Consider the following 107,690-nt stretch of genomic DNA (forward strand, 5'->3'; position numbering starts at 1 on the left):
ATTAAGTTGTAGAGTTTGTATTGGGGCTATCTTTGACAGATTGCTTTCCCAATTGAAGGATTTTAAAAAATGTTATCCATGTTTTTAATGCATAAAATAATGTTGGCATGGTTGCTTTAGGTTTTATTGGGATGCTGTTTGCCCACATGACATGTGAAACTATAGGATAGTTTCTTTTTCATACAGACATACCACTCCCATGGAAATATGATAAATTTTTGTGTATCAATGTTTTACTAGCTTTTAAAATACTAGATACTGGAGAAAACAGGAACTCCCATCCTGGACAGAGATTAAAGACCAAATAGATTTTCAAGATAGATCCGAAAAATGTGTTTATCACAACAGAAATAACGGAAAAGACAAATATGACAAGACTTGGCTTCGTTGGTTCGTGATTAATAGATGAAAAGGAAAGATAGGCGAAAGAGAATAGGAAAATGTGAAGGTGAAGAAAGAAGGGACAAAAGGAAAGGAAAAGGAAAGGAAAAGGGGAGATGAAAGGAAGAAAGATGGAAAGAAAGGGAAGAGAGGAATGAGAAGGAAGGAGAAAGATAAAAGGGGAAAAATAAGGCCAAAAATTAAAAAAGGGAAGTACTTAAGACTAGGAGGGGCAGGCAGGAAAGAAATAACTGTAGAGATGATTTGCTCCAACTTTCTCACTTCTTTGAATTGGTTTCAACCAGGGTCGATATGTCTCAAGAAGCTGATGTAGCGGGTGTAAGATATGTGCTAATCTCTGAAGAAACGGTGGTAATAGTTGACTAGACCCAGGTATCATCTCAACTGTGATAGTGATGTATCTTGTGGTATAGGAGCTTCTTGCAAGGCCTTGACTTTGTCATCAGTATGGATACCATGGCAATTATTACATGGCCACAAAATTCTAGTTTGTCGCGCATGAAAGCACACTTCTCTAAGTTTTTTTTGTTGTTGTTTTTTTTGTCAATTCACCGTTTATTAAAAGAAAGACACATCCATATATCCAAGGTACATAGCATAAAGAGGTGATGATACATGAACATACAGAAAGATAATACATAGTGCAATAGAACACAATGGATAAACGGCAGGTGGCAAAACCCCTCCAAAAAGAGAAACAAGGAACTCAAATCAAAGGCCCCAGGGGTCAGGGCCAAAAGTACAATGGTACAATAGCAGCCCACGTCTAGGCCCCACATGTCATGTCACACAGGTGGAATTCCAGCACAGTGAGGACGGGAATTGAGCAAGTTAACAGAAACAAACAAAAATACGAAATGATAACCGTAGGAAACCAACTGGGGTGGACGGACGGAGTACCAGTGAGGCAGAATATGCCTACAGAGGCATCTATGCATACGTGTGGAGACAAGGCAGAAATGCAGGGACCGCATGATGTAACTAAGCCTAATACCATGGACATAGAGAGCTAGGGAAAGTCAAGGACCAGTGGGCTGCCCACAGAATTCCCCAAGACCCTGTGAAAGGAGGGAGAGGACAGGAAGGTCTTCCAAGGAATCCATTTAAGCCCATTCTTGTAGCCTCTTCCTCTAGATGTCAGAACTAAGCCCTCCATTTGACAGATTAAATTTACTGTAGCTAGCCAGGCAGAAATAGGGGGGGGACGAGGTTGTTTCCAGAATCGGGGAATAACCGCCCTAGCGGCGTTAATCAGGTGGATAGAGAGGGACCTCTTATATGACCCCAGGCTCGATTCAGTGTGATGTAACAGCATACACTCAGGGAATAAGGGAAAGTCCGGATCGTCCAATTCCTTAATGACCTCCCATACCGTAGACCATAAAGGACGAACCAGGGGGCACTCCCACCACAGATGTAAATACGTGCCCTCCCCAGCCTCACATCTCCAACACGCGGAGGGACCCGAGAAAGAAAGCGGCGCAGGTCCGCAGGAACCTTGTACCACCTCGTTAGCAATTTGTAGGCGGATTAGAGGAGATAGGCAGTAGTGAACTAGGAGAGCCCACCCAACCCAATTTAGTGAGGTACTTCCTAATTACCCGTAGAGTTGGCATAATGGTCGGGTACGACGAGAGGGAGGGAAACCTGGGCAGAGCCATCAGCCAAGGCACCACAGAAATCTCGAGGGGAAACAAAGAGCTTTCGAGGAGTACCCACTGTTTCCTGGATGTCAACTCGACGACCCTGCGCATATGAGAAGTGACCCAATACCCCTCACAATCCTTAGGGCCAACCAGGTATTTAAAAGCCAGCCTAGGAGAGCGATCATGCCAAATATATCTAGTAAAGACCCTGTGCCAAACCTGAAGGAACGATTTAGTAAGGTAAATAGAAAGGGTCTGGACCAGATAGAGAAACCGTGGCAGGATATTCATTTTCAACACCCCTACCCTACCAAACAAGGAAATATGGGGGAAGGCCCACCTCCTCAAATCCTCCGAAACAGAGGTGAGGAGGGGAGCAAAGTTAACCGCCACCAGAGTAGAAAGGTCTAAGGGTATACAAACCCCAAATACTTTAGACAGGTGTCAACCCAGCGTAAAGGGTGTGCAGCCTTAATGGCAGCTTTCAGGTCAGAAGATATGTGGGACCCCAGAATTTCCGACTTTTGTAGGTTAATTTTATATTGAGAGACGGAACGAAACAGCTGTAATTCAGCAGCTAAGTGAGAGAGGGACACCAAGGGATCCGACACCATGCAGAGCAAGTCGTCAGCATAAAGGGATAGCTTATATTCTGTACCTGCCACGGAGAGGCCTGAAATCTTAGGGTTCAGCCGAAGAGCGTTAGCCAGGGGTTCCAACATCAGAATAAATAGCAAGGGCGATAGCGGACAGCCCAGCCTTGTGCCATTTCCCAAGGGGAAGGCGTCCGAAAGCCGGCCATTAACACGCACCCGGGCCGAGGGAGAGTGGTACAGCGCCCTAATCTGGTGGATGAAGCGGGGGCCAAGTCCTAGAATCCAAAAGCAAGTTGAGACTGCAGGAGTTTAAGTTGTTCCAGAGTGTCAACAAAGAGTGTAAGTTTATGACGCAATTCCAGGTCAGCAATCCGCTTGGACAGGGACACAAGCTCGAGTTGGTTGAATCTCTTAAGTTTGGAACCCAGGCAGATGAGGTGGCCTCTAATGACAGCCTTATGGGCCTCCCAGACCGTCGAAAGAAGGGTACCGCGATCAACATTCTCCTCAAAGAAGTGGCGTAAGTGAGAAGAAAGCTCAGGGATGTATGTCGGGGCATCAATTAAATTCTCGTTAAGCCACCAGCACCAGGCCTTGGGGGGCAGCTGCGGTAGGCGCAGCGTGAGGTGGGTGGGGGCATGATCCCCAAACGTCAGGGAGCCGATTTCGGAGGAGTGCAGATACGGGAGGTGGTGGTGGGAAAGGAACAGAGCATCTATACGAGTATAGCGATTATACACAGCAGAAAAAAAGGTGTAATCTAAGGTGGAGGGGTGAAGCACACGCCAGGTGTCTATGAGTTGATTAAGAACAATCATACGTTTAACCCTCTTGATTCGAGCAAATGAGATATGTGAGGTCCCTGAGGAGCAATCGAGCCTGGGGTCCAAAACCATATTAAGATCGCCACCAAAAATGGTCAGGCCCTCTTGGAAATCAGCCGATTTAGATAGGAGTTTGACCAGGAAAGGAACTTGATCCTTATTGGGAGCATATACAGTGGCTGGCGTTACCTTATGCGCCCCGAGAAAACCTTTAACCATTAGACCCCTCCATTCGGAATCCCTCCAAACTTCCAAGGCACGAAAAGGGAGTGATCGGTGTAAGAAGATCGCCACCCCCTTGGTTTTAGACTGAGGGGAACGGAAGAAAAAGGCCACAGGGAAATTTCTGTCAGTTAGTCTAGGCTCCCTGGAGCTGAGGAAGTGCGTTTCCTGCAAGAAAGCTATTTTTGTCTTATAAGAATGCAACACACGGAGCTGCCTGGATCGTTGCTGCGGTTTGTTTAATCCCCTAACTTTAAGGGAGGTACATTTAACAAGCGATCCAGACATTAGAGCACAAGGTATACATGAGAATAAAGCAAAAATGTATCCCAGAACCATCCACCATAACAGGGAAAACAGGGGCAACAAAAAACAAAAAAAACAAAAGAGGGCACGAGAAGCCCAATGCAACTGCATCGAATTATGAGCGCCGAAGCACCCCCTCCGTGTCACATGTAGAGTAAAATAAATAAATAAGTGCGTGTGTGTGTGAGAACGAAAACGAGTAAGTAGTAGGCAAGTGACATAAAACAAAGAAAAAGTGTGGAGATATACGGCTGGAAGAGGTGAAGTGTGTGCGTGTCGGTACATAAGTGTAAATGTGTAGGTGTGCAGTAAGGCAGGAAACCCCGGGACCCGCATCCAGTAAAACAGAGTCCCCACAAGGATGGCAGAGCAAATGGGGATATTGTGAAATAGCGAGAACCGGTACCAGTGGACGCATAAGGGGGGGAGACAAACACAAAAGAAATAAACATACAACACAAAGTTAACAAGAGTCCGCATTACGGTCCCGCGCCCAGGACCCAGCATGGCGACGAGGGTACAACATAAAGCTATACCTGAGTAGCGGAACGTCCGTAGGACACAGAGGACAGGTGCATAAAGTCCACAGGACGTGGAAACCGGAGCAGAGCCCGCGGCGGCGGGCACAGTCCGAAGAAACCGGTGCCGAAAAACGCGAGCGAAGCCGGGCAGTTCCATCAGACCTGGGGTACCTTCTGACGCTTGTTCCTCCTAGGCTGGGGAGACCAGTCCTTGGTCGGGTCCCGAAGCGGTGCGGGGGCCACGAAGGCAAGCTCCCAGTCCGGGATGTGGAGAGGCGGAAGACCTAGATCCTCCAGGAACAGTGGGACATCCGAAGCCTGCCAAAGGACGAAGGAGGAACCATCTCGTCTCGCAATCAGGGCAAAGGGGAATCCCCATTGATAAGGGATGGAAGCCTCCCGGAGTGCCAAGGTAAGGGGTTTCAAGGTGCGCCGAGCCTGGAGGGTGAAAGATCAAAATCGTATGGTCCTCCCAAATAACATCACCTGAAGTGCGACATGCCTTGAGGATGCTCTCCTTGAGAGGGTAATCCTGGAGGCGACAGACATCTCTCGGCGGAGCGTTGGCATCCCCTCTGGGTTTCAAAGCACGATGCGCCCTGTCGAAGTGTATTGGTGCGTCAACCGGCCTCTGGAGTGCGATGTTAAAGATAGCCCGGAGGGTCGATTCCAGCATCGCCGACAGGACAGTGTCGGGTATACCTCATACTCTGAGATAATTTCTCCTGCCTCGGTTATCGAGGTCCTCCAGCTTGCGGGCAAGTATGCGGATGGTCGAAGTCTGGTCAGGGATGTGACGGTTTAAAGCGTCCACGGTGGTGGTGATAGCAGCGTTGTCGTTCTCCACAGCAGCCACGCGGTCGCCCAATTGCTGCACGTCAGCCTTGGTTTCAGACAGGGTGTCCCGGATGCCCTGAGTCGCCTTCTCAATTAAAGGTACCATGTCCTCCTTTGTAGGGAGTAGCCGTAAGGCATCTTGGATGGAAGCGTGATCTCGAAGAGGAAGATCCTCCATGAACTCACTGTGTGAGATGGTGGGAGAAGACGCCATCTTGGGGAGCGAGTCCAGGTCCTGAGTCCCGTGAAAAAAAGACCGGACAGAGGTGAGTTGTTGCCGATCCTTACTCCCGGACGGCTTAGGAGTCCCGGGAGCCTTGTGAGTCTTGCCCATATCGAAAAAAACACACGCTCGGTGGTGAAACATGGAGAGGGTCTTCAGAGCACAAAACTTACGCTGCCTTCTTGGTCGGCTGCTAGACCACGCCCCCCACTTCTCTAAGTTGACGTTCAAACCGTAGGTCATTAGTCTCTGCAGTACTCACTATACATTGTGTCAGTGTTCTACCTCTGTGTTGACAGTGATTAACAAGTCATCTAAAAGGCATTGAACATGGGGTAAGCCATTTAACAATTCCTCCATGGTACATTGCCAAAGATGATTCGATTAAATTTAAATAAACCGTGCGTATTGATGGTGGGTAATATGCGAGATGTACTTTGAGTTGAAGGTAATCATTCTTCAAATCAAGTTTTGTAAAATGTTTTCCCCTAGTTAAGTTAGCAAAAATCTCTCCCGTTCTTGCTAAAAGATACTTATCCACTGCTTATTGTTCATTCAACACCATCCTAAAGTCTCTCTCCTCTTATTCACTATTATATTTGGCACCTCCTATCTTTCTCTTGCCTCTCCCACAGTAACTCAAATATGCACTGGGACATATTTTTACACATCCATGCTCATGCACAATACCCATGCTCACACAGACTTGCATACACATCTGTGCACACACACATATATGCTCCATTGCTCACACAGACTTGCACATTCATAAATGCATGCTCATTGCTCACACAGACTAACACACATATACATGCTCATTGCTCACAGACTTACACATATGAATCACTGTAATCAGATGTTGCTGAACACATATTGAGGTGTTAGGAAATGACATACACTAGGAGCTGTAAATTCACACCTAAAGTACGTGTGAAAAAACACATTACAAAAAAGAAAAAAATACTACCAAAAACTTTGACAAAGGCTGGTGGCAGTGTTCCCTCTAAGCTGTGCGCTTGTGCGCGCGGACATAGCTTTAAGCGGGAGCGCACACAAACAAAAATTGTGCTCACAACCAGTAGCGTACCGAACGGGGGGGGGGGGTCCGCTACTGGTTGTGTGCATGGCACCCCTCCAGAGACGGACAGTAATGTCCCCCGCTAGAGGTGCAGGCTCGGTTAGAGGGAGATGAGTGTGTGTGTGTGTGATAGCATGGATGTGTAAGTGTGTGGGGGATAGCATGGCATAGGGTGGCTGTAATCATATTCCTATCATGCTCAGGTTCCAGCATGTACTGGCTGCCTGAGCATGATAGGAGTGAGATTGCTGTTAGCAATTCTGTTTTTTTGTTCAATTTTGGTGTGTTAACCACATCTTTATTAAAAGTAAGTAACACACCAAAATTGGACAGAAAAATTCGATAACAATATTATTATTATTGTGATTGCTGTTTATCATATATATATATATATATATATATATATATATATATATATATTGATTTTTTTGTCTAATTTTGGTGTGTTACTTTTAATAAAAGTGTTTTTTTGTTTTTGTTTTTAAAGGTGTGTGGGGGGTCATTTTCGGTTTCAGTCAAGTGAATGCTAAATTTTCAGGTACAGAATTTTCATTTCAGTGCATATTATATATATATATATATATATATATATATATATATTGTGACAGAAAGCAGGGAATGATAATGGAGGGAGCGTATATTTCGCCTTATATTTTGCAGGGTGGTTACCCTCAATTGTTTACTAGCCCCAGGGAGATGTATTGTTACAAATGTAATTATTAATGTCTGTTGTTATTTGTGTGTTTTGGGTCCCTGGGGTGGAGCATTTGGAGAGTAGGGCGGGCCAGTGCTCCACTCCAGTTTATGAGCAGCCGAAGACCAGCAGGTGGGAATCCAGTCCGGAGATTATCGGATACTCTCCTAGCACTCACCTGTATCCACTAATTAATGGGAGAGGCAGTTACGTAGCCTCCTGGTCTCAGAGCAAGGGAGAGATCATTTGGCTCCCTGAGAGCGAGAGGGAGAGAGCTGTCAAAAATACTGACTGCTGCAATTATTGCATACAACTTGTTATTTTTTGTTTGGACGGATAAGCCGTCCAACTGTAGTTAGGTTGGAGATCCGTGTATTAGTTAGTGCTCAGGAGAGCAAGGCTTTTTGTTTTGATTTATTTATTTTCTGTAATGCCTGTGATGATAAAATAAAAACAGGCCCAGTCTTTTATTTTACCCTCCTCGTGTCTGAGCTGTCTCTGCAGCCTGGAAGACTGTGTGTAAGTAAAGATTCCCAGACAGAGTACCAAGTGAAGGGGTATTGTGTCACAATATATATATATATAGATAGATACTAGACCAGACACTAAAGTGGTAGGCCTACACCACATCAATGTATGGCTTAGTATATAGTGGGGTTATGCTGCATTATTGTCAATGTCTGGCTCAATGTAGAGTGATAGGTGTTGTGTTGTACCACGGTAAATGTGTGCCTCTGTATATAGTGATAGGTGTTATGCTGTACCACCGTCAGTGCATGCCTCAGTATATAGTGATAGATGTTCTGCTGTACTACTGTCAGTGTTTGCCTCAGTATATAATGATAGCAGTTATGCTGTACCACCCTCAATGTTTGCCTCAGTATATAGTGATAGCAGTTATTCTGTACCACTGTCAGTGTTTGCCTCACTATATAATGTTAGCAGTTATGCTGTAACACGGTCAATGTCTGCTTCAGTATATAGTGATAGGTGTTATGTTGTACCACTGTCAATGTCTGCCTTAGTAAATCATAACTGATATGCCTTATAACCCCCAGTATGCCACCGTGCCCCCCAGATATGCATTATAGCCCCAGATATGCCCCTCTGTCCCCTGATATGCCTTATAACACTCTATATGCCAGGGAAAAAACTCTGTGATGTACCGAAATGAAAATTCTGGACTGAAACCGAAAATTCAAGATTCACTTGGCCGAAACGGAAACCGAAAATGACCCCCCTCCTCAAGAAAAAAACACCACACCTTTATTAAAAATAAGTAACACAGAGACTTCCGGGGGGCGGATCCACAAAGATGGTCGCCTTTTAGTTTCGGCCGCTTCTTGCCTACCTTAATCCATCACCATCTGGCGTTTCTCGGTGCCGAGGACCTGTTATTCCACTCTGGTACTCATCTTTACCAGGTGGGGAACCTTCCTGGACGGATTTGTTACGACGCCATGCTCGAATTCCCCGGTAAGCGCGGCAACAGACGGAGGAGGCGGCAGTGCGGCCCTTGAAGACCTGGACGGCGGTGGTTGCCTGGGGATGATAGGGTTTCCTGCTGTCGACTACCCATCTCCATTGGAGTGCTGATCCTCTGCCCTTCTACATTCCGTGGTAAACTGTTAGCATGTCAGATCACTGATCCTCGCCCTGCCACGTGGGATATATCTGCTCGCTCCGCCTTCTTGCTGGCTTATGCAACGCTACTGCACAGGCTGCCACCGATCTTCCCCTTCGTGCGGTGTTTGAAGTGTGAGGCCTCCGCTCTACTGGCTGCAGATTTTACCATGTCTCTCCTGCACGATTACCTTGGAGGGGTACGAGGAAGCCGTTATTCAGGGAAGTGACACCATCTTTATTTTTATTTGCTCTTTGGGGGGGGTACTTTTTGTTTGTTGGGGGGGACCTGGCTATTTACTTCTTTAAGTGCCTGACCTGGCTTAACTTTTGGGGATTGTGTTTTTGGTTTGCTTTTGATCCTACTTTTTTTGTGGGGGGTTCTTTCTTTTGGTTTGGGTGGGGGACGGGTCCTCTATGTTGAGGCTATGAGCTATCCACAGGCTTGAACTTCATGGATATTCTGTCTGAAGCTTGCCTCCCCATTGCTCTGACTGCTGCCTCTGTTCCTCTACCCTCTGGTCATTGCTTTGAACTTCCCCCGTCCCTTTTGGAAGCTCGCCGTGGCTTTACTAAACCTTTTGAGGTTTTGGTGCTTTGACTTGTGGCATTAGTTAGATCAGGATCTGGGGTGGGTTTTAGTCACGTTGGGTGGCTGGGTTGGGGTCTGGGACTTCTGTTCCATTACATTCATCTGATATACCACTGACACTGCTACAGCTCTACGGTTTTATTCTCTACATCCCTCACTGACTTTTTTTTTTTTTTGTCTATGAAGGTCGCCTTATTTTATTCATCTTACACCATGTATTATTAATCGTGCCATTTGTGTTATCCCAACACTTGATTTCTAAATACTGATGTGCGGCCCTAGCGGTTGTGGTATCTTACCCCTTGTTTCCTCTACACCTTTCCCCCCCTTTTTTTCTCTCTCTTTCTTCTACTTTTCTTTCCTTTTCCTTTCCTTTGACGGGTGGGTACCCGGTGCCTTTCGGATCCCATGGAAAAATACATGGATCCTCTACCTAAATCATTCACCAGACAGGGGAAAGCTCAGGAAAGGACCCATGGAGTCTCTAAATCTGCTCCCACTCGTCCTTCTCCGAAGCGGACACCTCCTACCGAGCCCCTTGAAGAGTGTGCACCCCTTCCTCCTCTTATGGCGCAGGATATCGTCAAACTGATTTCTCCTCTCTTAGACGCGAAACTCGACAAACTGACAACATCAATAGATAGTACGCTGGTGGAGCTTACTTCACAGAGTCAGAGAATCGGCGAACTGGAGTCGAGAGTTTTGGATCTGGAGGATGGCCGCACTTCCTTAACAGCTACAGTACAGGATCAAGCAGCTCTTGTTCTTCAGTTACAAGATCGTCGGGTGGATTTGGAAAATCATAGCCGACGCAAAAATATCAGGTTGATAGGACTTCCAGAATCTGAGAAAGCTTCTTCCTTGATGGACATAGTTAGCACCTGGCTACCGAAAGAATTGGGTCTACCCTCTCCTTATGAACTGATCCCTGTCGAAAGAGGATTGGCCCTGACAACAAGAATTCCCAGGCCCGGCCTTGGGTGCATATTTTTCAGGTTTTGAACTTTCAAGAAAAAACAAGAATATTTGAAGCGTACCGTAAATTACGTGAGCCCTGCTACCAAGGGCATCGCTTATTACTTTTTCAAGACTTCTCTGCGGCCGTTGCAGCGAAACTGCGGCAATATTCCCAAGTCTGCACAGAGTTATACAATAGGAAGGTAAAGTTTGCCTGGTTGTATCTGGCAAAGTAGAGAGTGCACTATGCTGGTACCTCCTTCTTATTCAACTTCCCAGAAGATGCTAGACGTTTCCTTGCTGATGACCTGGGTTCGACGACAGATGTACGTGCGCCACATGGGGGCACTGGGTCTCGCCCTCTAGCCCTTTCCTCTTCTTGCTCTCCCCCCTCCACCTCTATTACTTCCAAGTAATACCTGCCGCACTTCGCCTGTTCCTTGGAAACGGCTATGGGTTTTGCTCTGCTGTTTACAGGTTTTTTGTTTTGTTGGGTTTTTTTGGTGCGTCTGTTCTCGCATCATAAGTTGGATTAAAACGTGTGAAAAAATTAAGAGGTCTTGTTCAGTTTATAGGCAAACTGTTTGTCAAATTTGTTTCTACCATGAGGGGATGGCTAGCTAGCTAGCAAGATGGATGCATAAAGACTCTTATACCAGGCCGCCATCTTCTGCGGCAAGCCTGGAAAGCGACGCAGCGGACAGCGGCGCATTGGAGGCCAGACAGACCTCTCCTGACCCGGAGGACAGAGCTTGGCGGGAGAAGATCAAATCTCTCCCTACCAAGACGGATATCGCTGATATCGTTGATTGGGCAACGCAGGGGATCCGCACCAGTTTTGCCCCCATTCAGGTGGATATCCGCCATGTTGGAGACCGCATGGCGGCACTGGAGGAGGAACAACCCCGCATCTATGAAACAGTGGACTCTAACATCTCAACTGCGAGAACAATCGGTCGTCATACAACAGCTCCCGAGGAAAATCGAGGACCTCGACAAAAGAGGCCGGAGGAATAATCTCAGGATGTGAGGTTTGCCTGAATTGATTGCTCACAAGGATTTACCGGCTACACTTCAAACCATTTTTAACAAGGCTTTTCTCGTTAAAGTGGAGTATTGGTTCATGACCTACTGTTAGGTCCTCGGACTCACTACTCGATGCCTTGGCATCCAGAGTCTTCTGTTGCCCTACACATGCACACATTAGACTCCATTTGTTCTGGTTCTATTAGTTTTGGTTCAGTTCGGTTTGTTTTTCAGTTATCTCACTCCCGGGATGTTACTAGCCTGATCTGGTCTCTCATACACCCTAGAGATAATCCCTGATTGTATTAAAATCACCTCAATGTGAGAGGATTGAATAAACAACAACAGAGATTGAAGCTACTACACACGCTGAATTCTTTCAGATCCCATATTGCCTTTTTACAAGAGACCCATTTCAAATCCTCTAAATAATTTAAAATTAACGATCGCCGCTACTCCCAGGTGTACTTGTCAAGTTCACTGGTCTCCAAATCTAAGGGTGTTGATATTATCCTCCATAAATCACTCTCTTTTCCACTTCTAGACATGTGGAAAGACTCGGAGGTCAGAGCCATCTTTATTAAGGGTTATATTGGAAACCAAAAGGTAACATTGGCAAATGTCTATATGCCAAATCGTAACCAACCGATATTTTTAAGTCACATTATATCACAATTTGGAGACTTTCAGGAGGGTCTCTCCATTTTTGGCAGGGACTTCAACATGACACTGGACCCCCTTAGGAACTCCTCTGCCCAATCTTCTCACATCCCATTTAAACACATTAAGAGGGTCAGGCGTGCTCTCCATCTTGCCCAACTCATGCACATTTGGAGGTCACAGCACCCTGGTGTTAAAGACTACACGTACTTTTCTGCGCTTCACAATAGGTACACGAGAATAGACATGCTGTTTCTCTCCCATCACCACCTCCTACAACTTCGTTCGTTTGGGAGGCTCATAAAGCCATCATGAGAGGTCACTTCATAAAACTGGGTGCCACCCTTAAGAAAATTCGGCTAGCCGAAATTATGTCACTCGTTAGATACACCGGCTAGAGCAATCTCACAAAGCTACATTGGCCTCTGATCTTCTACCACAGCTTCGGAACCTCAGACCCATGCTGGCCTCCCTCCTCGAGAGCAGACTGAAACGTTCCTTCTTACTGACCAGGAAACATTTTTATGAGTTTGGGGATAAGCCGGGTAAATTGTTGGCCAGGGCAGTCCATAAGTCCTCCTCGTACATACACAGAATAATAAACCATATGGGCACTCTCAGTCACGAGTCCAATGAGATTGCTAAATGCTTTCATGACTACTATTCAACTCTTTATAATCTGCCCCCTTTGGGCAACACACACCACCATTCCTTGCCCTCCATTCAGACATACCTGTCTAAATACCTACCTCAGCGGCTGGAGGATACTGCCATAGAGTCCTTAAATTCCCCGATAACGTGTGAGGAGATCAAACTTGCCCTAAAATTGACCCCCAAAAGAAAGAGCCCGGGCCCTGACGGTCTTACTAGTGATTACTACCTCCGCTTCTTCCTGGTGATCGGAGCCCATTTGACAACATTGTTTAACTCACTAGCAGAGGGCCACATTCCCGACCCCCACACAAATCTGGCACACATCGTGGTTATTGCCAAACCCGGAAAAGATCCAGATCACTGCGCCAATTACCGGCCTATATCCTTAATGAACACCAATCTCATATTACTGGCTAAAGTAATGGCGCTACGACTACGCCTGTTTATCCCGTCCCTGATCCATAAGGATCAAGTCGGCTTCGTCCCTAGCAGGGAGGGTAGGGATAATACCATTAGGGTGTTGAATTTGAAAGCACATTCAAACGAGCGCAAACTTCCCTTCGCATTGATATCTATGGATGCCGAAAAGGCATTCGATAGAGTCGCCTGGCCTTTTTTATTCCTACAATCGATTGGCCTGAGGGGGAACTTCTTTAATCTCATCAGAGCCCTCTACTCCAATCCCTCTGCGCAGATTAAGGTAAACGGTATTTTATCTGAGACGGTCCACATTAAGAACGGGTCCCGACAAGGCTGTCCCCTCTTTCCATTACTTTTTATTTTGACAATGGAGCCACTGGCCTCCGCGCTCAGGAGGAACGTCAACATCACCAGCCTCACTATTGCTAATCACACACACAAGCTTGCAATCTATACAGATGACATGCTCTGCATGGTCACGCAGCCCACCTCCTCACTCACACACGTCATTAGGGAGATTTTAGGACTTAATGTATCCGAGTCCCTTCGAGAGAACTTAACTAAGGCCTTTCCCTTCAGATGGCAGACCACGGCCATTAAATATTTAGGGCTTTGGATTTCGGCTGATCTCACCCAACTCAAGTCTTTAAACTTTGATGTTTTGCTTTCTTCGGTAATTGGAGATCTCCGTAAATGGGCCGTACCCCATATATCCTGGTTTGGACGTATAGGGGTAATTAAAATAAATGTACTCCCCAAGTTCCTATACCTACTGCAGTGCCTGCCAATATTTCTCCCCAGGGCTTACTTCAAGGCCTGCCACAGGGCTTTCCGGAAATTTATCTGGGGGGAAAGGAACCCAAGACATTCATTCCAGCACCTGGTCAGACCCAAAACCAGAGGGGGTCCCTAGTGTGGAGTGGTATTGGTTTGCGTCCCATCTTCGTTGTGTGGTTGAGTGGTCTCTGGAGGTTTCCGAAGCTGTGGATACCACTAGAAAACTAATTTCTGGCGCCTCATATCTCGGCAGTTCCATGGTTACTGGAGCGTTTCCGTCGGCTGAAGATGCAGCACCACCCCACGATCACGGCCTCATTGCGAGTCCTGGGACGGCTCGCGTCTCACCGACTTCTCACTACTTCTCCGAGCCCCTTACTCGCCCTAACACACAACCTTGATCTCCCCACTGATGTATGCGGGGGACTTTCACACCTCTGCACACGTCTCACATCAAAGCACTTCAGACTATGCCATCTCCTCCAAGGCACAACATTTAAACCTATTAAGACCTGACCCAGCAGAATCCCCCCCCTTTGGGTCGGTTTTCTTGTACCACCAAGTGAAACATTATCTCACTTCACTTCTCCCTAATGCCCAACTTACCCGGGAGCTGTCTAATTTTGAGATACTTTGTATCTCACCCACAGAACCATCCCATCTGCTCTCGCATATTTAATGCGCTTTTAATGTATGCCTTCTGTACTTCTAAGCCGTTTTACTTAAGTCTGTGGGAGGACCTCTCTACTCAGTTTTCCGATGAAGAATGGGCTAAAATGTTATTATTCACCCACAAGGGCGCTATCTCCAGTAGAATCCAGGAGTGTGCCTTTAAGTTGCTGTCCCGCTGGTACAAGGTCCCCGCTGAGTTGCACCACTTCTTACCCCATATCTCCCCCTGTGCTGGAGATGCGGTGTGACAGCTGGATCCTTCCTGCATTTGTGGTGGGAATGCAGCCATATTTGCTCATTTTGGGAGACAGTAACTAGGGTGATTATAGTGGCCGCGTCTCAAGGGAGGGAATATAAGAATGGCCTTAAATGGCTCCCCTGGTTGACTTTTATGACCTCGCACCATTTCCTAGACTTAGGCCTCTCGCAATCTCCTGACTGCCCGGCTGCCTCCCCCACCCCAGCAGCGCCTCTTAACTAAGATGTACACGTGGCCCTCTATGTTAGTCCCGATTGACATGCTACAACTTTCCAGTGACTACACTTTGCAGTGAGATACTTGATTTCTTGTTTTCCTTTTTGTTCTTGGTTTTATGTTTTCTTTATAATATTGTATCTAACGACGACACTGTAACGTCGGTCTCCGGAATTCGCACTCCACCTTCCTTGCTCCTAATGGAGTCCATGTGGCTCTGGTATGCGGTCATGGTGCGATCCTATTGAGTTTACGACTTCCTTCACTTTGCTCTCTGATGACATGGATCACTTTTTCTGCATTTATGTATTTTGTACTACAGAATGTGTATTGTTCATTATGGTTATGTCATCTATGTGTACTATTTAAGTGTGTGATTCAATAAACGGAGAATTGACTAAATTTGTTTCTACCATGAGAAGTCTGTCTGGATGGGGGCTTGCTGGGACTCCCTGGGATGGCTGATTACTGTTTTGTAGAGTCCTGTTTCCCTGCAAGGGTGTAGGCTGATGGCATCTCCTTCTACTGCCTCACAGGCGTCCAAGAAAATTATAACCCATCTTAATCGTCTTCATCCTGATATTGTCTTTTTACAGGAAACTCATTGGTGTGACCTGGTAACTAACAAGCTTACGGCCCCCTAGCTAGCCAATTGTTACTCTACGTTTTATACCAAGAAATCCAGGGGTACATCTATTATTCTTACAACACGATTGCCATTCTCTGTGGAAGACGAGAGGTATGACCCTGAGGGACCAGTGCTCCTTCCTGGCTCAAATCTACACCGTTTTAACGGAATTATCCGCTACTAATATCATTTTGGGGGTGACTTTGGACCTGGCTCGCCCTACTTGACTCCTTTTGATGCCCCTATTGGATTATTTTCATCTTGTGGATGCCTGGCGTCATGCCCATCCCATAGACAAGCAATTTATGTTTTACTCGCATATCCTTAGTACACACTCAATGACAGTGTGTGTATTATAAATACATACCTATTTTATAATAATTAGGTATATTAGAGTTTTGTTAATGGTTGAATTAAGGGCTGACCAGCTCACCAGCCTGGGTAACTACTCAGTGCCCCTCAACATCGGTGACACGAGAATACACAACACTTTATCAGTTTGAAAAACTTGTGAAATCCACTATAATAGAAAATTTAGAAATGCGGTGAAATACTAAGTGATTCAACACCCAATCACATTGCTACTCACACAAAGTTTAAAGTGTCACAATTTATTATTATTACAAAGAGTTATTGTAAGTGGCCAGTTCCTGATCACAGTATCATTTAAAATTACATAGAATAAGGATACAATATTTCCACTATTGCACTGATATATATATATATATCACTTTGAAAAAGAATATTACATAGATTGAAAATAGACAAATTCAAAAGAACATTACATTCTGAAAAAAGTGGTCATTTAGAGTATCAAATATATAAACACTATAGTAAATGCTTTCTGTTATAACTTGGTTGTACCATATTTCACATATATGATTGCTAGTTAATTTCAGGTAAGAGGTATGGAATGTGCCACACAACTATATAATTTGCATAGCAAAAGGCTATTTTAAAAATAACCACTTTCCAAGTGGCGAGCCATGGTATACTCAAGCTTTGGTTGGCAGAGCGGGATGTTACAAACATAACAGAAAGACCATTAAAGCGTGTCTTTTTCAGAATGGATAGGCCACATTTGGCCTGAAACACAAGTGTTAAATACACCACATATGATTGAGCATATGATCATTATTACAGTGCAATGTTCCACAGGTACTTTTCTAACCATTTTCTTTTGTTCTTAGTTAAATCCACTTACTTCCACTTACTGTCAAAAACTAACAAACAAACAAAAAGACATTTATACTGGCCAAAAAAAAATTCATAATTTAAAGGAAAGAAATCATTGTTTGCAATTAACATCATTAAAGTTATGTTCTTTCTGGAAATGAGAATCACAGTTTTTAGGTTGAAAATGGAAACTGGCTGAAAAAAAAATTCTCCTATATCCCTCCAAACGCTATAAAATGCTAAAAGTGGATATTCTAGAAAAAATGAGTCTGCCTTTGGCTGCATTAAAGCAAATAATATATCTTCTTTGAAAAATATAGGTTCTCGTTAAAGTTAATGAGCTTGCTTGGTGAGTTAATAGAAAAGGGCGGGTCTGCTATTAAAATGGTTTGGTTCAAGTTCAGTTTGGGCAAAACAGCACCTTTTATATTGGAAAGATTCCTAATTGCATAAACCATGCACTACATATTCCTGAGAAAGACACAGCAGCTCTCAAACTTCAAAGTGACAAAATCGGTAAAAATGCTTAATGCAAATAATATTTTGTAGATATACTTAATAAAAAATGAAAGCGAGTGAACACATTCTGCAAGCAGATCATAAGTGATATTTATAAGGATATAAATAAATAGGTTTTCAAGTAAGTGGTTTAAAAAGCAACTGATCAGGATCTTGAGGTTTGGGAGAATTCCGTGGCATCCATATGATACAGTATGATATGTCATGCAAGTTTGAGAATCTTACAACTTAAAATACTACCTTTTGAGAGCAGCAGCAGCAGATCTGTACAATTAATGAAAATGACAGAAGCTGTAAGATTTTGTTACTAAGTTTCTTCAGATGTTGTAAGCGGGTACTTCAACAACCCTTTACTTTCAGACGTTTATAATATCTGGAAAGACATATTACTAAAAACAGGTTTTATACTAGGGGTACTTGGCTGGAGATACCTGAGGGTGCATGGATGAAAATGGTTGAGAATCCATAAACAACAAAACAGCCGCTTTTGTCACAAATCTATTTCACTAAATATGTTTAACAGTAAGTGCATGACTGCTACTGTGTACATGCATGTGCACATAGTACTTTAATATAATACGACAGAGTAGTAAAAAAAATAGTCTGCAGCTGTTTATGTATGTAGTTCAGTGAAGGACAGACTGTGGCTACCAACCTCTGGTATTACAGTGAAATAGTTAAACTTTAGATTAGTATATTTTTTCCTCCTCACATGGACATGCTATTCTTTAATTAACAGAAGTCTGAAAGACTGATCCTGAAAATCTGTACAAAACCTTTGAGGACCAGCATTGATAAGCCTATCTGGTTTGTGCAAATAAGTACCCCCCACCCCTAAACTATGACTTTTCATCAGTAAGTACACTTACAACCATTTCCTATGAAATAGTTTTGGAAAAAAATACACAATTGGCACACAAAAATTAACCCAAGTACTACATGTGTCACAAGTCAAGAAATACTGATGAAGACTACAAGCTTAACTGCCAAGGTATCAAAGTCTGAAAGGGTTTATCTTCTCAATAACTTAAGAGTACCCGGCTCTTCAAGGGATACAATAGAATAGTTAATTGCCTTAGGACCCATTTGATACTTATACAGGGTATTGAACCAGAAAGATTTATTTTACATTAAAACTATATGTTGTGTGTTAAAATACATTTCTGCATCAAGTTGTTATACTAAAGTAAAAAAAAAAAAAAAAAGTTAAGCAGGGTCCAAACCTTTGGCTCCGAGAGATGCATGAAAACCAATGCCTTAGAAAACAAGTAGATTAGCGGACAGATACAAACATATTCATTGTTGTCAAGGTACATTTTGGTTCCTTTGCACACGGAGATAAACTATAAAACAGTACTGTCATATTCTCTATAAATACAGAGCATACATTACAAAAATACCAAAGCTTCACAGAACAATGCTATACATTTCTTTTCCAAAATTTAATTTGACCCTGAATAATTCATATTACGAAATAATCTTCATTCTGAATTGTTTAGCTCTGTATATCAGATCAACATGGAATGTCAAAACAGAAAGCCTTAAATACAAAGACAAAAAAACACTTGTTGACATTGGCTTCTCCTCAAACATTCAGTTTTACAGTTTTAATGGCAACCATTTACAAGGTACATACTAACAGTGTGAAATAGGGGGTTTTAGTTAAATAAATATTGTAGTACATAGTTTTGAGGTATAGGCTCTGCTATGTGTTTGTTCACTTCAGGCGTTAAGTCTCCCCAAAATTTCCCTCAGGTTTGTTAAGCTTTGCCCTACAATGCTGTGTTTGAAAGTATCTTGTGATTTCCTTTATTCTTTTTTGGAAGTCTTGTTCCTGCTTTATACCTAAATCTGAAAGAGAGAAAGAACAAACAATACAAAATGGAAATTGCTCCAGTTTCACTTTTACGGTTTAAATGCAACTCCCCTATTGCATCTGGTTTTCTAATGACTGAGGATCTCAGAGGTTTTGAAAAAAGTATTGTGCTTCTTGTTGCCACATTTATTCAACCTCAAATCTATAATAATAATTATTAGCAGCAAGCTTGTGTTTTGTGGCAAGATTGACTTTTAAAGGATAAGCCTTAAGCTAAATCGATTCAAAGGGCAAATTCCAAGACAGCACATGCAGATGATTTTCTCTAATTTATGATACAAATGAGTAGCTTGTAGGTAGACCAATTTTAGGTTTTATTTTGTAAACAAAAGGAGTGGCTTCATAGCAACTTCCAGCTGGCATGAAATTTGTAGCACGATACCAAATAAAATCAATAAAAGATGCTTTTCATGCATATACAGCATTCACCAAGCCACAGCTGGAGCTGACTGAAGGTTAATATATCGTGCAGGGACATGTGTTTCTCCTTTCAGTTTATTATTACCTATGTATATACGCAAGAGCTACATTTTGTGTAAAACCGTGCTACAGATACCAAGAGCTGGACATTGGGGGAAAAAAATTAGGATCGTGGGTGTGTGCTGTCCTGTATTATCTATACACATTTTAGGTATGTATAAACTTATAAATACGTTTATAAGTAGTCCTGCAAATAACACGAGAGTAGCAAGCAAGAAAAAAAATCATATTCAGACATACCCTTTCACTCTGAGCATTTCTTCAATGGTATCTGGCAAAGGCATGCCATGGCTTTCAGGGAGAAACAGGGTAAAGACACCAATTAAGACTGTAAGGCTACCCATGAGGATAAAAGGCAGATACTTGTCATAGGCACCTAGAAAACATAGTGTGACAATGTGAAACACGCAGGGCAATCACTAAGGTATGTTGGGCCCTAGGCAATATAGGTACACAGCACCTCCTTCATAGGCGAGAACATGGCAGCAATACTCTACTAGCTCATTGCCCTAAGCAGCTATACAGGTCACTATATGGTAGTTCTAACCATAGAAGCAAGCCGAACAGAATAAAGTGTTACTGAGCATTTACCCATCTCATATTCACCATATATGGGGTATTTATTACTTCATTTCATTACTTCACTTATCATCATATCAGCATAATACATCGAGCACACCCCACCGCCTTAAATTACATTACACAACATACTTGACACTACTTTAGTTACAACCAGAACATTTCCCTTAAGTAAACAAACCACTTTGGCACTATGCCAAGAGTAGATCATGCTCCAAAACACAGTGGGTATGGAGCGATTAGGTCCAAAATCTGTAGTTCTATATATGCTCCTTTTCTCTGTAAACCTGTAATCTGCAGCATGTTTGCAGGAGTGCAGCAGGTACAAAAATTGTGTATTTTATTCATTTTATATATATATATATATATATATATATATATATGTAATGTATATATATATATATATATATATATACACATATACTGTATATTTTTATAAAAAGGCTTAATGGCTTTGAGAACATTAAGGAATAATTAAAATGGCACAAAATTGGCAGACAGACATTATCTATACTGATGTGAGCATAAAAACCGTAATAAATAATCAACATAACAATTGAAGTACTTTGCAGGGGGGATTTTGGATTCTGGACTCACCAAGGTAAACAAAGTAAGGAGATAAGATGCTGCCCAAGCGGGAGGCCATTGAACTGGCGCCAACACCCATGTTTCTCACTACAGTTGGGTAGAGCTCAGCAGTGTACACATAGACCATGGAGAAAGCTGATGTAATTCCAAACTTTCCCAGCATAACTAGCACGATGGACAGGATCCCAAATTCTGAAACAACACGCAGGGTAACCGATCCACATATATCACACAAATTCCCATCCCCAGTTACATACAGTTTGCTATATAAAAGTTGCCCTGTACAATACAAAATTAATTAGTAGGGTGTGAATGTTTGATACTTGGCACGGAACATATACATCAGAATTACCCTAGGGTGTGCTCTAGCATAGAAATCGTGGTTTTTTACTATCACAGTAATTTAACTACATCATCTTAAAGTAATCCACACCATGTCAAAGCATATAATCATAGTAGGTCTTTATAGCATTCATGTACAGGCAAGATAAATAGAATCATAACAAACAACACACCTGGAGGGACTAGCTGTATGAAGAGAAGAACAACTCCACCCAGAAACAGTGTGCTTGACGTAGAGTACCTGCGAGGAAAGTTTCGGAGGAGCAGCCATGCTATAATATAAGCAGGAACTTCGGTAATGGCAGAGAGGAAACAGTTGACGTAAGGATCACCATGCAAATTGGGGGTGTTGAGGGATAAGCCAAAGTATCCTACAGATATGATCATCCTAGGGAAAAAATGAAGAGCATAATACATATATAAGGCTAATTTAATTAGCATGTAGCTGCGGAAGGGGGATTTGGCTTTATAACCAGTGCCTCTCTCCCACAACACTACTGCAGTATCTTCTTGTTTCCCTCCTTTGGTTCCCCCTTACTTTATTTTTATCTGTAACTTCCTTTTCAGTCTTTAGTGACGGGAGGTCTTCTTCTAGGTCTACCTGGTACATCTATTTTGTCAGAAATACGAACACCATATTTGCTCACATGTATTTGAGCAGCGTATCAACCAACATCAACTCTAAGTTGTAGCTAAGCTTAGACAGACTTCCTAAAACGTCCTTGTCACTGATACAACCCCACACTACCTCTAACCTTTCTGTACGCCTTATGTTTGTCCTCACCCCAAGATGGCAGGCTTGCGAGCAGAGCCCTCTCCATCTACTGTATTGGTTTGTCTAAGTCTGTTAATTCTAGTCTTGTCTTAACCCTTGAATATACTGTATGCATTGTAAGAAGCGCTGTGTAAATTATTGGTGCTATACAAATAAATATTAATAGTTCACTTTAACCCCTTAATGACAATCCACATACATGTACGGGGTTGCCGTGCAACGAGATAACGACAATGCCCGTACATGTACGGGCTGCCGTTAAATAGCTGCATCGCCGCGGCTTTGCAGCATCCACGGAAACCTCACAAGTGAGGAAAGCCCTCCCCGGAAGAAAAATGGCCGACGCAGCACCGGCGGGCTAAAACAGCTTAGGAAGCGATCGGAATCACTTCCTAAGCATGAACTGTGTTGCTGACATGCCTTGGTATCGAGGCATGTCAGTAACACTACCCCCCTACCCCGATAGCCTTGTGATTGCTCCGAGGATTGCCGTCATTCACAGGATGGCATTAACAATAGATATGAGTTCACAGAGGGTCTATCCAGACCCTCTTGAGAACTCTTGAGCTCCCCCTGCAAGTTGAATGCAGTTACTGCATCCAACCATTCAAGGTCAATGGAGCCCAGCTCACTAATCAGAGTGATTAGAAAAAGAAAAAAAAAATATTGTTCAAAAATGTTAAACAAAAAATTTTTCAAAAATATGGTAACATGTAAAAATCCTCACTGCCACCAAAAAAAAGAAAGTTTTTAATAAGCAAGTCCTACAATTCTTTATCTTCACAATAATTCCCGCATGGAAAGAGTTAAAATATTGGCATTACACCATAGGGTGTCTAGTATTAAAAAATGTATGATTTGACAGGGTAAATTGAATTGGCCGGGTTCAAAGATGTCCCAAATATGGGACATGGGGGCAGTAGGATCAGATGTCTCAATGGCAAAAAAATACACACCTCACAAAGGCGGCCTTTTACCTCTCAAATAACCCAACAAACCCATGCATGGGGGGTATCACTGCGCTCAGGAGATGTTACTGAACACATATTGGGGTGTTTATACCTGAAGTACAACGTGTGTGAAACAAATGTACCACCATAAAGTTTCACTTCATGACTTACCAAAGCAAAATAGATAAAAGCGTGATTATGCGGATATTCTTGGTCTTCAGTAAGTCTAGAAATGTGTGAGTTTTGTGAGATTGATCTTTTAGATACTGCATCTGAAACAAAAGAATTGTGTATTTTACATATATTGCATATATATATATATATATATATGTAATATATATGTATTTTTAATACATATTATACTATAGTGAACACTGAACATTTTGCATATCTAGGTAAGCATGTAGAAACCCCTATAAAATAGCAATATACCATTTTCTTATGTCTGCAGATCAATGCGTACCTGTTGGGTAGCAATAAAGATTCAGGAGATTTAAGCATCAAAACTTAACCATAGAAACATTAATTATTTTAACCAGAAGAACATATTTGTCAGACAGGAACACCAGTGGTGATCAATAGCTCACTTCATTGGAAACAAAATCAAAATGGTACATTGCATGCTTTAGTGTGGCTGAAGTTTTCAGTTTTTACAAAATAAACCATATTTTTCTGAATACAAATCACAAGTTGTTTCAATTTCATGTACCTAGGGAAAATTTACTGAAATACTGTATTTGGATAGAATGGGTTTGTTAAAAATTTTACTGAAAATGTTTAGGAAAGATTGGCACTAAAACGGTTAAATCAAAAGTGTTAAAATGCCCCTAGTAAAATACTTCGGAATGTCAAATGTATACTGGTCGCTATAGGGGCGCAACTCCCAGCATATTTAAAAAAAAAAAATCTTGTATAGAAACAGAGATGCATTCATATTTAACCCTGTAAGTACCAATATAAATGAAAACACCAGGCATATATGGTGTTTCCAAAAACAGGACAAATACCTGAATACACTTTTGGAGGGTTTTTTTCCCCATGTGGACTGGTTATATATAGTTTTTATAGGTGAAACTGTGAAAACATTTCTTTTCCTAATATTCCCCAAAGTATTTTTCATACTAAATGATCTTTTATATACAATTATTTCAAAAGAAAGCCCTACTTGTGCTGAAAAAAACAATATATATTGTGTGTGGGTGCACTAAATGAATTAGTGGGCAATCACAGTTGAATAAAGACATGACAAAAGCAGAAAAACTGCCCTGGTCATTTAGTGCAAACATGGGGGGAGGGTCCCCAGTCCTGAAGGGGTTAACCGGTGAAAAGAAAACACTGCACAAGGGGCTTGTCCCGCTTGCAAATCATTTTTTAATCTGCTTTATTATTAACCACACAATGCTTACATCTCTATATTTGAATACCATGGCCAAATCCACAACCCTTGCAGTAAAAATGCAGACATTATCCACAGAGTTAATGGAAAACAGGGTCAGAGTACACCTTGCAAGTTTATCTCTTGATAACCATACACGAGAAAGTGCAAGGTCCACAAATATGCAGAATAGAAAGAAACAATTATCATTTCCATGACATGCTCTGCAGGATGTTATTAATCTATAAACGACTAAAAAGCCCTGTATGTAAAAATGCATGTCAGACTGCAATTGAGTACAGACAACACAGTTTGACATTTTCTTACAAAGAATACAGAATGTACCTGTGTAAAATAACTCAGGTATAATACACTCCTAGCATTGACAAGTAAACTGAACTGCATAGCTCACAACATTTGAGAATCACCTTTTTGTGACTTCGTGACCTATTAATAGTTATTTATGTAGGAGTAGATTAATAGTAGATTAATAGTAGATTAATAGTTATTTATGTAGGAGTAGATTAAACTGCAGTATTTTAATCATTAAAGTTCCAACCACTTTCATTAAAGAAAAAAGCTTTACATTTAAACCTTAACACTTAAGCTTCCACTAGAGTACAGAGAAAGCAACTGATCAGTCTGTGACCAATCACAGCTTCTCTAAGAGTAAAAGTAAACCTGAAATCTGATTGCTGCCTTTTAGTGGCGGCATACTGTCAGCTGTTTTATTGGGAGAGAGACGAGCAGCATGTCTGGAAAAAAGTTAGATTCTTGCTAATATGCAGGTGTCAGTGCCCCCCTCCCCGTAAACTTCCTCATAAAAAATAAGAATAAAAAATGATATATTGAATAAGATATATCAATGAGTTTTTGTGGATTATAAAAATAATTATAAGGGTGAAAAAAAAATAAGGGGAAAAAAAAAATAAAAAAAATGTTTTGTTACTTTTATAACATGCAAATACAGGGAAATAAATATATTTATGTAATTTTAACATTATATCATGTGAGGGAATGCAGGGTAAGTTAGGTATCTACCAACTGCCTAGGTAGTCCTGGGAAAAAAATGCATCTTGATTACATCACAGCAAAGGGAGTTGTGAGTTTCATTATCTGATGAGTGTTGCACGCGTATTTGAAATCTGATGAAACCTGCGATTTTCATAGCTTTCTAAGGAAGATTAATGGTTTGTAACTTCCTATTTTTTCTCCTATTTACAACTCCTGGATCCAGGGTAGTCACGGCAGCGTTCAGACGTCTACGCGATTCGCATAGACAACTTCCGCTGCAGCCGGAAGGAGGTGCGTTTATAAGCGGGGGTTGTCTGCGTCCATAGCAATTCTCTCTTACAACAACTACACACGGCGGAATCAGAAGCACCGGTAAGTTAGGGCGGGGGAGTGTTAAATGGGGGACATAAGGCATTTCTGTAGGCAGAGTGCTCTATGAAATGCCTTTTAACCCCCTTAATGCCACTCTGCCTCCAGAAATGCCTTTTAACCCTCTATACGCCACTCTGCCCCTGAAATGCCCTATACCTCCCTATATGCCACTCTGCCCCATAATGTGCCTTTTAACCCCCTAAATGCCAGAGTGGCATATAGGGGTATAAGGCATTTCTGGAGGCAGAGTGGCACATATGGGGTCAAAAGGCATATCATGGGGCACAGTGGTATTTAGAGGGTTAAAAGGCATATCATGGGGCACAGTAGCATATAGGGGGTATAAGGCATTTCTGGGGCATAGTGGCAAGCCTGGGGGCAGATGTGCATAACTGGGGGGGGGCAGGTTGGAAAATAAAAGTAAATAAAAACAATATTTTTCTTAATCATAGCTTTTATTTAAAAAAAATAGTTTACATAGTTTACATGAATTAACATTTACTGGAAAACCTTTTTTCCTATAGGGTCGTCAGGCTTTTTCTTTTTTTCCTAAATTAATATTCAGATTTTGGGGGTCGTCTTATAATCGAGCAAATACGGTATGTATCCAGAGGGTCATAAATGAGTAGGGAATTTTGGGGGGGGGTTAGCACTGCTAAAGACAAATTGACACAGAAAGAAAAAAAATGAAGATGCTAGTGCTCACATACAGGGAATAGGAAAATGCAGTGATGAATATAGGGATGGGAATGTATATGTCTACACATGTTGCCATATATACATACAATGTTGTGTGGCAGAGGATGGGGGCTTACTGCCCAGATTTGATAAGGGAGGGTGAGATGTTGTAAAAGTATGTGTCCCTCCAGAGCAGGCATGTCCAAACTTTTTTCGAAGAGTACCAGATTTGATGAAGTGAACATTTGCGAGGGCCGACCATTTTGCCTGACATTCTTTGAACCATTAAAATGAAATGCAAATTAACTATTTTATGCAAAGTTTATTGAAAAGGGCATACTTTTCCTTTTGTGACTTGGATGACAAATCTAAACAGGTGTTAAATCACTCATTAAAGCCTTTAATATCAAAAAAACAGATCTATATTTGGGCAACTTATCTGTAGGGCCTTATCAGTCTGGAATTGGCCCTCGGGTCAGAATTAGGACATGCCTGCTCCAGAGGGTCATAAATGTTCTGAGTAGGGAATTTTGAGAGGGGGGGTAGCACTGCTAAAGACAAATTGACACAGAAAGAAAAAAAAAATGAAGATGCTAGTGCTCACATACAGGGAATAGGAATGCCATGATGAATATAGGGATGGGAATGTATATGTCTACACATGTTGTCATATATACAAGTAAACATAGATGAACATGATGCACTTAAAAATACAGTACACATAGCAGGTGGGAGGGGTTATGTAAAACCTGTGTAATGAGACAGGAAACCTAAATCGGCATTGAGTCCTCTATTCTTGCTGTTGAATAGCTGAATCTTTCTGACTTCAAAAGTTTGTCTCTTTGGTATTACTGAAGTCCCCTTTCAGTACTTTGATTTTTAGGTCCTTGATTGAATGGTCATTCTGCCATTTAATTGCTGGCTGGTTTCTCCAATGTAGCATCCTAGGTCACATTTAGTGCATTGTATCATATACACTACATTGCTAGATGTGCAGGTGTATGATCCTTTAATACTGTAGGTCTTGCTGTTGTGGGTGGCTATGTTGTCTGTGCACATGTGTTGGCGCAGTTTGCAGCGGGGCCTTTTGCGTGGTGTGGTCCCTTTTTCTTTATTCATTCTGTCAGTGGGTTGTTTCCGGTTAATTAATTTTTGATGCAAGTTTGGGGGTTGTCTGAAGGCCAAAATGGGGCTTTCAGGGAAGATGTTTTTAGTGTCTCATCTGCTGCTAGCATTGGCTGTAGGTCTTTAATGACTTTCCGGATTTCTTCAAACGCTGGGTTATAGGTGACTACAAGTGGTACACGTGTAGAGATTCTTTTTTCTCTGTATTGTAGCAGGTATGCACATGGAACTTTGAGAGCAGAGTTGATTTGTTTGTTGATAGTTTTTGATTTGTAGCCTGTTTCATAGATTTGGAGAGGTCGTTTAGATGCAGACTGCGGTCGTTGGAGTCACAGAGCATATTCGATGGTACCTGGTTGCTTGGCTATAGATGATGCCCCGCTTAGTATGGGAAGGGTGAAAGCTGGATTTGTGGAGATTGCTGCATCTGCCTGTGGGTTGTCTGTAGAGAAAGGTGTGGGTTGTACGATTGGGACATCTTACTATAGTGTCCAGAAAGTTTACAATTTTGTGGTGTATTCCATTTTTAGTTTGATTGAGGGGTGGAATGAGTTAAAAGAGTCATGGAATTGTTTCAGTTTTGCCTCACTTTGGGTCCAAATGATGAAGATGTCATCGACGTAGCAGTAATATTTGTGTGGTTTGGTGTCCTGTGTTTCAAGGAATCTCTGTTCTAGGTCTGCCATGAAAAGCTTGGCATAATGGGGTGCCATCTTCGTCCCCATAATTTGTAGGTAGATCTCATTGTTGAAAGTAAAGTAGTTGTGAGGATGAATTTTACCAGTTCTGTGATGATTCGGGGGTTGTATTTTTGGTTGTCAGTGCCATAGAGAAAATGTGAACAGGCTTTAATGCCATCTTTATGTGGAATGTTACTGTACAGGGATTCCACATCCATGGTTACTAAGATGGTGTTAGCAGGGAGGTTGGTGATTTGGTTGAGTTTGTTGAGGAAGTCAGTGGTGTCTTTTATGAAGCTGTTGGTGTTGATGACAAGAGGTTTTAGGGTTCTGTGAGTGTGTCCATACCTGTAATTATAGGTCTGCCTGGATTACCTGCTTTGTGGATTTTGGGAAGCATGTAGAATGTACCCATGCAGGGATTGGTTGGTATAAGTGATTCTAGTCCCCTACTCATTTATAACCCTCTGGATGGACACATACTTTTACAACATCTCATCCTCCCTTATCAGATTCTGGGCAGTAAGTCCCCCTCCCCTGCCACACAACATTGGATTCTATGTGTCGTTTTGCTCAGAAATGTTTTAGACTTGAGAAAGGGAGAAGAGCTCCCAAAAGCTTGTCATTCCAAAATTCTGTTAGTCCAATAAAAAAGATTATCACAAGATACTTATTTCATCTGTTATTTGATATTGACACCACTGGACTAATACGGCTTCTATGGTGGAGCACCGGCGTGACGTGACCCTTCCGGTGCTCAGTCAATGAAACCCCAGCAGAAGTGCCGGCAGCAGCAGAAGTTGTCTGCGTGCATCACACAGATGCCCACCGGCTGTAAGAGAGGAGGATTCAGGTCCCCTGCAGCGCTGCGCGGGATCTGGATCTTCGTGTTATAGAACAGTCCCCTAACCCAGCACTGAAGATATTGCCATGTTTTGTTTTGCGTGTTTAGTGAAAAACATACCTAAAATTAATGTTACAGCTAATTTTGGTAGCGAATGGTGTTTAAATGCCCCTAGCAAAACACCATGGTTTGTCTGCCCTCCAGTATTTTGTGCTGGCGGGCTGCTAAAAGTGTCCCAAATGAGATATAGGTCTCACAAAATAAAACGTGAAAATTGGAATGGTCATGTTGTGCTCCGCAACTTCCAAAACCCATGAAAAACCTATGCAGGTGGGGTATTTCTATAATCGGAAGATGGAGCAGAATACATTTTGGTTGGCTTCTTTGCAGTTACATTTAATCTGCACAAACAATCCCCCCGCCAAAAAAAAACAAAACACAACACAGATCCGTTGGGGAAAAAAGCAAATAAAATGATTGTTACGGCTAGGGATTGGTGACAAAATGGTTTGCATTGTCCAAATGCTCCTAGTAAAATACTTTGGGCTGCCTTTACTCCAAAGATATATACAGTGCCAAGAAAAAGTGAACCCTTCTGAATTACCAGCATTTATATATAAATGTATGTTAAAATAAGTGAACAAACATAATCTGTTTTAACTTACAAAATACAAATTATTGTATTGTTCTAGTCCATATTGAATTTTTTTTTTTTTTTTTTTTTTTTTTTTTTTTTTTTTACTTTTTCCACTTGTAGGAAGAGGGAGAAACAATATTTCTCGCTCTCTTCTCTGCGATCGCCCTGCTCTGATCACACTTATCACCCTGCAAGTCTACACAGACTTGCATTGGGCATTGCAATGTGTGTGATCGGCCAGTAGATAGATCCTGTAGGTGATATCCTGTCCTCTTCTGACTTTCTGGTTCTGACAGCAGTGACGTCTCCCAGAAGGGAATGCCCGATCATCCCTTATGCAATAGCTTACTGCCTTACTATTTAAGTACCCCTACTTTTGACGCTATCCAAGATAGGATCTGCTAGATTTTGCCTTGGGAATATTACATATCAAGTGCATTAAACTGCAGCTGCCACACTCTTGATTATTCTTCTAATTTAGTAAAATAATTTGCCATTTGGCTTGTTCCAGCAGGAACGTCTACTCTGTTGCAGACCTATGTATTAAAGATCTTTTGGAATATCACTAATATTAAATTGTATAGGTCCCAATACAGATCATTGATGTACCTGGGATATATGTCAACTAGAACCTTTTGTCATTCAACCATTGCTTTATCAGTTCAACTATTTTAATGTTCAAAACCAAAAACTCTTTGAGGGAGAGTGTCTAAAGACAAAATCTACTGCTCCTCCATGGCCTACTAGTTAAGTGATCCAGTGAAAAAAATTAACCCATGAAGGGGACCTACCAAGACAATTTGGACAATGCTATGCTTCCAACTTTGTGGGAACAGTTTGGGGAAGGCCCTTTTATATTTCAGCATGGCTGTGTCCCAGTGCACAAATCAATGCTTGACTGCCTCGCAAGTTCTAAATTTCTTATCTACTGTTACATGAGCTATCTCATGCTTTAGCTCAAAAGCACCCCCATCCACCCATCTTCAAAACTTCTTCTACAATTCTTTTTTGGAGGTCAAAAGATAAACAAATGCTACCAACAATAAGTCAATTACCTCTGCAACATTAAATATTATTTCTGGTGCAGTGATACCATTTTTCTTGGCCGCCCTCTGTATGATGTCTTCTGCTTCCCCAATTCTGCCCTGAGATATGAGCCATCTGGGCGATTCTGGAATTATCCTGTATCCAAACATAAAATGTCAAATTAAGTTAGAAATGGAAATCACAGAGAAAACATTGCACTGGTTAACGGTGCCATACATTATACACATTTCGTATAGTGGAATGAGGCAGTTTACACCTTTATGCTATCATCAAGTAACATGGACTGCAGATTATTATATGATAGGGCTGCAACTAACGATTATTTTCATAATCGATTAGTTGGCCGATTATTTTTTCGATTAATCGGATAAAAAAAAAAGAATGTAAATTTTTCATTTATTTAAAATAATTTAATAAACAAATGTTGTTAAATAAAAAACAGCAGATTAAAAAAACTTTGATAAAATGCATTTCTTGTCTTTATTTCCCAACCAGCCCCCACAATTGATGCACATTTGAGCCCAGACATGCCACGCTGCCTACCACATGCCACTCCACGCTGCCTCCCACATATGCCACTCCACGCTGCCTCCCACATATGCCACTCCATGCTGCCTCCCATATATACCACTCCACGCTGCCTCCCACGTATACCATTCCACGCTGCCTCCCACATATGCCACTCCACGCTGCCTCCCACGTATACCACTCCACGCTGCCTCCCACGTATACCACTCCACGCTGCCTCCCACGTATACCACTCCACGCTGCCTCCCACGTATACCACTCCACGCTGCCTTCCACATATGCCACTCCACGCTGCCTCCCACATATGCCACTCCACGCTGCCTCCCACGTATACCACTCCACGCTGCCTCCCACATATGCCACTCCACGCTGCCTCCCACGTATACCACTCCACGCTGCCTCCCATATATACCACTCCACGCTGCCTCCCACATATACCACTCCACGCTGCCTCCCACATATACCACTCCACTCTACCCCCACATATGCCACGCTGCCTCCCACATATACCACTCCACGCTGCCTCCCGCATATACCACTCCACACTGCCTCCCGCATATACCACTCCACACTGCCTCCCGCATATACCACTCCACACTGCCTCCCGCATATACCACTCCACGCTGCCTCCCACATATACCACTCCACTCTACCCCCACATATGCCACGCTGCCTCCCACATATGTCACTGTGCCTGATACGCCTTATACCCCCTGATACACCTGGATAAAGATGACATCAGTGCTCGACAGGTAATATAGGATAGAATCTTATGTGATGGGACTGGGAGTTATCAGTACACACACAAAAAAAAAAAAAAGTAATCATACACGTGACACCCGAAGCCACAATTTAGTGCCACTAATCCACTTGAATAAAATATACAGATTGAAACAGAGTAAATAACACGAAACCTTTACTTTTCCTCTCAATGATTTCTGGGCCAAGAAAGTTTTGTCCTCTGAAGTGACTAAAAAATTCAGGAGGCGTTTTATCTCTGGATAAGTAAAAATTAAATAGTTCTATTTATTCCTGCAGTAAGTAAAGTGCCAGGAAACCGCCAACCAAATACACACCAGGAGAGGCTCTGCCACACTGACCCCCAAACACACACACCAGGACAGGCTCTGTCACGCCGACCCCCAAACACACACACACCAGGACAGTCTCTGTCACGCCGACCTGTTATGGAACTAGAATATATCAGCAAGAAACGCTTATTGCTTTAATGAATATAAGCTGGCCTCGACCAATAAAGGGTTACACCTCACGCAGATACGTGAGAGACGCAAGTAGCAGTGTATTCAGTTATCTATATTTTACTAACCGCAAGCGCCATCCTGGCTATATCTAGTTGCAGGAAAGTATCTAATATTTGCTTCTAACTGTTTTCTGCCTTTCTGCCTATTTCCGCATAGTTTCAGGATTAACCAATTAATAAGCTTTACGGAACCTGATGTCCCTCTTTCCGGACACTATATAATCTATAATATAAACAAAGTAAAGCAGAGTGATTTTGGACCTGAACCAGAGTGTGTCGTGTGTCTTATTTCCCTCTCCGTGCACGTACATTTATATTCACATAATTTGGAGCAGTTCAACAATTGAATAAAGGCTTTATTGGAAAGCCACGTGCCCTTTCAATCTTCTAGGAGTGGATTTTCTCAGCAAAATCCAAGCTAATATCTCTTTTACTGAGAATGGAACTGTCACTCTCAATACTGCTCTCGCCCCTGAAGAAACCTGTAATGCTTATGGCAGTAATACATGATCCACCTCAAGATGAGCCCCCAGACGTTCTAAACAAATTGCTTGACAATCTTCCAGCTATTTTGTGGGCCTCTGGACATTGGACGACTCAACGTCACACCAGTACAAGTTGTGCTTAAGGATCCTAACGTTCTTCCATACAAGGCCCAATATCCTTTATCAGTGGCCCAACTAGATGCAATATCTATTCAAGTAGCTGCACTCCTAGAATCCGGTGCAATAATACCTACTACTTCTCCTTGCAATATTCCGCTGTATTCAGTCAAAAAGAAGCAGATCAAAGGCCAACCTCCAGTGTACAGGATGGTACAAGATTTACGCGCTGTCAACGAAGCCACAGTTCTGGATACCCCTATTGTGCCAAATCCACATACTCTTCTATCCAGCATTCCACCTACGGCATCCTGGTTCACTGTAATTGATCTTGCTAATGCCTTTTTCTCCATTCCTTTACACCCTTCGTGTCAATATCTTTTTGCATTCACACATGCTGGTCGGCAATACACCTGGACGGTGATGCCACAAGGAGCTCAAAACAGTCCGTCCAGTTTCAGCAAAGCTATGTCTTCTGTGCTTTCTTCATGGCAAGACGCTCACCCGGAAGTTGAGCTCCTGCAATACGTGGATGACCTACTTCTTTGTGCTCCAGACCCATCCACGTGTCAAGAAACTACCCTGGACCTACTCTATTTTCTAGCTACAGCTGGCTGTAAGGTCTCCAAATCGAAACTACAGTTATGCCTTCAAAAAGTGATTTTTCTGGGACATTGTATTACCAAAGGCCGTAAACACTTTACAATGGCACGGGAAAAAGGCCATCCTGGAGTTGGCTCCGCCAGAAACTCCACATCAGCTACAGACCTTTCTGGGTCTCATTTTATACTGTCGTCCCTGGATTCCCGACGCTTCTGTTCTAATGCAACCACTATATGACTGTATACCTCGAGAACTACCAACAATTTTTTATTTAACACCAGAGGCACTGGACTCATTCGACGCTCTACAACAAATGATTGCCTCATCTCCAGCTTTAGGAATTCAGAACTATTCTCTTCCATTCCGTCTCTATGTTATGGAACGGCAAGGCCATGCCACAGGCGTTCTCACTCAGATGCACGGTGGTCGACATCGTCCCCTCGGATTCTACTCCAAACGATTGGACCCAGTTGCTCACGCGACACCCTCCTGTGTAAGGGCTATTCACGCTGCCAGCTGTCTTCTGGACGTCACTTCAGATATTGTCCTCGGACATCCCTTGACAATTCTAGCTCCACATGACATCTCAGCTATTTTACAACAGACCCAACCCAGATATCTCACTGCTCAGCGTCATCTTTGTCTCCAAGGGAGTCTGTTGTTGCCCGACAATGTTACTATTCAACGATGCAATGTTCTCAATCCGGCTGCCCTCCTTCCATTTCCAAGGGGGGAGTATACTGATATTCCGTCTACAGATTTTATTGATCTAGCCACAGAAGAAGATCTTCAGGAACAGCTATTGTGGCATACACAGTCATCAAATGTCGATTTTCCAGATGTACCACCCGAGGACGATCCACATGATTGTCTGACCATGATGCAAGCGGAAGTCTGTTCGCCTCCGAACATACAGGATACCCCACTCTCAAACCCAGAATGTACCCGATTTGTGGACGGCTCCAGATATGCAGATGACAAGGGTCGCTTCCATACGGGAATGGCGGTTACGACTGACACCACTGTACTCTGTGCAAAAGCTCTACGACCGGATCAGTCGGCTCAGGAGGCTGAACTAGCTGCCCTCACCGAGGCCTGCATTATGGCTAAAGATTCTACCGCAAATATCTATACGGATTCCAGGTACGCCTTCGGAGTTGTACATGATTTTGGAGTCATCTGGAAGGCAAGAGATTATATCACCGCAGCAGGGACTCCAATCAAGAACGGGAAAGCAGTTGAAGCTTTGATGACTGCGGCCCTACTCCCGAAACAAGTTGCAGTGATCAAAGTCAAGGCACACTCACGGGCTGGCACTATGGAAGCAAAAGGAAACACCTTAGCAGCCAAGCAAGCAGCCCTCAATGAAGACTCAGCAGTCCCTTTAATGACGGTGACCAAGGAAGCACCAATGGAATTAGACTGGGATATTTTAATTCAGTTACAACAACAAGCTTCAACCAAGGAACAAAATCAATGGATACAAGAAGGAGCATCCAAGGATGAGCGGGGAGCCTGGGCCAGAGGCCAATATCTTTGTTTACCCTGGACTTTATATCCTTTAGTCGCATCACTAGCTCATGGACCGACGCATCAGTCTAAAACCATTATGAAGGAGATTATCGACAAAATCTGGATCGCACCAGGAATCACCCCGATGCTAGCACGAACCACCGAATCATGTTTACTTTGTGCTCAGTGTAACACCGGAAGAACAGAACCTACACCGCCTAAATGTTTACCGAATGATCAATACCCTTTCCAACGGATTCAAATTGACCACATTCAAATGCCGATGTGTCAGACATTTCAATATGTACTGGTAGTGGTCGATGTGTTTTCTGGATGGCCAGAGGCCTATCCAGTACGAAACCAAACCGCACCCACTACCGCCAAGAAACTCATTCAAGAACTTATTTGTCGCTTTGGGGTCCCTGAGGTCATAGAAAGCGATCAGGGACCTGCATTCACTGCAAACATCACCCAAGAAGTGTGGAAGATTATAGGTTCACATCTCGCTTTCCACACTCCCTACAGACCTCAGAGTAGCGGGAAAGTGGAAAGACTGAATGGTATAATCAAGTCAAAAATGCTATAAATGACTCAAGAGACTGGTCTAAATTGGGTACAGTGTCTACCCATCGTGCTATCGTTTGCTATCAGACATACGCCAAAGGCATCTGCATCACACAAACTCACTCCACACGAAATACTTTTCGGAAGTAGTCCCAGACTAGGCCAGTATTTCCCACAACAATTGCAAATGAATTATGAAACAATGGCAAAATGTTATTGCTTTGACTACTCAGTTGTCTAACATACATGCCCAAGTTTTCTCTTCTATTCCAGATCCCAATACCCTCAAAGGTACCCATTCTCTATTGCCTGGAGAGTGGGTGGTCGTGAAGAAACACGTCCGATCTACTCTGGAACCGCGTTTCGAGGGCCCTTATCAAGTGCTGTTAACAACACCTACCTCAATAAAAGTTGAAGGGAAGCCCACGTGGATACACGCATCACACTGCAAGATAGTCAAAGGATACGATCCTCCAGCAATTGACTCCTAAAATGCATATCCTTTGCAAGGGGGTGGGCATCCCATTGCTGCCATTAACCATTTTGCCGTATATGTGGGGAAAATTAATTAGATCTCATGGGCACACAGGTTCTACAGCTCAAGCTACCAGTCACCAGGGGGGTCAGGTAGCCATTACAAGAGACGCACGACAAGCAGGTCCCCCCACTTTTTGGTATAACTCCAGTAGCACAACAGTAGCCACATACTCATTCCAATTTTGTCACATTATAGATTGTGTTTCTAAACGCTACACCAATGTATATACCGGTGTGATGACACAAGAAGGGGATACCACCGACAATTTTGACCCCGGGTATTGTGATGTTCAAATAGGAGAACAACTTAAAAGGTTATACATTATATAGGAAGGACAGAAAAAGCAGGAAGGGAGGAGGAGTATGCTTGTATGTTAGCAACGAGCTAAAGTCAAATATTAAGCATCTTGAAGGCGACAAGGGAATTGTGGAAGCTTTATGGGTAGATATCAACTTGGGGCAAAAAAAAGGAAAATAACTACTGGTTGGGATATGTTATAAACCACCTAATGTTAATAATGATGAGGAAGAGCAGCTGTTAGAACAAGCTGCACATCTGGGTAACGCGTTAATTATTGGAGATTTTAATTACCCGGACATAAATTGGGATAGAGAGACTAGTAGTTCTGCAAGGGGATCCAGGTTTTTGAGCCTGTTAAATGACACCTTCATGTCACAACTGGTACAAGCACCAACTAGAAAGGATACTTGTTTGGATCTGGTGATAACAAACAATGTTGATCTTGTGTCTAACATTCAAGTGGGGGAGCACTTGGGTAATAGTGATCACAATATGGTCTCTTTTGAAATAAACTCAAAAAAGAAATTGCCCATGGGAAATACTAAAACGTATAATTTTAAGAAGGCCAATTTCAATAAGATAAGAGCAGCTTTACAACTTATTGACTGGCAAAAACTCTTCAGGGATAAAAATACTGAGGAAAAATGGAGTATTTTCAAACAAATATTAGCAGGGTACACTTCTCAGTATGTACCACTAGGAAACAAATATAAAAGAAACAAATTGAAACCGATGTGGCTTAGTGGGGTCGTTAAGCAGGAAATTAAAAATAAGAAAATGGCTTTTACAGCATTTAAATCAGACGAATCAAAGGCATCCTATATAAGATATAAGGAAGCCAATAAAGCATGCAAAAAAGTGATTAGATGGGCTAAACTAGAAAATGAGAGGGTGATTGCCAAAGAGAGCAAAACTAACCCCAAAAAATTATTTAAGTACATAAATTCTAAAAAAACGAAGAATGAAAACGTAGGTTCATTAATAACAGAGAGGGGAGTGTTGGTTAAGGAGGACCAGGAAAAAGCAGAAACTTTAAATAAGTATTTTTCCTCAGTATATGTTATGGAGGAACCTATGGCAATGGAGATACATAGGACCACTGAGTGGATGGCCCAGGACAAGGTGCTGCAGCAACTAAAGAAAATTAATGTTAACAAGGCTCCGGGGCCTGACGGTATTCACCCACGAGTACTTAAGGAGCTGTGTCAGGAAATAAGTGAACCTCTGTTTCTAATCTTTCGGGATTCTTTTCTTTCAGGAATTGTACCAGAGGATTGGAGGAAGGCAGATGTGGTTCCTATTTTCAAAAAGGGTTCCAACTCTGTGCCCGGAAATTATAGACCTGTGAGCCTAACTTCCGTGGCTGAGAAAGTATTTGAAGGGCTGTTTAGGGATAATATTCATGAATTCCTTGGGAAGAATAGTATTATTAGCATAAATCAGCATGGTTTTATGAAACATAGGTCATGTTAAACTAATTTAATTGCATTCTACGAAGAAGTAAGTAGAAGTGTAGATCAGGGTGTTGCAGTGGATGTAATCTACTTGGATTTTGCCAAGGCGTTTGACACGGTTCCACACAATAGGTTAGTATTCAAACTGAAAGAAATTGGCCTAGATGCAAATTCTTGTTCTTGGGTAGAACATTGGCTTAGAGGTAGAGAACAGAGAGTTGTTATAAATGGTAAATTTTCAAGCTGGTCAAAAGTGGTAAGTGGTGTCCCTCAGGGTTCTGTTCTGGGACCAATTTTATTCAACATATTTATAAATGACCTGGCAGTAGGCATTGAAAGTCATGTTTCTGTGTTTGCAGATGACACAAAACTAGGTAAAGTTATACAGGGCGAGCAGGATATTACTGGGCTGCAGAGGGATCTACATAGACTGGGGGACTGGGCACTCAAATGGCAGATGAAATTCAATGTAGATAAATGTAAAGTTATGCACTTCGGGGTAGCGAATGCACAAGCAACCTACACCCTAAACCAGGGGTGGGCAATTAATTTTCCCATGGGGCCACATGAGAAATTGGAATGGTTTTAGAGGGCCAGACCTCTACAAACTACAAACTCCGAAGCCTTGTCCATTTTGTTAACTTATGTGCTGTTTAATAAAGTTATTCAAGCCTACGTCATTGGTAGAGGTGCTTGAATAAGTAAGGCCTGAATAACTATTAGCACAGCACAGAAGTGAACAAAATGAACAAGGCTTCGGAGTGCATACCGTATTTTTCGCTCTATAAGACGCACCTGCTGATAAGACGCACCTAGATTTTAGAGGAGAAAAAAAAGGAAAAAATATTTTGAGCTAAAAAATGGGCTAAAATATTTATTACAATAACTGAATAAGCTATGAACACAGTAAGACACACGCAGTAAGACACACACAGACACAGTAAGACACACACAGACACAGTGAGACACACACAGACACAGTGAGACACACACAGACACAGTAAGACACACAGACACAGTAAGACACACACAGACACAGTGAGACACACACAGACACAGTGAGACACACACAGACACAGTAAGACACACACAGACACAGTAAGACACACACAGACACAGTGAGACACACACAGACACAGTAAGACACACACAGACACAGTAAGACACACACACACAGTAAGACCTCCCTCCCTAACCCCCCTTCTCAGTATCTCCCCTCTAACTCCCTAACCCCCCCTTCTCAGTATCTCCCCTCTAACTCCCTAACCCCCCCTTCTCAGGATCTCCCCCCCCCGCCCCGGTCACTTACCTTAAACTCCTGTGTTGGAAGCGTGAGGCGTTTGTCTCGGGTGCCGGCGCTTCACTGCTGATCGCCGGCGTCTGACGTCATATGCCGGCGCCCAGCGTAAAGCGCCGGCACCCGAGACAAACGCTTCCAACACAGGAGTTTAAGGTAAGTGACCGGGGCGGGGGGGGACACCGGACTCATTGGTGAGTCACCAGGACACTCTTTGCGGGCCGGTCCGAGCTATTCAGCGGGCCGGATGTGGCCCGCGGGCCGTGCTTTGCCCAGGTCTGCCCTAAACGGTAGTGAATTAGGGGTAATGACAAATGAGAAGGATTTGGGAATTGTTATAGACAACAAACTAGGCAACAATGTGCAGTGTCAGTCTGCGGTTGCTAAGGCCAGTAAGGTATTGTCGTGTATAAAAAGGGGCATCAAGTCGCGGAATAAAGATATAATTTTGCCTCTGTATAAATCAATGGTAAGGCCGCACCTTGAGTATGCTGTGCAATTTTGGGCACCTTTTCTAAAGAAGGATATCATAGCACTAGAAAGGGTGCAGAGGCGGGCTACAAAATTAATAAAAGGAATGGAGCACTATAGTTATGAAGAAAGGTTAACTAATTTAAATCTGTTTAGTTTAGAAAAACGTCGCCTCAGAGGGGATATGATAACGTTATATAAATATATTCGGGGCCAATACAAACCATTGTGTGGAAATCTGTTCATAAACAGGACTATGCATAGGACACGTGGTCATGCATTTAGACTGGAAGAAAGGAGATTTAGACTAAAGCAGAGGAAAGGGTTTTTTACAGTAAGGACAATAAGGATGTGGAATTCTCTGCCTGCAGAGGTAGTTTTATCAGAGTCTGTACAGACGTTTAAACTGCAACTGGATGGATACCTGGAAAAACATAATATTCGGGGATATAATCTTTAATTATGGGGAAACAGCTTATTGATCCAAGGAGAAATCTGACTGCCATTTTGGGGTCAAGAAGGAATTTTTTTCCCTGGTTAGTGCAAAATTGGAAAGAGCGAAGCCGGGGTTTTTTGCCTTCTTTTGGATCAAACAGCAATAAATTAACAGATATAGGAAAGGCTGAACTTGATGGACGCATGTCTTTTTTCAGCCTATGTAACTATGTGACTATGTAACATATGCTATGTTGGAGGGCAATGGGGGGACAACTGTAGGTATTGGGGCTCTGTAATAACTAATTCAGGTACCAAATGCGGATATAAGCCCCCTGAAGCCCTAGCCCTCAAAGATCAATATGGTAAATCATTGCTCTCACGAATGACTCATATCCACCGGAACTGGTGATAACCAACGATACACCCTTACTATAGAGAATCCCCGGCCAACTGATGCTCGAAAATATATTTTCGGGATTTACAAATATGGTTTCATGAGCGGCAAGGCCCCCTTCTATTTTAAAGATATGTACAATAGTTTAGAATGGAAAGAGCCACAAGGTTAGCCATCAAACCAACCAGTTTCGAAACCACCGGAAATTCCATATAATGCCCTGCGCGCCATTCAACGTATGATTGCTATAGCGAATCCCACTTATGATGATACTGTAGCCATAGAAACTGGATATAATGATATTAATCTATGGCTCAAGTGGATGCAATATTCTGCTATTAAGCACAATAAGTCCAATTGCTATGTGTGTGGTAGAGCCCGTCCACATCTGGGTACAGTACCCCTACAGTTGCCCTATCAGTCACTGTTATGTCTATTGAGTCTTTATACCAATACCAGTAACAAATTCACCGAATGTGAGAAATGGAAAAGAGAATACCCTCTATTAATCGAGGCTCCCAAGGTCAACGGAGGAATTACTATATATTCTGGCACTTACATTTGTATTTCAAACACCAAAGGAACAGGCAAATTTCTTGGTAAATTCTCTAATGGTAATTGTGCGGAATACAGCAATTTGACCGGTTCCCCCACACAGAATCAAGTATATTCTTTGGGAGACATCTATTGGCTATGTGGAGACATGAAACTGCGCACCAGATTAGAAGGTAGTTGGACTGGTGAATGTGCACTGGCCAAAGTTATAATGCCGTTATTTATAATGTCGGAAGAGCCAGAAGCTGTTGAGGCCCAGTCTACCCTGTTCCGTAAGAAACGCAGTGTCTCAAAAGCCCCCCGAGGGAAGCTTCGACCCCCATGTGTATATAGATGCAATAGGAGTTCCTAGGGGGGTCCCAGATGAGTATAAAGCCTGAGATCAAGTAGCCGCTGGTTTCGAATCCATTTTTCCCCATTGTTACAATAAATAAAAATGTTAACTGGATTAACTATATCTATTATAATCAGCAGAGATTTATCAACTACACTCGAGATGCACTCCAAGGATTTTTGGATCAATTGGAGGCTGCAACCCAGATTACTTTTCAGAATCGTATGGCATTAGATATGATTCTGGCAGAAAAAGGCGGAGTCTGTCAAATAATTGGAGAAACTTGTACTTTCATCCCAGATAATACAGGCCTGACGGAAAAGTGACCGTGGCTATTAAAAAGTTAAATTCTCTAGGAGACTAATTAAAGCGCAACTCCGGAATCGATCATCCATGGGCCGAATGGTTTGGCTGGCTCAAAGGATGGAAACAAGCTCTGGTCCAGCTGGGAATAATTTTACTGATTATTGTTATTATTGTCGCTTTTATGCTATTATGTGTAGTCCCTTGTCTTCGACGTCTATGCGATAAAATGCTTGCAGTAGGCGAGACTACCCTGTTAATGCTTATGTACGATGACACGATGCCAAGCTTTGCATCTTCTTATGAAACACCATTTAGTTCGATAGTTCCCCCTGACGGTAATCCCCGCCCCGTGTAGGGACATATAGATCCGAGGGACATGTCCAAGACCTGAAACCGGGATTTTATCCAATAGGGATAATTTGTCGCCACTGCAGGTGAAGAGGATGCGGGATTATGTCCGGTAGGATCTGTCAGGATTAGGGACAGTCGGCCATCGTATATTCAAGGGGGGACTGTTATGGAACTAGAATATATCAGCAAGAAACGCTTGTTGCTTTAATGAATATAAGCTGGCCTCGACCAATAAAGGGTTACACTTCACGCAGATACGTGAGAGATGCAAGTAGCAGTGTATTCAGTTATCTATATTTTACTAACGGCAAGCGCCATCCTGGCTATATCTAGTTGCAGGAAAGTATCTAATGTTTTCCGGACACTATATAATCTATAATATAAACAAAATAAAGTAGAGTGATTTTGGACCTGACCCAGAGTGTGTCGTGTGTCTTATTTCTCTCTCCGTGCACGTACATTTATATTCACATAATTTGGAGCAGTTCAACAATTGAATAAAGGCTTTATTGGAAAGCATCCAAAACACAAACACACACCAGGGCAGTCTCTGTCAAGCTGACACCCAAACCCACACACCAAGACAGGCTCTGCCCCACCAACACCCAAACAACAAGACAGGCTCTGCCCCACTGACACCCAAACCCACACACCAGGACAGGCTCTGCCACATGAACACCTAAACACACACCAGGACAGGCTCTGCCACACCGACATCCAAACACACACCCCAGGACAGGCTCTGCCGCACTGAAGCATAAAAAAATGTATTTTCCACACTGCTTTGTCAGTGATGCCCCAGCCCAGACCCCTTTAGTATTGATTGTGTCTCCTCCCACAACCTTGTGTATTGATGTATGTGATGCCCCAGCCAATCTCCTCCCTTAGGTATTGATGCCCCACCCTTTTTTTATTGGCTAATGTAATGCCCAACCAACCTCTTGTCTATTGATGCCCCCACTGCAATGTGTATTACCCCAGCCAACCCTCCTATTGATTTTGTAATGCCTCAACCCTGCCACCCCCTTTTGTATTTAATTTTTGTCCTTGAATATGGATCCACTTTGCTATAACCTCTAACTATTCGTTTGGTAATACTTTCTTCCCCCCTGCTGTCCACCGACATGACGATCCTCCCCTGCCTGGAGGAACTCTTCTGTGAGCCTGCCCCCTTGAACGTCACATCTTAAAAGGGGCGGGCCGAAGAGCTGAGGCACTGCTACCACACCATTAGGCGGCTGGCGGAGGCGGTCCTACAGCTACTTTGAATTTCGTGTCCGAGCGGCCGCTTTGAACGATGGTCTGTCTGCTCACGCGGGCTGCATCTTGAAGTCCGGCGGGCCGCATTTGGCCCGCTAGCCGCACATTGGACACCCCTGCCCTAGCATTTTAAGGCCAGCAGCTGCCTGATGATCCCCCTTTTTTTTTTTTTGTTTTTATTATTTTTTGAATATTTTAGTAATCACATTGTTTTTAGAAACTTGACTTGCATGGCTTAATGCAGTATCTGTATTCAACCTGCAAGTGGAGCCAGATTCTCAGGAGGGTCTGGAGAGACTTTCCTGAGGACTCTTTTCAACTTTATTTTTTTTTTTTAAAGGGCGCTGCCATCTTGCGAGTGGCAAAATCACTTGCAGTGGTGGTTCTGACCGCACTCACGACGTGTACTGGGGTGGGTGTTTGGTGTCGCTGAATGCCTCACTATCGAGGCATTTCAGCGACACCATTTAAGTTTAGGAGGTAATCGTTGATCGCCTTCTAAACTCTTTTAAAACGGGCGTTGATGCCCTGGGTGGGGGGCCCCAGACACGGCCCCTGATGCGGATCTCTGTGTTACTTAATGCCTTGACATCGAGGCATTACAGCAATGTCGTTTAATTGAGGAAAGCTTTTTTTAAATTTTATGACCGTCAAAGGTCGTTAACAGACCCTTTTTTCGTGACGGCCCTGAACCGTCAAAGGTCATTAAGGGGATATATATAGTTATTATTTTGCATTGAGTTAGGGTACGCCACAAGGGGAAAAGGGGGAATTTTCAATTGACACAATTCCATATGTTTTTGCCCTCCAATTAAAAAACTAAACTGTGGCTACTCTTCCAAGATGACTCCAAGGGCACAACACATATTCTCAATAAGGTAGAAAAGAACCCAAATGTAACCGCAAAAAGACAAAGGAACCATTGGAACTTGGTAACATCTCTGTTCATGAGTCTACCGTACACATTGAGCAGGCAAAGAGTCCATGGCAGGACAACACTAAGGAAGCTGCTGCTCTCCAAAAAACATTGCCACTCACTTTAAGTTTGCTAAAGAGTACATGGACACTCCACAATGCTACTGGGACAATTTTTGTGGATTATGAATAGTGCAGGAAAAACACACAGCACTATGCATGACATAAAAAGGCACTGTATACCAACATAAAAACATCATACCGACCGTAAAGCACGGTGGACGCAGAATCATGCTTTCGGGCTGCTTTGCTGCCTTGGGGCCTGGACAGTTTGTCGTCATCAGTGGGACAATGAATCCTCAAATTTATCAAGGTAGCACACAGGATGTCTGAATGGATGTCTGGTAGCTGAAGCTACTCCAATGACTCCAAACATTTAAGTAAACCTACTACAGAAAACATGTAAGTAAAAAAAAAAGGTGCAGGGAACTATTTCTACAGCTTACCTTGGCAGTGATTGGTAGTCAAATCGCACCGTGAAAAGTGTCCAAATACTCCTGATGAAATACAGGAGTATTTCCTTATAACTATATGTTTTTATGGGGTGTTTTGAACTTGAGGTTGCTAAACAGGCCCAACTAAGTAAAATGTGGAAATGTCATGTTTGGAATCGGTAACGAGGATGTTACTAATTGTACTCTGTAATGTCCCAAGAAATTCTTTCCTGTAATCTGGAGATGCGACAGAATGACTTAAGAAGGATTTCTCTGTCTTAACACATAACCCGTGCAAAATATCCTAAGCAACACAGACATGTTGGTGAAAAAAGCGCAGGAAATTATTTCTACAGTACGTCTGACTCTAGCTCTCCTGGGAAAATAATCTGGTTGACTGCTTTCCAAAAATATTATTTTATGGGAACATGTTCTCCTAGGGGACTTCTAAGCTGCTTCATAGATAGCATAGGTTGAACAAAACACACTGATCCAATATACTAGCATGTTCCATCATGTGACCTGTAATGTCCAGAAGACCAGAAAAACCTATCCATGTGTGGTATTTCCATAATCTAGATATGTGGCTGTACAATTTAGGCTGTATCGTGCAGACATCCACCAGCTGCCAGAGAGGAGGATCCAGGTCCCCTGTAGCGCTCCGGATCTTAGTCTTATATTCTTATCGTTGACAACAATTTTCATTATCGATTATATCAATTAGTTGTTGCAGCCCTAAAACAGCCCAGGTATAGATACTTCTGAAACCACGCTTCATGTAGTATAAGTAATGACGGTGCAAGCTATTAGTGTATAGGACCAATGTTTCAGAACAATACAGGAAAAAACAAACAGGAAACAAGTGCAATAGAAATGAACCATAGAGTTGGATGAAAACAAAACAACATTAAGAACAGATAACTTCACCAATGCTGTTAACCGCCAACCCACCCAGCGTAAAACTTGTCGATTCAGAGCTCAACCGAAGTGCAAAACCTTAGAGTGTTGCTTGACAGCGGTTTGTCACTTAAAAATCAGATTTCTGTTGTGACAAATATCTGAGAAACATAGCCAGGATAAAGCACCCAACCCCACATGAGAACACTGCCACCTTAATCCATGCTTTTGTGACATCTCGTCTGGATCACTGTAACTCACTATACCTAGGCCTCCCAGAAAAATAACTTAATTGACTAAGGATTGGTCCAAAATGCAGCAGTCAGGTGATTAACAAATCAGCCCCACTTATATCATACCACATCTATCCTCTGCTCTCCCCATTGGCTTCCTATTAAATGGATAAAATCACATAGAGCAGTATTGCAACACATCCGAAATGGACCAGAAACAGGTGGCTACACAGTTAGCCTCTCACCTTGCCTAGAGCCTGTAACCTGGCTCCAGGGATAAAGAACACTGTACTGACTTAGGGCAGTACTCCCCCTTTAAGGTGATGGACAGCAGAGTGGATCCAGCAGAGTGTATGGAGTATATGTATATAAATATAATATAAAAAGTGATGTAAAATGTAGAATAAATACTTTATTACATAAATAACAACACTATCATAAAATATACTCTAAGTGTCTCTGTGAATCCTCCGATACGCGTTTTGCCCGTGGGCTTCCTCAAGTCGGTTTTCAAAACTAGGCAAGGTGAGAGGCTAACTGTAGCCACCTGTTTCTGGTCCATTTCGGATGTGTTGCAATACTGCTCTATGTGATTTTATCCATTTGTAGATATCTCCATTCAAATACAGTTGGGTGTGTGATCCCTAATCACACCAGGCGTTGATGATTTGAGTCAGTCTTTGACTCATCAGAATGTGATGTTTTTTTATACATTTTTTTTTAAAAAAAAATTGCTATATTTTATCATACAGAGTGCACTATTATTTTTTTTTCATGTCATTTATTCTATATAACCCCCTATGTAACCCACCAACAGTGAGCGTAGCGACAGAAGTAAATATAAACGTAACTCACCCTCAATATAATGCACCACCAATACCTGTCTTTTATCTTGTTGAAGTGTGGGAGAGTGGGATTCCCACAGAGTGTTGTAGCGCATGTACACTTTTACCTATTGTTTTTTCAATTTAGTCTCTATGGCTACCTACGACCACAGGCCAAAAGCCTACTTTTAGGGTACGGCTTTGTCAAGGAGCTGGGCAGCTACATCAGCACCTTCACGGCTCTTGTCAAGGGTCAAACTAACATTAAGAAAATCTGCAGACCAAAGGTTTTTGGAGAGGTCGACAGAACCAAGGGCTGTCTGGCTGGTCATACAGGAGTTCCTTTATGGGCCCCTGAAGCCCTGTGTCTTTCCAAGAGGTCAGATCTCCTCCACCGAGCTTCTTTCCCCAAAGAGGGCAACCCCGGCAATCTACCCTTACGGTTACCCTTATGGTAAATCCGGGGTCTAACACCCCCTTATTTCCTATTAAAAGTAGGGGGCAGACTGAAACTGTTCTATACAGGCTGGGGGACACTCACATCAGATATATGGGTTCTCCAGGCAGTTTCTGGTTATCGGATAGATTTCCTTTACAATCCCTGTCAGATTGCCTTACATCAGGACATTTAGTTCTCGGAGACAGATGTAAGCTTACCAAAGAAGCGTTATCGCTGTTTCACAAAGGAGCGATTATTCCAGTGTCACCCCGATTCCCTGGTTTCGTGAGCAGTCTCTTCCTAGTCCCCATAAAATAGGGTGGGATGAGGCCAGTTATCAATTTAAAACCCCTTAATACCTTCATTTTGAAATGTTAACAAACAGAGGGCATTCACTGTCACAGAGACCTTCTATTATTGGGCAATTGAATGGTCAAATTAGACCTCTAGGGCGCATATCTGACGGTCCAGATTGCATCAGATCATCAGAAGTTCCTTCAGTTCAGATGGAACAGGACGATGTGGTGCTTCACATGCTTCCTCTTCGGCCTGTCTTCCGCCCCTTTGGTGTTATACCGAGGTGCTAAAGCTGGTGATAGGTTACCTTTGCAAGTCTATCTGGACAACATGTTGATTCTGTCACAGGATGTTCCCACCTTGCAGATACACTTAGACTGGACGTTGTCCCTCTTTCGGAACCTAGGATTCCTCATCAATTGGGACAAATCTTGTCTCGTCACATCACAAGTTATGGCATTCCTAGGGTTCCATATCTATTTGGTTTAGGGTTCTCTTCACCTCCTAAAAGGTGAAATCTATCAAAAGAGAGATAAAGAAAGTGCTAGCACCACCGTTGCCATGGATCAGACGAATTGAACTGGTGGCTAGTACACATTCACCCTGCAGAGTGTTTAGCATGGTTTCGACGGCTGTTTGGTCCTACTTCGAATGAACAATGTATCAGCAGTACAGTACATAAATCATTTATCACAAGGTCCCAGCCTCTGTCTCAATTTGCAATGGATTTCTGCCTAGCACACAGTATTTCAGTGCAGGCGGAGTATATCCCGGACTTATCGAACTCAGTCGCAGATTGGCACTCCAGATACTTACGGGACTCCAGCGATTGGCTTTTTCATCGGAATGTTTTCCTGACCATTCAGGAACTGTGGGGTCCATTGGAAATGGACCGTTTCGCGTCAGGATCGAAGTCAGGCCTGTCAGCACTAGCGACAGATGCATTCTTACACCCGTGGCCGAACCCGTCAGAACTACGCGTTCCTGCCATTTTCTATGATCCCTCAAGTCAAACTATATGTCAGATGCCTCAGGACCTCACTAGTCCTCATAACACCTTGTTGGAACCCCCAACTCTGTTGGAGAGGTCAGTGGATGTAGGTGGATACTTCTCCCGACATGGCCGAAGGGGAACCGCATCCTCTTTTTCATCAGGGACAGTTCAAGCTCGTGGCTTGGTTGATATCGGGGGACCCGGATGCTCCCCTTTTGAGTACAAATTCACAGCTCTTGGCTGGAGCTTGGGCTCCAGGGACTCGACAAGCCTTCAGAGTTGCATGTAATTGCTGGTGCCTGGATCCTGTTTTTGCATCTGTGAACTACATCCTATTTTTTCTGATTTGTTTGACCAAGGATTAGCTTAATGGACCATCAATTTATATAGATCAGCTATCTCATCGGGCCACAATGGGCTCAACGGCGTAACAGCAGGTATACATTCGTTATTATGTTGCCTTTTAAAAGGTGCCAAAGTGACCCGTCCTCCTCAACCTAAATATTCAGAGGTAAGGGATGTTAATGTGGTCCTACGATTGTTTAAGGACTCCAGATGTCTTCCAATGAAGTTGAGGATGGTTCTTTTCTCTGCTCATATGCAGTTCCTGTTGGATTGATTCCGGATTGGGCTCTCGGCATGTCAGAGAGTTGTTTCTTTTGTTTCCAGACAGGACAAAAAGGGGGAGTTGATGGACAGCAGCCTACTTTATATGGAGGGGAGGGTAACGTAGTAGGCTTTGTGACTGGTTCATTTCTGAGTTTTTGTTAAACATTTCTGTTCTTGCTGCTATAAAAATTAAAGAGAGTATTGCATAATGTTCGCCTCCGTGTCTTTATAAATCATGACTTAGTAAAATCTGATGATCCATTAATTTAATTTCAGTATTTATATATATATTTATATACACTGAACTTCTATGAACCTACATGTTGCCTTGAAGTCAGTAACTGGCCCCTGCATGACACACAGATATTTCTGACTACAATGCAGTCAGTGAGAGGCCCGTGTGTGACAGTTTTTCTTTTTAACTTTACTGAAGATTGTGAGCGCCCCTCTGTGACATCGGCGCTTTGCCACCAGCATACCTCCCAACATTTCAAAGTGTGAAAGAGGGACACTTTATTTATTTATTTTTTTTTTAATCGCTCTTGTGGAACTCATCAATACTCATCGCGGCATTGTAAAACACGCCAAATTTTTGTCAGCACAGTTATGCACATTAAAAATAAATAACACATTTAACTCCCATGAGGCTCAGCCAGATATACTACTTCTATGATGCTGGCTGAGCATCATGGGAAGTGCAGTTAACAGTAGATGTTTGCTGTGAATTACAATTCCCATGATGCTCAGCCAGCCATGTGTCCACATGACTAGGCATCGTGGGAGTTTCAATTCACAACTAACACCTATCAACTATCATCTGCTGTTAACTACAGTTCACATGGGGCTCAGCCAGACATACTGCTTCCATGATGCTGACTGAGCATCATGGTTAGTGCAGTCAACAGTAAAGCTGCATATGCCAGGTGTCCAACATAATGCTGACTGAGTATCACTGGAAGAGTAGTCAACAAAAGCAGAGATTTTTTTTTTTTTTAAATTAAAATAAAAGGCTAATGTTAACCTCCCTCTTTATACACACCTGCCCATAAACATACATATACACATACACTGTCCTTACACACCTGTCCATACACACACACACACGCTGCCCTTACACAGTTACACATACCTGCTCATAAACACACATATACACGTATAGTGCCCTTACACACACCTGCTCATAAACACACATACACGTATTGTGGTTACACACACACATATACACTTAGACCCGCAGCTGCACCTGAGGTGAGAACGGCTCTCACCTCACACGACCTCTGACCCTGCAAAGCGGGACAAAGGTAGGGATAGGCGAGACAGCGACCCAAAATCAGGACTGTCTCGCCCAAATCGGGAAAGTTGGGGGGCATGCACCAGTGATGACTGAACACTGTCCACCCAAACGCAGTTCGAAAAAGTAGCTGGTCAGTCAGCAACCACGTGCCATAGGTTTGCCATCACTGATATATATATATATATATATATATATATATATATATATATATATATATATATATATATATATTATATATATATATACACACATACATATACTTACTTTGGGGGTGAAAATATGCATAGCAACAATGCTAAAACTGCTTTGTATAAAGTAGCCTAATCTTTAAGGGGTTAAATGCAATAAGCTGAATTCAATCAACTTAACTCATCAGGTATTCCTTCCATTACGGTGGACCAGCACTTGCGGTGAGCCAGTTACATGCGATCAGAAATTTCAACAGGAACCCAACTATTCTGGCAAATGGGATGTTAAAAACAAACAGCAGAATAAAAAAAAAACTGAGAAAAATGCATTTCTTGTTTTTATTTCCCAATCTGGCCCCCCCAGTTATGCACATTTGTTGCCACACTGCCTCCCAGATATGCCTTATACCCCGAGATATGCCACTGTGCCCTCTGATATGCCACTGTGCCCCCCCAGATTTGACTTATATCCCCCATATGCCAGTGCCCTCTGATATACCTTATACCCCAGATTTGCCACTCTGCTCCGAAATATGCCTTATTCCCATTATATGCCCGTGCTCCCCTGATATGCCTTATAATGCCCAATATGCCCCTTTGCCCCCCTCATATGTCTTATAACTAGGGCTGCAACAACGAATCGATAAAATCGATAATCGATTATGAAAATAGTTGTCAACGATTTTCATAATCGATTAGTTGAATCGATTATCGATTTATAAAATTATGTTTTTCAGAGTAAATGCTCTGAAAAACTCCTGTCCTTCTATAATTCGATCTCAAATAAAGATCGGATTATAACACTAGAATCCAGACCCCCCGCAAAGCTGCAGGAGACCTGGATCCTCTCTGCCACTCGGTGAGGGTCTGTGCAAAACGCGCAGACATCCTCCACTTCTCCCCTTCCACCGGGGCTTCTATTACTGAACCCGGCGTCACGTGACCTTCCGGTGCGGCTTCCATCATGGAAGCCCCAATGGAAGCAGAGGGGAGAAGCGGCTGTCTGCGCGCATCGCACAGACTCCTACCGGCTGCCGGAGAGGATCCAGGTCCCGTGCAGCGCCTGCAGGGGATTTGGATTTTAGTGCGCGATGTGCGCAACCTCGCTACTTCATCTCGCTGCCACTTCCACCTGCCCCACCAGGGGTTAATATATCAACAGAAAAAAAAACAGGACAAGTAAGCAGCACTGGGTAAGTATTATCTTTATTTTTATGCTCATTTGCCCTGTGTTTCTTCTGTTGACATATTAACCCCTGGTGGGGCAGGTAGAATTTTTGCGGGATCTATTAATTATGTGCATTTGTGTTTTTGTTGTTTTTTTTTGATGCCTATAATATTTTATTGTCCATATATTTATATATATTTATATTGTATTGTGTATTTATTTTTTTTGTCTATATTTAATAAATATATATTTTTTTTTTTAGTGATGTCAGTTTTTCTTATATCGGGGGGCATAAGACATATCAGGGGGCACAGTAGCATAAAGGGGCTATAAGGCGTTTCAGGGGGGACAGTGGCATAAAGGGGCTATAAGGCGTTTCAGGGGGGACAGTGGCATAAAGGGGCTATAAGGTGTAACATAGTTCATAAGGTTGAAAAAAGACCAAAGTCCATCAAGTTCAACCTTTATACATATTGTGTCCCTACCGTGTTGATCCAGAGGAAGGCAAAAAAACCCTTATGAAGCAGATGCCAATTGCCCCATACCAGGGGGAAAATTCCTTCCCGACTCCAAATATGGCAATCAGAATAAATCCCTGGATCAACGTTCTGTTCCTATTAATCTACTATCCATAACTTGTAATATTATTGCTTTCAAGAAACACATCCAGGCTCCTTTTAAACTCTTTTATTGAGTTTACCATTACCACTTCCTCTGGCAGAGAGTTCCATAGTCTCACCGCTCTTACTGTAAAGAACCCCCGTCTGTGCTGGTGTAGAAACCTTCTTTCCTCCAGCCGTAGAGGATGTCCCCTTGTTATAGATACAGTCCTGGGTATAAATAGGTCCTGGGAGTGATCTCTGTACTGCCCCCTTATATATTTATACATAGTTATTAAGTCCCCCCTAAGCCGTCTTTTTTCCAAACTAAATAACCCTAATTCTGATAATCTTTCTGGGTACTGTAGTCCTTCCATTCCCTTTATTACTCTGGTTGTATCAGGGGGGACAGTGGCATAAAGGGGCTATAAGGTGTATCAGGGGTGACAGTGGCATAAAGGGGCTATAAGGCATTTCAGGGGGCACAGTGGCATGAAGGTGCTATAAGGCATATCAGGGGGGACAGTGGCATGAAGGTGCTATAAGGCATATCAGGGGGCACAGTGGCATCTCAGTGGCATATAGGGGTAAAAGGCATATCGGGGCATGGTGGCATATCAAGGGTAAAAGGCATATAGGGGGCTATAAGGCATATCAGGAGGGCACAGTGGCATATCGGGGCACTGTGGCATTTATGGGGCTATTAGGCATATCAGGGGGCACAGTGGCATATAGGGGGCTATAAGGCATATCAGGAGGGGTATAAGGCATATCAAGGGACAGAGTGGCATATAGGAGGTATCCCCTTATACCTCCTATATGCCACTCTGTCCCCTGATATGCCTTATACCCCTCCTGATATGCCTTATAGCCCCCTATATGCCACAGTGGCATCTCTGACATATAAGAGGGTATAAGGCATTTATGGGGGCAGAGTAGCATATAGGGGGTATAAGGCATTTCTGGGACAGAGAGGCAAGCTGGGGGTGAGATGTCCATAACTGGGCCAAAATAGTTTACATTAATATTTACTAGTAAAGCTTTTTTTGGTATTTTTTGGGTTCTTTTTAAAATATAGCCTTAATTATTATGTCAGTAAAATAAGAAGGCGAATCGTGAAATGCCAAATTATACGTTTTTATTTTAAATAAACGAAAAATTTGCATATTGTTTTTCTTACCCGATTAATCGAAAAAATAATCGGCCAACTAATTGATTATGAAAATAATCGTTAGTTGCAGCCCTACTTATAACCCCCTATATGCCACTTTGTCACGGAAGCCTCCGTGCCGTGGGCTCCTGGGGGGGGGGCTGAGTGCCAGCCAGGGCCAGCCTTAGGGGTGTGCGACCAGTGCGTCTGCACAGGGCGTCATGGCAACAGGGGCACCTGCTCGGGACTTAAATTAAAACATCGGGGTTTTTTTTTAACTTTATTTAACATCCTCCATGTTAAATAACATTTTTTTTAAACTTTATTTAACACAGAGGATGTTAAAAAAAGTTAAAACAAACAAACAAAAAAAAAAACGGTGTTTTAATGTAAGTCCCGGGCAGGGGCGCCGAGTGGTCGCACGTGATGTTTTCAGCAACCGCTCGGCGCCCCTCACTCTCCGTGACTCCGCCGCGGTGCCCGCGTTTGATGCTGAGCGCTGGTATTACCGCGGCAGAGCGGGAAGACGGACGCCTCCCACTCCCACCGCAGGACTCTGGCAAAAAGATAAGTAAGGATAGGGAGAAGGGGTAGATAATGAGAAGAGGCGGGGGGGGGATTTTTTCCTTTATTTTTTGGGGGGATGGGGGGCGCCAGAACACATAAGGCCGGCTCTGGTGCTAGCCTCCTTACTAAAGACTATGGGCCCTGGTAAGGAGTGCCACATTATCCAAATCATAAGAGACTCTAAAGACTGTGGAGCTCGGAAACAGATTTGGGGGGTTCCTGCATTTTGGGACTGTGACGGATCACCCTACCTCTCAGGTAATGTTATCCAGTGACATGAAGCCATTTTGTGTGTTATTAATAAACATGTATTTTATTATTGTCTTATTTCCTAACCGTTTACACACAGCACACTAGGTCTGGGAGATAATCTAATCAAGACAATGTGTATTCCTTATTTTAGTGGCATCTGTATCCTTTTGTATTGTTAATCCCTTTACTGCCCCTGTTGTCTCTGGGATGCAGATTAAGGGGGCGGTTTGTATCCCAATATCTTGTTTTATGTTAATGTGTGTTTTGCTGGATATATCCACAGCCGTCTGTGTCTAAAATAAATCAGTTCTCCTCTTGTTGTACCTAAAGACTAGTCTTGCCTGGTTATTTGGGTACTGGACAGCGATATCCCTTTACTTTGCTTGGGGATATTGCCTACGGATTGCGGGGAATTATTGTCCTGAAGGGAGAAGTCGTCTCTTGGTGGAGAGGGACAACCTGAGGTCCCTGGTCGGTCCGTCACACACTCCACCCCCCGATATGCCTTATACCCTCAAATATGTCCCCCTTGCTCCAGACTCCTTGGTGTCTAGTACGGGCAGCCGGTGAACGTCTGTGTGATGCGCATAGACAACCTTTGCTGGCCGCTGGGGCTTTTATGGTGGACCCCCGGAAGGTCACGTCACGCTGGTGCTCTATCATAGAAGCTCTGGCGGAAGTGGAGGACAGTAGCGGAGGATGTCTGCGCACATCGCCCGCTGGCTGTCAGAGAGGAGGATCCAGGTCCCCTGCAGCACTGCGGGGGATCCGGATATTTGTGTTATTATAAGATGTATCTTATAGTTTTATTATATTTTCAGAGCATTTCCCCTCAAGATTGTAAGCTTGTGAGCAGGGCTCTCTCCACCTAATGTATCGGTTTGTCTTAGTCTGGTAGAGCTGGTGAAGATGTTGGGGAATATGCTGATTTTAATATGAAGAGGTTAAATTAGGCAGTTTCAGCGCTAGTGTTTTGAAAGGCATGCAGGGTCAGAGTCCAGCTCAGGCTTGGGTTAATGATAATGTTAATGCTGGTTTAAGGTCTAATTTTGTTAATGAAGCCTGTATGAAAGAAGTTATGTCGTGTGAGGTTTCACCATTAGGGTTCCATCTACGTAAAACTGTCAAGAAAAAAAAATGGAATGACGAGTATTTAGATATATTGTCTCTGTTGCCAGCTTCTAAGGAATTTTTAGTGAAAAATGAGAAGGATGAAGAAAGATGTAGGCCGGTGGTTAGGTCTTTTAATAATTGGTTACAGGCTTTCTGTATTTTTTCTACCGTATATTGTGAAAAGCATAAGGATAGTGCCCGGACCGTCAATTGTCATTAAGGGGTTAAGTTAGCTGGTAAGCAGCATTCTTTTAAGGTTTTTTTGATTAAGCAAGTGCTTAGAGGATATAGTAACAGGACTAAAGTGCCGGATGCGAGGAAACCTTTGTCATCAGAGGTGTTACAAGGTTTAATAAGTGTATTTGGGTAAAATTTGTTAGTATGCTGTTCAAAACTGCATTTGTGGTAGGTTTGTGTGCAGATTAGTGATGTTGTATGCGGTGAGAAATTAAGGTTGTTTTTAAGATATTCAAAGACAGGTAGGAAAGGTTAAGGTTGCTGGGTGGTATTGAATAGGTTAATAGGTTCAAATATTTGCCCAGTAAGGGCAGCTGAGGTTTATAATGCTGCTCTGCCTGGCGTTGAAGGGAACTGGTTAGTGCATCAATCTAGCTTGCCTTTAATAATATTTCAGTTCAGGAGGGTTCTGGATATGGGATTGAAGGAGTTAGGTCTGGGCAATAAGAGGTATACTACGCATTCATTCAGAATTGGAGCAGCAACAGAAGCAGCGTTATTAGGTTTGGATAAAATCGGTGATTAAAAGGTTGGGTAGATTTTACATTAGGCCTAATCTGTTATAATGATATGAATGCAGTAATGTTAACCTTTAACTATGAATTTCTTACAGCTCATCACCCATTTGTTGGTATTTTGGTCAATAAAGAGGTGATATCAATATACGGGTTGGGCGTTAGAGGTTTAAGGGTGGGCCAATTGGCTGTGACATTGATATTGATTTACAGTGTACGGTGGAACAGGCCGTGGTTTGGTGGGGTAGGGCCTCAAAAGGTTAAGTGAACAGTTGGGGTGAACTGTAAGGTTCAAGTTATGCCTTCTGGTTTTTAGGGCAGTTGGCAAGGTTCTTTAATTTAGTCTGGTATGCTCTCAGCATGGGCCAAGGGCTTGTATATGGTAATGTTCCATTTGTTACCAGGGACTCGGAATGAAAAGCAGCCCTGGAAACATTTCTTATACCCACACGCACCCCTCATACGTACCCGAGTCACACTATTTGCCATACATATAACTATAAAACATTCTTATCACATTATTTGTATTAAAATGCCAGAAAGCAAAAGTGTTAAAAGGCCCTAATAAATGAAATACAATAGACATAATGGAATCGAAACATTTGCTACTGCAAAATTTTTTAGATGAAAAAGTTCCATTTTAGTGGAACAAAACAGTGATCACATTATTCTTCACGATAATACTGTAAGAAATGTTTGGCTATTACGATAACATCACCACACTGTTCTAGCACTGCATCATCCAATGAATACCTCAGCCCAGATACATTATTCATTTTTTTTTAAATGCACACAGTTCATGGAGCAAAGTGGTCTGCCAGTATGTTTATGTAAAAGGTCCTCTCTTAAGGGGGGGGGGGGGGGACTGTGAAACCAACCGGAATAATGAAATCAGTTCTTACAACTAAATCGGGTTTCACTCTAAAGATCCCAACCACCATTCAAGTTTCTGCGATTAACCCTTTGTGATAAGATATGCAGAATGAAATAAAAGTAAACACAATACCTTTACTTTTCCTCTCACTGATTTCTGGGCCTAGAAAGTTTTGTCCTCTTAAGTGACTACAAATTCAGAAGGGCGTTTTATCTCTGGATAAGTAAACATTAAATAAATCAATTATTACAGTGAGTACAGTGCACACACCGACACCCAGACACACACACCAGGATAGGCTCTGCCACACCGACACCCAGACACACACCAGGACAGACTCTACCACACCGACACCCAAGCACATCCACACCAGGACAGGCTCTGCCACAACGACACCCAGACACACACCAGGACTGGCTCTGCAACACCGACACCCAGACACACATACCAGGACAGGCTCTGCCACACCGACACCCAGACACACACACCAGGACAGGCTCTGCCACAACGACACACATACCAGGACAGGCTCTGCCACACCGACACCCAGACACACACCAGGACAGACTCTACCACACCGACACCCAAACACACCCACACCAGGACAGGCTCTGCCACAACGACACACAGACACACACACCAGGACTGGCTCTGCAACACCGACACCCAGACACACATACCAGGACAGGCTCTGCCACATCGACACCCAGACACACACACCAGGACAGGCTCTGCCACACCGACACACATACCAGGACAGGCTCTGACACACCGACACCCAGACACACACCAGGACAGACTCTACCACACCGACACCCAAACACACCCACACCAGGACAGGTTCTGTCACACAGACACACCCAAACACACCCACCAGGACAGGCTCTGCCACACTGACACCCAAATACACACCAGGAAAGACTCTACCACACCAACACACCCAAACACACCTGGATAGGCTCTACCACACCGACACACCCAAACACACACACACCCCCCAGGACAGGCTCTGTCACACCAACCCATTCAAACACATACCCACCAGGACAGGCTCTGCCACACCGAGACATCCAAACACACACACACACCAGGAAAGGCTCTACCACACCGCCACCAAAACACACACACACCAGGACAGGCTCTGCCACACCAACACCCAGACACACACACACCAGGACAGGCTCTGCCACACCCAAACACACACACCAGGATAGGCTCTGCCACACCAACAACCAGACACACACCAGGATAGGCTCTACCACACCGACACACCCAAACACACACACACACACACCAGGACAGGCTCTGTCACACCGATCCATTCAAACACATACCCACCAGGACAGGCTCTGCCACACCGACACCAACACCCAGACACACCACGACAGGCTCTGCCACACCAACACCCAGACACACCAGGACAGGCTCTGCCACACCAAAACCCAGACACACACCAGGAAAGGCTCTGCCACACCGACACCCAGACACACACCAGGAAACACTCTGCCACACCGACATCCAAACACACACACCAGGACAGGCTCTGCGACACCAACACCCAGACACACCAGGACAGGCTCTGCCACACCAACACCCAGACACACACCAGGACAGGCTCTGCCACACCAACACCCAGACACACACCAGGACAGGCTCTGCCACACCAACACCCAGACACACACCAGGACAGGCTCTGCCACACCAACACCCAGACACACACCAGGACAGGCTCTGCCACACCAACACCCAGACACACACCAGGAAACACTCTGCCACACCGACATCCAAACACAAATACCAGGACAGGCTCTGCCACACCAACACCCAGACACATACACACAAACACCAGGACAGGCTCTGCCACACCCAAACACACACACATCAGGACAGGCTCTGCCACACCGACCCATCCAAACAAATACCCACTAGGACAGGCTCTGCCACACCGACACATCCAAACACACACATCCACCAGGACAGGCTCTAATAAAGCGTGTTCTCTTGCATCGTGACTGATGTCTCATGTCACGACAGGTGATGGCGGTCTTTTTTAGATCCCTTTTTCGTGGAGAAGAACCATTAATGGTGGTAATAATAGGCTAGCTAGTTCTCGTTACATCAAGAACAGCGCCCTTGATAGCCCAAAATCCCAAATTTACACAATTTAACTTTCAAATTACATTCATTCATTACAGTTTTGATGTCATGGGTTATGTTATTACCAAAACCACATGGGGGAACTTGTATTCCCTGGATTTTGTGCATTTAACATTTTTGAAAAAAAAATATATTTAAAAATTGACAAACTATAATTTAAGTCATGGCAATCTAACTGCATGCAAGAACTGTGGGGCTGTCTTAGGACTGGCTTTCTCACAAGGCATGTGAAAAAAGTACAGTCTCTCTGAATTCTGTGACATAATAACAATCTGTACCTAATTTTTAGACCTGCAAAGGAAGGTAAATACAACCTGAGATGAACATAACATCACCTTTTCCTGATTTATTCAGCAAAAATAAAGCCAAAATGGAGAAGCCACGTTGCTTTCTTGCACGACAAATTGCATGGCACTTAGCTGAGGGGTGTGGAAAGCATCAAATGTATATTGTGCAGAATCTCTCCTATACATTTACAAAATGGACCACATACTACTTTTAAAGGAACACTTTAAATTTCTAACTCAGCAGACAACTGAAACACAGCACAGAAAGCACGGGGGCACGTCTTGGTAAGTCTGGGGGAGCATAAGGCATATGGGGGGGTATAAGGCATATCTATGTACATCAGAGTGGCATATCTGGGGGGTGTAAGGCCTATCTGGGATATAATGGGGGGCAAGCCTGGGCTGGCGTGTACATAACTGGGGGGTAAGTTGCCAAATGAAAGGAAATAAAAACAAGAAATGCATTTTTCTCAATCATAGTTTTAATTGATTATGAAAAATAGTTTACATGTGAATTAATATTTACTAGTAAAACTTTAGGTATTAAAACCTAGTTTGAGAAATAGTGTTTGGGTTCTTGAAATTCCATTGTGCATAATGAGTACAATGACACAATGTACATTTTAATTGTACATTTTTTATTCTGCTGTTTGTTTGTAACACCCAGTTTGTTCATTAAATTATTTAAAATAAAAAAAAATCAGTTTTTTTATCAGATTAATCAAAAAAAGATTATGAGAATAATATCCTCCAATTAGTGGCAGATCACCACCGAAGCCTCTTTGCAAACCCCCAAACTCGTTAAACCATGTTTCTCACCCTCCTCCCATGCTGAAACAGAAAAAAACCCAAAAATCATTAAAATACAATAAATAATAATTAAAAACAAACAAACAATAAAGTGAGCTTAGTGATGTCATTGTGACATCACAGGCATTAATAACATGTTCAAGGAGGTCCCTAAGAGGACCTCTAACCGTTTTAAAAAAATATATTTAATACAAAAAACTAAAATATAAAAAAAATTAAAAAACCTTACATCCCATTGGCCTAGCATAACATCTACCCAGTATAACCCACCTGCCCCCGTTCACAACCCCCAAACTCGTTAAGCCATAAGCATAAAAATTCTACAAAAAATGTACACCTTATAGTATGTTCCCTGGTGCTGGGAAAGTATGGAAAATCTATATAAATTGGATATTTCTGAAATCAGGGCACCTGAATTGATAATGTTGGAGGGGATTTTCCATCACTTTTTTAAAAAACAGTAATTTTACTTACCGTAAATTCTCTTTTCCCAAGTATAGTGGCAGTACCGTTGGGTTTGCGCTTTCCCCGGGACAAACACTGAAAATAGATCGAAGGGTTAAGCTCCACCCCCCCTCTTACCATATAACCGCCCGTACCGGCATGGCTAGTCAGTTAAATAACAAGAGGACCAAAAGGATGAAAAAAAAACAATTATCTTTATTAACGAAATTTGGGAGGGAAATCCGTACTGCCACTATACTTGGGAAAAGAGAATTTACGGTAAGTAAAATTACTGTTTTTCCCGGCGTATAGTGGCAGTACCGTTGGGATGTAGCAAGATTCCCTGAAAAAAAGGGAGGGAGTTAGACCTTGACTGCATGAAGGACCTGACGTCCAAACTCAGCTGCCGCAGCAGAGGAAATGTCCAGTCTGTAATGTTTAATGAAAGTATTCCATGAGGACCATGTTGCTGCTTTACAAATGTCCTCCGGAGAGACTGAAGACTTGGAAGCCCAGGAAACAGAGATGGATCTCGTGGAATGAGCTGTAATCTGAGGAGGAATCGTGGCCCCACAGGAATCATATGAAAGGCGGATGGTATCTGTGAGCCATCTGGACAGCGTAGATTTCGACACCGCCTGTCCTGAAAACCTTCCATGGAACTGAAGAAACAGATGGTCAGATGAACGAAAAGAAGAGGTACGTTCCAAATATATGGTAAGAGCTCTCTTAACATCCAACGAGTGCCAGTTACTTTCTTCTGGTGTCGCAGGATCTGGATAAAAAGTTGGCAGGATTATAGGTTGGTTAATATTATCCTGAGATAACACTTTAGGCAGGAATGATGGTCTAGGATACATCACCACTTTGTCTTGATGGAAAATGAGAAAATCTTTAGAGGCTGAGAGAGCCTGGAGTTCCCCAATCCGCCGTGCTGACGTGATAGCTACTAAAAATGCTGTCTTAAGGGAGTGGAATTTTACCGACACCTCTTGAAGAGGCTCAAACGGAGATAAGCACAGAGCTTTTAGTACCACAGTAAGATCCCATGGGGGAAAAATGATCTAACCGGAGGTCTCTTAATTGTGATGGCCTTAAAAAATCTCCGAATTAAACGGTCTGACGCCAGATCAAGAAGCAGGAAATGACTGAGAGCAGATACCTGCCCTTTAAGTGTAGACACCTTGAGGCCCGCTGTAAACCCCACATGTAAAAAGCGTAAAATGACCGGAATGGATGGAGGAGAATACTGCAGATCTAGAGACTGACACCATTCCAGAAATTTCCTCCATGTTCTCAGATAAATTCTTGATGTAGATAGTCTTACTGAACCCAAGAGGAGATCAGTCATAATAGGGTCTATACCCGGGCGTGCGTTCCACCGTACTGCGCATGCTCCCCCCCTGGCTGCTTAAATCACCGCTACAGAACCCGTCTGTAACGCGGTGTTGCTGCACCGCAGCCGAGCTCCCACCCGGGGAGCGAACCGACTGCAGGACCCCCTCTTGGCCGGCACAACCCGTGTGCAGACCGAAAAAAACTTAAATCCAGAGGAGCCGAAGCCCCGTGTGTTCGTCCCTGCGGGACAAAAAAGAACTGACTAGCCATGCCGGTACGGGCGGTTATATGGTAAGAGGGGGGGTGGAGCTTAACCCTTCGATCTATTTTCAGTGTTTGTCCCGGGGAAAGAGCAAACCCAACGGTACTGCCACTATACGCCGGGAAAGAATTAGGTGTTTTTTCAAATTTTCGCTAGTTTTTACTAAATTTCTCATTCTAAATTTTCAGCTAATCATCCAACTATGGGATCAAAAGAAAGCTCTATCTCCCCTTGAAAAAAAACAATATATAGTTTACATGGGTAAACTATTCACAGGAAAAGAGAATAATCGCTGAACTGACATAGCGCAAAAATGGCAAAATTGCTCTGGGACTTGAGGTACCAAAAACCCCTGGAATTGAAGGGGTTATGGGAAATGCAATTTTTTTTTAAATTTTATATGCTTCACCTGCCTTGGCCCCGCGTTCAAGAGCACATGCAAAAGGTTCCTACCACTACCAGATTTAAAATTACAGTTCAACACACATTCCAATACTTCAAATGGCCAGAGAGACTTAAAAAAAAATTACAGGTGTGATCAGAGGTGTTGCAAGGAAAGGCTTTGCTGCAACATTTTATGTGATTCTGATCTACTGATTTTATTTGTGTAATGGTAAGGGGTTCAGTTGAACAACATTGTATTTTGTCCACAACTGCATTTAAAAACAATGTGAATACAAAAACTGAAAAAATATATAGATTTAAAAAAAAAAAAAGGAAAGAAAATTCGCTACATCGGGGAAGGGAATCTTGACAGATAATTTTATTTCAAACATTTGTCTCCTTTCACAGGTTATTAAAATATCAAACTGCAAAATATTCTGGTAGGATAAATATTTATAATGTAAACACAATGAATTTTAGGGCCAATTAATTTTCCATGTGCAATGAAACTCACCACCAAAGAGGAATGCAGAAAATCCCTGGGACAGTTAGAGCCAGAAGTAGCATCCGCCATTCTCTTATGAAGTAGGCAAACAAAGGCAGCAGCATGTAGCCAATAGCATAGAATATGCAGACACCTAATGTGGAGAATATAATGCGAACAGACTTTCCTAGTATTTCTGCACCTGTGCAAAAGAAACAATACACATTACACTACGACTATTAAACATATGCTTTTGTTATACAGCTAATATTAAAATGCATTTATGCTGGAAGCCAGAAGACATTAATGTTTGTTTAAATGAGGGCAAGGTTTTTTCTTTTTACTACACTCTCAAATCTGTCACGGTTAAAGGCTGTAATACACATGTTCCAAATTGGACCCACAACATCCAAAAATATGCCATACCCATGCTTGTGGGGTATTGCTCTACTCAGGGAAGCGTGTTGCTAAATACAGATCATGATGAGTCTCCGCACTTGCATGTACCTGGGAAAGAAATCTACTGAAATACTGTTTGTTAAATAAAAATCAAATACTCTGCATTGTTTGGCACAGATAGGAATCAAAATGATTAAGTTAAAATGTTCCTAATACCCCTAAAAAAAAATCTTTTTTGGTGGATTAAAATAACAAAATACATAAGAGGAATACAGTGTAGACGCCTGTGTTCCACGCGTACACAACTTCCGCTGCAGCCGGGAGGAGGTGCGGTTGGCGGCGGGGATTGTCTGTGTACATCGCGCAGACCTTCCCCGGCTGTCAGAGATCAGAGTTCCCCGTCTACAGCGGAAGTTGTCTACGCGATTCACGTAGAGCTCTACACGCTGCCCGGACTACGCACCGGGGAGTCAGAAGCTCCGGTAAGTTTGGAGGAGGGAGGGGGAGGGAGTGTTAAATGGGGGGCATAAGGCATTTCTGGAGGCAGAGTGCTCTGTGAAATGCCTTTTAACCCTCTATACGCCACTCTGCCTCCTGAAATGCCTTATACCTCCCTATATACCACTCTGCCCCATAATATGCCTTTTAACCCACTAAATGTCAGAGTGGCATTTAGGGGTATAAGGCAATTCTGGAGGCAGAGTGGCACATAGGGGGTCAAAAGGCATATCATGGGACACAGTGGCATTTAGAGGGCTAAAAGGCATATCGGGGGTATAAGGCATTTCTGGGGCAGAGTGGCAAGCCAGGGGGCAGATGTGCATAACTGGGGGAGCAGGTTGAAGGAAAAAAAAAAGGAAATAAAATATTTTTCTCAAATCATAGCTTTTATTAACAAACAATTGTTCACAGTTTACATGAATTAACATTTACTGGTAAAACTTTTTTCCTATAGGGTCGTCTTATATTCAGGCTTTTTCTTTTTTTCATAAATTAATATTCAGATTTTGGGGGGTTGTCTTATAATCGAGCAAATACGGTACTTTGTAGAGCCACATTTTACAGCAATTACAGCTGCAAGTCTCTTGGGGTACGTCTCCATAAGCTTGGCACATCTAGCCACTGTTTTGTTTTGCCAAGTCTTGAAGGCAAAACTGCTCCAGCTCCTTCAAGTTGGAGGGGTTCTGCAATCCAGCAATCTTTAAATCATCCCACAGATTCTCAAATGAATTGAGGTCTAGGCTTTGACTAGGCCATTCTAAGACATTTCAATGTTTCCCCTTAAGCAGCTTGAGTGTTGATTTAGCAGTATGCTTAGGGTCATTGCCCTGCTGGAAGGTGAACCTCCGTCCCACGGGGGTGTGGAAATGTAAAAAAAAAATCTATTTGGGACTTAAGGACTAATATGGTAGATTGGGTGGTTTGTCCTTGTACAAAAAATTATCAAAGCTGTTAATACGCATATGCCTGCGTGTGATGTGATAATTTGTTTTGAAAACATTATCCCCCATGCACCAGGCATATGTATTTAAAAGAAAAAAAATTATTAACAACAGCAAAATAATGTTATACTACAGTTATATTGATTATACCATGTCAGCCAGCATAACAGTACTCCTCATACAGAGCCCATCATCCTGGAGACATCACCTCATGAGTTTCTCCTCATATCAATGAAAATGTGCAAGACCTGCTCCTTGGACTACTTCCCTCTCGAAGCACTGGAGCACCCAGCTAGACACAAACAGGGCTGCGTGAGGCTTGGACATAGCGCCAGCTATGAAATGACATCATATCCGGCACAGCTAAAACACAGTGTGGGTGAAGAGGCTTCGGGGGCGATCTGCCACTAATTGGAGGATATTCGTAGGGCCGCAACTAACGATTATTCTCATAATCTTTTTTTGATTAATCTGATAAAAAAAAACTGATTTTATTTTATTTTAAATAATTTAATGAACAAACTGGGTGTTAAAAACAAACAGCAGAATAAAAAATGTACAATTAAAATGTACATTAACGTGTCATTGTACTCATTATGCACACAACATTTATCTCTATCACAATGGAATTTCTCTAATCACCTTCCTATTTCACTATGACATAATAAAACTATTTTAAAGGTACAAGAACCCAAACTATTTCTCAAACTAGGTTTTAATACCTAAAAAGTTTTACTAGTAAATATTAATTCACATGTAAACTATTTTTCATAATCAATTAAAACTATGATTGAGAAAAATGCATTTCTTGTTTTTATTTCCTTTCATTTGGCAACTTACCCCCCAGTTATGTACACGCCAGCCCAGGCTTGCCACTCTGCCCCCCAGATTATATCCCCAGAAAGGCCTTAAACCCCCCAGATATGACACTCTGCTGTACATAGATATGCCTTATTCCCCCCCTATATGCCTTATGCCCCCCCCAGACTTACCAAGAAGCAGCGAGCAGACGCCTAAGCGAAGCGCATAGACAACCTCTGATGCTGACACTTCAGCCAGGGCTTCTATGACGGAGCACCGGAAGGTCATGTCACGCCGGTGCAAGCCCTGGCAGAAGTGTTGGGAAGCAGTGGAAGATGTTTGCGCACATCATGCAGACGTCCACCAGCTATGAGAGAGGAGGATCCAGGTTCCCTGCAGTGGGGAAAAAAAACCCACCTGCCCGGAACTACATGACTCAGGCGTCGGGCAATACAAATGGTGCATCCCTGGTCCCAGTATCAAATTTCTGGGAGACTTAACCCTGTAACGACCTTTGCCGGTTCAGGACCGCCATGCAAAAACGGTCACTTACAGACCTTTGACGGTCCTGAACCGTCATTAAATGAAATAAGCTTAGAAAGTGATCAACGATCACTTTCTTCGCTTAAACGGCGTTGCTGTAATGCCTCGATGTCGAGGCATTCAGTAACGCCGAGATCGGCATCAGGGGTCATGCCTGGCCCCTCCCCCGGGCGTCAACATCCGCCATAAATTATATGGCGGCAGGCGCCCGTTTTAAGAGTTCACCTCCTAAACTTCAATGGTGTCACTGGAATGCCTCGATCAGGAGGCATTCAGCGACACCAAACACTTACCCCAGGACGGCTGTGACCGCTCCGGAGAGCGGTCACAGCCATCACTGCAAGTGATCTTCGCCATTCGCAAGATGGCGGCCGCCCTGTAAAAAAAACAATCAAGTTGAAAAAGTTTGCTAGATGGTCTCCAGACCCTCTAGAGAACTCTGGCTTCACTTGCAGGTTGAATACAGGTACTGCATTCAATCATGCAAGTCAATGGAGCCCAGCTTTCTAATCACAATTTGATTAGTAAAATATAAAAAAAAATATTTAAAAACATTATGGAAAAAATGCGAAAAAAATGTGCTAACATTTAAAAATAATTATGCAGTGATGTCACCACAGGAACCACCCAGTACAAGCAAAATGTGTAAAAAAATAAATAAATAATAAAAAAAGTTTATTTTAAGCAAGTGCTAAAATCTCTCAAAAATCTCAACATAGAAAGAGTTAAAATAAAAGCACTTCAAATACCCAAGGGGTGTCTAATTTAATAAAAAATGATTTGATGGGGTAAATTGGAGTGGCCAGGCTTAAAGATTGGACATAGGTACAGACTGACCAAAACGGAGAAAAAAAAGCACACTTCCCAAATGTGGCATTTTAAATCTCAAACAACACGACAAACCCATGCATGTGGGGTATCACTGCACTCGGGAGATGTTGCTGAACACACATTGGGGTGTTTGATAGTGACACATATACCAGGAGCTATGAATTAATTCCTGCAAAGGCAGGTGGTAGAATGTCATGCATAAAAGGGTTAAAATACCAGTATTTGAAATACTTTGTGGTGTCTAGTTTTCCAAAAATATATGGTTTGATGGGGTAAATTGAAGTAGCCGGCTTCAAAGATGTTCTAAAGAGGAGATATAGGCAGAATGACCAAATGACCACCTAAATTACGCATGTCCCAAAAGTAGCCTTTTACCAGCCAAACAATCTGACAAACCTATACATGTGGGGTATCACCATACTCAGGAGATGTTGCCGAACACATATTGGGGTGTTGTTTGACAGTGACATATACCAGGACCTTTATATTTATAACTAAATTACAATTCATGTGAAAAAAAAATACTATTACAAAGTTTGACAAAGTGTGGTTGTATAATTAGTGCATGGAAAGGGTTAAAATACCAGCATTTGAAATACCCTGGGGTGTCTATTTTTCAAAAATATATGGTTTGATTGGGATTGAGTTAACCGGCTTCAAAAACGTTCCAAAGAGGAGATGGAGGCAGAATGACCAGATATGGAAAAAAACATTGGGTATTTCTAAACTCAGGACAAATAGTAGAATCTATTTAGCTAGTTTTTTTTTTACTTCCTTTTGTAGGTGAGTAAACGATTTTTCAAAGAAAAGTCATAAAAGGTGGGGGTTTTTTTCAAATTTTCACCATGTTTTATTATTTTTTCTTTTTATAGTAAGTAAGATACGATTAAAAAATCTGGTATCGGAAGAAAGCCCATCTTGTCCTGAATAAAACAATATATAACATGTGTGGGTACACTAAATGGGTGAGGAGAAAATTACAGCTGAACACAAGCACCGCAAAAGTGTTAAAATAGCCTCGGTCCCACAGGGTACAAAAAGAAAAAAATAGCCCGGTCCTTAAGGGGTTAAACAGGTTTACATCAAGAATTTCCCTGTATTTAGCACCATCATTCCTTAAATCCTCACCAGTTTTCCAGTCCCTGCCAAAGAAAAAACATCCCCACTGCGTGTTTTCAGGCGCTATAGTAATATCTCACAAATTATTTACAAGCTGCTCAACATTTAAGGTGTCAATCCCTTCAAAACACCTCTAAGCTACAGAGTAGAAAAATAGAAATAGAGTGCTATCACTTTAAATTTATAATAAAAATGTATACTCAGTGGCGACTCTAGAAACAATATATAGGGGGCACACAAGATACCACAGTCAAACTGGGGGGGGGGGCATTCATAATTTCCACCATTAAATCATACCAATGAAAAAACTATATATATATAGCCAAAAGTAATGTGCTATGGAATTATATTTTTATTATTGGACTAAAATAATACTTGATCATTCAACATGGGAAGCCTGAAGCCACAATTGTGATAACACAATAAATAACTTTTCCACTAAATGATTTCAGGGCCTTGAACGTTTTGTCTCCTGAAGTCACTACAACTTAAGGAGGGCATTTTATCTCTGGATAAATATAAATTAAATAATTTCTACTGTAAGTTAAGTGCCAGGAAACAGATGATCAAACACACACACCAACACAGGCTCTGTCACACCGACACCCAGACACACACACCTGGCCAGGCTTTGCCACACTGACAACCACACACATCAGGACAGGCTCTCCCACACCCACATGCAAACACACACACACCAGGACAGGCTCTCCCACACCCACATGCAAACACACACACACCAGGACAGGCTCTCCCACACCCACATGCAAACACACACACACCAGGACAGGCTCTGACACACCAACACCTATACACACACACACACCCCAGGACAGGCTCTGCTACACCGATAACCAAAAACACACAAACAGCAGGACACAATCTTCGTCACAGACGTCTACATCAGGATGGATTTTTCACACTGCATTGTCGTTTATACCCCCCTTAGTGTTTTGCCCCTTGTGTATTGATGCCCCTGCTGCCAATATATATTAATATTAGCCCCTGTTGCCGATATATTTTAATATTATTCCCTGCTGCCGATAGCAGGTAAAGATCAACACATTAACACACAAACCAAGCTTTGCATGTATAGATCAACTGAAATTCACTTGTTATCTCAGCACTGAAAGTATATATCAAATAAACAGAATCAGACATACAAATCCTGTATTTGCGGGTATACAATAATAATATATGAAACGTAGCATTGCAGGTATAGATCAGCTGAATAAGACATACAAACACTGTATTTGCAGGTATACATAAACAATGTATGGAAATATATAGATATAGATCTACAGAATAACACAAAAACCCAGCGTTGCAGCTATAGATCAATTGGAATTCACATAAAAACACAGCATTAAAGGCAGGCCCGGACTGGGACAAAAAATAGGCCCGGGCATTTCAGACTGAGCAGCCCATTTTTATGAAAAAACATATGTACATACATATACATAATACTTGGTCATTCAACATGGGAAGCCTGAAGCCACAATTTAGTGCGACTAATCCTGAAATAAATATTATAGAGTAAATAACACAATACCTTATCTTTTCCACTAAATGATTTCAGGGCCTTGAATGTTTTGTCCCCTGAAGTCACTACAAATTCAGGAGGGCATTTTATCTCAGGATAAGTAAAAATGAAATAGTTCCGACTGTAAATTAAGTAAACAGATAACCAAACACACACACCAGGACAGGCTTTTCCACACAGACACACACACCAGGACATCTGTCACACCGACATCCAAACACACACACACCAGGACAGGCTCTGCCACACCGACATCCAAACACACACACACCAGGACAGTTAAAAAAGAAGAAATGGTTCAGCACTCAACTCCCAGGAAGCTGGGTGCTAGCAGGAAAAAAAGGCAAAACAAAAACAGAAAGCATAACAAAAACTAGCAACGTTTCGGCCAAACGTTTGACCGAAACGTTGCTTCTTTGTTTTGCTTTCTTTGAATAAAGTAACCTAAGGATTGGAAGCTGATTGGAGTGCTGGGGTTCTTTTCTGTGTTCGTACACACACCAGGACAGGCTCTGCCACACCAACACCCAAACACACACCCCAGGACAGGCTCTGCCACACCGACACCCAAACACACACACTAGGACAGGCTCTGCCACACTGACACCCAGACACACACACACCAGGTTTCACTCAGCCTGCCTGTGGCATTTTTGCCCCCAAAACAGGCTGCCTGTGGCATCTTTGCCACCAAAACAGCCTGCCTGTGGCATCTTTGCCCCCCCTTACACATCCATACTATCACACACACATTCATTCATTTGTTCACAAATATTTATTCACTAATTCACAGATAATCATTCACTCATTTAGATATTCATTCATACATTGATACTCATCAATTCCCTTAGATACTCATGAATTCCCTCATTCAGGTACTCATTTACATATACTCATTCACAAACATTCATTCACTCACTCCTTTACAGATACTCATTAATTCACTCTTTCATTCAATCTCACATACTCCATACAGCCTCCCTCACCCCCTTACCCGAACTGATGATGTACGCGCCGCTCGCAGACTTCTGTGGATCTGCACAGGGGAAGCAGACGCGCAGTAGGGTCACGTGACGTACGTCACATGACTCCGTTGGATTCCTGCGTCCCCCCCTGGCGGTAGAAGAGACGCTGCTCACGCGCGTCTGCCAGGTAAGTAGCGGGCCCGCTGGTAGAGTGGCGGGCCTGGTCGCAGTTCCTGCCGGCTTAAAGGGCAGGTGCCCCTTTTGCCCTGCATTAAGGATGGCTGCATAGGCCCAGTCAGTCCGGGCCTGATTAAAGGTATATTTAAAACCCCCTAAATTACAGGCATAGATCACAGGTTGCACACCCCAAAGCCAGCCCTGGCATCCACACTGCCCACATAGAACCTGACCAGCACCCAGATAACACACATAAGATTTGCCATCTTTTTCCCATATAGCACAGCACAAGTCAACTTTGTCCCCAAACAGCCCGGCCTGTGCCATCTTTGTTCCATATACACAAACATCCTGCTAGTTATGTATACAAACAATTTTACAGTCACTCACTAACTCACACTTTCATTCAGACAATTTATCCACACATTAACTCATGCTCTCCCTCATTCAGACAATTCATCCACACATTAACTCATGCTCTCCCTCATTCAGACAATTCATCCACATTAACTCATACTCTCCCTCATTCACACAATGCATCCACACATTAATTCACACTCTTTACTTATTTAAATATTCCTACTACCCTCTTCCTCACTATCTACCCTCCCTTCTCACCATCTACCCCTCTCCCTCCCTTATCACTTTCTACCCTCTCCCTCCCCTTTCCCTACTACCCTCTTCCTCAATATCTACCCTCCCTCCTTCACTTATTACTTTCTACCCCATCTCCCTCCCTTATCACTTTCTAACCCCTCTTCCTCCCCTTTCCCTACTCACTATCTACCCTCCCCCTTTGTAGTTCTCTCACCTTTAGGTACAGCGACAGGAACACAAGGCTTCTGTCTTCCTTCTCTGCTGTGGTGCCCGCTGCTTCACTGCTGAGCGCCGAAATATGATGTCATATTTCGGCGCTCAGCATGAAATGCCGGCACCGCAACGGAGGTAGAGGCCTCGTGGCGGAAAATGGCATTAAACAAAAAATAAAAAATAATTAAAAAAAATGGACAGGATTTAAAGTCGCATTGCGACTTTATTCCAAATTCGGCAGGGGGCCAACAGGGGGGCCAGGATTAACCTAGGGGGGGCCAGGCTGGTTACATGCGCATTGCTCGTGCAGCGTGCAAGCAGTGTCTCTTGTACCTGCCAGGAAAAGCAGGAACCCAGCGGAGTCACGTGAATGCACGCCACATGACCCTGCTCAGTTCCTTCTTTCCCTGGGGGCGGGGCAAGATAAGTTGTCCGTACAGAGGGAAGCAGCAGGGCCCCTGAAGAAGTCTGCAAGTGAGAGATTTGCAGTTCATGTAAGGGGGTGGGGGAGGCTGTATGAGCAAGTATGCGTGATTAAGGGAATGAATTTCTGTTGGAATGAGTATATGAATGAGTGTGTGTGTGTGTGTGATAGCATGGATGTGTAAGTGTGTGTGTGTGGGGGGGTGGCATTGCATAGGAAGCCTGTAATCACACTTATCATGCCCAGGCAGCCAGTACATGCTAGAACCTGGGAATGATAGGAGTGTGATTGCTGTTATATACAGCTGCAGGGGACCTGGATCCTCTCTGGCAGCCGGTAGGGGTCTGTGCGATGCACGCAGACAGCCGCTTCTCCCCTCCACTTCCGTTGGGGCTTCCACGATGGAAGCCGCACTGGAAGGTCACGTGACGCCGGGTCCAGTAATAGAAGCCCCAGCGGAAGTGGAGGGGAGAAGCAGAGGATGTCAGCGCGTTTTGGCACAGACACTCACCGGGTGGCAGAGAGGATCCAGGTCTCCCGCAGCTTTGCAGGGATCTGGATTCCAGTGTTATATTCCGATCTCTATTTGAGGTCGGATTATAGAAGGAGGGGAGTTTTTCAGAGCATTTGCTCTAAAAACACTCATTTTATAAATAGATAAAAATAATTCATAATCGATTATCTAATCGTTGTTGCAGCCCTAATTCTAACAATTTAAATATATCTCTCCTTACACCCATAGTGAATAAAGTCCTGGGTAAAAAAAAAAAACATACTTAAATTCAAATAACAAATGGTATCTTCTATAGGACCCTCAGCAGGTTCACATATAAAATATATATATATATATAAAAAAAATGCAAGTGTGATTCTGTATATACAAGGAAGGTGTTTATTCTCCCTATACAATAGACACAATGAGTTGAGCAACCCAGTTTGCTCAAACTATAAGGCGTTTTTTGTGAGGACAATGTAGAATCCAATGTGGTGTCCGTTTAAGGATCTGCGGATCAACAATCGAAGTTCAGTGCTCTGTCCATGTAGACTGTACTACTTCCGTGTCGCCAATGTGCATGACGCGTTTCGCACAATCAGGCTTCCTCAGATGCATGTTGGCACCTCCTCTCCATCGTCTTTATATACTCAGCTACATTAAGCCTGTCAGGTGAAATTCCTTAAAGTGCAACTGTCATTTCTTGATTTGAGTCCGATGTTAACCATTTGAGATTTTTTATAAAGAGTTAATTCGCAAAAAACACTCATATTGAGATATCCATAAGAAGTGTTCATATTTCAAAAAAATGTCCATGATAAAGACGGACTTACCAACAGAAATTTTTATTAAAAAAAACTATTTGTATCATATTATGAGCTAAAAACACCTACCAGACACACCTATATAAAACACATTATTTCTCACACAATGGTACATAAATACATAAAAACATTTATAAATGTAAATAGGAACAAATATGTATTTAAATTTAATGATTGTGGATACACAAATATAAATATAAATATTATTTTTGCTTTAATATAACTAAAAAAGATATATTAATAATAAATTAGCTTAATAGTATACAATTTAAAATGAATGTTTCCAAATGTGCATATATTATAACCTGGAATGTAAAAGAGAGAAACAGTATCAGGATAATATATACATATATATATATTATCCTGATACTGTTTCTCTCTTTTACATTCCAGGTTATAATACCGTATTGGCTCGAATATAGGCCGCACTTTTTTCCCCCACTTTAAGTTTTTAAAGTGGGGGTGCGGCCTATATTCGGGGTCTAGCGCCCGACGCCCGGGACATGCAGTCCCGGGCGCCGGGCAGGCAGCGGGGTTAAGATACAGATCCCCCGCAGCGGTGCAGGGGACCTGCATCCTTCTCCCCGATACGCTCAGACAGCCTCCCCTGCCAGCACTTCCCACGGGGGGGGGGGGGGTGCCGGCACGGGAGGTTATCTAAGCGTTTTACCTCTGCCCACCCCCGACTTACTTGAGCAGACTCCCGGGTGTCTTGCGGGGCCGGCGGGAGACATTTACGCAATACGCAAATGCAACTTCCGGTAACGGTACCGGAAGTTGCATACGCGTATTGCGTAGATGTCCCTCGCCGGCCCTGAAGACACCCGGGAGTCTGCTCCGGTAAGTCGAGGAGGGGGGGCAGAGGAGGACAGCGGCAGCGTATCGCGGGGAGGGAAGACAGCGGCAGCGTATCGCGGGGAGGGAGGACAGCGTATCGCGGGGAGGGAGGGCAGCGTATCGCGGGGAGGGAGGGCAGCGTATCGCGGGGAGGGAGGGCAGCGTATCGCGGGGAGGGAGGGCAGCGTATCGCGGGGAGGGAGGGCAGCGGATCTCGGGGAGGGAGGGCAGCGGATCTCGGGGAGGGAGGACAGCGGCAGCGTATCGCGGGGAGGGAGGACAGTGGCAGCGTATCTCGGGGAGGGAGGACAGTGGCAGCATATCTCGGGGGGGAGGACAGTGGTAGCATATCTCGGGGAGGGAGGACAGTGGCAGCATATCTCGGGGGGGAGGACAGTGGCAGCATGTTTTTTTTGGTGCTTTTTTAAAGAAAAAAAACTTTTTCTTTAAAAAAAGCACCAAACTTTTAGGGTGCGGCCTATATACGGGGGCGGCCTATATCCGAGCCAATACGGTATATGCACATTTGGAAACATTCATTTTAAATTGTATACTATTAAGCTAATTTATATATATACATATAGGGCTGCAACTAACGATTATTTTAATAATCGATTAATCGGCCGATTATTTTTTCGATTAATCGATTAATCGGATAAAAAAAAACAATATGCAAATTTTTCGTTTATTTAAAAGAATTTAATGAACTGGATGTTAAAAAACAACTTAAAATTTACATTAACATTCTTATTTTGTTATGATGTAATAAAAAACAATATTTTCAAAGTACAAGAACCCAAACACAATATTTATGAAACAAAATAACCCCAAACATTCTGAAAAGAGGTGGACTATTACTGTTCAAGAAACTTTGCCCCAGCACTTTGCACTTTGCACCCAGCACTTTGCACCCAGCACTTTGCACCCAGCCCTGGCACTTTGCACCCAGCACTTTGCACCCAGCACTTTGCCCCAGCCCTGGCACTTTGCATCCAGCACTTTGCACCCAGCATTCAGCACTTTGCACCAGCACTTTGCACTTTGCACCCAGCCCTGGCACTTTGCACCCAGCACTGGCACTTTGCACCCAGCACTTTGCACTGTGCCCCTGCACCCAGTCTCTAACTCTGCCCTGCACCCAGCCCTGCCCCCACATTCTGCCCTGCCCCCACACTCACACTCTGCCCTGCACCCACTCTGCCCTGCACCCACACTCACACCCTGCCCTGCATCCCCACCCCCACTCTGCCCTGCACCCAGTCTCCCACTCTGCTCTGCACCCACACTCACACCCTGCATCCCCACCCCCACTCTGCCCTGCACCCAGTCTCCTGCCCTGCACCCCCCACCCCCACTCTGCCCTGCACCCCCACCCCCACTCTGCCCTGCACCCACACCCCCACTCTGCCCTGCACCCACACCCCCACTCTGCCCTGCACCCACACTCACGAACCGCTCTGTGCGAATGGAGCCACTCGCACAGAGCGGTTCGCTCTGTGCGAATGGAGCCACTCGCACAGAGCGAACCGCTCTGTGCGAATGGAGCCACTCGCACAGAGCGAACCGCTCTGTGCGAATGGAGCCACTCGCACAGAGCGAACCGCTCTGTGCGAATGGAGCCACTCGCACAGAGCGAACCGCTCTGTGCGAATGGAGCCACTCGCACAGAGCGAACCGCTCTGTGCGAATGGAGCCACTCGCACAGAGCGAACCGCTCTGTGCGAATGGAGCCACTCGCACAGAGCGAACCGCTCTGTGCGAATGGAGCCACTCGCACAGAGCGAACCGCTCTGTGCGAATGGAGCCACTCGCACAGAGCGAACCGCTCTGTGCGAGTGGAGCCACTCGCACAGAGCGAACCGCTCTGTGCGAGTGGAGCCACTCGCACAGAGCGAACCGCTCTGTGCGAGTGGCTCCATTCGCACAGAGCGATTCGCTCTGTGCGAGTGGCTCTGTGCGATCCGTGCACATAGACATGAAGAATACTTACCTCCGGAACGCGTCACATCCGTCACGTAGCTAAAAGAAGGCGGAGACTGCAGAGCGTGTAGCAGAAGCGGGGAACGCTCGCGGAGGTAAGTAAAAGGAGCCGAGTGCTCCAACAACGAATTGATCACTCGATTAATCGATAACGGAAATCGTTATCGATGATTTCCGTTATCGATTATTATCGATTTTATCGATTCGTTGTTTCAGCTCTATATACATATATACATATATACACACACATATATACACACACATACCGTATTTGCTATATTATAAGACGACCCCCCAAATCGGAATATTAATTTAGGAAAAAAAGAAAAAGCCTGAATATAAGAAGACCCTATAGGAAAAAAGTTTTACCAGTAAATGTTAATTCATCTAAACTATTTTTTTTTTAAATAAAAGCTATGATTGAGAAAAATATTTTGGTTTTATTTCCTTCTATTTTCCAACCTGCCCCCCCGTTATGCACATCTGCCCCAGAAATGCCTTATACCCCCTATATGCCACTGTGCCCCATGATATGCCTTTTAACCCTCTAAATGCCACTGTGCCCCATGATATGCCTTTTAACCTTATATGCCACTGTGCCCCATGATATGCCTTTTGACCCCCTATGTGCCACTCTGCCTCCAGAAATGCCTTATACCCCTATATGCCACTCTGGCATTTAGAGGGTTAAAAGGCATATTATGGGGAAGAGTGGCATATAGGGAGGTTTAAGGCATTCAGGAGGCAGAGATGCGTATAAAGGGTTAAAAAGGCATTTCTGGAGGCAGAGTGGCATTAAGGGGGTTAAAAGGCATTTCACAGAGCACTCTGCACTCCAGAAATGCCTTATGCCCCCCATTTAACACTCCCCCGCCCCCCCCCAAACTTACCGGTGCTTCTGACTTCCCTGTCATGTAGCCGGGGCAGCGTGTAGATCCCACGCACTTACGCTGCAGCCGGAAGGAGGCGTGGCTATAGGCGGGGGGTTGTCTGCGTCCATTGCGCGGACCTTCCCCGACAGCCGGGGAAGGTCTGCGCAATGAACGCAGACAACCCCCACTGCTAGCCACACCTCCTTCCTGCTGCAGCGGAAGTTGTCTACGCAAATCACGTAGACATCTACACACTGCCCCAGCTACACACCGGGGACTCAGAAGTACCGGTAAGTGGGGCGGGGGGGGGGGAGGAGGATCGTCTCATAGTCAGACCTATTTGAGGTCTGATTATAAGACGACCCCAATTATAAGACGAGGGGTATTTTTCAGAGCATTTGCACTGAAAAAAAACCTTGTCTTATAATCATGCAAATACGGTATATATATATATATATATATATATATATATATATATATATTAAAAATAATGTTTTATATAAAATGACTAATCTAAAAAGTGAAATGGGTCAAAATCATGATTTAATCCCATTGAATCGAAGTGGGTATATAAACACTTCAATTCAATTTGACCGTCCTTATAATAAAATTACCGTATATTCCGGCGTATAAGACGACTTTTTAACCCCAGGAAATCTTCTCAAAAGTCGGGGGTCGTCTTATACGCCGGGTACTATCCGAGTACCGGGTACTTACCGAGCCAGAGATTCCCACACAGACACGAATCTTTAGGGGAGGAGCGAGTGGAGAAGCCGCCTCCCCTGGGCCGGTCTTCAGGGCCACGCCGAGGTAGGTGCAAGATCGTGATCTCCCCAACTAGCCCTGATCAGCAGGGCTGGTTGGGGAGATCACGACCTCCCTCTAACTAGCCCAACATTAGGGAGCTCGAGGTCTGGCACTTCAGACCTCGGCTTCCGTGCTCCCTAATCACTACACGCCGGCTATTGATGCCGAGCGCGGGGATGATGTCATGTCCCGGCGCTCGGCATCAATTGCTGGCGCGTAGTGATGAGGGAGCAGTAAAGCAGAGCTCTGAAATGACAGACCTCACGCTCCCTCAACTGGATGGAAGAAAGAAGATATAAGATGAGAAAGGTAAGAGATGGGGAGAAAGGGGTGTGAGTGCAGTATATGTATGTTGGTGTGAGATGGTCAGTGTATGTGTATGGTCAGGTGTGTGTGTAAGAGCAGTGTAGGTATCTGTGTGTGTGTATATATATATATATATATATATATATATATATATATATATATATATATATATATATATATATATATATATATGTGTGTGTGTGTGTGTGTAAAGGCTGGGATGTGTAGTGAGGGCAGTGTATGTATGTATATGTCTGTATAACAACCAACCTGGTTGTTGTTTGCTGGGTAGAGGGGTAGTCTTATACGGCGAGTATAGCCCAAACTCTATATTTTAACTGGAAATGTTGGGGGTCATCTTATACGCCCAGTCGTCTTATATGCCGGAATATACAGTACCTCCTTTCCGGTTTCTCTCAACTTTTCGCCGCGATAGGCGGCTTTGCAGCATCCACGGAAGCCTCACAAGCAGCCCTCCCCAGAAGGGCCTTTGGCAGCCCTCCCCAGAAGAAAAATGGCCGCCGCCGCAACGATCATCAAAGATCGCGGCGGCGCCTGGCTAAAACTGCTTAGGAAGCGATCAGAATCGCTTCCTAAGCATAAACTGTGTTGCTGACATGCCTCAGTATCGAGGCATGTCAGCAACACTACCCCCCTACCCCGATCGCCTTGTGATTGCTCCGAGGAGCAACCACAAGTGCCATCCTGTGAATGACGTTGCCGTCATTCACAGGATGGCATTAACAATAGATCTGAATTCACAGAGGGTCTATCCAGACCCTCTTGAGCACTCTCGAGCTCCTCCTGCAGGTTGAATGTAGGTACTGCATCCAACCATGCAAGGTCAATGGAGCCCAGCTCACTAATGAGAGTAACAAGTAATAAAAAAAAAAAAATATGTTAACATGTAAAAATCCCCACTGTCATCCAAAAAAAAAAAAAAAAAAACATAGTTTTTAATAAGCAAGTCCTAAAATTCTTTATCTTTACAAAAATTACAGCATGGAAAGAGTTAAAATATTGGCATTACAAATGCCCATAGGGTGTCTAGTATTAAAAAATATATGAGTTGATGGGGTAAATTGAATTGGCCGGGTTCAAAGATGTCCCAAATATGGGACATGGGGCAGATGTCTAAATGGCAAAAAAATACACACCTCACAAAGGCGGCATTTTACCTCCCAAATAACCCAACAAACCCATGCATGTGGGCTATCACTGCGCTCAGGAGATGTTACTGAACACATATTGGGGTGTTGTTTGACACGGACATATACCAGGAGCGATAAATTTATACCTGAAGTACAACATATGTGAAAAAAAATACAAAAAAAATGTACTACCATAAAGTTTCACAAAGGGTGGTGGTAAAATTAGTGCATGGAAAGGGTTAAAATACCAGCATTTCAGATACCTTGGGGTGTCTAGTTTTTAAAAATATATGACTTGATGGGGTAAATTGCATTGGCTGGCTTCAAAGATACCCGAAATGGCACATGGGTGAAGAATTACCAGATTTGGAAAAAAAGGTTTTGAACGCTACCTGTACTTATTGCCCAATAACGTGAAGTAAAAAGCAAAAAAACATAAAAACATTGGGTATTTCTAAACTCAGGACAAACAGTAGAATCTATTTAGCAGGTTTTTTCATTAGTTTTTGCAGATGAGTAAAAGTTTTCTGTTTAAAAAGTGAGAAAAAGTAATTTTTTAACAAAAAATCCCCATATTTTATCATTTTTTTTAGAGCTGAAACAACGAATCGATAAAATCGATAATAATCGATAACGGAAATCATCGATAACGATTTCCGTTATCGATTAATCGAGTGATCAATTCGTTGTTGGAGCACTCGGCTCCTTTTACTTACCTCCGCGAGCGTTCCCCGCTTCTGCTACACGCTCTGCAGTCTCCGCCTTCTTTTAGCTACGTGACGGATGTGACGCGTTCCGGAGGTAAGTATTCTTCATGTCTATGTGCACGGATCGCACAGAGCCACTCGCACAGAGCGAATCGCTCTGTGCGAATGGAGCCACTCGCACAGAGCGGTTCGCTCTGTGCGAGTGGCTCCACTCGCACAGAGCGGTTCGCTCTGTGCGAGTGGCTCCACTCGCACAGAGCGGTTCGCTCTGTGCGAGTGGCTCCATTCGCACAGAGCGGTTCGCTCTGTGCGAGTGGCTCCATTCGCACAGAGCGGTTCGCTCTGTGCGAGTGGCTCCATTCGCACAGAGCGGTTCGCTCTGTGCGAGTGGCTCCATTCGCACAGAGCGGTTCGCTCTGTGCGAGTGGCTCCATTCGCACAGAGCGGTTCGCTCTGTGCGAGTGGCTCCATTCGCACAGAGCGGTTCGCTCTGTGCGAGTGGCTCCATTCGCACAGAGCGGTTCGCTCTGTGCGAGTGGCTCCATTCGCACAGAGCGGTTCGCTCTGTGCGAGTGGCTCCATTCGCACAGAGCGAACCGCTCTGTGCGAGTGGCTCCATTCGCACAGAGCGGTTCGTGAGTGTGGGTGCAGGGCAGAGTGGGGGTGTGGGTGCAGGGCAGAGTGGGGGTGTGGGTGCAGGGCAGAGTGGGGGTGGGGGTGCAGGGCAGAGTGGGGGTGGGGGGTGCAGGGCAGGAGACTGGGTGCAGGGCAGAGTGGGGGTGGGGATGCAGGGTGTGAGTGTGGGTGCAGAGCAGAGTGGGAGACTGGGTGCAGGGCAGAGTGGGGGTGGGGATGCAGGGCAGGGTGTGAGTGTGGGTGCAGGGCAGAGTGGGTGCAGGGCAGAGTGTGAGTGTGGGGGCAGGGCAGAATGTGGGGGCAGGGCTGGGTGCAGGGCAGAGTTAGAGACTGGGTGCAGGGGCACAGTGCAAAGTGCTGGGTGCAAAGTGCCAGTGCTGGGTGCAAAGTGCCAGGGCTGGGTGCAAAGTGCAAAGTGCTGGTGCAAAGTGCTGAATGCTGGGTGCAAAGTGCTGGATGCAAAGTGCCAGGGCTGGGGCAAAGTGCTGGGTGCAAAGTGCTGGGTGCAAAGTGCCAGGGCTGGGTGCAAAGTGCTGGGTGCAAAGTGCTGGGTGCAAAGTGCAAAGTGCTGGGGCAAAGTTTCTTGAACAGTAATAGTCCACCTCTTTTCAGAATGTTTGGGGTTATTTTGTTTCATAAATATTGTGTTTGGGTTCTTGTACTTTGAAAATATTGTTTTTTATTACATCATAACAAAATAAGAATGTTAATGTAAATTTTAAGTTGTTTTTTAACATCCAGTTCATTAAATTCTTTTAAATAAACGAAAAATTTGCATATTGTTTTTTTTTATCCGATTAATCGATTAATCGAAAAAATAATCGGCCGATTAATCGATTATTAAAATAATCGTTAGTTGCAGCCCTAATTTTTTTTATAGTAAATTAGATGATATGATAAAATGAATGGTATCTAAAGAAAGCCCTGTTTGTCCTGGAAAAAACAATATATAATATGTGTGGGAGCATGAAATGAGAAAGAAGAAAATCACAGCTAAACAATAACACTGAAAAACGTTAAAAGAGCCATTGTCCCGCAATATACTACGAGTAAAAACCCCTATTGTCCTTAAGGGGTTAAGGTGCCTTTTTCTTTAATAAACTGGAACATTTTAGTTTTCAAATTTGTAATTTTCAGAAATTGGTTTACTGGGTCCATATCCCATTTGGGAGATTTTGGAAGCCCCCCACTGTACATTACCCCATAAAAGTATATCTTTATGAACAGTAGACGAGTCAAGGTGTTCAACTAGGGTAGTTTTGACAGTTTTCAGCCAGCCATTTCTTCACTGATGTCTGCCAAACTTCACAGTGAAATTATTTTATTGCGTTTTTTTAACGCATACATTTAAATGCTGCAATTTATGTCTTGCACACCATAAGTGCAACAGCGGAAGAAAACACCACATTTTGTTCACCAACATCCCCAAGTTCCAACAAGGCCTCACATGCATGGTTCATGCATTTTTTGAGGAAGCTATGAGGGCAAAATTGGAATATGCGCGTTTCAATTTTTAAACTTTTTCAATTTTTAAAAAAATATATTTTTTTTTTTTATCAGATTACTTGTAAGTGACAGGTTTAGGCCGCTGACATCAATCAGGGAGACCGATCAATAATCAGCGACTTAAAATGTCACCGACAAGTGATCAGGTAATAATTATGTATTTAAAAAAAAAAAAATGTATTAATAATTTGTGTTTTTTCATAATTACCCTAGATGACCCCTCTCTCTTTGTAGGGCAGGGTCATCCACGGGCTGCCATAATGATCCGATCGCTCCTATTGGCCAGGAGTGATCTGATCATCATCAGCCCAGCCCAGCATTTGACCTGGCAGCACCCTGGGGGTGGGGGCTGGTCTCCACACTCATGTGGAGACTGAAGAACCCCGTCTCCCTGTCCCTGAAGCTGTCTCTGGCAGCTGGGACACAATCTCCCGTAGACCGGAGATTGCAGGGGAGGAGTCTCTTTGATCAGTCCTACAGGAGACCACCAGCAGCAGAGCCCCGTACAAAACGGGAATTAACCCTAAAATGCCACGATCGCGGAATTTCACCTGACAGGCTTAATGTAGCTGAGTATATAAAGACGATGGAGAGGAGGTGCCAACATGCATCTGAGGAAGCCCGATTGGGCAAAACGCGTCATGCACATTGGCGACATAGTACGGACTACGTGGACGGAGCACTTAACTTCGATGGTTGATTTGCAGATCCTTAAAAAACGGACACCACATTCTACAGACACCACATTCACATAAAGTGTCATATATATATTATATATATATATATATATATATATATATATATATATATATATATATATATATATATATATTTGGGCTACTGAAAGTTAGGGTTAATTTAGGAGCAGCTGTGGTTAATGGGGTGTTTGGGGTTAATTTGAGGCAGTTGTGGTTAATGGTGTGTTTAGGGTTAATTTAGGGGATGCTGTGGTTGATGGGGTCTTTAGGGTTAATTTAGGGGATGCTGTGGTTAAGGGGGCGTTAAGGGTTAATTTAGGGGCAGTTATGGTTAATGGGGAGTTTAGGGTTAATTTAGGGGAATCTAAATCCTGGGGGCAGTGAAGTGACATATCTGGGGGTATAAGGCATATACAGTATATAAGGCATATGTGGGGAGGGCAGTGTGGCATGTCTGGGGAGGACGGAGTGGTGTATCAGGGTGTATAAGGCATATCTGGGGGTAGAGTGGCATGTCTGGGGGTAGAGAAGTGGCATGTCTGGGAGGCAGGGTGGCATGTCTGGGGAGGATGGAGTGGGGTATCAGGGGATATAAGGCGTATCAGGCACAGTGGCAGATGTGGGAGGCAGCGTGGAGTGGCAGATGTGGGAGGCAGCGTGGAGTGGCATATGTGGGAGGCATTGTGGAGTGGCATATGTGGGAGGCATTGTGGAGTGGCAGATGTGGGAGGCAGCATGGCATGGCATATGTGGGGAGGGCAGGGTGGCATGTCTGGGGAGGATGGAGTGGTGTTTCAGGGGGTATAAGGCGTATCAGGCACAGTGGCATGTGGGGGGTAGAGTGGAGTGGCAGATGTGGGAGGCAGCGTGGCGTGGCAGATGTGGGAGGCAGCGTGGAGTGGCAGATGTGGGAGGCAGCGTGGAGTGCTGTGGTAGGCAGCGTGGCATATGTGGGGGGGCAGCATGGCATGTCTGGGAAGCAGCGTAGCAAGCCTGGGCTCAAATGTGCATATATTGGGGGGCTGGTTGGGAAATAAAGACAAGAAATGTATTATCAAAGTTTTTTTATTCTGCTGTTTGTATTTAACATCATTTGTTTAGTAAATTATTTTAAATAAATGAAAAATTTACATTCTTTTTTTTTATCCGATTAATCGAAAAAATAATCGGCCAACTAATCGATTATTAAAATAATCGTTAGTTGCAGCCCTAGTATTATTTGAGCCCGAGACTAGCTTAGCGTACCGACATTTTTTCTTTTCCATAAAAAATTATTATACAAAAGTAACAGATGTAATCTTCATTTTAGCATGAAGTTAGTGATTTAACTATATTATTGTGTATCTTTATCATTAAAGTAACATGTTATAAGTAACTTTGATAATTTATACTTATATGCACTTATTATTATTATAAATTGAAAGTGATAGCGCTCCATCATCCCCTAAAAAATCCTTCCTCAGATCCCGTTTGTCTGACTAACTACCGCCCTATCTCTCTGCTTCCTTTTACTTCAAGTTGCTTGAACGGATTGTGTACAATTGCCTTTATAACCTTTACTGATCCCTAGGTGTCATACTTGACTCAAACCTTTCCGTCATCCCTCACATTCAGTCCCTCGCCAGATCCTGCCGCTTACACCTAAAAAACATCTCTCGCGTCCGCCCATTCCTCACCTAAGACTCCACAAAAACTCTGATTCATTCACTTATTCCCCGTCTTGACTACTGCAACACTCTTCTGGTTGCTTCTCTACAGTCTGTCCTAAATGCTGCTGCTAGGCTTATCTTCCTTGCATGCCGCTCCTCTTCCGATTCCCCACTCTGTGAAACCCTCCACTGGCTCCCAATTACCTTTAGAATTAAATTTAAAATCCTGATACTAACATCTAAGGACCTCCATAACACTGCTCCTCCATACATTTCTGCCCTCATAAGCAAATACTCTCCTACTCAATCCTTACGTTCTTCCCATGGGCTAAGGCTCTCCTCCTCATTTATCACCTCTTCCCGTCTACAAGATTTCACTCGGGCTGCCACATATCTCTGGAATCTACTTCCACCGAACCTTCAGCATTCACCCTCCTTCCCAACATTCAAGAAACATCTCAAAACTCACTTCTTCAGAGAGGCATACCATCTTAGCTGCTAGAACTTCCTTGTCACTGACACAACCACCACACTACCCCTCACCCTTTCGCTGTGCCTTATGTTTGTCCTCACCCCATTCCCTCAAGAATATATGTATTGTATTAAGCGCTGCATAAACTGTTGGCGCTAGATAAATAAAAGACAATAATAAAAACATCCATATGGAATGGCATCCTTATTATAGTTGTCTCCCTTCTCGGGTTGTTTTGAACTCTGAATGTATTCATAAAAAGAAGCCGGTCTTGTTAGCAATCCATTCACATGGAACTCTAGTCATACAGAAGCTATTGACACACCAAAAGAAGAGACATAAGGAAAGTGTGCAGACAGGATGCTTTGTTTGTGTAATAGGAGAAGTTGCAGTAGAAAAAGCTCTTCCATCCACAGGTGTATTCAACAAATCAAACTCAGCATCAGAAAAAAATATCTAGTACTGTTTAAAGTATTGTGCTCTTACCAAGTATGAAAGCAGCCACATAATTGGAAATTTGTCCCATGCCAACAATTAGGAATAAACCAGTAAACATCTCCCAGTTCACAGAGAAAACTTGAACTATGCTGAAGCCAGTCTGTACAGCCATAGTGGCAAAAAGAATTTTTTTCCTGCCGAACCTTTAATGGCAAAAAAACGGAGGAGAAACACATTAGTGTCAATGTAGATGGTCCTAAATAGCGAGTAAGCCAGTTCTGAAGGCTATCATATGAATCTAAATAAATGCAAAAATTAAAACGACCTCTAAAAATCTGTATGGTCTGATACAAGAACAAATTAGCGACCTTGTGAGTAGATATCTGTGGCGCACTCCGGCCACAAGACCAAAACAAAGAATCCTTATCTTACATATTTCACCCCAATTGGCTTACTCATAGATAATGGACTCGCAAAAAGAGATTACCATATATATTCTTTTTTGATTTATATGAATCAAGGGCATTTATTATTATTTTTTATTGGATTTATTATTGCCATTTATTATTGTATGAATTCATACAAGGTGATTTATATATTTTTATTAAATGAATTATATATTTATTGATTTGTATTATCTATTTATATTCTACTTTTTTGTATATTTCTACCTTTTGATATACTGGAATCTCCTCATACTGATGATTTTGTTATTGCCTATATATGCCAGACATCTACTTATGTATCTGTCTGGCATGTTTATGCATTGCTTTTATGTTTGGATCATCTGTTTTCATTTAAGTGTTGGTGAGGTGCTCAGGTGTTAATAATCCAGCCATTTTAGTTCTCTTTATTTTGATTGGTTGAGTAGCATTGTAAATATTTGTTCTTTTGAGAGTCCATTATCTATGATTAAGATATATAATATGTTAGCAGAGAACATTGCAATCTTCCTTTTTAGTTATTAAATACTATAGTCTAGCTATAATATCAGAACTGTTCTAAATTTAGGAAAATATGTATAACTAATAATTATTTGTATTAAAAAAGACTGAAAAAATGGTACGCCTTACCTATGAAGGTACTAAGAAAGTAAGAGGTATTTAAAGGACAGTTTAAAGTGTCCCTTTAAGAATAAACTGGATAGATTTTTTGGCAAGAAATGGAATTCAATTATTCTGACTGTCCATGGAGCCAGAAAGGAACGTTTTTTTCACCTTTATAAGCAATATGAGTATGTGTTGTGTCAGTTTAAATGATTCTATTGATCATCACTTCATCATCTGGCCATAAAAGCTTCATTTTATTACTAATCTCCAGAAGGAAGAGTGGCACAGCACCTTAAAATGTAGGCGCATAGATGGGATTTATATGCACACATAACATGGTTTATATTGATCATAACATACAAAAACAAACATTTATACACCTAGATAAATATGTCCTCTAATTGCATTTGATTAATACTCCAAACTCGGCAAGTTGACGTATTAATTTAAACCTTACAATTATTATAATTTAACCAATATGCTTTTAGGCTATCCTAATAGCATATATCAAACAGATAATCAATTAAAGGAAATACATAAAAACAGACAGCAGTTTTGAAATACTATCACTGGAAATAATTTCTAGCTGTTTATCTTGTTATTGGCACAAATGAAGATTTATTTTGATTGGGACAGACATACAAACCCTCATATACCTACATAAATGAAAATTTTATTTAAGAAGGCAGTTTGCATGCATAATTCACACCAACACACAAGAAGTCCAGAAAAGGGTCCATTTAGACATATTTTTTGGACAATTTTAGACAGTGATATTTATATATCATAAATACAACTCGTATGTATATCCATGTCTTTGATCACATACTACCTGTCTGACATCTGTCCTGATACAAAGGAACCAATGAGAACTCCCACAAAAAATAGCGAGGTAGTTAAGGGCCCTTTCCAGTCATTTTCACAAACCAGGTCCCACTGGGAATAAAAACAAAACAAATGCACAAAAGAAAATATATTAATGCACATACATATTGTTGCAGAAGGCATACAGACCCATGTCTGTACAGGTTACAGGTATACAGACCCACGTGGTTGGGCAATAAACAGGTTTCTTCTATTACGTTTCAGAAAAAGAAAAATCAGAAAGCAGTTTACAACCAATATAACCTGACCAATGTATATATAGTTGTGGTTCAGAGCTAGTGTCATCAGTAAGTAGCTTGACAACCTTAATAAAGAATGCATATTAACCCCCAAAAACCTTTGTAATGTTCCATGCTATCATGAAAAAAAGCGGCCCCCCAAAAATCATGATGGCATGGAACGTCAGGAAGAAAGTAGCGGTGTGCTCAGGAACCACAATTAACCTCCCTGCACGGAAGTCTCATGAAATCCCATGAGACTTTCATTATGAATGAATGCCTCTCACTCTCAATGATCATGAGGCTCCGCTCCATTCACAGGGAGTGAGTGCTGCTGATTGGTCAGAGACTGATTACCAGCCTCATTTAAGTTAAAAAATAATAATTACCCTTCAGGGTTGCCCTTTATCTCCACTACTATTCAATTTGGCCATTGAACCTCTGATCCGCTTGATTAGCTGCTCAGAGCACCTGGAAGGCACTCCTATAGGAGGGGCTGAGTTAAAGGTGGTAGCTTTTGCTGATGATCTGCTCTTGTTTCTCTCTAATCCTAAACACTCCGTTCTTCCGCTTCTAGACATTTTCACTATGTTCCGTCAATCCTCTGGATTTTTAATAAACTTTGCTAAGACAGAGGCACTCCCGATCTTTCCTCAGGCCAGGGGCGGCTGGGGTGATCGGTTCCCTTTTAGGTGGACCTCATCCCTGGCCCTTATGTATTTGGGCCTTTGGATTCCTTCTAACCTTTCCCACCTTTACAAATTAAATATCCCTCTGCTATTTCAGAAAGTCGATTGTTCAACACCTGGGCTAAATTTCCCCTCTCCTTTACGGATCGACGCCACTTATATAATATTATGGCTTTCCCTAAATTATTGTATCCCATTCATATGCTTCCGCTCACTCTCAAGAGGAAGGATGTTCGAAATCACCATAATTCTCTTCAGCGGTTTTTGTGGGGGAGACAAGCAGTCTAGAATTGCGCTTGTGAAATTGCAGAAGCCTGCCTCTGATGGGGGTCTGAAAGTCAAACAAATTTGGGACAATAACTTGGCTAATTAAAAATATGCAGTGGATTGGATCCTTGATAAACATTGCTTTGCTGTCACGGGGCTTGAACAGCGGCTCTCTCCGGATATTACTTTGGCCTCCCTCCTGCATCTGCCTAAGCGGCTATGGCCAGAGGATTTATGCTCTAACCCGCTACTGTACCATCTGCACAGAGCTTGGCTGCATGTGCGCAAGTGCCTCGGCTTGAGCTTTCTTCGCTCTAGATTCATGACGCTGGTTCGTAACCCTAGGTTTAAACATGGGAGAGAGAATCTGGTTTTTAGGAGGTTGGAATTAGTTGGGGGTAGACTTGTTGATGACTTTCTTTATTCTGGTACGAATAGTGTGCTTACCCAGCATTTTCAAGAAAAGTTTCCTTCCCTCTCAATCCATCCGCTACACTATTTACAACTTGATAGTTTTCTTAACACTCTCCTGGCAGAGTTAACGCCTAAGGATCATGCCAACCCTTTTGATCATCTAACGCTCCGTGCCCTCACCGGCTCCCTTACCATGTCCTTTCTTTATGGGCATATTAGATATGTCCTGAAGTGGAGCTCCCTTAGACAGGGTTTGCCCGCTTGGAGGAAGGAGTTCCCCGATATTGACCTTGACATGTTGGACCTCTGGGTGTTTCTGGGTGTTGGGAGGTTTTAGAAAGAGGTCCATCGTTTTGTGGTGCAGACGTTAGACATTCCGCTTGCTTTAACGGCAGAGTGGGCCCTGTTCGGAATTCTCGCACCGCCGGGTGGTAGGCTTTTCTCCGCTAGGGAGAAGGCACTTTTGCGTTCGGGGCAGTACGGGTTTCTTGACGCTGCAATTTGACTTGCCTCTATTGTGAGTTTTATGTCCCTATTGTTTGGTATGCTGTATCGTGCCTGTTGCCGCTGTATGATCTTTGTATTTTTGTACTTTGTTTTGGCTCGTCTACATTGTACGCTTTGTATAAAAAGTAAAAAAACAAAACAAAACAAAAACAATGGCCTCCTCAAGTCTTGCGTGATGACAGGATCACATGAGGCTTCCTTTATGAATGGATGCTCCATTAATTTTAATGTATTATAATGTATTATATTTGACTATATATATATATATATATATATATATATATATATATCTAAAACGGTATCAAAAGAAAGCTCTATCTGTCCTTAAACAAAAAAACCCATTATATAATTTGTGTAGGTGCACACGAAAAAAAAAAAAAAAAAAAGAGAATCATGGTTAAGGAAACTAAAAATGGTGGAAAAGTACCAGGTTTTTAGGTACAAAACACCCTCAGTAAAGAGGAGATTAATATAGCTAAAATAAATACTAACCTTTGGTAGAAGCTGCAGATCCCTGCCTCCTCAATGCTCCTCAATCAGTTTAACCACTGATTGGCTGCTTAAAGCAGGCAATCAGTGGCAGGAAAGTCCCTACATTAAAATCAAGGGAAGCATGTTTTGCACATTTGCAAAGGGAGTCTCCTTGCGCCAGCACAGGAGCTCACTGGCGGTAAGTATATCACAGAGCCCTGCTCACAAGTTTACAATCTAGAGGAGAAAAAAAACACAAGGTATAGAAAAAGAAGGGAGTTATTGTGCCATAGGTGAATTTAGGATTTTAATTAGTAGCAAATACGATTTCTCAGAAGATGGAGGTTAGGTAGAAATGAATTCAAGAGGTTTGGGGCAGCACAAGTCAAGTTGGGTAAAGATGATACAGGAGGAGGAGAGTCTCAGTGCACGGGAAGATATATATATATATAGATATACACACACCGTATTTGCCCGAATATAGGCCGCACCCCCCCACACTCTAAGTCATTAAAAGTGGGGGTGCTGCCTATATTCGGGGTCTAGAGCAGGAATGCGCAATTCATATCGCCCGACGCCCGGGACATGCAGTTCCGGGCGCCAGGCAGGCAGCAGGGTTAGGATACAGATCCCATGCAGCGTTGCAGGGGACCTGTATCCTACTCTCCGATACCCTGAGACAGCCTCCCCTGCCAGCACTTTCCACGGGGGCAGTGCCGGCATGGGAGATTGTTAAAGCACATCGTGCAGACGTTCACCGACTGCTGCGATGCGCGCGTAAACAGCCTCCGCTGCTGGCACATCTGCTCGATGTGCTTTAACAATCTCCTTTGCCGGGAATTCCCACCGGGGGGGGGGGTGCCGGCACGGGAGATTGTTAAAGCACATCGTGCAGACGTGCCGGCAGCGGAGGTTGTTTATGCTCGCATCGCCGCAGCTGGTGAACGTCTGCGCGATGTACGTTAATCTTCCTTGTCGGAAGTGCCGGCACCGGAAGTTGAATTCACGTACTGCGTAGATGTCCCCCGCCGGCCCTGCAAGACCCCGGGGAGTCTGCACCAGTAAGTCTAGAGGGGGGGGCACATCTTGGGGCAGAGTGGCAGCATATCTCGGGGGGGGGATAGAGTTGCAGCATATCCCAGGGGGTGGCACGTCTTGCGGACAGAGTGGCAGCATATCTGTTCCACTGAGTGTTTTTATTTACTAAAAAACTTTTAGGGTGTGGCCTATAATTGAGCCAATACAGTGTGTATATATATATATATAATATATATTATATATATAATATATATTATATATATATATATATATATATATATATATATATATATATATATATATATATATATATATATATATATATATTGAGGTCTGATTATAAGACGACCCCGATTTTAAGACGAGGGGTATTTTTCAGAGCATTTGCTCTGAAAAAAACCTCGTCTTATAATCGAGCAAATACGGTATATACATACACACACCGTATTTTTTGGCTCGATTATAAGACAAATTCTTATAAATTCTAATTCTCTGATAAATACTCCGTCTTATATTTGAGGCCGTCTTATAATCAGACCTCAAATCTGACTATAAGATTAAGATCCAGATCCCCCGCAGTGCTGCAGGGGGCCTAGAGCCTCCTCTCTGGTAATCTCGGCTGCTGCCGGCACTTCCTCTGGGGGCTTCTATGACGGAGCGAAAGTGTGACGTGACCTTCCGGTGCTCCATCACAGAAGCCCTGGCAGAATTCGCACAGACAATCTCCGCTGCTGAAAGCACTTCTTCCGGGGCTTCAATGACTGAGCACCCGAAGGTCACGTTTACTAACAGGCAGCAGAGGTTGTCTATACCCATCGCGCAGACGTCCACCGGCTGCCCCGATCATTGTAGTCCACCGCCACAACAATATGACTCAAGCGGGGCCTTGTCTGACACATTTTCAATGCAGAATGTCATTCAAAATGGTTGCCCTTTAACACCACTGTTATTTGCCCTATCCTTGGAACGCCTACTTCAAGCTATAAAGGGGCAATCCTAATACCCATAGCTTATTTGCCAGGGATGAGAGTACAAGGTAGTGGCTAAAGCAGATCTGCTATTTACTGTGACCCAGTCAGTGGACTCCCCGCCAAATATTCATAAGGAGCAGAGTGGTGCCTTACAAAGTTTGAAAATAACGGGGAGTCAGAGGTCCTTGACGTCTCACTATCCTTAGGAGAGGCATCCCTTATCCAAGCATCCTTCCCCTACCCCTGCAGCGCTGCTTGTTTCATGCTTTGTACAAACGATAACGAGTGGCATCTCTGATGAAAAGGAACTGCAAAAGTGCCTTAACCCCTTGACTGCTAACGACGGCATGGTGCTGTCGCTAGCAGTCCCAATCAGGGACCTCCTTGATGGAGGTCTGTGGACCTCCATCACCACCTACCTCGGCGATCTGCCTCTCACACTGAAGGGTATCACCGGGGTCACCCGATCAGGCGCGATGACATCACGCGCTAACATTTCTGTTTATTTTAGCCCGGTTACCTACTACAAATATTTAGCAACACAGGTTTTCATATAAGAGTTTAGAAAAATAAAACTACAAACTGGTTTTTATTGAGTCGGAAGTGAAAAAATACACTTTTTTCCCATTTTTGGCTTTATTTTGCAAACCTAATGAGACATACACATATGGTATATTTGGAATCTGCTTTGGGTGTGCTAAAAAAACAATATATGGTTGGTATAGTTTATTCCCAAGAAATGTACTTCTAAACACGTTTAAATATGAGATGCACCAAAGTGGCGAAAACCAGTTTAGCACCCAGGTGGGAAATGGCTCAGCAGCCAAGGGGTCAAGATTCAAAGCCCAACAGTTGCTTTCATGCCCACCCACCAGTGTTCAAAGCGAGAGTGTTTTCTCTATCATAGGCAACATACTACCAGCGTAAGGCTTTCTTGAAGCTGAAACTTGAAACTAGGCTACCAAGCACTCAATATTCAAACTATTGAGTGATGTCTAGTGTTGCTATGTCTCCTTTGTTACTCTTGAATGATACATTTTCTGATTTTGTTAAATTCAGTCCTGCATGTGCCCATCATCTGCCAGTGCCTGCCTGCCCAGGCCCAGTGCCCTACACCTCTTTGGCCATCCTTATTCTTGAGGATTTTTTTTTTTTTTTTTTTTTTTACATTTTTTAAATTTCTAGAATGAAAGGTGAATCCAGAATGAATCAGGGACCTTCCCGTTTGGGACAGCTGCCAAATTTAGTTTGAGCCGAACAGCCAGTTAACGAAATTAGTTACGCGAAAACGAAACGTATATTTTGGCTTAAGCGATTTTGCTGGCCCTGCATAAGACTAAAATACAGTCGTGGCCAAAAGATTTGAGAATGACAGGTATTGATCTTAAAGTTTGCTGCTTCAGTGTTCTTAGATATTTTTGTCAGAAGGTACTATGGAATACTTAAGTATAGGGCTGCAACAACTAAATCGATAAAATCGATAATAGTTGAATCGATTATTATCGATTATAAAATGAGGGTTTTTTCAGAGCAAACGCTCTGAAAAATACCCCTCATTATATAATCCGTTTAGTCTGACTCACAGCAGCAGCTCCTATTTACCAGTCCTTCCCTGTAGTCCCTGTGACAACTGGCCCTGCCCCTTCCTTCTCCCAGAAGGCCAGAACCACATGGCTGTGTCATCTAACTGTAAGTATAAAATTAATATTTGGGCTGCTGAAAGTTAGGGGAGGTGGGGGTTAATTTAGGGGCAGTTATGGTTAATGGGGTGTTTAGGGTTAAATTAGGGGCAGTTATGGTTAATGGGGCATTTAGGGTTAATTTAATGATGAGGACTGAGGGTTAATTTAATTAATTTAATAAAGTTAACTTAAGGCGCAGTTAGAGGTAAAGGGGGGTAGACTAAGGGGAATCTAAATCCTGGGGGCAGTGAAGATTAACCCAGTACTTATTTATTAAAGTATGGTGTCAGTGTAATGCGAACAGGTCTGTGACTCTGAGGGGACTATGAGATATCGGGCATATCTGGGGAGGACAGAGTGACATATCTGGGGGTATAAGGCATATACATTATATAAGGCATATGTGGGGAGGGCAGTGTGGCATGTCTGGGGAGGACAAAGTGGTGTATCAGGGTGTATAAGGCATATCTGGGGCCACAGTGGCATATCTGGGGGTAGAGTGGAGTGGCATATGTGGGGAGGGCAGCGTGGCATGTCTGGGGAGGATGGAGTAGTGTATCAGGGGGTATAAGGCGTATCAGGCACAGTGGCATATGTGGGGGTGGAGTGGCATATGTGGGAGGCAGCGTGGAGTGGTATATGTGGGAGGCAGCGTGGAGTGGCATATGTGGGACGCACCGTGGAGTGGTATATGTGGGAGGCAGCGTGGAGTGGCATATGTGGGAGGCAGCGTGGATCGGCATATGTGGGAGGCAGCGTGGAGCGGTATATGTGGGAGGCAGCGTGGTATATGTGGGAGGCAGCGTGGAATGATATATGTGGGTGGCAGCGTGGTATATGTGGGAGGCAGCGTGGAGTGGCATATGTGGGAGGCAGCGTGGAGTGGCATATGTGGGAGGCAGCGTGGAGTGGCATATGTGGGAGGCAGCGTGGAGTGGCATATGTGGGAGGCAGCGTGGTATATGTGGGAGGCAGCGGGGAATGATATATGTGGGTGGCAGCGTGGTATATGTGGGAGGCAGCGTGGAGTGGCATATGTGGGAGGCAGCGTGGAGTGGCATATGTGGGAGGCAGCGTGGAGTGGCATATGTGGGAGGCAGCGTGGAGTGGCATATGTGGGAGGCAGCGTGGAGTGGCATATGTGGGAGGCAGCGTAGCATATGTGGGAGGCAGCGCGGCATGTCGGGGAGGCAGCGTGGCAAGCCTGGGCTCAAATGTGCATAAATTGGGGGGCTGGTTGGGAAATAAAGAGAAGAAATGCATTTTATCAAAGTTTTTTTTATTCTGCTGTTTGTATTTAACATCATTTGTTTATTAAATTATTTGAAATAAATGAAAAATTTACATTCATTTTTTTTTATCCAATTAATCGATTAATCGAAAAAATAAAATCGGCCAACTAATCGATTATGAAAATAATCGTTAGTTGCAGCCCTACTTTCCAAACTGTTATTTTTTTTAGACGCGCTGCCAAATTGCTGCACTTATCGTACCTCCCTTTATTATTCTGTAAATAATAACCCTTTTTTTTTTACATTTTTTAACCCCTTAAGGACCGGGCTTATTTTTTCTTTTTGTACCCTTTCGGACTGAGGCGTTTTTTTTTTTTAAACACTTTTTCGGTGCATGTGTTCAACTGTGATTTTCTCCTCACCCATTTAGTGTACCCACATAAGTTATATATGGTTTTTTTTCATGACAAGATGGGCTTTCAGATACCATATCTTAAAAAACACCTTTTATGACTTATTTGAAAAATCTTTTACTCGCCTACAAAAGCAAGTAAAAAAAACAGCTAAATAGATTCTACTATTTGTCCTGAGTTTAGAAATAAACATAAACATTGGGTATTTGCTGTTTTTTTGTAAGTAGTGTTTTATGATTTCCATAAAACATTTTTTTTCCCAAATCTGGTCATTCTGCTTCCATCTCCTCTTTGGAACATCTTTGAAACCGGTTAACACAATTCATCCACATCAAACCATATATTTTTGAAAAGTAGACACCCCAGGGTATTTCACATGCTGGTATTTTAACCCTTTCAATGCACTAATTATACAACCACATTTTGTCAAACTTTGTAATAGTTTTTTTAAAAAAAAATTCACACAAATACTTTACTTTAGTTATAAATATACAGGTCCTGGTATATGTCACTGTCAAACAACACCCCAATATGTGTTCAGCAACATCTCCTGAGTACAGCAATACCCCACATGCATGGGTTTGCCAGATTGTTTGGCTGGTAAAAGGCAAAAAAAGAAAAACAACAACAACAAACAGTAAGCTAAAATGTGCTGCTGCTATGGGATCAATCCCTAAGGACTGGAAAAAGGAAGTGGGCTGGCCAGTCGGCAGTGACTGCAGGGAGGAACTGTAAGTAGGAACAGCTGCTGAGTCACACTTAGACGGATTATAAAACAAGGGGTATTTTTCAGAGCAAATGCTCTGATTTTAGAATCAATAAAAATCGACAACTAATAGATAATGAAATTTGTTGGCAACGATTTTCATTATCGATTTTATCGATTAGTTGTTGCAGCCCTACTTTTAAGTTAACTACAAAATATTCATGATAATGAGTAACGATAATGGTGCATAGCTAGCCCAACCTTATGATTTATATGAAACGTATATACATACACTATGCAGTATATTTAAGAAACACTTAACATTTTAACAATATAAAAATACTATCAAAATAACGTCTCCTTACAATACTTTTAGATTTAAGGTTGGATTGTTCTTTTAAGATAATGGGCCAGACATTTGTTTTGCAAATGTATGTTAAATCTTTAGATTTACAAGAACAGAATTTCATGTTCAGGTTAAAAAAAGAGTTGGTGTTACAAAGTGCAGGTAGTGTTCTGTGTACATATACCACAATGCCATGGGGCTCGTTGGAATTCTGCTGTACATATCTCTTATGTCATAGTTGAAAAGAAGAAGTCCTCCTTTCACCTACATCTAAGGCTTTCATAGGAGGCTAATCTGCACCAGGGTTAAAGTCCATGCTAATGGTAAAGATGTTGAGGTTGTGGCAGTCGAAGTGTTTGTAATATCATGGCAGTTTGCGAGACTGTTTACTGTGCCTTTTAGTAACAAAGTAACATCGACAAAAACCAGATCGTGCCTGAAAAACGGGAAAAATAATACCGTATTTGCTCGATTATAAGACAACCCTGATTATAAGACGACCCCCCAAAATCAGAATATTTAGGGAAAAAAAAAGAAAAGGCCTGAATATAAGACGACCCTACAGGACAAAAGTTTTACCAGTAAATGTTAATTCATGTAAACTATGTGAACAATTGTTTGTTAATAAAAGCCATGATTGAGAAAAATATTTTGTTTTTATTTCCTTTTTTACAACCTGCCCCCCCAATTATGCACATAACCCCTATATGCCACTGTGCCCCATGATATGCCTTTTAACCCTCTAAATGCCACTGTGCCCCATGATACGCCTTTTAACCCTCTATATGCCACTGTGCCCCATATGCCTTTTGACCCCATATGTGCCACTCTGCCTCCAGAATTGCCTTATTCCCCTATATGCCACTCTGGCATTTAGGGGGTTAAAAGGCATATTATGGAGCAGAGTGGCATATAGGGAGGTATAAGGCATTTCAGGAGGCAGAGTGGTATATAGAGGGTTAAAAGGCATTTCTGGAGGAAGAGTGGCATTAAGAGGGTTAAAAGGCATTTCACAGAGCACTTTGCCTCCAGAAATGCCTTATGTCCCCCGTTTAACACTCCCTCCCCCTCCCTCCTCCAAACTTACCGGTGCTTCTGAGTCCCCGGTGCTTAGTCCGGGCAGCATGTAGAGCTTGAGCGGAAATAGTCTACGCGAACCGCATAAAGCTCCACACGCTGCCCATACTAAGCACCGGGGACTCAGAAGCACCGGTAAGTTGGGGGGGCATAACACAGGAGGATCCAGGTCCCCTGCATCGCTGGGGGGGATCTGGATCTTAGTCGCATAGTCAGACCTATTTGGTCTGGAAAAAACCTTGTCTTATAATCGAGCAAATACGGTATCTAATATCTTACTGGATCAACAAGCTATCACTTGTCTTGATAACGAATTAACCCCTTAAGGACCAGGCTGATTTTTATTTCTGTAACCTTTGTGACCAAGGCTATTTTAACACTTTTGCGGTGCTGGTGTTTAGCTGTAATTTTCTCCTCATCCATTTAGTTCACCCACACAAGTTACCCATTTTTTTTCCCAGGACAAGAAGATGCTATTCTTTTGTCAGATCATATCATCTAATTTCCTAAAAAAAATAAAATGTAAAAATTTTATAAAAATTTTACCCATCTGCAAAAACTAATGAAAAAAAAAACTAGGGATGCACCAATATATTGGTGAGCGAAATATAATCAGCAGAAAAGGGAATCATTGGCAAAATGCTGAAATAAAAAACTGACGAAAATAATCGTCCGCAGGGGCCAGGCTGCTTACCAGTGCGTTGGTCGCACAGTATGCGAGCAGAGTCTCATTTTCGGTTTCGGTCCAGAATTTTCATTTCGGTGCATCCCTAAAAAAAAAACAAAAACAAACTGCAAAACAGATTTTACTATTTCTCCTGAGTTTAGAAATACCCAATATTTTTATGGTTTTTTTTTTGCTTTCTTCTGCAAGTTATTTGGCAATAAGGACAAAATGGCCGCCGCACTGATCAAAGATCGCGGTGGTGGGCTAAAACAGCTTAGGAAGCGATCAAAATCGCATCCTAAGCATAAACTGTGTTGCTGACATGCCTCGATATCGACGCATATCAGTAACACTACCCCCCTACCCCGATATCCTTGTGATTGCTCCGAAGAGCAACCACAAGTGCCATCCTGTAAATGACGTTGCCGTCATTCACAGGATGGCATCAAAATAGTCTATCCAGACCCTCTTGAGAACTCTCGAGCTCCTCCTGCAGGTTGAATGCAGGTACTGCATCCAACCATGCAAGGTCAATGGAGCCCAGCTCACTAATCAGTGATGAGTATAAAAAAAAAAAAAAAAAAAAAAAGTACAAAATTTTACATTTTTGTTAAAAATTATTGTTCAAAAATGTGTAAAAAAAAATGTAAAAAAATATGGTAACATGTAAAAATCTCCACTATTACCAAAAAAAAAAATAAGCAAGTCCTACAATTCTTTATCTTCACAAACATTCCAGCTTGGAAAGAGTTAAAATATTGGCATTACAAATGCCCATAGGGTGTCTAGTTGTATGAAATGTATGATTTGATGGGGTAAATTGAATTGGCCAGGTTCAAAGATGTCCCAAATATGGGACATGGGGGCAGTAGGACCAGATGTCTAAATGGCAAAAAAATACACACCTCACAAAGGCGGCCTTTTACCTCCCAAATAACCCAACAAACCCATGCATGGGGGGGGTATCACTGCGCTCAGGAGATGTTACTGAACACATATTGGGGTGTTGGTCGACACGGACACATACCAGGAGAGATAAATTTATACCTGAAGTACAACGTGTGTGAAAAAAAATACAAACCATTTTTACTACCATAAAGTTTCACAAAGGCTGATGGTAAAATCAGTGCATGGAAAGGGTTAAAATAACAGCATTTCAAATACCTTGGGGTGTCTAGTTTTTAAAAATATATGATTTGATGGGGTAAACTGCATTGGACGGCTTCAAAGATACCCGAAATGGCACATGGGGGGGGAAGAATTACCAGATTTGGAAAAATGGTTTTGAAATAGCAAAACGCTACCTGTACTTATTGCCCCGTAAACGTGCAGAAAAAAGCAAAAAAAAATTGGGTATTTCTAAACTCAGGACAAATAGTAGATTGCAGATGAGTAAAAGTTTTTTTGTTTAAAAGTGAGAAAAGATTTTTTTTAACAAAAAAATACCCATATTTTATCTTTTTTTTTATTAAATTAGATGATATGATAAAAATAATAGTATCTAAAGAAAGCCCTGTTTGTCCTGAAAAAGACAATATGTAATATGTGTGGGAGCACGAAATGAGAAAGAAGAAAATCACAGCTAAACAGCAACACTGAAAAATGTTAAAAGAGCCATTGTCCTACAATATACTACGAGTAAAGACCCCTATTGTCCTTAAGGGGTTAAAACCTTTGGCAACTTAGTTATTTTATTTATTTTAACTGGGGTGGGTGTTCGGTGTTGCTGAATGCCTCGCTATCAAGGCATTTCAGCCACACCATTTAAGTTTAGGAGGCGATCGTTGATTTGATTTTGAAATATGGGTCCCCTTGTTTTCAACACATATGGTTTGATGTGGTAAGTTGAACGGACCCAAATAGGACACTGGTTCAGAAAGAAAAAAATGGTTTTGAAATAACAATATGCTTCTTGTACTTATTGCCCTTTCACTTGCAAAAAAAAAAAAAATAAGTAATTTTAAACTCAGGATACATAATAGAATCTATTTAGTAGTTTTTTTTTTCATTGGTTTTTGTAGACGAGTAAAAGGACTCTTGTCCTTAAAAAGCAGTACATCATTTGTGTGGATACAGTAAATGAGAAAGAAGAAAATTACAGCTAAAGACAAACACAGAAATGTTAAAACAGCCATTGTCAGAAAGGGCACACAAATACGTTAAAAGTAAAAATGTAGGAAGATAAAGAAACCAGCTGTATGATTTTACCTAGAATATAAACACACTATTTTGGGGAACTTTTTGTTACAGCGAAGTACTGCTATAAAAGTCATAGTAATAAACATTGTAGGCTTTAATTGCTAATGTCAAAAGTATGGGGAATAATTAAAGTCTTAATTACAGACGTGAATGCCTTTTGGAACTACCATATTTGCTCGATTATAAGACTAGGTTTTTTTCATGCTCTGAAAAATACCCCTCGTCCTATAATTGGGGTCATCTAATAATCATACCTCAAATAGGTCTGACTATGAGACTAAGATCCAGATCCCCCGCAGCGCAGCAGGGGACCTGGATCCTCCTGTCTCTAATGCCCCCCCGCAACTTACCGGTGCTTCCATCGCGCAGACCTTCCCCGGCTGTCAGAGATCAGAGTTCCCCTCACCAGGGAATTCTCTCTGACAGCCCCAGGGAGCCAGACAACACACCGGGAGTCAGAAGCACTGGTAAGTTTTTTTGTTTTGTTTTTTGGAGGGGGGGGTGTAATGGGGGGCATAAGGCATTTCTGTAGGCAGAGTGCTCTATGAAATGCCTTTTAACCCCCTTAATGCCACTCTGCCCAATAATATGCCTTTTAACCCACTAAATGCCAGAGTAGCATATAGGGGTATAAGGCATTTCTGGAGGTCGAGTGGCACATAGGGGGTCAAAAGGCATATCATGGGGCACAGTGGCATTTAGAGGGTTAAAAGGCATATCATGGGACACTGGCATATAGGGGGTTTAAGGCATTTATGGGGCAGAGTAACAAACCTGGGGGCAGATGTGCATAACTGGGGGGGCAGATTAGAAAATAAAAACTTAGATTTTTCTCAATCATAGCTTTTATTTAAAAAAATAAAATTAGTTCTTTTTTTCCTAAATTAATATTCAGATTTTGGGGGGTCATCTTATAATCGAGCAAATACGGTAAGTAACAAATAATTCTTTAAACAAAGAGCTGCTCTTAGATTTCTCTTTGGAAAAAAATATACACTAGAAGTCCTTCCAGTCACGTATTTATACATTCATCTATTACAAATACTATAGGAAAAAAAAACAAAAAAAAAACTAAAATGTTGTTTTAACCACAAAGCAGACTGCACCCAATATCTCAACACTATAATTTTGTTCTGCAAAACCGACGGATCCTTGGGAATTGTTCCTTTTTATCCTGCTATATTTGTTATATATAGCAGATACCTGGAGTTGCACGGATATATCGAAACAAGCAAATACTGTCAGAAGTCATTCTGCTTTTCTAGCAGACTATAATAGACACCTTTTTTATTATTTGTGGAAATGGAATCCTATAGGTATCAGCCATCTTCAAGCTTACAAAGGACTGGCTCTAATGCGAACTTCATTCCACTAAAATCGGCCATGTACCAGGGACACGCACATCTAAGAGGGATGGCCAACAGGTCCTGCGAGGGCTGTAACTATTTATTATCTTTCATTTATATAGCGCCAACGATTTACGCAGCACTTAGTACAGTACATATATTCAAGGGGTACAACAAGATGAGAATTGACAGACTAAGACAAACCGAAACATTAGGTGGAGAGAGCCCTGCTCGCAAGCTTACAGTCTTGTTACAAGATGTGAAATGCTTCCATTTACATTAAGCATAGTAAATATATTTGACTACTACAGTGATTAACTGTAATCCAAAAGCTGAACTAACTTTTTGCCTATGTGTTTACTAAAAAAAGCGGCTAGATCAATGTATAATTAAGCCCTCCAGGGTCAAAGTTTTCTACTGTCACTGGTCCTTACCCACCTTAAAGCATTAAAAAAATAAATAAATAAATAAATAAAAAAGGATTGGAAACTGATAAACTGGATTTAGTGTTTCACCTGAATTGAGCTAATGAGCCATGTCACTTAAATAAACATGGACTTATTGTGTGTGAGCCCGGAGGCAACCAAACAGTGAACAGGTCAAGTGCCTTTACAAAAGTAGCCAAACGCGATGGGTTTTATGAACCTTACTGGAATCTTAATATAACTACTGTACTAAAGAACAAAGCACTATCGTAATGTGCCAGCAAAGTTTTGGTCTCTACTTAACGGACTGTCGACAAAAATCAACGGCAATTAAAAGTGTCACGTTTACATCTAAAGACGTTTGTGCGTGCATGGTGGTGGTGATATTTCAATAGATCATGTCAAGCACTGAATACAAAAACATTAATTCTATCTAGTTCTTTTGCAAAACATACATCACAAGTATACGCACTAGTTAAAATGAATAATGTCTCACAGTATAAATCTTGATCACGAAAAAATCAGGGGAACAGTCCCAATGTACTGAGATGCTTTATGCGCTTATGTGTTTAAAAATAGACAGATGTACATATCTATATATTAATGGTTACTCACCTCTGTTACTATGGTGGAGATGTAAAATTCCTGACTGTAAGTCCATCCATCCAGACATTTCTCCAGCTCTATCTCACTCACATTGACGTCCTTGCCAGGGAGCAGTCCCTCGGCAGAGTATTTACCGAGGGTGTTCAGCCGGTACCTTCGGCAGGGGCTCCTAACCTGCACTCCATCCTTCATTTCCCAGGGGACGCTCACATTCTTCCATGCCTGACTCAGGTTAGCGCTATCTGGGACCAGGCAATGATGCTCCGGGGTAGCTGCCAGAAAGACAGCTGACAGACCCGTGAAACCATTGGGGACAATACTAGCGCTGAGCAGAAAGAAAATGGTGAGTTGGAACGGACCCCACTCCCCCAAGAAAGCAGTTGCTTGGTCGTAATCGCGCATGACTTTGCCGCCAGGCGCTGAGGGTATGCAGTGTGTTGAAGGAAGGCCAGCAGGCAGCTGGACGGAAGAGGAGGGTGGTTGGCTGCGTGCCGAGGGAACAGCGGCTGTATATAGTACGAACAAGCAATACAGTATTGTGATAAAGCCTTCTCTTGTTATGGCCTGCTAGGCCTTGCGTGCCGGCTACGGCAAGTGGGTGGATGCAGAACAACTTTGTACCGCCCAGATCACGCACGAACTGAGAGGCAGACCTGCAGAAGCTGACGCTGTCACATTGGGAAAGGGGTGATCAAGTATTAGTACGCGATTTCGTGGAGCGGATTCTGTTCTAGGTGGTAGTGCTAAGATTTTATAACTGTTATTTTCATTTTCACTCTTCATAACCCATTGTGTATTGGGAGGTCAGATTAAAAAAAAAAAAAAACATTTTTAGATATCCCCCTTCAAGACCATGTTCTTTTTTCGCTAAACGACCAGAGCAGTTTTTGATATCTCTTTATTCAATCGTGATTGACAACTAACTGATTTAGTGCACCCCCCACATTATATATTTTCGGGGTTTTTTTCAGGACAAGTAGGACTTTCTTTTGAAATAATAAAATGTGGAAATAAGGGAAAAGAGGCATTTTTTTTACAGTTTCACTTATAAAAACTATACATAAGTCTATCAGTGCAAATGGGAAAGAAACTACAAAAATTGATTACACTGGATATAAAAAGTCTACACACCCCTGTTAAATATCAGAGGTGACCATGTTTAACCCCTTAGTTCCCCTATAGACGTACCGGGACGTCCAAAAAACGCCCACAAAGAAACCCCTATGGACGTCCCGGTACGTCCAGCCCTTCGTGCAGCATCAGGGACACATCCCTGCCGCTGCACGGGAGACCAGGCTGTCGTTTGACAGCCTGGACTCCCCCCTGGCAGCAGAAGCCGGCATTGCCGGCTTTCTGCTGCCCGATCTCCCGTAACAGCTTCCGGCATGAAAGCCGGTAAGCTGTTACGGTTGAAAGTGCCCGATCGCGCAGTTGCAAACGCGCGATCGGGCATTCCCTTCCACGTAACCCGGAAGGTCATCGGAGGACAGGATATCCCCTGCGGGGATATCCTGCCCTCCGATGAGGCACAGAGACGCTGCGATCTCTATGCAGGTCTGTGAGGACCTGCATAGAGATCACAGTGTGATCGGTGCAGGGGGATCGCGGGGAGGGGAGTGAGAAACCATCTCTCTCACTCCCCCTCCCGTCCTGAAACGGAAAAGCTGAAAAAAAAAAAACGGTTAGTGATTTAAAAATAATATTAAATAAATCATTAAAATATTAATATAAATAATACAAAAAAAATTATAATGTGGGCTGTGATGTCATTGTGACATCACTGGCATGTTCAGGAGGTCCCTAGGAGGACCTCTAACCATTACTGTGTAAAAATAATATATAAAAAATAAAAAAAAATGTAAAAAAATTAAAATTAAAAAAAATATATATAAAAAATATAATAAAAAAATTATTAAAAAACCTTACATCCCATTGCCCTAGCATAACATCTAGCCATTATAAGGCTAGGTTTCCACTTGGGTTTTTGTCCGGCGTTTTTTTCTTGATGAAAAACGCCAGGAAAACTGCCAAGAAAACTGCCGCTGCATTTACCTGCGTTTTGGCGTTTTTTCTGCAGTTTTTTCTGGCGTTTTAGCCTTTCTGTGGAAATTGCTTTTTTTGACCTTAGGCAGTTTTTCCAGCCTTTACAAGTTAGAAGTTTCACCCAGCTAAAAGGGATTAGGATAAATGGCAAGTATCTGCCCTCTCCTGCTGTCATTTACTTGGTAGACCCTTTTGTCTCTTTTCTGTGGTTTGTAAGGCATGCTTTATTTCGAATGTCTGCTCCTCTGGGAAGATTGGCCCCAAATGATGGTGCAAATTGTTTGCTGTTGCTTTTGGCACGCAGGATCCGGTCGCGTATGTTTGTTTGTAATGGCATGTTTGTTCCAAATTAACATTAATTCAATTAAAACCAGTCCAGGACTTTGTTTTGTGTGAAACTGTTTGTTTTCAGCCTATTTCTCGTAGGACACACAGATACTGGGTCCATCCTCTGCATTGTAACTGTGGAAAAAACGCCATAAAAAACGCCAAGGCAATAAACCCACATGGCTTTTTCATGGCGTTTTTTCTCTCCCATAGACTTCTATTGGAGAAAAAAAGCCAAGATTTCTTGCAGAAAACGCCAGAGTGTCAACATGCTGCAGTTTTGAAAAACTGCCACAGAGCCCAAAAAAGCAGAAAAACGCCAAAGAGGACTGAAAAAACGCCAAACAGAAAAACGCCAAGTGGAAATGGCATTTTGCGATTTCCCATTGAATTACAGCTAACATCTGGCTGCATGCGGTTTTCACAAAAAAACGCCAGGTGGCGCTATTGGCGTTTTTATAGGCGTTTTTAGCAAAAAAAACCCCAATGGAAACCAAGCCTTAGGCTAGGTTTCCACTTGGGTTTTTGTCCGGCGTTTTTTTCTTGATGAAAAACGCCAGGAAAACTGCCAAGAAAACTGCCGCTGCATTTACCTGCGTTTTGGCGTTTTTTCTGCAGTTTTTTCTGGCGTTTTAGCCTTTCTGTGGAAATTGCTTTTTTTGACCTTAGGCAGTTTTTCCAGCCTTTACAAGTTAGAATTGTCACCCAGCTAAAAGGGATTAGGATAAATGGCAAGTATCTGCCCTCTCCTGATGTCATTTACTTGGTAGACCCTTTTGTCTCTTTTCTGTGGTTTGTAAGGCATGCTTTATTCCGAATGTCTGCTCCTCTGGGAAGATTGGCCCCAAATTGTTTGCTGTTGCTTTTGGCACGCAGGATCCGGTCGCGTATGTTTGTTTGTAATGGCATGTTTGTTCCAAATTAACATTAATTCAATTAATTAATTGAATCAATTAATTAATTAATTCAATATGAACCAGTCCAGGACTTTGTTTTGTGTGAAACTGTTTGTTCTCGTAGGACACACAGATACTGGGTCCATCCTCTGCATTGTAACTGTGGAAAAAACGCCATAAAAAACGCCAAGGCAATAAACCCACATGGCTTTTTCATGGCGTTTTTTCTCTCCCATAGACTTCTATTGGAGAAAAACGCCAAGATTTCTTGCAAAAAACGCCAGAGTGTCAACATGCTGCGATTTTGAAAAACTGCCACAGAGCCCAAAAAAGCAGAAAAACGCCAAAGAGGACTGAAAAAACGCCAAACAGAAAAACGCCAAGTGGAAATGGCATTTTGCGATTTCCCATTGAATTACAGCTAACATCTGGCTGCATGCGGTTTTCACAAAAAAACGCCAGGTGGCGCTATTGGCGTTTTTATAGGCGTTTTTAGCAAAAAAAAACCCAATGGAAACCAAGCCTCAGGCTAGGTTTCCACTTGGGTTTTTGTCCGGCGTTTTTTTCGTGATGAAAAACGCCAGGAAAACTGCCAAGAAAACTGCCACTGCATTTAACTGCGTTTTGGCGTTTTTTCTGCAGTTTTTTCTGGCGTTTTAGCCTTTCTGTGGAAATTGCTTTTTTGACCTTAGGCAGTTTTTCCAGCCTTTACAAGTTAGAAGTTTCACCCAGCTAAAAGGGATTAGGATAAATGGCAAGTATCTGCCCTCTCCTGATGTCATTTACTTGGTAGACCCTTTTGTCTCTTTTCTGTGGTTTGTAAGGCATGCTTTATTCCGAATGTCTGCTCCTCTGGGAAGATTGGCCCCAAATGATGGTGCAAATTGTTTGCTGTTGCTTTTGGCACGCAGGATCCGGTCGCGTATGTTTGTTTGTAATGGCATGTTTGTTCCAAATGGTGTAAAATTCAATATGAACCAGTCCAGGACTTTGTTTTGTGTGAAACTGTTTGTTTTCAGCCTATTTCTCGTAGGACACACAGATACTGGGTCCATCCTCTGCATTGTAACTGTGGAAAAAACGCCATAAAAAACGCCAAGGCAATAAACCCACATGGCTTTTTCATGGCGTTTTTTCTCTCCCATAGACTTCTATTGGAGAAAAAAAGCCAAGATTTCTTGCAAAAAACGCCAGAGTGTCAACATGCTGCAGTTTTGAAAAACTGCCACAGAGCCCAAAAAAGCAGAAAAACGCCAAAGAGGACTGAAAAAACGCCAGACAGAAAAACGCCAAGTGGAAATGG

At 42.8% G+C, this 107,690-nt stretch overlaps 1 protein-coding gene across 1 annotated transcript; it reads right to left on the reverse strand.

Annotated features, from left to right (window-relative positions):
* Positions 1 to 19,216: 19,216 nt before the first annotated feature.
* LOC128491172 (organic cation/carnitine transporter 2-like) lies at positions 19,217 to 103,753 on the reverse strand. Its single transcript, XM_053463396.1, has 10 exons — positions 103,131 to 103,753; positions 87,795 to 87,898; positions 85,962 to 86,116; positions 63,514 to 63,685; positions 30,899 to 31,025; positions 23,290 to 23,390; positions 21,567 to 21,781; positions 21,061 to 21,243; positions 20,125 to 20,260; positions 19,217 to 19,379 (listed from the first exon to the last, which is right to left on the reverse strand). Exons 1-10 carry the CDS (start codon positions 103,521 to 103,523, stop codon positions 19,301 to 19,303), a joined length of 1,665 nt encoding a protein of 554 aa, XP_053319371.1. The 5' UTR covers positions 103,524 to 103,753; the 3' UTR covers positions 19,217 to 19,300.
* Between the last annotated feature and the right edge of the window lie 3,937 nt (positions 103,754 to 107,690).

The sequence above is a fragment of the Spea bombifrons genome, chromosome 4 (assembly GCF_027358695.1).
Source record: "Spea bombifrons isolate aSpeBom1 chromosome 4, aSpeBom1.2.pri, whole genome shotgun sequence".
NCBI lineage: Eukaryota > Metazoa > Chordata > Amphibia > Anura > Pelobatidae > Spea > Spea bombifrons.

What these genes read in the sequence shown, in the direction of transcription:
- LOC128491172 (XM_053463396.1), bottom strand. Translation starts at nt 103,523, where the DNA reads ATGCGCGATTACGACCAAGCAACTGCTTTCTTGGGGGAGTGGGGTCCG. An exon ending in CATACAGCTAGTCCCTCCAG is followed by an intron (nt 21,244 to 21,566) that starts GTGTGTTGTTTG and finishes GTGTTGTTTCAG; the next exon opens with AATTTGGGATCCTGTCCATC. An exon ending in TCCTTACTTTGTTTACCTTG is followed by an intron (nt 20,261 to 21,060) that starts GTGAGTCCAGAA and finishes TATGTTTTCTAG; the next exon opens with GTGCCTATGACAAGTATCTG.